The sequence below is a fragment of the Ursus maritimus genome, unplaced genomic scaffold (assembly GCF_017311325.1).
Source record: "Ursus maritimus isolate PB19 unplaced genomic scaffold, ASM1731132v1 scaffold_5, whole genome shotgun sequence".
Taxonomy (NCBI): Eukaryota; Metazoa; Chordata; class Mammalia; order Carnivora; family Ursidae; genus Ursus; species Ursus maritimus.
Genome location: NW_024426663.1, coordinates 9,451,926 through 9,596,104, shown reverse-complemented (window position 1 = coordinate 9,596,104; position 144,179 = coordinate 9,451,926). Strand labels below are relative to the sequence as shown.

Sequence of the window (144,179 nt, the reverse complement as noted above, 5' to 3'; positions counted from 1 at the left end):
GTAGTAAGCATTTCATGTTCATGTACGGGCATAACCTTCTCAGCAGCCCCATTACTATCTTGTGGCTGCACACAAATAAGTGATTCTAGACTTCCGAGTACGGAATGAAGGTCTTCTCCCAAGCAACTCAATAGGTACTTACGTTGACAGATTTAAAATGGAGCCTCGAAGCTCCTAGAGCAGCCCTAGTCACAGAGCTGGGAAGGAAATGGGAAACTTCAAGCATACCTCAGTTAAGATTTTATAGTTTATTCTGTCACAGATGGTCTCTGAAGGTATAGCTCTGTGTCTTCTATTTTTAGTTCTTTCTATGTACGAAGTGATCATCTGCCTTTATGACTATGCCTCAAGGAAAAGCCCTATAAAGATTCACAACTTCAGTTTTTAAAAGGATACACTGGTAGTTCTCAAATGGAGATAATCTACAGATTAAAACTATACTTAAAAATAAACACGACCAATTTGGTTCTGTGTTAGCAGAACAGCTGCTAGTACCCCCCACGAATACCTGGTTCCAGTTTATTTTGGTAACGGCCATTAGCCGTACCGCAGTTAAATGTCTTTAGACAGCCTCCTCATGATCCCAATTTTCACTGAGATCCCAGGCAATCATTGTAATACATTTAATGGTCAAAATTGATGTACCCTTGTATCTACCTCCACTCCTCTGAATTCTTTAATGATTCCTGGTGTCCTCTCAAGATAGAGATGGATGGATGGATAGGTAAGTAGACAGACAGATACATAGATAACAAAAAGCAAAAAAAAAAAAATTATGGCAGAGCTGATAACAAGAAGATACTTCTGGGGCACCTGGATGGCTCAGTCAGTTAAGCGTCCGACTCTTGACTTCAGCTCAGGTCATGATTTCATGGTCATGAGACTGAGCTCCGTGTGGGGCTCTGCACGCAGCGTGGAGTCCTCTTGAGATTCTCCCTCTGCTCCTCCCCGTTTGTGTGTCCTCTCTCAAAATAAATAAAATCTTTAAAAGAAAAAGATACTTCTAATGATGCAGATGACTTGAGAAAATACTTTTGAAGTATTTCAAAATGTCACTGGACACACCTCACTTTGTTAATGATGACATGAGGTACAATGACTCATACTTTTTTCCTTTCCAGACAAATTATAGTACTGTCTACACTACACTGAGAAATACCCAGAATGTATAGTGCACTGATGTAAGGATTTCCAAAACAACATTTGTAATTGAACAGGAGATTATAGGCACAGACTTCTGGATTTCACAACATTTATTGATTGATTTATAGATTTATTTATATATTTGTTTGAGAGAAAAAGAGAGAGAGCAAGCACAAGTGGGGAGAGGGACAGAGAGAGAGAATCCCAAGCAGTCTCCATGCCCAGCACAGAGCCCCATGTGGGGGTCCATCTCACAAGCCATGAGATCATGACCTGAGCCCAAACCAAGAGTTGGACACTTAACTGACTGTGCCACCCAGGTGCCCCTCACAACTATAATTTAAACACTATGTTGTATCATGGTGAAATATCATTTATAATACAACAAAACAGCAACAAAGAGACAAATGGAAACAGACATTCCTTTTGGTGTCATTTTTATGGCATTGTAGGGAAAATAACAGATTATGTGCAGCAATATCCATATCTCCTACAAAGACAATCTCCTGGATGGCTTTGTCTTTTACTTTACCATTAGAAACTTCACTGAGGCAGCACAATAAAAATGGTCGCAATACATTGGGTGCCCTGCCTAATCCACCACTGTGATGGTTCAAGGTTCTGTGTCGTCTTATTCATGGTATCCACACCATCAACTCAAATTAGTTTTTTAGTGAATCATTTCTATACACCAAGATATTCACATGTATTACTACACTTAATCATCATTACCTGGAAGACATTATCCCCATTTTACAGATAAGGAAACAGATCTTCCCCATCAAAACAAAGATAGTAGTAAGTGATAGGCACAGATTCAAGCTTCGTTCTTTCTGACTCTCAAGTCCCATTTCCTTTTACAGGACGATCTTAGCTTCAGAAGCTTCTGGAAACCAGGATGAGACAAAAAGAAATTGAAACCAGGAGTGAAACATTAGAGTTAACAAAGTCAAAGACGCTCTATCTAGAAAGCATCCAATAACAGAGTGTTTTAGGAGGACGTTTTCATTAATGGCCATCCATTTTTAGAAAGTACATAATTGTTTTCATTACAATAAAGTCTCTGCTACAGTCCGCCCTCCCAGTGGGTGTCGTGATTATTCTGGTCACAAACTACCACTTGAGAATGTCACCATGGCCTGTGTATAAACACAAACAGTGCAGCAGTTGCCCTTAGGACAACTTCTAGAAACTTCAAATGACCAACGATTTATGTAATTATTGTCTATTTGGGTTGTTTCACTTGGACTGAGGTTCAAAAACTTTCTTCTGAAAAGTGCAGCCCCCATACTTTTTTTTTTAATTCAAAGTTTTAATAATTTTTTGTACAGAAGTATTCTGAAATTTTTCTCAGATAACTTTTTATTGAAGTACAATTTTAATGCAACACGGTGCATGGACCTTAAATATTCAAGATAATGAATTTGGACAGCTGTATTATATTGGTGTAACTGCCACACAAAATATCAATTATCATCATCACCCTGGAAATTTTCCTCATGTACCCCCCTTGAGGCAGTGCCTAGACCCTGCTCCCACCCTCCACCCCCTCCAAATAAAACAGTTTCCTGTCTATCACCACAGGCTAGTTAGTAACAGGATTGGTTTCTTTTGCTCAGCATAATGTTTGTGAGATTTGTCCAAGTTGTCTCATTTGCAGTTACATTTTACTCGGACTTTTTGGATTTATTGAGGAGAAATTGAACTCTACATTGTTACTCAGGGAACAATAAATATTTCTTTGGCAAGATCATAAATTATTCTTTCTGGGTGAACCAGAAACATCTATATTTGACTAACTGGATACCTCCAAGCACAGTGTTAGCATTGGGAGAAACAACATCAATTCAGGCCAGTTATTGGGATCAACGATGCTTAATTCAGGCTAAAGCTTGGAAACCATTCAGACTTCACTAAATCCTTTAGTGCAGGATATTCAGCTAGGCTACTTAATTTTCTGCTCTATAATAAACCAGTGCCACCCAAATACAATATTCAGTATCAGCTTACCTCTACCATTGCAAAATACAGTGATCTTCAGAGGACTTTCACTTTACCCATACAGTTCCAATTTAAGTACTGATTTCTGTGACCTACAGGAAGATGTATTTCTTTTCTCACTGGGTGCAGTCATCTACCCACAATTCCCACTATAACATATATATTTTTAAATACAAAGTGTTAAGAAGCACAGAAAACTCTATTTCACTTACGTCAACCAAGGACACTTTAAGACCTCGTCTACCTCTGTAGCATTGGCATAAGTAGCTGAAAACGCATTTGTGTGATAATGTAAAATATGTCAAGAGTTACAGAGATGATCATCCCCTTGATATATGTTGTCTTTTAGGTATAAAACTATCAAGAGCAAGTTGATATAAAGTGTAGGGGCCACAGCAAGGTATGCATACACTATTCCTCATTTTTTTAAGGAGGTAGCAAAATATATTTTAAAGCAAGCTCACTACTAAGGACTCGAGTTCAGCTCAGGTTTGAATCCTTTATCCAGAGCCATGGTAGAATCACACAATGTCTGACTGCAAAGGACTTTGGTATTCTAAATGCCTCAGTGTACTGATAAATAAATCAAGTCCTTTCGGTCATGTCACTGGTCAACGGCAGAGCCTACAGTTGAAGAATCCTGATCCTTGATCCTCTACTTCTGCCAAGACAATATATTTCATTCCTCTGAACATTCTTCTACGACTACTCATGCCTACAAAGCTTATTCTGATCTTATTCCTTCTAAAGATGTAGTAACTGTTTCCTGGGCTCTTTGGGTTAGAGAATTGTAGGTAAAACCCCTTCCAGAGTAAAACAAGACAGCATTTTTTTTATTTATCTCTAGCGGCTCACCATCCTTCCCAGCCCCTAGCCAGTGTTATTTCTGGTAACTTTAAGATGCAAAGAATAAAAAAAGGTAGGGGGGAGGAGAATGGTTACCTCAAAGAGCCATCACTAGAGATGTAAACCGTTCGGGTATCTTCTGCTATTCCATTATCTTTGACCACAGAGATGCATTAGAGCCGGTGCACTGAGCCAACACCAATGCTACATGCATACCAACTAAGGTGTATTTATCAGACCAAGTTTCCTGTCTTCACTGCCCTACTATTGGCAAAGTTAATAGCATACTGCTGATTTAACCGTGTAAACACAGCTCCTTATGGATGTGTGCCAGGGCCTCTGGGATTCCAGATGAGTCTAGACTGTGTGTACATGGACCCCTGTCCCAGGCTAAGGACTCAGTATCTTACTGGTTTCTTTTCTTTCTTTCCATCTTCTTAGCAGTGACCACATCACAAAGGCTTATGTTTCATAATAGACTCTTCTGCCTCTGTGCATTGTCAAGACCCCTAGTTTTAACTAGAATTCCTAGTTTTTAAGGAGCTCTGAATTTACAACTCCTGTGTATTATACACATCTCAGACTAATAGTAATAGACTATATCAACTAGGAATTCAAAGAACAAATCAATTACTATACTACATTCAAGCAACACAACAAAGTCACCTACTTTGTCACTGAAAATTTAACTTTAATAAGTTACTACATGCTAATCTGTGGCTCTGATGATTCACCAACACTGAGGCATATATACTTCGCAAGTATCAACAGCTTTTCAAACCTTCTAAGATAAAACATTCATTCAATCTGCTCTAAATAAAGCAAGTATTTATTGAGTGTCTTCTCTAGCTCTAAAGCTAGAGCCAGGAATTACCATAGGAGGTCACAAGCAAGAGAGGCAAACCAAAGCTTTTGAAACAATCTAAGGATGCAGATTGGTCCCATTAGACATAACTGATTTCAGTAAATGATTTTCAAAGGACAAAAGAGTTATACCAAATTAAAGGTGGTAAGGATAAAATCTTACAATATCATGAGAGTAAGACAATAATATTAACAAGAGCACAAACCAATATAGAAAATCAACGTCTTTCAGGCATTCAATACAATCAAAATTAATTTTTTAAGTCAATATGAGCAATTAAATTTCATTAGATAGTATTTTCTAGAATAGATTGAACCAGTCATTGTAAATTCCATTTTAAGAAAGAAGAGAGACATGTTTCTTTAAAGCTTATTTTATATTAAATTTTTATTGTTGTGCTCTTTTGCACTCAAATAATTTTTACTATTTGTCTAAACAAAAATATTGCCTTCCCATTGATCCATCTGACTTGACAGCATAATCTTTCTCACTATAACAATCAAGCTGGAGCTTGATTTTACCACTTACGTGGAAATTGGTTTCCTAATGGAAAAATGCATCAAAATTGTGTCAGTATAATTTCTTTGCGAAGTCCTTTAACAATGCAAGATTCAACACCAACTCTTCATTTTGTAGAATTCCTCTGCAAATTGTTTCAGGACACCAGCCATTCTGTTTCTGTTTTTTATTTATCTGGTTGGTTAATTTTTGTTTTTATTTTACTAGCTAGTATCTTGTTAGTCCATTTTAGAAACCCGCACCTGGCTATTTAATGTAAGCACTGGCAAAGGTGAGCCCTAGTAACAGGAAAAAAAGCTCCCATTTTTTTAGTATTTCCAACTTTTAAAGTTTTTTTTTTTTTAACCCCAGTGAGTTAACATGTAATATTAATTTCAGGTGTACAATGGAGTGATTCAACACTTCCATACAACACTTGGTGCTCATCACAAGTGCATTCCTTAATTCCCATCACCTATTTAACCCATCTTCCCACCACCTCCATTCTGATAACCATTAGTTCTTCTGTTCTCTATAGTAAAGAGTCAGCTTCTTGGTTTGCCTCTCTTTCTCTTTGCTCATTTGCTTTGTTTCTTATATCCACATATGAGTGAAATCATATGGTACGTGTCTTTCTCTGACTTATTTCACTTAGCATAATACTCTCTAGCTCCATCTGTGTCACTGCAAATGGCAAGATTTTTATGGCTGAATAATATTCCATTCTGTGTGTGTGTGTGTGTGTGTACACGCCACTTTATCCATTCATCAGTTAATGGACACTTGGGTTAATTTGGCTGTTGTAGGTAATGCTGCTATAAACACTGGGGTGTATATATCCCTTTGAATTAGTATTTTTGTATTCTTTAAGTAAATACCTAGGAGTGCGATTGCTGGACCATGGGGTAGTTCTATTTTTTTTTTTTTAGGGTAGTTCTATTTGTAACTTTTTGAGGAACCTCCATACTATTTTCCACAGTGGCTACACAAGTTTGCATTCCCACTAACAGTGCAAGAGGGTTCCCCTTTTTCCGCCTCTTTGCCAATACCTGGTATTTCTTGTGCTGTTGAGTTCAGCCATTCTGACAGGTATGATCTCTTATTGTAGTTTTGATTTGTAGTTCCCTGATGATGAGTAATGTTGAATCTCTTTTCATGTGCCTGTTGGCCATCTGACTGTCTTCCTTGGAAGACATTTTTTTAATGTCCATTTTTTAATTGAATTATTCATTTTTGGGGTGTTGAGTTTGATAAGTTCTTTATAGATTTTGGATAATAACCCTTTATCAGATATGTCATTTGAAAATATCTTCTCCCAGTCCATAGGATGCCTTTCAGTTTTGTTGAAAGTTTCCTGTTTAACAAGTACTGGAAGTCCTAGCCACAGCTATCAGACAACAAAAAGAAATAAACAAAATCATCAAAGAAGTAAAACTTTTACTACATGCAGATGACATGATACTCTATATAGAGAACCCAAAAGACTTCAGTGAAGTCACAGAATATGAAATCAATGTAGAAATTTCTATATACCAATAATGAAACAGCAGTAAGAGAAAAAAAGGAATCAATCCCAATGGCAAGTGCACCAAAAATGGTAAGATACCTAGTAATAAACCAAACCAAAGAGATTAAAGACCTGTACTCTGAAAACTATAGAACACTTATGAAAGAAATTGAAGATGACACAAAGAAATGGAAAAAGATTCCATGCTTATGGATTGGAAGAACAAATACTGTTAAAATGTCTATACTATCCAGGCGCACCTTGGTGTGCAATCAGTTAGGAGTCTAACTCTTGGTTTCAGCTCAGGTTATGATCTCGGGGTCATGAGTGCAGAGTGCAGAGTCTGCTTAGAACTCTCTCTCCCTCTGTCCCCACCCTCCCCCAAAATAAAAATAAATAAATCTTTTTAAAAAGGCTTTACTACCTAAAGCAATCTACATATCAATGCAACCCCTATCAAAATACCAATACCATTTTTCACAGAACTAGAACAATCCTAATATTTATACGGAACCACAAAAGACCCCAGAGAGTCAAAGCAACCTTGAAAAAGAAAAGCAGAGCTGGAGGTGCCACAATTTCAGACTTGAAGTTATATTACAAGGCTGTAGTGACCAAAATAGTGTGGTACTGGCACAAAAATAGACACATAGATCAATAGAACAGAACTGAAAATCCAGAAATGGACCCACAACTATATGGTCAATTAATCTTTGACAAACCAGGAAAGAATATCCAATGGGAAAAAGACAGTCTCTTCAACAAATGGTGCTGTGAAAACTGGACAGCCACATACAGAAGAATGAAACTGGACCACTTTCTCACACCAAACACAAAAATAAATTCAAAATGGAGTAAGGACCTAAATGTGAGACCTGAAACCATAAAAATCCTAGAGGAGAGCATAGGCAGTAATCTCTCTGACACTTGCCATAGCAACTTCCTTCTAGATAGCTCTCCTCAGGCAAAAGAAACAAAAATAAACTATTGGAACTTCAGCAATAAATATTTCTATTCTGAAAATAACAGTTTATACATCTGCCATGAAAGAGTATGTTATCTCCAGTAAAGCCGAAGACGTGGCACACAAGCTCCAAGATCTTTGGAAGAGTAATTCCAAACAATTCCAAGGGGAAACACCTTAGCATCTTCTTTTTCCTTTGAAATTTTTGCTTTTTGTACATTTTCATACTTTCAGGTACTTGACAGTTGGCACAGAAAATCAAAAGCACCCAAACTCAAATGTTGCATTTTCCTAACTGCAATATCAAGTTAAGCATACACATGTCCTCTGTCTAAAATGTCTTTTAAAAAAAAATACAGAAGGATCCCGTTAATCAGCTAAGAATTCAAGTATTTCTCATTGCGTACCAAGAGAAATTTTTGCAGAAACAATACTCCAGATATTATACAACCCCAAAGGCCCAAGTTAACTGATATTTAGTGACCTAGAATTATTTCTCTGAAATCTTAAATCCTTAATAAAATTTTACAAACCCCAGTAGATTCTTCATTAAATTAAGGACAAACGCCACCTTATAAGGAACGTCCATGAACCACAAGAGATAGCTCATTCTAAAATTCTAACAAGGGGATTCAGTTTTCATGCGAGGTCTTCTTATCCCAATATTGTTTTTTAAATCCAAAGAGATAAAAACTATAACAAAAGAGTTCTTCTCATTTATTTTACTGTTAATATAAGAAAAATGCTTCCCCTCTTAAAGGATGACGACTTTATGTAGACTCAATTGTAGTCACATTCTAGAAAATGTTTATCACCCAGTTCTTCAAGGGGAAGGAGGGAGTTTTGATCCATGTAAATTGCTGATTTCTATGAATTCCCACCATGGTCAAATGGCTCACTAAAGTGCTTACTCTGAGAATTAGAAAAAGATAAGAGGTATCACACTATTACATGATATTGCCACCATACAAATACAACAGATACAAATAACTTCAAGAGCACAGATAATAAAATGGAGTAAAATGATTAAGAGATTAGGTTTGAATATTTAAGTTTTTGTTTTGTTTTTTAGATTTTATTTATTTATTTGACAGAGTTAGAGACAGCCAGCGAGAGAGGGAACACAAGCAGGGGGAGTGGGAGCGGAAGAAGCAGGCTCATAGCGGAGGAGCCTGATGTGGGGCTCGATCCCATAACGCTGGGATCACGCCCTGAGCGGAAGGCAGACGCTCAACCGCTGTGCCGCCCAGGCGCCCCTGAATATTTAAGTTTCTTAATACAATTTATGTTTTTTATATTAACATTTAATAATGGCCCTAGCTGGATCAAAAAAAATTCCTGAAAATTTGTCAGTTGGTGCCAATGAGCCAGTAAGCGCCAGCTCCAGCACACCATGGTTTGTGAAGAGGGAAGATATTAGATTACCAGGATAGACGTTCAAGAGAAGAAATTTGTCTAAGTACACCTATGTAATCCAGACAAATATATTAACAGTTGAAGACTGGGAAACTAGAAATTTAAGAAAAGAATAATGACTGAATCTACATTTCCCAAAATATGTATGACCGAACAATAGTTTAATGAGATACTCGATTAAATAGGGATTCCATAACTAGATACCAGCTTTGTTTCTCTTGCTGGCAGGTTACACATTCAGTGGCAGGAATACTGAGATCAGCCTTGGTAAGTCAGATCCCATAGTGCTGGGTCCACAAATGGTCTCTGTCTCTGCAACAACAGCCACTATAACCATATGCCTAGGATACTAGAAGTGCGATGGCCCGTGACAAGGGCTGATGACATAAGCCCACTGAGTTATTTAACTTACTTAGTTCTAACGCCTCTGCTCTGGTGAGTGCACTCTGGCGGGCATTATCATAAGATACAAAGATCTTTACACTGCATGTTTGCTCAATTATGTCCATGAATATGCCTTTACCCCAGATACCCTTATTCTTGATCTTTAAACTTTCCTCCTTAACTAACTGAGGCAGTCATTTGCCACTGGCCACTAGTCCATATGTTTTCTTACTTTGAGATACTCTCTATACAAAGTGGATGGCCAGGCACAGCCCCAGAGCTCTGCCTATTTTGAGGATTTTGCATCTTTATTCCTACTCTCCATGAAGGGTACCATTAAGTGGTTCTTTAAAGCAGCTATCTTCCATTTTCAGTTTATATTCACATACTCAGCCAAACCATTGATAACCAAAGCTTAGAATCGATCCTCTTCCATCAGCTAGTCTTAAGAGAGTTCCCAAATGTCTGTTAAGAGTGACTTGAGGGATGACCAGTGTCCGAGATGCTGGGGAAGTGAAGTGACCAAAAACCTAAAACTTTGGAATTAGCAACTATACAAGAAGTAAAAGCTACAATTTTAATTACATAGCAGATTAGGTTCATGACTTGAGGACAGTCAGGACTCAGGTTGAACAGTTAAGTTTCAAAATGGGATAAACTGACTGAGACTTCCACACAGATGAACTGACTTCCGACATGACTGGATCCAGGTATGCAAACAATGAATTAGGAATCTGTTTCTTCCGCTATCTGCCAGATCTTCCCCCCTCCCATTATCTTCATTTTGAGGTGTGTTCTTCCCCTTTAGTGGCAAATACAACTGCCATCACATGCCCTCATATTTTACTTATTACAAGAAATTAGTTAAATCAGTTTCCAAAAATGATTTGATGCACCTGGCTTAGGTCATGAGCCCACCCTTCAATCAGGGCTTGTGAATAAAGAATATGAGGTATTCTCACAGACAGACCTAAGAGTGTTAGAAGCCAGTCATCATCTAAGCAAGGAAAAAAAAAAGAGCTGCCTATGAAATACAGACATTCCAGTATTTAGACAAGAAAAAGTGTGATGAATAAGAAGGCAACACCAAAGATGATTATATATATATTTTTGGGGAAATTCTCACCACTTCTGCCAGTTTATATTGCTTTCTTAGTCTCTGCTGAATGACCTGAGGGTCACACAGAGTATCTCACATTTTCTCCTAAGCCTCTGATATTTCTTGATAGCAGGTAACACCTGGTTGCCACAGTTTCCCTACAGGAATGAGCATGCCAATAGAAATTTTCTTCTCCAGATAAACTGTAGTTTGAGTTTGTTTTCTACCTTACCCATTATCAGCTTTTTTTTTCTTTCTGTACAAGTACCCTATATCTGATACAGAAAAAAACTCAGAAAAATTACTGAATGTAATTGTCATCATGTATGGGTTAATTGATTGGCAATTTGTTTTCTCTGCTCTTTTCTTTACAATTTCAAATATCCAGACAATACTGTCAAAAGCACTTACTGCCCGTTCTCTTTCTTGGCCTAGTTGCTAAGCTGCTGTTTCTGGTTCTATATTAATGCGACGTTATCACTGGGACGTTTTCATTTTGGTCACTGCTGCTTGTGTCACGGCCTTCTTGTACGGTAGTTCACTACAGAGGCCTGGAAGGCCTTGTTACTCGGTTATAATCGAAGAGGTAAAGTGATTTTGGCATTTCATGTAATCCAATTTACCAAGATACTCAGATAGTTCGGCAAATCCTTAATGGCACAACCAACGACAAGATTTAAGGAAAACATTCATTATACAATTTTATACTTGTGTCTCAGTATTGGATCACAAGCACTGTAGTGACTGTAATTAATATTCTTATAATTATATTGCAAATAATAACTCTACTAGATTATATTTTGTGCAAGGTAATTATAAGATGTGTATATTAAAGAATATTTGTACATTAAAGGTATTTTGATCAATATAAATAAAACTGTCACTTTTTAAATAGTGATCAGTTCTTCATTTTTTATAACCTTTTTATTTCTAATAATTTAAGATTTTCAACAAAGACACAGAGTAGGCAGAGTTCACATATGCCACTCATGCAGTTTCAGGACTTTCTTCTGCAGGCGAAGGTTTGATACAGAGCCACGCAATGGGGATGACAGGACCCTGAAGCAACAGAGACCAGAAGCCAAGTAGTTTTACGAGGAAGAGCAAGGTCAGAAGGAATGGAGGAACTACATAAAGATGAGTAATGACATCTGATGTCGCCAATATACGGGAAACCAACAATATTAATCTACATGCATCATTGAAACAAAACTGTGTAGTCAAGAGGCTGAAGGTAGTCACCCCAATAAAAAACTTCACTTTTCATGCTGGAGTCTGTTTTCAGATGTGGACCTACTGACAAGGAGAGGCCAGTTCCTTCGGAAGCAGCAGCTAGCAAAATCATGGTCGATGTTTATTATAATTTCCCCAGTCCTTCCTCAAAGAGATGTATGGTCGCTCACTGAAGGAACTGAACACTCAGAAGACATATTCCCAAACATTGTAAGGACTGTTGGATGCAGGATTCAAACGGATAGTTCGGTATAGATGGCTCCCAGTGCTCAGATCTTAACTCGGCAGCCTCATTCCAGAGGTCTCTGCTCTTAACTATTACCCTGCACAGCTTTTTGCCAAATAAGAAACCTTCGTCTTTTCCTGCCTTTGTTTCTCCCTCTTGTTTTCTTGCCTTCTTTTCTCAGCATCTTGCTGTCATTCTACTTGACCATGGATTAAACGGCCATGTGTAGAATAAGGAAACTAGCAGTCTTAAATAGTGATCTTGGTTTAAGCAGTGTCTTGGGTTTTTGTATACATTACTTAACTTCATATCGACTTATTGTGGTTTGGTTGTTTACTCCACTGCACAAAAAAACTGCCTATCATTGTGGTTAAGAGTTGAGACACTATAGTCCAGCTGCCTGGGCTCGAATCTTAGCATGTACCTTTCTGCCTTCATAGAAATAACAGCCCCAAAGATTGGGAGTTTTGGAATTCATTATTTACATTTTCGAAGTCCTCTTTATTTTAAAATATATAATTCATTCTAAATGCTTCATTTATAGTAAAGGTAGATGGAAAAGTTGCTCTTTCACTGCTTTGCCCAGACCTGTGGCAATGAATAGCAACAGGGGATCTTTGAAGTAGGTGGTTTCTTAGTTCAAAGCATGTGGAAGTCCCCACGGATGTTCATATCCTAACTCCTGGAATTTGTGAATATTTTACCTTACATATTCACATTTGCCTATGTGATTGGGGTACAAAATTTAAGAGATTATTCTAGGTTATCCAGGTAAGCCCAATAGGAGTTCTAAAATTCCGAGACCCTTTCCTGGATGAATCAGAGAGCAGACATCGCTGGCTTTGAAGACGGAGGAAGGGGACCACAAACCAAGGAACGCAGGTGGCCTCTAGAAGGTGGAAAGACAAGAAAATGAATTCTCCACTAGAGTCTCCAGAAGTCTACCGACACTTTGATTTTAACCCAGTGAGACTCATGTTGGATTTCCAACCTACAGGACTGTAAGAAAATAAATGTGTGCTGTTTTAAGCCCCTTAATTTTTGCTAATTTGCTATAATAGAAAAATAATGCAAGAGTTAAAAGGAAAGGTACGACTTCCAAGTTCACAGCATTGCCAGGTAGGTAGAAAATTACTCACATTCTTTGTTTACCTTTAAAATAAGCCAAAGAAGAAAATCTTACCAGCTAAGAAAGGGCATCACGTTCACCTACTTATATCTGTGTAATTATTGCTCTTTAACTCAGTTGTGGAGAAGAATTGATTTCGTATGAAGTATTTTTTTGTTTAATTTGCTTGGAAGAAAAGAGCTCGGCTATTATCTTTTAAGTTTGTCAAGGTTTGGCTGTATTAAAAAAAAACTAGAAGCATTATTCTTTAGAGTAATTTTTAAAATAATAAACATCAGGATTCATTTTTAAACCAACTTCAATAGCTGCTTACTAATTATATAAAGTTACTTAAAATACAGTAACGATACCAGGAAGAATTTCAATATGCCTGAAGACATTTATTAACCATTTACCATTATTCTAGTTTGTGCTATACTCTGATCTCTTCACGTTTAATAGCCTTCTGCTGTCCTGATAGGAGTGGATCCAATTGTACAGACACAGAGTACGCGTCAGTTCGTTAAAGGGAGAAGAATTTACTTTAGCAAATTTTAGTATGCTCTGCACTCCATTTCAAGCAAAAACTAAATATGCATAAACACAATTTCGTTCTTTATGGAGGCTTTTTTATGGTCATTATCAAGGTCTCTAGTTAAAACCTCCTTTGCCTCCATAGTCTCTCTTTTAAAACATTCTCTTCGGTAATCTGTGTTATTGTTGTAACAACTTGAAAATAAATAATGACAATGTATAATCTCCCTCTGTTAATTAAAAAACAAACCAGTTTCATAAAAACAGCTCCTCTCTGGAAAAAAAAAAAGGCAAAAACAACCTCATCCAGTATTTATACTAATTATCCTTTCTTTTTAAAACTGAAGGAAATTACATACAATAAGACAAAAATACATTTTCATTTTCCCTTATATGTTTATGCTTTTCATTTCCTTTCAAAATGTCAGAATACATTTTTATTTACAGCAGGGAAAATAGAAGAAATCTTGGTGGGAGAAATTTTAAATTTAGAACTTGAAGACTGAGTCGGCTGTCAGCAGATGGAGAGGAAAAAGTTGCAGAAAACAGCTTTTAAAAAATAGAGGATTATGATGAGTTTCAGTTTACTGATTGCCTCCTTTGTTCCAGTATTAATATTTCTTTTGTCCTTTAATTTCATTATACTTACTTTTTTTTTAGAACACAAGAAGTTAGGTGGAATTATATCCATTTTGCAAATTAGGAAACTGAGGTAATGATACGGTAAAACACGACCCAGGATCAGCAATCACATATTTCCATCATACATGGAACACGCAAAGATGTAATCCACATCTACGTGACAGCAAACACAACGTGCTTTGCATTGTGAAACGTGAGATCACTACTTATTTACCAGTTTACGTTACGGTCATTTTCTGGTTTTTGGCAATAGACAGACACTGTGCCAGAGTGATGATGAAGTCTCCCTTTTAAATATTTTAAAATATAAAAGATTTTCTTTAAAAAAAAGTATAGAGCAAACATGAGTATAGGGGATATGCAGATATGGTCAAAATTGTGATTCTGATACTCAAGAAGTCTGGGTCACACTTCAGTATGTTGTACCATTCAAAGGATCCCAGACCCCCTGACATTCCGTGTTCTGCACCAGTCATAGGTATATGAAGTCTAAGACGGTGCCTGGCCTCTACAATGACATACTTCAGCATCAGGCAACTTCACTCCAAGATTAAGTCCTGACTTGTCTTGGCACAAGAAGTCTTTGAAAAACTGAACTTGTCCTAAGTTTATAAATCATTGTTCAGGATGCTACTGCAGACATTCCAAGAACTCAAACTCTCTTCTACCATTTGATATTTCTGTAGGCTTTGAAATTTTCAGCATTTTTTGGAGATCTGGCATTTAGAGAAGAAATCCTCTAATACTCTATGTTTCAGTAGTGTTCCAAACCATAGAATCAACAGAGATCATGGACTTTAAGTCATGAGACTTTCTTCTCTCATCTTAAGAAAAACAGATGCTTTTCTTCTTTATGAGAAGGAGGCTGTAAATTATTTTGATAAATTTGATACTGAAATATCAATTGATCTCCACATACTCTTAGGATAAGGTATTAGAGTGCCTATCAGATCTACTAAAAAAAATCAGATTAAGTCTTCAAGCCTTTCTAGGATTACTTTGCTTGTTTGTTTGCTTTCACAAACTGCAGAAACTGCTGGGCATTTTCACTGCCCACTGGGGAATATACTCCATGGCTCTCAATGCCACCAATGAGAGGCACACTCCAAAATACAGTTGTTCTCAATGAGCACGGTAACTCGGCTGGCACCTGTGGGATAGGTTTGTTGAGTACCTAGGGAATCACAAGGACAAATCTGGTCTCTCAACCTGAATATTTTCACTAAAACATCACCTGAAAGTGTTCCTTAGTCACAAATTTGTCTGGAACACTGATAATTCAATCTTAAATCACATGCGTAGGTTATGAATCCAGGAATCTTAGTTTGTTTGAAAAGAACCCTTACCAACTCCAAATGCACATCATAAATGGAGATAATCACTACTCTACTTCCTGTCCATTTTGCTCTCATCCTTTCTCCATCTTTCTCTTTCTCTTGTGCACGTGCGCGTACACACACACACACACACACACACACACACGTGCTTTCTCCCAGAAGAAATAACTTCTAACAACCATGAAAAAAAAATCTGATGCCTGGGCAACCAGGGCACAAAACGCTCATTTTCTACAGGTGGAACACTTGACACCATTTAATAAATGATACATCCACATTTCAAATTGTACCTTCAGATTCAAAAAGTCACTGAATTACCAAAGTATAGCATTTCTTCCATAGAGTCAGTGAGTAGTACAATAAATCTTCATCTTAATGGCTAAGCTATACAAGTACGACATCCCTGAGGCTGACTCGACAGTGTAACACCTAAGTTTCTGGAAACTTTGAGAAGATCAGAGGGAAATAGGAGATGTAATCTAGGAAAATCAAATCATTTCAGTCTCTAAGTGACTATTTTGTAATTACTCAGGAAGAGCACTATTATGATCATAAATGAATTAGACCAACTTTCTGTCTTGTTTGCCTTCAGCACAAGTCCTCAGTGATTAAATGTGAGTAGCAGTTGGAAATGGACAGGCCATTGGTATTTAGTGAAGCCTAAAAATACAGATGTTTCTTCCTCTAAAACTAAGCATTTATGTAAATCTTATGATGGAAAAGATACATTCAATTTCCATACACTCCATAGTTCCACTGTTGTCATAAAATAGTTTCATTATTCTAGAATGTAATACAAATGTAATGTGTCAATTTCTGGGAACTTACTACTTTGATTATTAGTATATAAAATCTATTTTTCCTCATTAAATGATTGCTGAAAAATCTTTAACCAAAATTACTAATTCAATTGGCCTCACAGGATGCACCCATCTCTTTATTACAGCAAGAATAAGACATAGGATGTAAATTGCAACTAAGACTACCAAAAGTATTTTCCTATTTTAAAACAATCTCAGAGGTTTTTAACACCCCAAAAATGTTAATACTATCTCAGTTGACATGATGCTACTCTTCTCCGAATACTTAAGTGTGTTCCTCACCTATGAAGATCGGTTTTTAATAATCCAATATGAAAAGTGAAAAAAGGAAATTAACAATTACATATAACTGATGCTATATCCTTTACTTTGCATCCTATCCAGGGTCTCAGGATTTAAATTTGTTCCATCATTGATAATGTTCACTTTGATCATTCATTTAAAATAGTGTTTGCTAACCTTCTCCACTAAAAAGCCAACACTGTCCTATTTGTAGTAGGTATTTTGTCATAAGTTATTTTGAGACTACACAAATCCCATTCCTAATCAAACACTCAAATTACTGGTTTGCTTCTATCAGTACGAACATAAGGACACCCATTTTATTTAATGGGTCATGATCCTTATTACTATTTGAGACTCAAATTTTTCCAGTTTTTGACCTTTGGAAACCCATCAAAGCTAGCTCCAATGTACTTTCAATACATTCCCATTATTCTTAAACACTTCCTTATTTTATGGTTGAAAAAAAAGTTTGTCTCCTCTAGTACATTTCCTACCCAGCCCTGGAACTTCTTCATGGTACTTTGGTTCCTTTTTAGTGGAGCAATGTTTAGAAATCAAGGGCACTATGTTACTGATTGTCATTGGGGTGAGGTTGTTGCCACTCATTGTCAGGAGCAAGAGCTAGGGAGCATGTGTAGGTGAAGACACATACGTGCATATGTATATATGTATATGCAAACATACACATACGTAATTCCATATCCCATATTGTGCTTTTGTCATTGCTTTCACATTTCCTATAAAACCAAAGTGTATTGTTACTGTTTTTTTGCTTTACTCGTTTACCTTTTACACCAATTAAGAACAAAGATGATTGCTTCTTCTTGTATTTCTACCTCATTGCCAGCAACCAGCATTGTCAGATTTTTATTTATACCATACAAATAAGTGCATAATAACATCTCACTGCTGTTTTAGTTTCAATTTTTCTAATGATACTGTGGAACATCTTTTCATATGTGTACTTGCCATGCATGTGTCTTCACTGAACTACGTTCAAACCTTTTGTCCATTTTCTAAAAATTATGTTATTTTCTTGAGTTTTAAGAGTTCTTTACATATTGTGGTTGTGAATCCTTAAACAGGTGATTTCACACAGTGCTGGCCGCTCTTCTTCAGGACTCCACCATGAAGGTGGGCTTCCCTTAGGCCTACATCCTACCGCCAACCATTCTTGTGAGTACCTGTTGGAGGTCCTTGGAGAAAATCCTGAGAGTGAGTCCAAATACCCCTTTTGTCCTCAGCATGAGAATGAGGTTGTCTCCTCACAGTTGTCCACGTTCAGGCTTTAGCAATTTGTTTCAAAGTTTAAGTGTTTTCTTATAAACCTATAAGGTGTCCAGGATCTCATCCTCCCATATTATTCACAGTTAAGACTATTCTTGGGTCCTATATCTCTAAAGGGATAGGTTTTTCTTTAGGTATCAGGTAATTTGTCCTGTGACAAAAAAAACATGATTTTTTAGTTTATTTAGCTTGTTTGTAGACTTCTTTGAGAGTGACCCACTGTTTCCAACTTTCTATACCCCAGGCAGAAGCAAAACTCTGGATAATCTTTTTTTTTTTTTTTTAATATTTTATTTATTTATTTGACAGAGAGAGACAGCCAGCGAGAGAGGGAACACAAGCAGGGGGAGTGGGAGAGGAAGAAGCAGGCTCCCAGCGGAGGAGCCTGATGTGGGGCTCGATCCCATAACGCCGGGATCACGCCCTGAGCCGAAGGCAGACGCTTAATGACTGTGCCACCCAGGCGCCCCCTGGATAATCTCTTAAATTACCTTTTCATTAAAAACCCAGCAATAAAATCCTCAAATGATTAACCAAGTGTGCTATGTATGTGTTTGTACAGGTAGACATATGCATACATGAAAATGAGAAAAGTTTCCATTTTATTCTTAAAGGTACAAAAAAGTTAATGAAGATTTTCCAAAACTCTGAAGTGTAATGCAATTTATTATACAATTTAGGCTAATTTCATAGTTGATTTATACATTGGCATTTTATATTGGATGCCAGTGAGCATAATGAGATATAAAATTACAGGACTGCATAAAGCTTGTGAAGAAGACAGGAATATATATCAAATGTAAGTTACTGTTCAAGGAATTGCTGATTACCTGTCCTTTACCCTGGGTTATTAAAGATTAACGTTTTCAAGTATAACCTGAGAAAAATATAGTCTGGGGATCCCATCTCTGCTCTCTCTATACACTAAATGAACAAATAGCAATACTTTATGAATTTTGATCTCCAAATAGTTCAGTGCCTTCAGTATTTTGCCTCATAGCATAAATTTTATAGCTTTACCTAAGCCAACTACTGAAATAAATAGGGTCTCCCTCCAGAAACCAAATTTTTAAAAAAACAAGCCAAAACCCCTAAAGAAATCAAAAGAAACCATCGAAATTATGGTGTCATCTCCTTGAAAATGCAGCCAATGATACCATCAACACAGCATTGGCTATAGATAGCAGACCAGCAACAGGACTGCCCACTACTGATACGCCAATCAGAAAACCCACTGAGAAAGACTTCACTATCAGAATAGAGGGAAGGGTAAAATCAAGAGTACGCAAACACTCAGACTTGCTGTGTGAAGAATACAGCATAGAAAGGCATGCTCTGGTGTCTTGAATCATTCATCACAAATATTAGTGGGATTCAAGCCATAGTTCCAGTGACAGCTTGGTGTAACACATTCCATTGGCTAAAACAAGTTTTTCATCAGATCTATTTGGGAGCGTATTGCTCTTCACTGTGGATTCCTCCACATTTTGTAGAAAATGCTCAGTTTTAATCATGAGAGAAAAATTAGCATCCTACCTAATCACAAAGAACCTCAAACTTAACGTTAAGTATGGGAAGTATGTTTTAAAAGATTGTATTTATTTATTTGCGCGCGCGCGCGCGAGAGAGAGAGAGAGAGAGAGAGAGAGAGAGAGGGCGGGCGAGAGGGGGGGAGAGGGGAAGGGAGGGGGGAAGGGAGGGGGGAAGGGAGGGGGGGAGGGAGAGGGGAAGGGAGAGGGGAAGGGAGAGGGGAAGGGAGAGGGGAAGGGAGAGGGGAAGGGAGAGGGGAAGGGAGAGGGGAAGGGAGAGGGGAAGGGAGAGGGGAAGGGAGAGGGGAAGGGAGAGGGGAAGGGAGAGGGGAAGGGAGAGGGGAAGGGAGAGGGGAAGGGAGAGGGGAAGGGAGAGGGGAAGGGAGAGGGGCACCGGGAGGGGGAGGGGCAAAGGGAGAAGGAGAAGCAGGCTACCCACTGAGCATTGACCAAGAAACCCCAATTCAATGCATGCAGGGCGGGGCTCCATCCCAGGATCCTGGGATCATGACCTAAGCCAAAGGCAGACACTTAATGACTGAGGCATCCTGGCGCCCTAGTATAGGAAGTATTTTGATTAGGATTGTACAACAGTTTATCAGGATGACAAAGATCCATGCACAAAACTCACCAAACTCCTAGAACGAGAGAAAATTTCATTTTTCTACCCTCTTAAGTTACATATACAGAATTTATGAAATTTACCTTTTTTTTTAACCAGGTTCATTCCTATCAATGCTGTTTCTTTCAGAAAGAAAAAAAGAACTCCTCCTTTTGTTCAAGTCTTTTAAACTTTCCCAAATTTCAAACTCTCTTTAGACTCTATCAGTATACTCATCATTCACGGAATTAATCCTTTCTTGTCAAACGTACATATTTTTCCATTTGCACTGCTAACTCCTTCAGCTGTTCCTTTTTCAGAATCAAACTTTTGTTTTTCCTCCCAACTCCCTAGATTCTCAATTGTCTGCCTCTTTTGCCTATCTATCCAAAGACGCTGATGTTTAAAACTGGAATGAAGTGTAGCCTGTATCACTGCTGAGTGAATATCAAAGAAAATGTTTCCTGGATGTTAAAAAGTTAAGGACCAGGACGGAAAAGTAGCTGCTGTAGAGACCTGGACTCAATGATTCAGTTTACTTTGAACAATGGATACTAAATCTATTTTGGTCAAATCAAATGACTTCAACCTTCGTTTTACATTGCTAATTAAATAGGAATTATTCAGAAAGCATAGTATTGACCAATTAGGCTACTGTGGCATTACATTCAACCTGGAGAAAAATCCCATAGTACTATTATAACAGGTTTACAGAAACTACTAAGTAGCTTTATTTTTCTACAAAACCTGCCTTCAAACACATTCCGTTTAATCTCTGTTCCTATTTCCCTGGTCATATTTCATACATATTCCATGACTTCTGAGTCATTTTAGGGGATCAAAATCCCCTAAATGTTCAGCAACTAAGATTCACTTTCAGGTACTAAAAATCTTCATCTGCTCTAAGTTAAAACCTTAAGCTCCTGTTAGAGCCACAATTTTCCTCCTCCGGCATAAGCCTGAACTGTTGTTCAGAGCTGTGGTGGGAGACGTACACTCTGAACTTTCACTTCCACATGACTCCTTTCCCTGCCATTTTCTGGCTTTTCTAGAGCCAATGAGAAACTTCAAGAAACCAGACAAATTTTTCTATTTGCATTTCTCTCTTTGTGATTCATACTGGATCACCTCCAAGGTCTTAAATGGCAGGTAAAAAATGTGGTCTTTTTTGTGCAGGAAGTTAAGTTTCCTTGAAGGCCCTGTGAGGACTTGAGCCTTTCACTTTTTCTAGATATATAGCTATCACACATGACCTGAAGTTTTGTGATCCATCCCTGTTCAATTCACACTTGCTAAAGCACGCTATACAACCTACTTCCGGACTCTCTATGTCCCAGCATGTTACCATACTGCTTTTAAATTACTCTCTTTGCCAGAAAGATTAAAGGACAATGCAGTCATTTTCCTTACGCCACACAATTCCAGCGGCTTTCATGTTTTTTAACCTCATGGTAGTTCTTAAGTTTATTAAAGATTCACTCATGTAAGTCAAGTACACTAAAGATAAAGGGCTGATACTCCCCCGAAACACTGGAATATTCTAAAGAAGTAAAAATTGGTTAGTCTCAAATATACTACTGTAGTAAATAAGCGCATTGTTGAACAGAGTCAACCTCCTTTCTTTTCTTTGAAAGTATTTTATTAATGTCCATCCGTAAGACATCTAGAAAGAAGACTGAAGTTCTTCAGCTCTTTACAACCTAGATCTACCTTTCCAGGATACAGAAAAGGCCACCAATGTCAAGAAGTTTCTTCTTTGACAATATTAATTGTAAATACACTATTATAAATTCCCCTTATCTAAATTTACTCTCCTTGTCATCTTTACATCTTTTACTTTGTAACTAACCAGCCAAGAACTTGAATGTCTGTTGTATTCAGAAAAACAAACTTGAAATTGCCAGTGACAAAAGTTCCCACTGTCAACTTCTATTTATATAGGAAAAAATTAATAGGGGGCAGTGGATTTTACAGACCTGACGCTGAAGCTTTTTATCATTGGAGACCCACAATGTTGTACAAAGCAAAAATGCCAAATAATTCACACATGGTCAAACACAGGCCACAATAAGAGGAAGCAAAGTCTATGCATACAACTGTTTTCTACTTAAATGCTTCTTTACACATGCTGGAGTTTGCCTGAAATGCCAGACTCCACAGCAGCAGGTAAATACATAAATGCAATTTGTATCCTACATCAAATACACATGTAACAAATACTGAGCTGTGTATATTCTATTTGTTTGTAAAACACCTGCCTACTTCAAAGAGAAGAATGTCTTGAAAAAGGGGTTGTGATACAGGGCTACTCCTAAGGCAAAAGTAACACAGGAAAAAAAAAATCACAGCATTGGAATCCTTCTCCCTACCCACACTGTTCCTTATGGGTAAAACCAAAGTGAAATAAACATTAGATACTGTCTGGAAAAGATAAACACATGCACACAGAGAGAAATGCCTGGGAGTTTCCTGGCATTCTCTCTACCTCTTGTATGCTCCTGCCAGTTAACTCTCCAAACTTCTGTGCTGTGTCTTTTTGGTCCAGGAGGAGCACCTGAATAGAAAACATCATAAACACCCCCTGACGCCTTTTGCCCTTTTGTTTGATTGGGCCAACTGAGAGCCCAGCAAGACACTGGAGGAAAGGGTAAGGCAGAGTGTTACAAGGGTCGTCAGGGTATTTATTCTCCAGCTCTCTGAGAAATCGCCATGCGTTGGCAATATCCTCCACCCCCACTGAAGGTCATGGTTTCACTCAAGGTGGCTCCTCTCCACGAGGTGGTCTTCTTCCAGGTAGTAGAAAACACTCCCTTCCCTTGTTTCTCCAAGTTAAGAGTGATAACAGCTGTTACCCCAGGATACAACCTTCTACCACTTTTAAAAACATTCCTTTTATGAAGCCATTCTTGAATCATCCGATTTGGAATGTGTCATGGTTTCCTGCTGGAACCCTAGCTGACAGACATGAGGGTAGCCAATACACCTGCTTCATTCCCCATCATATACTAAGTTGTTGGGATAAGGCATGGCAAGGGCACATAGTAATTGTTTAATTCAAGAAAGGAAGGAAGGAAGAGAAGAAGCTAGGGAGGGAGTAAAGAAGGAAGAAACCTGCATACAGGGTTTACATTTAAAATTAACAAAGAAAGGCTCACCTGTTTTTGTGTTCCCTCTTTTGGTTATTACCTGGGAGGAGCATCCAGACTAATTGTAGTGAGTCTCTGTTTTAAATCTTCCCTCCAACATCTCACTAGGACTCCTAAAATAGCTTTGACTGCTCTGTTTTGGTTTTAGATCTCCTACAATTCATTCGCTATACAGCAGTCAAGTTGATTTCTCTAAAAATGCATACTTTACCCCTGCAGCTTCCAAGCTACTCACAGGTTTGTCGGGCAAGTCCAAACTCTTAAATGTCCCACATAAAATTTTCTTTCTCTAGTTCCTACCATCCTCCTTCAACTTAACAAATTAATGTCAATCCTCAAAACTATGTTCCAGGGTACAAAGCTACTATGTAAAATACCAAATGTCCACTGAAATTACATTCAGCCACTTTTTTAAACTTAGGAAATGAAAACAAACAAAAAGTACATAAACTAGTGAGTAAGAAAGGTTAGGGACTTTAAAATGTGGGCCATAGAAATAAACTAAGGTTGATGAAGGACTAATAATGTTTAAATGTCTCTTGGATCACAGAATCCCAACAACCCAGATCTAAGTTACTATAACAAAACTAAAAGTAAAATTTCCCTTGACTGTTTTCATCATTTAATAATATTCTGAACTTACTTTCCTTCCCCCCTCTCTAAGTACCTGTTTCAGTGGAGGAACACAGCCAACCCAAGAGGAAGCCCCTTGGAATAAATCTGATACACCAAAAAAGAAAAAAAAAAAGTCACATTTTAGGAAGTGTTCAGAAGAACAATTAATCAACAGACTAGGACGCACTTATTGTGTTGTTCCTATCGTGATGTGCAAGTTAAACACCATGCTTTTTGTTGTTGCTCTTTCACGTATCTTGCAGGACATAATTACAGAATTAGAGACTGTCTACCCAGGATGGATGTCTCATCTCAAAGAGATCGCACACGGCTTGTCCCATTTGTTTTGGTTCCCTTTAATATCAATTACAATGACTGTCAGTTTGACACAATTTCAGAACAAAGATTATAAGATTGTACCTGGTTATCTATCACCCGCAGAAGGAAAATGCGATGTTTCTCATCTCTATTATATAGCCTTTTTCTGTCTGCCTTCAACATTTATAGCTAAGGAAAGGAGGTGTCAAAGTGATAAGGTCCTGTCAGTGGAGACTACAATAAAACAGCGGCATATTTTCGTGTGTAAGCTCCTCATCTATTGGTTACACTTAGGACACTCTTGTATAAACCAACTCACACAATCTCAAGTCAAAAGGCAATTGTTCACTACAAGCATATTGAGTGTGACTTTGCCTTTTGCCATCCTATTGATGACAAAGACCCCAAATGAAAATCAGAAGCTTTAAACGTTCCCCATTTTAATACAAATGACCCAACTGTTAGGTAATATTATAGATTAAGTTCTCCAGAAAGCAGACTCTGAGACAGAGCTCAGCACACAAGATATTTAGAAAGGAGCACCACCAGGATCAGCAATCTGGAAGGGAAGATCAAGAATCAGAATTGAGCAGAGGAAGAGGCCATATTGCCATACAGGTCTTACAGGCTCACTAGACCCAAGAACCAACTGGAGCTAAAGTGATCCTTCAGAGTCATCCCACTTTGGAACAAAACAAGTGGGCCTTTACACCTCTGCCTCCATCACTCACTGGGTATGAACGGACCCTGGAAGGACATGCCGTTGGGTGAGACAGCTCTGCAGCTCAGTCACTCAACAGGTGAAGAGTATTTGCTACAGCACCGGGATACTAAGTCTTTCCTGGTAGAGATTCTAAGCAGCACATATTCCTGCCTATATGGACCCCTTTGTGCTGCTGAGTTCTGTCTCTGCATGTCTTTTCAGGAAACAGCATCCTCAGGAATCCAGTAAGCCTCACTTTCGTGGGGAAAATGTGAAAGAGGAGGGTTACTAGATAGGAACAGCTGCCCGGTCCGCCCTCAATACTGATACTCACCTTGCCCCACTACCTGTGCTAGATTCCCCTTGCAGCTACCACCCCTGCTGGTCCCCAGGGCTTCTCTGGTGACATGACCCAAACCCTTACTCCAGAGGGGCCTAGACCCCAAGTCGGTATGCTGTTTTCAAACTAGAATTGCTGTAACTGTTCATTTACAGTAAAAAAAAAAAAAAAAAAAAAAAAAAAAAAAAAAAAGGCAACAGAAATATATTAGTCTGCTCAGCCCTCCCTAATGGAGGGTCACAGACCAGGTTTGAACAATAGAATTTATATCCTCACTGTTCTGGAGGCTGGAAACCTAAGATCAAGGTGCAGTAGGGTTGATTTATGATGAGGCCTTTCTTCCTGGCTTGCAGATGGCTGCCTCCTCACCAGGCCCTCACACGGCCTTTCCTCTTCACATGTGCAGAGAAAGCACATGCTCTGGCAGCATAGCCCTTCCTCTTCTAAGGATACCAGTCTTGTGGGATTATACCTCTTAGGACCTCACTTAACCTTAATTATCTCTTTGAGCACTCTATCTCCAAGTGCAGCCATATTGGGTGGTAGGGCTTCAGCGTACAACCAGGGTGGGGGTGAGGGGCAGGGGAGGAATACAATTCAATCCATAAGAAGGAGGACCCAAGGGGTACCTCCAGACCTTATCTTGCCTTGCCCCAACTGTGTATCAAAAGTTCTACATCCTGCCTATGATCAGGATCAATTTCTCCTGCCAAGATGGTATCTCCACTTCTCAGCTATTAGTTTCTAGATGTAAGAAGTTCAAAGTGCCCAGTTGGCTGATGTAGATTGCAATCCAAAGGGACCTAGGCAAGTGCTGCTCACTATGGGGACAAGGACATCTAGCCCTGAAGTCCAGAGTTGCAGGGATAGGAAGCACCCAGCCCCGCTCAGGTAATTATGAGTAACAGCAACTGAGATCACTCCTGCTTCTACTCTCTGGTTCTGAGAACATAGACACAGCTGAGCATTGGTTAAAGTGGTGAAAACAAATTGTACTCAGTAACTACTGACAGGAGGAGAAAGAGTTGAGTGCCATTCTGATTTGTGCAAAGGTAATTCGGGCATCTTAAGGGAGAATGAAGGAGGGAGGAGACGTTATGCATATAAAACACATTTTAAAATTTTAGTCAACATGAATTAGTTACTAATATTGTCTGCATTTCCAAAACAGATAATTGGATAAGAAATTTTGTCTGTGGCTTTGTGACAGGACCAAGCTAACTGGTTCCTGTGAATAATTACCAATGTAACAACAACGATGGATACTAGAATAAATAGTGTTACAGTAACAATCGTTGCATGATATCTATGTGCTAAGGACTATACTGAGTGTTCTACATGGATTACTTCCTTACTCTTCACGAACTTTCTATTAGGTAGTTACTATGTATGTGCATATAGGTAGTTACTATGTATGTGCATATAGACACACACACACACACACACACACACGCACACACACACTAGGTCCTAAGGAATAAAACATTCCCTGGACTTATTTAACAAACATATACCTGCATATTTCAAACTGCATGGTCCTAAATACATTCAATATTTCTCTATAATGAATCCTACATTCTACAATACAGATTCAAGCACCTAAAAAATAAATTTTTCATAAAGTAAAGCTCACCATGTATTCTCTCACCGAGAAAAACAATGAGCTTTTGATGAATTGTTAAATGACTTAGCTATAAAAGAACAAGATTTATTGCCTTACAAAAGCTAACTCCTTGATGGAATTTACTCTGTCTTCATTTCACAGAAAGAAAAATAAAACCAAAGTGTCTGCTATTGTCCTTCAGCACCAGTCAATGTCATTTGAAACCTCGTTACTGTGTAAAGGCCAAACGCATGGGTCTGCATCAACCATTACACTCCAGTACGTCAGAGGAGAAAAGAAGGCAAAGTGTGTGGTTACAGAATCCTATATTGCCCCAGCCTGCATCACTCTGGCTGGAGGTCACCCATCTCCTGAACCATGGCACAAACATTAATACACTGTGGGATATAGTTTCCAGTTCAACTGAAGTATTTGCCTAAAGTGTATCCTGTGGTCTTTAAATTCCTCTGAACACAATAAAATAAAGCTCAATAACTTTTGAATTTAAATTATCACATTGCCCTCTTGTGGCTGCAGAAGAGGACACCGATGATCACTGGGAGCCTCTCCCTCTGCTTGGAACCTGGGTTATAAGGACACGGTATCTCAACTGCCTGGATGACTTACAGGAGGATGAAAAGGCTCCGTTGCTCTGCCTGACGGCCATAGGACCTTATCGAGGACAGAACTTTTATATAAAATGGGGAGGTGATTGCTGAGCAGGAAAAAAGCATCTTCTAGATTAAGCATAAAATAAGTAGAAACTAAGTGAAAATCTGAAAAGGTCTCGGGATGAAGCATCATACAGTGCTCCAGAGAAAGACCGTGAAGTCACATTTGCTCAGGAGCCTCGACTATTTTCTCTAACTTGAACAATTACAGAATAAATGCTTTCAACGGCATAGCAGATTACACATCCAATTCATGCAGCTGGGGATCAAATTTAAAGCAGAAACCACTCTAAGCAAGTGTCCCTGCTTGGCTGATTTTGAGAGCTCTGCTAAGGCCTGCATCAAGCCAAATACCAAGGTCAACTCTGTTGCCTTAAGTTCCCAACCCTACTTTGTTTTTTCTAGAAAAGAAAAAAATCTGTATTCGAACCATAAATGGCATGCCCTAGTATCACTGCATATTAACATCTAATTACATTTGCCTGTGGATTCATTAATTCATCAAAATCTGCCAACTTTAGTGTTGAGAACTAATAACAAATGTATGAATTTTGGGAAGCGCAAGTTGTTTTTCTAACATACGACAGGGCAGGGAAATTTTCGAGAGAAAGACAATGCATATAGGTAACAAAATAAGTAGCTCCAGCTGAGTTTCCCAGTGGGGTTGGGGGCATATATTGTGGCCTAGGAAGCCTCAGAGGAGGAAAAGGGGAACAAAAGGCAGGGTAGGGCATTTAAAGGAAATTCAGAATCTGGCAGATTGGGGTTTTTTACTGCCTTAGTTTGAATGTTTTGCAGTCCATGACATGTGACCATTTCTGTGACACTCCAAGGAAACTTGAGAGCAAGTGGCATTTCCCGAGATACTGGCACCATGACCGGAATGAGGAACCACAGGCTGAAGAGACTCAAAGACCTTGAACTTACCTGGTAGAGCTCCTCTGCACATGAGCTCTCCAAAAGCACCTCTTAGCTTCTCCACACATACGTTATCTATTTCCAAAATTCTATTCATCATGGATGAATTCTACTGATGAAATAGTTCTTGCTATCTTTCAACTTGTCCCACCCAAACTGTGGAAAACACCTGTTAACTCTGAGGTGCCATTTTCCATTTCCTTTGAATCCTTAAATGTCTACAAATCTTTCAAGTGTTACAGGTTTTCTTACTACAGTCTCCCACTGACTTGAGACACATGGATTTTTATAAGCAGAAATGTGTGTCTCTATCTCCACTTCAATAAAGGATTTCTACCCCCTGTATTTATTGCCTGTTAAGAGGTAGATAGTAAAGATTATTATTTGGGTAAAATGCACTGTCCTTATAAACATGGATGCTCACTTTAGAAGTTAGCAGAACCATCACTCCATCTCAGATACTGGTCTACATTTCGATCATGTGTAATTGCTTAAGAGTGGTCAGCAGATCTCTAGAGACATTTGGAAATCAATTTACGAAACTGACTTGCTCTTGAAATAGAAATACAGAGAAATCATTTTCATAGGAATCAAAATTCTACTCCTCTCACGTAACAATCCTCTAAAGAATACTTATTTCAGGGAATCCTTGTAAAGACAAGTATCATTTCAGGAATTTTTGACTTAAGGAAATTGAAAATAATTTACAAAGAAGAGGTTTTCTGGCAAGTCAAAACACTGGCTTCAGTTTTAATTGACACCTTTATTCAGGTGCAATAATTGATGGAAGGAACAAACTCTGGAAAGTAAGACTGCTGGGTCATTTTAATACTTACATTACAAAAATCTACAATACCAGCTTAGGTCAAACTTTAAGACGCATTTGTGCATATTTCTGTTATTGTGTTGCACAGGACCCAGCTTGAGTCCTTTGCTGGGAATCAGAGTTAGCCAGGCATGATAGAGGTTTACTGGAGGAGGTATGTAAGCAGGTTAAGTTTTGTGGCATGAACTAATCTTTAGGAGGGAAATGGATGCATGAAATCTTAGCCTATCCTCAGACTGGAATCTGGGCCAATTGGTAGGTGGGGCTGCAGGCATGCATAGTTGAGCTATATTCATGACATACTAGACTTGGTTCTAGTCCTAAGAGAATTCAAGCTTGAATCAGAAAGTGAACATTCTCTCCAGTTCTGCTAAATACTCATCATAGCTCTAGAGACTATCACCCATCCCCCGGGGTTCCAATTTCACAAGCATCAGAATCTAGGTTCTGGCACAGACACCGTCAAGGTGGGCATCAGCTATAGTGACAGACATGTACCCATGCTATTCACAACCAACAGCCACCATGGAGAGGGCCAGAGCTGCCAAGGAAGAATACAGCAGACGTTCACAAGGTAACTGGTGAGGGACAAGCCTTTAACATCATCTGTCCTCTCCTCCTCTTCTGATGGGTTGGCGTGAGCAGCAAAATGAAATGCAAGCCTTCTAGCATATAGTAGTAGCCTTTGGTTATCTGATAAGGTCAAAACCTAGGCCAGAGAAATTACCTTACTACAGATCCAATGCCTATCCCCTCCTAACTGCCTCATCAATGCGTAGAGCAGTATGAGTGCAGGTTACTCACCTCAAGTGTTTACCAAGAGAAGATGCAGTATTACAAAGCAAGACCAGCCCTTTGTGTTCTAATCTTTATGCATCAGCATAATTGCAAACTTACTCAGACTTCAGGATTTTTATTGTTGGCGATGTGTATTAATTTGAAAGCATGCAGCTTAATTTTGTGATAATCAGTTGAGCTCAAAGACAGGTTCTGAAAAAAGTTATGCATTTAATCTGACAGCACAATTGATATGAAAATTGTAATTGGTTAATGAATATAGAACACTTGGATAACATTCATTTTTCCGATTACTTTCATGGGTTTTACTATCATATTCCTTTTCATTTTTAATTTCCATTTAGCAAAATAGGAAAAATATCGACACTAACTTGAATAAACCTCAGAAGAGCAGGAGTATATCCAACCAGTTGCCCTGGACAACAGTAAGCGTGAGGCTCCTCGCGTTCCACTGGGGCCATCCTTGCTCCTGAGGACCACAACTCTTGAAGCCCTGAGATAGCCAGATCTAAAATAAGGTCAGTCTAACAACTCTGGGAGGTCTCAAAATTCTAAAACTCATCAATGTCTGGCTCTAACCCTAGCGTCTTGCTGGTCTTCTCCCGCCTTTCCCCCAGCAGCAGCCTGAATTGGGCTGGCAGGAAAAACAGTGAATACAGGAAGAAGGATAAAGAGAAGATGAGGCAGGAAGACAACCTAACCAAGTCAGAGAAGTTTGATCTTTCCTTCAGATGACCACTAAAATAACATGCAAAGGTATGTGTGATTAACGATTGATTTATCGATCCCAGGAAAGCTACAGACACCTATCAGGCCCTGATTCTGGGCTCTGGAATCAAACAGTCTCCTCTCCTCCACCTTCTCCCCAAAGCTCAATAGGCCGCCTCATTCTTTCCAAATTACACATGGACTACCCCAACAAATTCTTTTTTTCAAATTTTACTCAAGATATACTGTATTTCAATAAGAACTATCCAACCAAATAATCCAAGGAAGTAGGGGGAAAAAATCGAAGCCTGGAAATTATCTCATAGACTGTCTAAACCCACAGACTAAAAGAAGTATAAACTGCATTCCAGGATTATGATAAAAAAGCAGAAACACTTTCTCTTTACATCCAATATAAAGAATATACCTTTTCCTTTTCCCAATTACATTTTCCTGATCGCTGAGAATACGTTTTTCCTTGTTATGAGGAATATAAGAATCATAGTCATTTGTAGTTTTGAAGAGCTATGTAGCCCCTGAACATAATCAAAACACTATCATTTAACAATGATTATTGTTACATTTTATTTGTTATTCATGCTTTCCTTTAATTTCATTTTAATTAAATTCAGTTAACTACCTCTGTTCTTGTTACCTACTGTTTTTTTTTTTCCCAAAATCTCTAGGTGGCAAATCCATGTTGTTGAATCACACTGGTTCTGTATCATCCAATCTGACTCTTCACCATTAAACAGAACATTTAAACTACTGTTATTACTATGATTATATTAGTATTGATTTCAGTTTTCCTATTTCATATTTTCTACTTCATGTTTTCTTGACACTTTAAAAGTTTGTCCTCAATGTACACACTAGAACAAATTTCTGTTTTCATCATTATTTACAAAGCAAATATCCTAGATTCCTTTACTAGGATTATTTCAAAACACATAAGTTGTGCATTTTTATAGCCTAAGAAAAATTACTTAAGATTTACTTTTATTAATGGCTACTATAAAGAATTAAATTGCTCTCGCACATATTATAATAGAAAGATATCAATAGAAATAACATGTTGAAGTCAGGCTGGCTAAATTTAAGACCGATTTGCCTTACTGTTGATCTTTATCCTTGGAAAATAATTTCATAGCAATAGAAAAAAAAAACCACAGCATTGGCATGGTAGAGAACTCTACCTGTCTTCTTTCCTTGTATTTACCATGGTTCTTGAAATGTAAAATCATCTGTTTAGTCAGGCTATTGGACACAGATCTGGCTCTTATCTTCATTTCCCACTGTATTCTATTTCTCTCTTACGATTGCGATGTTCCTTTTACTGCTCCATTTCTATCTTGATTAGGCAGCTGTTGCTAAATTATCTTAATTCTCACATTCATCCTACACAAAGGCAATCAAAAGTCTTTTGAACTTTATTTCAAACAGTTGATACCATTTATAGTCTTATGTGTAGATGTCTACCTTTTCCAAAAGTGCAAATAATCTTTCCACTATTATAATTTAAAAAATGGTGATCAGCCTTACAAAGTCCCTGAGCAGGCAAAACCAATTTAGTCATACAAGCAAATCTTTATTTAGCTTATTTTGCAGGCCTACCTTTGACCTGCATCATTTCTTATTTATGCCTCTGGAAATTATAAGCAAAACTCAAACCGTTTCCCAAGACTGAAACAAGGTAACCACAAACCAATTTCTTATCATTTAAGAAAATTATATTATGACCAATCACTGAAGAATTGTCACTGTTTTCTCACTGTAGAAGCTGCTTTATAACAATAGACACCTGAGCCTCATTCCATGTTTTGGTTTGAGTGCTCCCGGTTGTGAACTGTTTTTTTGGTGCCTGCACAATGAACTTTCCCAACTACTAGTTCACCTATTCATTGGCTTTATGTTTTTTTATTTCTTTGAAAATATCACTGTAGGACATCTACCTGTAATGGTAGAGAATTAAATCATATCAAACCAACCTTCCTAATAAAAACAAATCCAAAATACGAATTTAAAAAATTTAATCTGACAACATGAATGACCTACAAAGGCTTTAAGGTTTAAGGTATTTGTGGTCGATGAATTTTAACATGTCCCACTCTTCCCATTGGCACCCAACCTCTCTGCAATTGGACTTTGTAGATAAAGGTGGTATCTCTTCCCATATCGCAGTATACAGGTGGGTCTGAGACTTGCTTTTAACCAGCAGAACACAACTGATGATATGCTGTGCCAAGTCCCAGGCCTCACCTCCAGGAAATTCTTGAAGTTTTCCTCTTTCTCTCGTGGATCCCTATCACTGCCATGTGAACGGGGTCAGTGGATGTCACACCCAGAGAACCAACTAACCTTTAGAAGGCCAACTGTTCAGTTACTTGTACCTGATTTAAGATAAATGAAGAAACGCAGCTGAAAGAGAAGTCCTCAGCAGGGTCCAGACTAAAGTGCAAATCGACAAAAATCAAAGTTAAATAAATGTTTATTATTTTAAGCTGCTGATTTACAGAGTGGCTGGTTCCACAGCAGCTGCTAACTAGTATGTAAGACCACCAGAAAGTACCACAAACGCATCCCAGAGAATCGACCCTTCAACAATAAAGGAGAATTACAGCCATTCTCAGACAAAGGAAAATTAAAAGAATTCGTCAGTAGACCTACCGCTGAAGAATGGCTAGGGACACCTCTCCTCTCCTCGGTCCTCCAGCTGCCGCCGCATACCCAGACCCTTCCGAGCACCAAGAGCCTGGGCTCAGGCGCTACCTGTATGCAGCCTTCTCCTACCTCAAGGTGATCAGAGACGCCTCTCGCCTGTCCTCTCTGGGCCATCAGCGTGGGTGGCTTCTGCCCGTAGTCGCTGTCCCGCAGCAGTGTGCCTCCTTGGCCTTCTGCAGTTCCGCCCTGTTGGACCCGAGCCTTGCGCCGCGCACCCAATAAAAGATCATCGGCCCGACAAGGAGCAGCTGCAGGGGCTCTTGCCCCGTGCTCATCATGAACTGGCACCAGCTGGAGACGCAGAACATGGAAGTCGGCCTCTGAGAAAAACTCCCAGAGAGGGGAAAGTTTTGAAGAAGTATTAGAGAAGATAGTAACACGTACTAAGAAAACCAATGAATCAAATATAAAAGGAAAAGAAAAACATTTCAAGCCAAAAATACATAATTCTGTTGCTAAAAAAAATTTTTTTTAATTTAAAAAATTAATGCCTAAGAGAAATAATATGCATTTGGCTTATTAAACACACTATTCCTGAACCAAAACACCTGTCACCACTGTAAAATGCCTTCAAGGCTTCAGTCTCGTATTTAGCATGGAATACTTAATCTAATAAGAAAATCGTGCCTTAGATTGGCACTAACTACATGCCTAGAGCAATCTCAGAGAAATCATCTAAGAATACTGCTTTCTCACCTATAGCTCACACTTACAGCAATAGATGATTCAAGCACAGGGGAAGTACAAACTAAATCATGATCATGGTCATTTGCTGTGAATTGAAATTAAAACCTGTAGTCACTCACTCTACACCCTACCCAGCTATAGAATCCCCCTATAGATACATAAAACATAAGATCACTGCCAAAGAGAAACCAAAGGTCCACAGGTGATGCTAGAAATGCTTCTCAAATGATAGGTATTTATTTAACGCAGATTTTCCCTCCCCCTCTCCTTTTCCTCCATTCAGGAAAACAAACAAACCACTAGTGTAGTTTTCTTCCCCTTTAAACAAATTTAATTTTTCTCAAAAGAACTTATCCCCCTTTAGCTCTTTTTGCTTAATAAATATAATTAGATACATCTTGACCATTTCTATGATCCCAGTAATACCTTCCCCCTGCCCATTCTGTATCCTCCCAATTCTATAGGCTTAAAAAAAAAATGACACCAATAAGTGTTAAAGGTTTCCCCCAACAAATAAAATAATGAAAAGAGTTTCTAGATTTTAGGTTTTCAGCTTATTCAAATCCCTTTAATTAGGAAAAAATCTACTTTATTAAGAATGTAACATTTCACCTTAACTTAATAAGCAAAAGAATAGTTATCCCAAACTATGATTAAGTGGACCTTAAATTGAGTAGCATAAGCTTGAAGTATTAGTATGAATGGAAAAGGGTGTAATTTATAATCCTATCAAAATATCAATATCTCTGAATGAAACAATGAAAGATCTGTAAGACCTCTACACAGAAAGTTACAAACCACCACTGAGTAGAATTAAGACATAAATAAATGGAGAGATAAAACACTTGTGAAATCAGAAAACTCAATACTGTGAAGATATTTTGTCTGTTAATTGACGTGTAGATTCAGTGTCATACCAATCAAAATCCAAGCAGTTCTTTTTATGGAAATTGACAGGCTGACTCTCAAATTTCTATAAAAAGGCAGAGAGGCATGGACACGTAAGACAATGCTGAAGAACATATACTTGGAGGACGGTGGTAATTAAGACTGTGTGGTACTGGTGCAAATAGAGCAATGGAAAAGAGTATGGCATCCAGAAAGAGAACCACATAGAGAGGGAACATGATTTATGACAAAGTTGGCATGAAGAATAATAAAAAATAGACATCTTTCTAGTAAGTTTTGTTGACTTTATTGATATCCATGAAGAAAAAATGGATTGATCACTCTCTCATAACATACACATGCCCTCACACACAGATCACAGTGTTCTCTAATTTCGTCTTGGTGATGATTCCATGGATGTGTTCACTTTGCAAAAAAATCACCAGACTTTACACTCATGATTTACCCACTTTCCTCCATGTGTGTTATACTTCATGTTATACTAAAAAGTACATTCTAAAAAAAAAAAAATCCTAAATTTCTTTTGTAAATTAATGATATTAATAGCCTCCCTGTGTCCAATGCCTTTTGCTCTGAAATTGTGTAGCTTGTATTAGCTTGCTACGGTTTCCACATCAAAATACCATAGACTGGGTGGTTTAAATAACCGAAGTTTATCTCTCACAGTTCTGGAGGCTGAAAGTCCAAGATGAAGGTGTTGGCAGGTTTGGTTTCTCCTGAGGCCTCTCTCCAGGGTTGTACATTAGAGCTCAGACTGAAACTTTTTGGCTCACTGTGTCCTGACAAGGCTTTTTCTCTGTGCATGTTTATCTCTGGTGTTTCTTTCTCTTCTTGTAAGGGCACCTGTCATGTTAGATTAGGGCCCCACCCTTATGACCTCATTTTTTTTAAAATCTTCCATTTACTTTAAAAAATATTTAGCAGAGATCTAAGCAAATGGCGTGTGCTTAATTCACCTCCTTAAAGGCCCTATCTTCAAATACAGTCACTTTGGGATAAAGGCTTCAACATCTGATTTTCAAGGGGACACAAATTCAGTCTGTAATATCACCCATTCTGACTTTGGAGCCCAGATGTGTGACTTGCTTTGACAAACTGGATGTGAAAAATATGATGCAGAACCATGAACCCAGATTCAGGATAAGCATACAACAATGAGGAAGTAGCCAGCCATAAGCCCGTCTTTCCAAGAATATAATGAAAAGTCTTAATGAATCAATAAAACAAAAAAGGAAGGAAGGAAGGAAGGAAGGAAGGAAGGAAGGAAGGAAGGAAGGAAGGAAGGAAGGAAGGAGCAAGCGAGCCACAAAATATCACCTTACAAACAACAACAAAAATGAGATGGAAGGAGAAAAGGCAGACAGTGACTTACACTTACAGACTGTGACTTACGCCCTCCTCAAGGCTTTGGCCCAGGGGAGAATATAGCGAATAGTTTGAAAGGGAAGTTAAGGACAGAGGAACTTAAAACAATAAAAAAGAAATCAGTCTGTAGGCTGACCCACATGATCTTCTGGCAGCTGTGATTAGGCAACAGGAGCCGCATCAATCAGTACGTATGAATTAAGCACACGCCATTTGCTTAGATCTCTGCTAAATATTTTTTAAAGTAAATGGAAGATTTAAAAAAAAAGTATGTGGAAGATAAAATATTCTCCCTGCTTTCAACGAGTGCACAATTATTTTGGAGAAAAGGACAACACCATCAGTCCCACAAATAATGTGGACAAATTTGTCAGATGTAGGAGTTGTACAATCAATTATAGGGAAGCAGCGCCCCATGTTTTTGCTGCAGTGCTGTGATGCAAACCTTGTTGTAAAATTAATATCGGTATTTAAAAAAGGAACACCCCGGCCAAAATCTTACTGCAACATGTTTCATTTGCACATAAATATTTCATTTTCAATATGTCAATAAAGCCGAATGCCACACAGATTCCCAGTCTGCCTTCTAGGAGGCAACACATTTTTAGTTATGGAAACCGACTTCATATTACCTGCTAAATAAGTGCATATCAACCAGCTTCTTAAGAAACCCATTGGCAGGTGGAAATGTAGTCAGTTAAGAGATGCCTGATCTAAACACCTTTGGACGGCTTTGTTGATTTTATAATTGTTTTAAATTTGAAAGAAATAACTGGTTTATATGATGTTGTGTTTCTACATGGCCTTAGGCAAAACACTAGAACCCGCAGGCCATTTCTCCCTCTTTTGTGTGCGGGTTTAAAGTCAAGAGTACAAAATATCCTTGGTATTTGCTTTTCATAATGAGAGCAGGTATAGTCTGTGCTGAAGGGGTTAAGTTTAGGGCACATTTCACCACACATTATAAAACACTTATAGGATAATAACCACTTTCAATTATACCCAGTCAGGCAGCAATACTTAAAAATTATTTTAGTAAAATCTCATTCCTAGTCTTTCAAATAAGCAATTCTTTTCCTCTAAAGCCATGTTTTTCAAAGTGCAGTCAAAACTTTCCACGGACATATACACTTTTGCCAAGGCACAGAATTCTGAGGCGGACCTATATCCTCAATTTATCAACAGTTTGTATTCTTTCTGCCGTCTTCACGTCTTTCATTGCTCCCATAGAGATCCTTACTGCTTTGCTTTTTTTTTCAGTTTCTCCTCTCTTCTTTTATTGGTGTTGCCTTACTGTCTTTTCTCTCTGCCTTCCTTCTTGTCCTCTCTGCTTCCCTCTCTCCTTCACACATATCCACAAGCATTATTTTCTTCCCCTCTCTTTAAACCATAGCACATAAAGATACTTCTGCAGCAACGGCAGTTCTTATCATCCAGATAATTTGTGGTGAACACATATGGGCCTCTACGCACACAACTGGGCCAATAAGAGCACCTCACTCTACAGTCCAAACCAAGCCAAGTGCTGGGCAAGGTGTGCAGACGAGGTTGTATGGAATCCCTCGCTGGTGAATTTTCTGTTGCTATTGATGGAGAAGACATTCCACCTCTCAGGATGTTCACTAAATGGACAAAACTCCAGGGATGCTCAGGACATTAAGACATTAATGTCTTGGGGCTCTTAATGTCTGCAACTAATTGGATGAGGCTCATGTCCATGATGGAGGGTGTTCTGCCTTATTTAACGCCTACTGACTGTAAATACTCAACATATCTAAAACATACCTTCCCAGCAACATCTGGACTATGGTTTGACCATAAAACTGGGCACCATAGCATAGTCAGGTGGACACATAATATTAGCCGGTGCTGGAAGTATGTGAACAACTAATTGTGTACAGATGATTTTAGGTTAAGACATTGATAAACTTTTTGAAACGACTATTTATGATATTTGTTTTAATGTGACTCGGAAAAGTGTAACTAAAATACTAAGCCTATGATATTAAGCAGATTATTGCAAAGAATAATTCCAAAGCTATTTAAGATAAAGTAAATGTATTAATTAATAGTACAAGTTGCATGTGTCAAAAATTTGAAGGTGAGACTAAAATGACTAAAGTTTGGAAAATCCTACTTAAGACCTGTACCGTTACAGATCAAAATATCCTTTAATGTTAATAAAACTAGCAGATACTTTCCAAGGAGTCGATTTTGATGAATGAGAGCCATATGCTAAGGATAGCATAGGAGACACATTCTTTGCAGTTAGAAATGACCAATGAGGTAAAAGCAGAGATCAGGGAGGGCTTCTGGGAAATATTTTGCCCTTTGCCCTTCCTCTTTCCTACAGCTTAGAAAGAGGCTCTAACTTCAATGGTCATACTGGACCACATGTCAGCTTAGGTTGAAAGCCACATGCTAAGGGTTGCAGAACAGAAAGAAGTAGCCAGGGGTCCCGTTGTTCATGACACCAACATACTATTCCTTGGCTGCCCACCTCTAATTTCTCATACATGAAGAAAGAAATCAACCGTTCCCTTATTAAAGCCACTTGAAGTAGATTGTTGCTTCTGGCAGCTAAGTGCCATTGTAACTGCTACAGGAAGGACTTCTAAGGAAATTTAAGAAGGAAAAACACTTTACTGGCTGGAAAGTTAGGAAGAGATGTTAGAAACAGGACATGAAAACAAACTGCTAAAATCAATTCTAAAACAGACAATAGCTCAGGTAAGAAACTGACAATTTTTGAAATATTTAAGACTAGTTAATAATGTTATCATAGTATTTTTTTTTCCATTTTAACATTTAATCCTTAAGTCTTGTTTCAGTTGAAATGTGATATAGAAATGTGAGTATTCTCAGTAAGTTTTGACCTTGCACAGTTCTCGGTAGGGACAAGCCAAGACTGGAAAACTGCAAAAGGAAACATGAGAGGGTCTATATGAGCTAAAGGATTAAAAATGCAAATTACAAGGACACAGGGGGAAAAAAACTAAAGAAAAAGATCACTAAGGAAAAATTAACAGTATTCTTCCCTTTTATGGATAATTTAATGATTGTTAGCTTTTCATGGACTTTACCATTATGTTAAATTCAAAATAATAAAATCTAAATTCACCAAATAGCCTTATTTATATTTTCCTAATGACTTCTTCACTTCCCCTAATAAATTATTATGATTACTTTAATAGTGAAATTTTCTTGTGTGTGGAATGATATCAAACAAAATATCAAAGTAAAATGAAATAATTTTTAAATAAGTACTCACTGGATAATTGAAGAGTATGGTACTTTACTACAGAAAGGATGATTATAAGCAGTTTCTTAATTGGAAATAGGATATGAGGTTAAGATAGTACACATGGTAATAGCCATGGGGATGTACTCTTAGTACACATGGTAATAGCCATGAGGATAAGCTATTTCAATCATAAAATTTCCTCCTCTTTAGTTTTTAAAGCAAAATATGTCCTCATTTTTTTAAAGATTTTATTTATCTATTTAAAAGAGAGAGAGCACAAGCAGTGGGGAGGAACAGAGGGAGAGGGAGAAGCAGGCTCCCTGATGAGCAAGGAGCCTGAAGTGGGACTCAATTCCAGGACCCTGGGATCGATCGTGACAGACGCTTAACTGACTGAGCTACCAGGGTGTCCCTGTCCTTATTTTTTATAATTTTTGAGATACTATCTTGCTACCTGGGATTCAGCGTTTATCATATACTTTCTCAGTTTTATGTCTTTCCTGTCTGCTTGCTTCCCATGTTCTAATCTAAGGAGGTCAAGGAGAAATACATGAGAAATGAAGGCGTTTTAAATGAGATGATCATTTAAAATTATAGGAGGAAATAAACTCAAGAAAGAAAGTCAGGGCTCTTAGCTCTGCTCTCAAAGAGGACTATAAACCTGGAAGAAATTGAGAGTAGTTGAGACATTTTCAGAAGCTTTCATGGAGTTCTTCACCACTGCCTGTGGCCAGACATCAGAACGATTCACTTCGATGATACAAAACCTCATCACAGGTCTAGTAAAAAGAACTTTGTATTGCTTATTATCCTAACTTGTTTCTAATGGCAAAACAGATCATTCAGGATAAACTGAAATGTGTGAAAGTCCAAGCAAGTAAGCAGATTGGGTCAGAATCATTACTGCCATCAGAAAGGAGCTTGGTGTATCAGAGCTTTTCATGAAATGCAGACATTGCATCCTGGGTGTAACTGTGTGAAGCATTAGTCCTTATAGTGGTAAAGTTATCCTACAGAAGTAGAAGTTTATTAATTAAATGTATGTATCGATTGCTCACACTTTATGTAAACTTTAAAGTGATGTCCCACCTTTGCATCTTACTTGTCATGTTTAAGTTGAGAGACCTTGTCTTCCTAAACGTAATATAAACAAGGTAGTATTTTTCCTTTCAACCCTATAACTTAAATCACTTGGAACACTGAAAATTCTCATGGAATAGAATTTTCGTCTAAAATCCTGCTAGGCAGAATTACTTGAAGTCTTGTGGCTTATTAACTGAATTTGGCTGAAGCTAGTACACTAGCCAGGTGAGAGGCTATGTGGCCTGGGCTGGTGTGGCAGTAGTGGAAGAAGAATTGAGAGTTAAGTTCAGGGTGCCATTTTGAAGATTGAGATGACTTCACTGCTCAAAGTTTGGTCATGATTTGGTTGTGAAATAAAAAGTATCAATGATGGAGACTGTGGGACTCTCAGGTTTGTGGCGGGGGGAGGGTTTGGATAATGAAGTTTGATAAAGAGATTTATTACACATTCAAATACAAAAGTCAAGCAAGCATTTATAATTACTGAAATCTGAGTTCAGGAATAAAATGAGTGCTTGAGATATGAGTGGGGGATTACAGGTATAGAAGATGGTATTTGAAGCCTTGAGATTAGATCAGATCCAGGATGTGAGTCTAAATAGAAAAAAAAAGGAAGTTGCACAAATGCACCTTCCAAGCACCAGGTGCCCCAAGATTTAGTGATTCAAAAGAGAAGAAAGGGTAGGTAGTGTGCTACAAGATGGGCAAGTCTTTCCTCACAGTACAACGGTCTCTGGCCCGACGAGTGTAGTTTGACAGTAATTCTTGCTACTAGTAAAGGAAAATAAATACATAAATAAGAGGAGAAGAAACCGGAGAAGGAGTCTGAAAAGGAGCCACCAGTGAAGTAAGAGGAAAAGTGTACAGGGTTCTGAAGAGTGTGGTAGCCCAGAAGTCAAGTAAAGAAAGTCAAAAAGGTGTGATGGATCCATGGTGTTAAATGTCAAGAGCTCCAGTAAGTGTATTCTGTGGATTGTCCATTGGGTTTTGGAGCTAGAGATCACAAAGCCCTTATACAAGAGTAATTTCAGTGACTCAGTAGAAGTGAAACTGATTAGAGTGGGTTGAAGAAAGAATAAGAAATGAGTAAACGGAGAGACTGAGTATAAAAAAAGCATGAGACCTAATATCTGTAGATACTGGTTTTGATCCTCACTATAGCATAAAATTATACATTATAGTGAAAAGTAAAGTAAGTACATACTGTAAGTACGTAAAGTAAGTACATATTGTGGCTACCAGAAAAACCTCATTCAGATCTTTCCTACATGTTCTGAGTCACAAACAGGCATGAATAAAGATATTTACTATCCTCTCAGCACTGAAGTCTGTTATAGTATTCTATATAAATCACCCGAAATGTAATTGAATGTCTACTCCCAAATTGTGTAGTACTATACAATTTAGAGTGGAGAGATAGAAATAGAGATAGGATAGACATATATCCAAAAGTGTGAAGAATGGAAAGGAAAGAGCTGAAGGAACTCCGTGTGCAGCAACAGCACAGTTGCAGCATTCCCCATGGTTGCTCTTCGCACGGTATTATTCCTAAAGAGTCTTTCTCATTTTTCACTTACCTAGATCATTCAGACTCATGATGCTTAACTTAATTTATCTGAGAAAAAAAGAAAGAATATTCATGTGAATATTTTAGCATTACTAGGAAAAACAAAGTGACGATCTGCTCTTTTAAGTGCCTATTTATTGGCATTTATTTATGCAAGTAGGAAAATAAAACCAGGCCATGTGTAACAAATACCACCTTTGTTGAATATCTCCTGATTTATATTCTTCTCTTCTCTTCATAAGCTTCTTTCTCCTCCCAATCCCTACTTACCACCTCAAGAAAGGAAATAGAGTAAATATCATTACAGAAAGGAAACATTGATTTAAGGGAAATCCTGGCAGAAGGCATTTTGGCAAACAGCTGGGGATGACAAAATAAAAAATAAAAAGGAAAGGTTGAATCATCCCAAAGAGAATACATTACCAAATTACCTGAATTAAAATTGTTTGAATTGTTGAATTTGAATGAGTTTGCTGTATTGTAAATTAATATAGTGACGTGGGCATGGGAAGACATGAGAACTGTTGTAGCCTACCAGGTCAAGGCACTGTAAGAAAAATCAGATAAATTATAGGAAGTAAAGAAACACTTTCACTTGAATACATAAATATCAAAAAATATTCAACCCTATTACATGATTTCAAGTAGTGGATTTCTTATTCCTAGAAAATTTATTTTATGAAGGAAGGATGCTAGTCCAATGTCTATCCTCACAATTCTTCACCCTTTCTACATATCACGATAGGGGGGAAATGCAACTTTTCACCTTTAAAACAAAGGTTGACACAAGGCTTTGACTCCAGTAGGAAGAGAAAAAGTGAGCAAATAATGCAGTCCCACAGAATAAGACAAAAATAGCCAAATAGCTGGAATTTGCTTCACTTTCGCATAATACTAGCTTCTCTACCTGCAAATTTCAAACAATAAGATGCAAATTTGGGAATACCAAGAATGAGCATAAAGATCTTCTTAAGCGCGTGACTTCAATTAAAGCTAGATGATATGTTATGCTGAGAGAGGAAATTTGATTTGGTGGAAGCAGCTTCTCCACCCCCAGTAGGCTTGTCCCTGACTTTATGACACTCACACATTGCCTGCTGCACTAAGAAGGCACTTTGCCCTTGTTTTTAGATCAAGCACAACTTGCCCGTGCTCCTGATAGCTCTCCCATGCCACCTTGGTACTGTGGCGAGGTTATAGAAGAAAACACAGAGCTGACCCATATCATTTTGAAGGCAATCTTTTTCTAACTATTCACTGGTGGACCAGTTTCTAAAATATTATAACTAAAGATGGAGATTAAGCTCCATTTTCCCAGATGACGCTCCTAAAATATCAATGACAGAGACAAACAGTGAGAATCTGCAAGTATGGCAGTACTTTACAACTAGAAATTTGTTTTTTCAGTTACTTCTAAAGCTTTCCTATTATGATGCTCCTTTGAAGGTTGAATCAAGGATGTCAGGAACTCTCCAGAAACCCCACGTTCTGTTACTTTGTGATTATAAGAAAGCTTTTGCAAAGACCCCTGCTATTTATTTACTTATTTGTTCGGCTACACAAAGAGAAGTCTCATTCCTGAAAGCAGAGATGCTGACTTGATTTCTCTAAGCTTCAAGATTTAGAATAGTGTGAAAAATGGGAAGAAAGGATTCCTGAACCCCCAAAGTTACAGGTAACTAGTAGTGTATGAAAGGACGGAGACAAATGTCAAAACAAAGAATGAATGCCATATTATTATTACGGCAATTATTATTACAAAGAAAGAGTAGCATGTGGTTATGATAATAATTAATACCATATTTAATGACATAAATCCATATTTTTTCTCATAATTTCACTCTAATTGAAAGGAGGCAAGTGGTATGCAAGCATCCTGGTTCTGATCTATAGATGCTCTTTTTTTTTAGGATTTTCTTTATTTGAAAGAGAGAGACAAAGATAGTGAGAGAGAGCATGAGCGGGGAGGAGAGGGAGAAGCAGACTCCCTGCTGAGCAGGGATCCCAACTCTGGGCTCCATTCCAGGACTCCAGGATCATGACCTGAGCCAAAGGCAGAGGCTTAACCTCTGAGCCACCAGGCGCCCCCAAAGCTACAGATACTCTTCAGAAATCCTTAAAATCTCACCATTAAATAAAGAATAATAACTGCATTTAAGAGCTCCTTTTATTTATGGGTATAGTTAATTAAAAATAAAAGAGTACGCTTAATTGAGAACTCCATTTCCTAATATTTATTCCTTTGAACTACCTAATTCCACAGAGCATAATGTGTCTAATCATGAGCGGAAAAAAGACAAATCAGCAGACCTTTCAGTTTGAATTTGTATGTGTTCAAGCAACTTTGTTCACAGGCATAAGGAAACACAGGTGAGAATATCTGTGTTGTCTATAGTTTACCCTTTTCCAATTTCAAGGCTCTAACCAGATCTTTAATATTTCCTTGCTAAAAGAGTTTTGCAGGGTAGGAAAACAAAATCTTGAAGCCAAGTTTTTGCTCTGTCCTTTGAAAACCATTAGTCTAATGAAAAGATTATTTTAAGTGTGATGGGGGTTGTGGGGGAGAGAAAAAGCCAAATCTTCCAGAGGGTTAAGACCCTCCATATTGTGAAGTAAACCAAAGGAAAAAGGAGTCAAATTAATGTGATTTTCTTCCCTCTGAAAGAACAGCAATCCTGAAGAGTATTTTAAGCATTTTTCAACATTTCCCAACTCTTCATATTCGCCAGCAGTGATAAAAGCCAAGAGAATGGATTGAGAGAGTGGTAAAAAGGTCAATTGGAGATTAGAGGAAGATGAAGAGGCATCTAGGGGGAAAAGTAGCATTTCTATTTCCATTCTAAATTCCCTGACAGTGGCAACTATGGCTTAGTAATCTTTGATGTGGTATAACTTCATTTCTGATTTATTTTGGGAAGAGAAGTAAAAGTTATAAAAGGTAAATAGTGATTACAACTGATTTATTTATACTGCTGTTTCTTTTGTTTTATTTATCAGGGGAAAAAAGGCAAATGTCAAACAATGTAGATGATTTCCTATGGTCCTCTACTTACCCAAGGTTTCTGTTGGTATTCAGAAAATTTGTGATGCATGCTATTCTAAGTATTGAAACTCATTTCCTGGACTGTTTACTTATAGGGGGTTCAGAACAATTATTTACTTAATCCAAGGCTGCCTCATCAACGTATTTTAAATGTGTGCTGTGTTCAGGGAAGAGAGGGAGGTTTCCTGTTACTGTGCCTAAAGTGTATCTTTCCATCATTTTATATAGTTAATTTGAATAAGTCATTTAATCGTCTCAAATATCCATTTCCTCATCTATTAAACCCACCTGAAAAAGTTGTGTGGCCTCAAGAGTTAAACATATGTGAAGACATTTGGACTGGTTTTAGGAACATAGAAGGTTCTGAATATATCTGAAGTGTACTGATTTCATTTAGTGCCAACTAGGAAAGAAGTGATCTGAACGCATGCAAGGACGTATATGGCCTGTCCTGTACTCTGAATTTCTGAGTCACGTTCATGCTTAGGTCAGCAGCAGACCAAGAAAGCATAACCAATAAACTTTTTGTGTATTAGCATTCTGTCCCTGACAATGATTTGGGAGAGGTCCCTTACATTCTTCCTGTCTGGGCCATCAGGGGCCTTTCTACCAGGAGCTCAGAATTCTTTCAGCACTGACTGGTCAGCAACAGCAGCACGTTGGCAATACAAGAAGGACTCAAGGTTCACTGGGCTAGATGTCCATGTAGGTACCGGTGGATCGACTTCCCCCTGCTCTCTTCTCCCCAGTTATGATGCCCCATCATCATCTAGTCGTGACCCTGCTTTATTGTTTAGGGAAAAATTAGCAACATGTCATGGATAAGCCACACAGAAAATAGCAAGCTCATAATAAATACACCACAGAACAAAATGACTGGCAGATAATGCCCTGGTATGGGAACTAGGTGGATAGGGGACACATTCACTAGATTTGTGTGACAAGGAATGTAATTTTTATGATTTGTTTAAGGCAGAAATTTCCACATCTTCTTTAAAAGAATAGACAATATGATAAAAGAAATGTATGTTTTATGCTAGCACTATGAGGACACTTTGACATTTCTTTCTATTTTCCGACAGCTGTATTTGCAAGTTTCTCCGTAATATTTCCACAAATCAGTAGGTGAGTATATAAAATTATGCAGTCTCCATAAAATCACAGAAAACCTTTAGGTGACTAACTTCAATATTTTCAAAGTCTCTGTTTTATATATTGTAAATGTTAATTTAAAATGTTGGTTGAAATTATAAGCAGTCAACTTCCTGGCACTTTCAGCCTGCTCCGTACATGGGTCAAACCTGCTCCCATGACCAGAGAATTCCCTCAGGATGCCAGCAAGTAGGGCAAAGATCCATGAATCAGCTCCCTAGAATGTGCTGAGGGGATGTGGCTGGGCATTGAAGTACCTTGGTATAGTAAGAAATGCTAGAGTCCAAAAGATTTAAGATGATTTGAATCTGTGTGATTTAGAGGCAAGGAACAGAACAAGTATAGTCAACAAAAAGAGCAATGCGTGGACTCTAAATCCAGTTTTGCTAGCCCTGAGTATTTGATTGCAGCAGGAGAGTCAGAAACGTATGTCTGGGACTTGAGAGCTGATTCAGCAACTTGTATACAACATAAACAAGAAGACAGGTTGGGAACAGGAGAAAAAGTGACATTCAGAAGGCAAGAAGAAAAGCCGGGAAGAAAAAAAAAAAAGAATAAGCTTAAAGTTTATTGGCATTAAACTACAGCATTGGGGCACCTGGGTGGCTCAGCCAGTTGGACGTCTGCCTTTGGCTCCGGTCACGACCCCAGGGTCCTGGGACCGAATGCTGCATCAGGCTCCCTGCTCAGTGAGGAGTCTGCTTCTCCCTCTGCTTCTGCCCCCTGGTTGTGCTCTCTCTCTCTCAAATAAATAAATACAAATCTTAAAAAAATAAATTTAAAAAATCTACAAAATTATGCTAGTTTTGCAATATTAGAATTTTTTATCCAAGATAATTTTCCTCTCACATTAATTTGGAGATGTGCCAAAAGTTTATGGAATATTTGGTTTTCCAATATTGTTTCATTTGTCACCGATTTAGGGATGGCTATATGAGGAAACGTACAAACTAATATTTGCAAAAGTAGATATACCTCCCGAAGAGCTTAGTTTTCAAATATTGCTGCATAAATTCTTCTTTGACTTTCAGGAACAATACCCTCAGGAAAGCCTGAGAACAAATGTCAAAAAACTTAAGGCAAAACTAGGTTTTATTTTAGTTACTTCCTAGTGATTGAGAACAAGAGATTTCATTGAAAACTAATCTGTAACCTTAGTATCCACTAGCATATACCCCAATCTAGTCATTGGGTCCAAATGACTTTTCCTTGCCTTTGTTTAATAGACAAGCTATTTCAATATTCACTAATTCAGAAATATCCTGAAATCACACTGCCACTGGAAAGTTAGCTACTGTTGGGATTGCAAGTGTTGCTCTGCTAAACAGTGTAAACCTCAGGTCCGGGAGTCTCATATTTTTGTGACTGGAGAAAATATGATGCAGTAAAATCATGTCAGAAATGTCCTAGCAGGAGGAAAGAGAAAAAAGACTGTGAGGTCCTTTCTGAGAGATTCTTTAGGCTTGTTATCTGTCATGGTAGTATCTTAGCAACATAATGAACTGTTCTTTATCTTATTAGTTTAATGTTAAAGCTTCTGATACCTAGATATGAAATGAATTCAGTAGATGGTTTCTTATTTTCTCAATCTTAAAGCTGAAGACTTGATAAAATGAAGGAGAGTTTCAACTTTTAATGTTTGTGGGCCCTGCGTATGGGGTCTCAGAGAAACCATACTTTACATTTACCAGAGACAGCAAAACCTCAAAGCATGGGCTCAATCTCTGTCCAGAGTACACATTGTACATTTGCTTCATCAACAAATAACCTAAAAAGAAACATTCCAAACATAAAGATAAGAGTAAAACCTCCTTATTCCCCTAAGATTGGAATCGAGCAGTCCTGCACATACTACAAGCTTAAGACAAGGTCTATAACTTTCTGCAAGTTCTTTGGTCATGATGATTTGTCACTCTTTAGGTAAAAAGCACGTGTAACCCTGCACTAAATGGTCCTTCCCCAGAGCACTCTCTTCTTTGTGAAGATTGTGTAGCCTGGGCAGCTCTCCTAACCTGGGCTTGAATAAAACTCTTTTCCTTCTTCTTTAAATTTTTTTTAAAAGGTGTGCTCATTCATGTTGAGAGACTGCTTATCAGTAATGGAGAAAGAAAGATTACGCTGATTTTCAGAGTGCTTTACTGTTACCTACACACATTTTTTAATTCACAGAGCCGTGTGGAGCACATAACTCTTAAGGCACACGTTGACCTAAAATTTATTCCATGTGAATGAATCACAGAGCCTGCCTTTCTGACCAGCTCCTGATCGTTTTCATGCCATAAGCTGGCAGTATTGTGTTTTCAACCAGAATACTTCTATTACCGTGATCAAAAAACTTTTCTTAAAACTCAAGATTTGATTTCTTCTATGAGAAAAAAAAAAAGAATATGAATGTGTGTGCACCTACACAAAAACTTGGAGCTATATTTAACCATTCCATAGCAAATGTATCTAAAACACTTTCTTATAAATGCTAGAAAGCACTGAGTTTGTGTCTCTATGAGATGGAAAAACTTGGCAATGAATCAAAAGACTTTTTGCATTGCCTTGACTGACCGCATTCTTCACTCTTCAGCTAACTATTCTAGCATCATGTGCAGACATAATCAGTAAATATTCCATATTTACAGACAAATCCCAAATCTCAAACTTTTTGAACAAAGTCTTCAAAAAATGTGCTTTCCCTTGAGATATATAAATTCCTGTGCATCTTTTTCATAAGTACATGGTGGAGTAGAGTGAAGCAGGATATGCTATCAAAGGTGTATAAAAATTTAAGAAATTGTAACTGAAGGAAAATTTTAGGCATTCCACTAAAACACCCACAAAACTTCTTGTAAGTCAATGCTTTTTCCCCTGAAAATAAAAAGTTTCCCTGCATAAGTCGAGGTTTTTAACTTTAATTCAATCTTTGTATAAGTAATATATACATAATGTTTGAAATGTCAAATAGTTCTGAGAGCTTAATAAGAACATGAGTTTCCGCTAACATAGACCTCTTCCCTCTACTCCCAGGACACATAGACCAATCTACTGACCAGAGGTAACTATCTTTAAGTCTGTTTTCAGAAAACAGAAATATATATAATATATATATTGTATTATATAATATTAAATATAATAAATAATATTATTTGTTGTGCATTTTTTGTCAATTTTAGATGGTATCCAATAACTTCCTATTTAGACAGATGAAAATATCATTATTTTTATTGAAGTAACATTGAAACACAATGTTACATTAGTTTCAGGTGTACAACATAGTGATTCAACAAGTCTATATGTTATGCTGTGCTCCCCACCAGTGTGGCTACCATCTGTCACCATACAACATTATTCCAACACCACTGGCTGTATTCTCTATGCTGTGCCTTTCATGCTCATGACTTAATTCATTCCATAACTGGAAGACTGTACCTTCCATTCCCCTTCACCCATTTTGCCCATTCCCCCTCCCCAAAATATTCTATTTCTTAAAATGTATCTTGCCCTCCACTCATTACTCACTGTAATAATTTTTGTTCAGCCACTATTCAGTCATTTATTATTAGTATTATCACACGCTCCTAAATCAAGTATTATAATTATGTTTCTATTTTTGTCGGTATTTGTGGTGGTGGTGCTTTCCTGGCAGTTCTTCCCTCCCCTTTTCTTTCCCTTTCTTTGTATTTGTATGTTGCTTATTTTTTAATCTTGGGCTGTTTTATCCATCACCGTGTCCATCAGTGTATAAAACACATTATTAGATTCTGTTTTCCAGGTTCATGTTTTCAGTTCCAGTCTCACAAGTAACTACGCTGAATTTTGTATGTTTGTTTCCTATTCTTGGCTCAGCTCCTCATCTCTGCCCTTTTCTTTGACCAGTTAGGATCTTCTCTGGTTAAATTTCTCTGGAGAATATACTCCCTTATTCTGATTATTTTTGAAATACCTAGTTGAGGCTATTCGAACCTACTTTAACAGAATTTTGAAACAAGGCAAGAAATGTGAACAATTCAATTAATCAATTTAGATGAGTCAGTTTCTCAAAAACCTGCTTGATATTCTGTGGGAGAGAATGGGAGGAATTTGCTGGACATGCTCAGCTGTATAAAATAATAACAATAATGATAGCATCTTTCTCTTTAGTCCTAAAATGTACTACCAGATACCATGGTAAGCACCTTCCATGGAGAAGAATTGGGTAAAAAAGCTGTTAGTTCTGAATAAACATTAGGATCCTCATTTATATTAACATGTCTAGAAGTAAGCCACAGACATAGCATTTTATAAATCATCAGGAAAATCTAATGTGTGAGCCAGGTATGGACTTTGAGACCACAAGAACCTGGATTTGGCTATCAGTTCTACACATAATTGTTGCATGACATGCTTAAATTGTTTTAGTTCTTTCATCAATAAGAAAATTATATGACTTACATCTTTGAGTTATTTAAGAATCATATATGAAATCTAAAATAATGATTCCTATTTTTTGAGGATAAACATGTGCCAGGCACTGAAGTAAGTAGTTTTAAATATAGTTTTTAATATGCATCCCAAAAGTACCTGGCAATCTGTACTCAGAAAAATATAGAACACTCATGAAAGAAATTAAGGAAGACACAAAGAAATTGAAAAACGTTCCATGCTCATGGATTGGAAGAAAAATATTATTAAAACATCTATGCTACCTAGAGCGATCTATACATTCAATGCAATCCCTATCAAAATACCATCAACTTTTTTCACAGAGCTGGAACAAATAATCCTAAAATTTGTATGGAACCAGAAAAGACCCTAAAAGCCAAAGGAATGTTGAAAAGAAAACCAAAGCTGGTGGCATCACAATGCTGGACTTCAAGCTCTATTACAAAGCTGTAACCATCAAAACAGTATGGTACTGGCACAAAAACAGACACATAGATCAATGGAACAGAACAAAGAACCCAGAAATGGACCCTCAACTCTACGGTCAATTAATCTTCGACAAAGCAGGAAACAGTATCCAATAGAAAAAAGACAGTCTCTTCAAAAAATGGTGTTGGGAAAATTGGATAGCCACATGCAGAAGAATGAAACTGGACCGTTTTCTTACACCACAAAGATAAACTCAAAATGGATGAAAGACCTAAATGTGAGACAAGAATCCATTAAAATCCTAGAGGAGAACACAGGCAGCAACCTCTGTGACCTCGGCTACAGCAACTTCTTGCTAGGCACATCTCCAAAGGCAAGGGAAGCAAAGGCAAAAATGAACTATTGGGGGGTGCCTGGGTGGCTCAGTCGTTAAGTGTCTGCCTTCGGCTCAGGGCGTGATCCCGGCGTTCTGGGATCCAGCCCCACATCGGGCTCCTCTGCTGGGAGCCTGCTTCTTCCTCTCCCACTCCTGCTTGTGTTCCCACTCTCACTGACTGTCCCTCTGTCAAATAAATTTTAAAAATCTTTTTAAAAAAATGAACTATTGGGACTTCATCAAGATAAGAATCTTTTGCACAGCAAAAGAAACAGACAACAACCGACAGAATGGGAGAAGATATTTGCAAATGACGTAGCAAATAAAGGGCTAGTGTCCAAAAATCTATAAAGAACTTATCAAACTCAACACCCAAAGAACAGATAATCCAATCAAAAAAAAAAAATGGGTAGAAGACATGAACAGACATTTCTCCAAAGAAGATATACAAATGGCTAACAGACACATGAAAAAATGTTCAACATCACTTGGCATCAGGGAAATAAAAATCAAAACCACAATGAGATACCACCTCACACTAGTCAGAATGGCTAAAATTAACAACTCAGGAAATAACAGATGTTGGCGAGGATGCGGAGAAGGGGAACCCTCTTACACTCTTGGTGGGAATGCAAGCTGGTGCAGCCACTCTGGAAGAAAGTGTGGAGGGTCCTCAAAAAGTTGAAAATAGAGCTACCCCATGACCCAGTAATTGCACTAGTAGATATTTACGCAAAGAATACAAATGTAGTGATCCGAAGGGGCACCTGCACCCACTGTTTATAGCAGAAATGTCCACGGTAGCCAAACTATGGAAAGAGCCCAGATGTCCATCTACAGCTGAATGGATTAAGAAGATGTGGTGTATATATACAATTGAATACCACTCAGCCATTAAAAAAAAAGAAAAAGAAAAAGAAAAAGAAATCTTGCCATTTGCAAAGATGCGGATGGAATAGAGGATATTATGCTAAGCAAAATAAGTCAATCAGAGAAAGACAATTATCATATGATGTCACTGATACGTGGAATTTAAAAAACAAAACAGAGGATCATAGGGGAAGAGAGTTAAAAATAAAACAAAACAAGACAAAACCAGAGAGGGAGTTTTCAGGGCATTTTGCAAGGAGACTTGGCACGAGTTTGTAGCGAAGGAGCAGATGCAGTTGCGCCGTTCTGTCTTCAGCTTCAGGATGTTTCCCATGGCCAGAACTGCTCTAAGTCGTCTCCGAGTACAAAGCATTCCACAAACAATGGCAAGGCAGAGCCACCAGAAAAGGACACCTGGTTTCCATGACAAATATGGTAATGCCGTATTAGCTAGTGGAGCCACTTTCTGTATTGCTGTATGGGCATATACAGCAACACAAATTGGAATAGAATGGAACCTGTCCCCTGTTGGCAGAGTCACCCCAAAGGAATGGAGAGATCAGTAATCATCCCAGTTGGTGTAATACTGAATTGTTTCAAAACCAACTCACAGTTGATGCCAAGTAGAAGCACTGTGCACCCATTAAAATATGGCATGGTTGAAGAAATAAAGTACATTTGAAACCTTAAAAAAAAAAAAAAAACAGAGAGGGAGACATACCATAGGAGACTCTTAATCGTAGGAAACAAACTGAGGGTTACTGGAAGGGAAGGAGGTGGGGGGATGGGGTAACTGGGTGACAGGTCTTAAGGAAGGCATGTGATGTAATGAGCACTGGGTATTATATAAGACTGATGAATCACTGACCTCTACCTCTGAAACCAATAATACATTATATGTTAATTAATTGAATTTAAATTTTAAAAATAAATTTTTAAAAAACCCACAAATACTTGACTTATATTAAAGTTCCTCCAGGGAACTCCCAACTGTCTAAACCTTATTGCTAGAGGGAAAAGCTACCTTAGCTTGACAACAGCAGGCCTCCAGTATCCTGAGTCTTCTTCAGCATATGAAAATCCTTTGAAATTCCCTTATCTTTACTTCCCTCAACCCCAAAGTATATAATCAGTTGCCCCTCACAATCTTAGGGCAGCAGCTCTTCCTGCCAATGGGTCCTGTCCCCATGCTTTAATAAAAGCACCTTTTATTAAGGTGGAAAAAAAAAAGTACATGGCAGATATCTACTTAAGTATAAAAAATAGAAGTTTAGACATGTTGAAAGTGTCACTTGAGCTCACACAAACAGTATTTTGAGAAATAGTCTTCAAATACTCCTATTGTCACTGAAGAACTTAAACTCGTAGATACTACATTGGCAGTAATAGGCACTTAATAAGCACTGGTTATTTTTATTTTATTTGAAGAAGTTAGCTGGATTTTTGGGATCCTTGGCTAAATTTATCACCCTCCTAGAATGAGAAAAACTCCCTGGAAACATCCTCTATTCCAAACAAATAAAGGGACCTCCTGTTACACTAGCAATGTGTTCCCAGAGGACCTCTCTGCCAAACACTGAAGCTTCTAGCTAAGATTGGATTATTCTTACCGTTGAGATTCAGGAGGCCAAGCTCCTCATTCAAGTTCTTAATTGCAAAGCAATAGAAATGATCTGAATCACTCCTAATTGGGCAAGTCATCTAAATTCTCTGAGCCTGAATTTAACAGAAATTTTATTTTATTTTTTAGATTTTTTTTTTATTCATTTATGACAAAGAGAGAGAGAGCAGCAGCAGCTGCAGAGGAAGAGGGAGAAGCAGACTCCCCTCTGAGCAGGGAGCCCGATGTGGGACTCGATTCCAGGACCCTGGGATCATGAGCTGAGCCAAAGGCCACCCACTGAGCCACCCAGGTGCCCCGGAATTTAACAGAAAATTTAAAAATTAGGTTTTGCCTAAATGATTTACTTACTCAAAATCTCCATCTAGTTTCATGATTTTCTATCATTAATATCACATTATTTTTTTCTTTTTTTTTTTTTAAGATTTTATTTATTTGACAGAAAGAGACAGCGAGAGAGGAAACACAAGCAAGGGGAGTGTGCGAGGGAGAAGCAGGCTTCCTGCTGAGCAGGGAGCCCGATGCGGGGCTCGATCCCAGGATCCCAGGATCATGACCTGAGCCAAAGGCAGACGCTTAACGGCTGAGCCACCCAGGCGCCCCCTTTTCTGTCTTACTTTTAAGAAAAAGTATGCCTCACAGAAAGTCTAGAAGTTATATGTGAGATCCCCTGGCGCCTACATGTTGACATTCAATTGATGCATTTAGGCACAACATTGACTTATCAACCCTTAGGTTGACACACTTCATGAATGATAGACTGAGTCTTACACTTATCATATTATTTCACTATTCTTCAGGGCAATTTAAAAATATTTTTAATATTTATATTGCACAAAACAATTTGCCATGGAAATGTGACTGAAAGGAGAAAGTTCTAAATAAAAAGCACAATTCATAACACAAAATTTAAATCACCCCCGCAAAAAAAAAACCCACACCTGTAATATTTCCAAGTGATGATAAACAATTTGACATTATTTCTATTTCTAAAATTAATTGGGAAATAAAACATCTGAGATTAAGAAAGATATTATTTTAGGAGTAGCCTAATTCAAGAGTTACCCAACATGAAAAAAACAAACAAGTTTCTGTGTTCTGATTTCTATGCCTTAACTGTTTTATCTGAAGTTTCATATTATATTTCAATAAAAATTAAATATGGAAATGAATTGGCTATTCTTCCTGATATAAGGACCTATTACAATATTTACTCAATAAGAAAATTAAATAAAATAATATCGCCCGATTCCAGAACTTACCTTGCAAATGAATTTCTGCATATTACAAACTTTAAAAACCCAAAGGCTTTTTCCTCATATATTTTTAAGAAGATATGAAAATCATGGATGCTTTTTATTTCTTTTTGTTGTCTGATTGCTGAGGTTAGTACTTTCAGTACTATGTTTAATATCAATGTTGAGAGGACATCCCTGTCTTGTTCCTGACCTTAGAGGAACAGCTCTCAATTTTTTCCCATTAAGGATGATATTAGTTGTGAGTCTTTCATATATAGTCATTATGATGTTGAAGTATATTCCTAGTTCCTCTATTCCTAGTTTGTTGAGGGTTTTTATCAAGAACGGATGCTGTACTCTGTCAAATGCTTTTTCTGTACCTATTGAGAGGATCATATGATTCTTATCCTTTCTTTTATTAATGTGGTGTATTTTGTTGACACTCACAGGGTGAAGGCAGGGATCTGATAGATACCTGGGACACAGGAGGGGAGATTATTTGCTCTTCTTCAGAGGATTTCTGGACAACAGCAGGTGTGAACTCCCCTCTCCAAGGATCAGGGAGAGGGCTGATGCCATTTTTCTCTCCCCCCACCCCCCGCATCAGCACAGACTTCAGTGAGCAGAACAGCACCAACAGTGGAGCTGCTGCGGACACCAAGCCCTGCCGCACTGTGCTCCGCAGGTGTTTCTTTACTAGGGCAAGTGTGCCTGATAATCTTTGTCTGGTTTTGGAATCAAGATCATGCTAGCCTCACAGAATGAGTTTGGAAGTTTTCCTTCCATTTCTATTTTTTGGAACAGTTTGAGAAGACTAGGTATTAACTCTTTAAGTGTTTGGTGGAATCACCCCAGGAAGCCATCTGGCCCTGGACTTTTGATTTTGGGGAGATTTTTGATTACTGATTCAATTTCTTTACTGCTTATGGGTCGCTTCAAATTTTCTATTTCTTCCTGTTTCTGTTTTAGTAGTTTCTAGGAATTTATTCATTCCTTCCAAATTGTCCAATTTGTTGGCATATAACTTTTCATAATATTCTCTTACCATTGTTTGTATTTCTGTGGTGTTGGTGTGATCTCTCCTCTCTCATTCATGATTTTACTTACTTGGGTCCTTTCTCTTTTCATTTTGATAAGTCTGGCTAGAAGTTTATCAATTTTATTCTTTCAAAGAACCCACTCCTAGTTTTATTGATCTGTTCTGTTTTTTTTTCCCAACCATATAAGCATAATCTTGTCCTCTTTGTGTTCTGCTCAAAATGTGTTACTCCTTTGAAATTTTTCTAAGATACCAATCTGGATCTATGAAGTTGAATGACATGGTTTCAAAAGTATTGACAAAGAAAACCGTTTATCTATTCTTTCAATTTCCTTCTAAAACCACTTTATGTCCTGAAGTATCAAATCTATCAGAAAGACCATATTATATACCACATGTAAGATTCTTCAGTCTTTAGGTAACTGATAGACTCATCAAATTCAACTCAAAACTGCATTCAAACCTAATTAAAGGTATTGGCCTGCCATATTATTTTTTTAAACATGGAAATGAATAGTAAAATAATCATCATATTCATACATTGGAAATCTATGAGGTTGCTTAAACACTGGGTTAGATATACCTAGGGAGACATTAACTATGCCCATGACATAATAAATGAAAGGGGGGGAAGAGTGGTATTAAATTCTGTGTAACACAATTGAGTTTTCTAGTTTTATAAAATTAAATAAACAAAGATTGAGAAAGGACTAAAGGGATGGTAGGATTATTTGATTTGTTTCAATAGTCATATAACAATGTTATAATTTTAACTAATATGGAAAAATATCAATAAAGTATAATCTCCTGAAAGAAAAGTTCCAGAACCTTACTTGAACATAATTTATGTCTTACAACTTCTAACACCTTAATTATGAGGGTTTTTTTTCATTATTTAACCATAATTCTTCTTTAGCAATCATTTTTTAAAAATCTTCTTTTATAAGGCTATGAAAAGTAGAATGAGATATTGAAATTTAGGTGCTGAATTTGACTCTCTGGCAAACCACATACTCTAAGTTTGTTAAAGTAATGAAAAAAATAGGTATCATACTCACCCTAGGTACTAACCTTGTCATTTTTCTAGCACTCCATATAATCCCGGTTAGATTGCTCTTCATCTCTAAAATCAATTTTTAAAAAATGAGTGTGATACCTGCTTTCTAAATTTTAGAAGGTTGTGGTAATGTTATGGAATACAAACCATTTCTTCAACATATAAAAAGTGAAAATGTCTAGAAGTGTAAATCTATAAAGATCATAATTTGTAATGTTTGAATAGGTCAAAACTTGGAGGAAACTTGTGTCTAGGATCATATTCTGAGACAAAGGCCAAAGCCTCAGGAAATATAATTAAAAACAGAATCTCTTCCCAACAGGAGGAGACAGAAAGAAACTACAATTAGAAGTTTTCTAAAGTAACTGCTCTAAGAAAACGGAGAGAGAAAACTTTTCCCTTATTTTCCAGAGGGAAAATTAAGCCTCTTTAATTTGTATCTGCCTTCATACAGGCCATAACAAATTCACAAAGGTCCTGTGGAATATTTAACAGTTTTTTTTTAAGTTTATTTATTTTTTAGTAATTTCTACAACGTGGGGCATGAACTCGCGACCTCAAGATCGAGAGTCAAACACAGCTATACTCCATATCCATTGTAGTCTATACAAACTGCTAACTTGAGGACATCAAAATCTTAACATTTGACTGCACTATATTCCTTAAGATGTCATATATTTGCAAAAGTATGTTTTCAGCAATCACTACGATAAAAAGTAAGTACTTATGAAAATCAATGTAGGATAGGAAAAAGGGATGGCAGTGTCCAATCTGATTGAAAGATTTGAGAAGTTGTGCAGTGTTCAGACTGCACAGATTAATAATTGTGATTAACAATGAAATAAAAATATGTTTTCTTTCAATGTAGGTGTAGTTTCTTTCAAGTAGCCATTAAACTTTTAAGAAATAAATATTTATTATTATTGGACCTATTTAGTTAACAAACATTGTTAGCCACTTCATTGGATCTAGATGTGTCATGAAAAAATTACTGAGACACTAAGTTCCTTATGAACTAAGAAAGCATGGGAATCCCTGGAACAATAATTTCTGCAAAACTACTGTGCGATATAGGAAATCAGTAAACGCACCTCAGCCTGTGCCTCTTATCTTCATAACTTTAATGATAGAAAGATATTTGCTCCCTCCCACCCACAGAAGGTTAAGTGCATACCCATTAAAATGAGAATGATTCTAAGACAGACTTTTTGTCCAGGACAGATCTGAGATGGCATCTGAATTAGGTTTTGTTTCCTCTCCCTATCCCCAGAATCCAATGATGTCTTGTCATCAGATAGTAGGAATTATTATTATAATGGGAATGAGCATATTATTCACAGTTATGTGAGCAGGAGAATGAATTAATGAAAAAACTGCTTTCCACCGAAATGGAAGCATCCACTCAACAGAGGGCCAGACTTCCTGGGCCTTGCAATTCCCTGAAAATTGGGAAAATGCTGACAATACATTTTTCATCAGTTAAACATTTATTAATGTGTAAGTCCAGCAGGTGTGTGACTGGAGCAGAAGACATGACATTGGAAAAGTCTTGTCTTCAGCTAGATAAGCATAGCCTATTGCATCTCTATTCTTTAAGGTTTCATGTAAAGAGATTGTGTATTTGCAGTGTAGCTCATTATCTAGGCATTAAAGAGAAAAGAAGAAAAAGGAAAAAAAAAAAAGTTAACCTGTATGCCATTGTATGGGTCTGTGTTCTCTTATAAATACTGGATTCATGAACCATTGCCAATGAAGGTCATTCACTTTAACTGGAATGAAACACAATAGCAATGTAATTTTCTTAATCTCCTGTATGACTTTCCTTCCATGCATTACGTTTCCATCCCTCATTTCTTTTGTCTCATTTCATGTCTTCTATTATAGTGGCTTTAATATGCTTACTCCCCAATCTCTTATTGGCCCACATTCAAATCATTTACTGTAGGTAATTAGCTTTAGTGTGTCTGAGCTCCGTTATCTCTGCCTGCTCTGTTCACAGCAGCCTTTTATGAGTATTCTTCTTATATCAGAATTTAAAAGAGTCAAAACAGGATCAATGTCTGTGGAGGACCCTATGGCTTACTTTTTCACAGTTTCTAACGACTAATTGCTCTGTTACCCTCTTTTGAGTAAGAACACAAATCATGGACAGATGTACTGTTTAATTAAAAAAATAATAGGTTAAGTCAGACCAAATTTAAGAAGGGCTACTCCATTACAGAGTCTCTAAATCCAAAATCAAATGCCAAGCAACCACAAGGATATGCTATATCAAAATGTGCTCAGAGAGACCCCGGGGCAAATGGAAATGGAATCAAAGAATTTGCATGCCCTTGACCATGACAGCCTTAACATTTTTCTCAGCTTAAATAAACATTAGAAAATCTTCTTCCTGACTAGGCCTCTGCTCTTACTTTCCTGAGAACATTAGAATACTGGTCACTAAGTTTTCTCTTGGCCCTTTGAAATGTAAATATTTTAAAAAGCTTGCCTATTTTATAACCTAGGAACGTCTTTCTCAAGATTCGGGAGCCATCCCTTTGAAAGGTAGTTATCAAGAAAGATAGGACCCCTAACCCCATCTCCCACCACCCCCATTTTTGCGGAAGGATAGAAGTCTAACTTCAGTGGGCTCCCTGATCTGAGTTGTAAAACTTCCTCCCGTCATGATGATTTCACTTATATGTGGAATCTGAAAAACAAAACAAATGAACAAACAACAAAAACACAGAAACAGAAGCATAAATACAGAGAACAAACTGGTGGTTGTGGTGGGGGGGGGGCATGGCAAAATAAGTGAAGGGGATTAAGAGGTACAAACTTACAGTTATAAAATAAATAAATTATAGGGATGAAAAGTAGAGCATAGGGAATATAGTCAATACTACTGTATAACATTGCATGGTGACAGATGATAGCTTCACTTATCCCAGTGAGCATAACTTAATAGAATTGTCCAATCACTATGTTGTAAGTACGAAATTAGTAAAACATTGTAATTCAACTATACTTCAATTTAAAAAAGAGAGAAAAAGTTTACTTTTCCTTTGGTGAAACCCAGTAGGCAAACAAAGATGGCCTATGATCTTTCTCTCACCCCATCTTTTAAAAACCATACTGCCTTCTGTTTCTGCAGGGTTGAGTTCAGACTGAGTTCTTTGCCCAGTGCAATTTTTGTTTTGCCACACTAATGCTTGATAAAATTATTTTTTAAAATATTCAAAATATTCAAAACCATAAAATTATTTTTTAAAATATTCAAAATATTCAAAACCATAAATTTTATCTCATAGCTTTTCCCCAGGGCTTGCTCTGGTCAGTGAGCTGGTGGTGTAAAACTGGAAAAGAAGAATTCAAGAAAACAAACATTTCCATTTCCAGTTTATATCAGCAAGTTATTCATTTCAAATTATTAAATTATCATAGACTCATGAAAGAAATAATGTTTGAAAATAAAAATTAAGCCAGGAAATGAAATTTAATATTTTATCATTCTTGATTTTTCCTCATTTCAAGTGTTTCTTGACAATATACACAATGGTAATGGCGAAATAAAAATGTCGTCTAGATCTAGACATGGCATTATGTTTATCCTGCTCCCACATAATACAACCCAATACATATTTATTGAAGAAATTTAAAACTGTTTATATGCTATCTTTTCCTTGAAATTATAACCATTGTATGGAATATTTGTTGCTGGTTTATAGTCAATTGTCAACATGGGGATTGCTTATCAGTTTGGAGTAGGATAGCTGATGGGTTTAGAATACAAAGGCAGGGGAGTCTGGGAGTCACCTAGGTACAGCTATTCATCAAAATGGAGAAAACAAGAGTGGGAAGAAAGGAGGTGGAGGAGGGGTGGGGAAGCAGGGTACGTGCTGAGTTCAGTTACTGACAGGCTGAGTTTTGACACCTGTGATTTAGCCCCAGAAAGATGTCCACTATAAACCTGAATATGGAAAGGTAGATCAGCGCTGGTGTTGGGCATTTTGAAGGCATGAGGGGAGAGAAAGAATTTTCTACAGAAAGGAGAACCTTGAACTCTTTCGCTGTGAAGGGGATGAAAGAGAGCAGAGATTAATATATTCTACAGAACAGAGGGAAACTGATTGAGCGAGGTCCTGAGAAAGAAGATCAGGGGGGTTTAAGAATGGATGAAGGAACCAGGTTGGTAGTTTACCTTGAAAAATGAAAATGTCTTTTTCACTGAGTTGAGATGAAAGACAGATACATGTTAATTTGTAAGCAGGATGTAAAGAGATGTGAATAGAACCTGAGAATAGTCCTATTTAATAGTCTCTCTCTTCTCTGTAAAGAAAAAAGCAGTATTACCTGTGGAAAATGAGGTTAGATGCATAATCAGGGCTTCTAAATGTCTGTTCCATTATAGAGATACCTCTAACTAAACAGTTTGAGCACAGAGCGGTGCAAGTCATTTGTGATCAGGCATTGCTTTGTAACATCACGTCAATTCATCACTTTCTAAACCACTAACACAGCTGTCACCCTCCTGCATTAAAATCCCAGATAGAGCTGTTGAGTCACTTCCATTGTGTGTTCTGGAAACAATTTGAATCCTCCATATTATATTTCTTTGGAGATTTACTGACTGCAAGAGCTGGCTTGAGAAGGGGATAGAAGGGGAGGGACTATATTTCTGTACTAATTATCAGTGCTATGCTTGACACCAACTCCCTCTACAAATACAAAACAAAACAAAAAATGCCTAGGGATAAAACTGAACTGTATTTTAATATAATTGATTAAATACAGTTTTATTTACAAAAGTCCATGAGTACCTGAAGGCTATATAGACAGAGCACTTCTCTGTATCTGTCTATCTCTTTCTCCCCTCTTTGTTTCCCAATTTTTGGAGCTCAAATAAGCCTGGCATTAACTAAAGGACCAAAAAATGTTCCTGGAGGCTGAATGCTTTGACTTTTTGTTTAAATCTTGAATTGCTTTATTTGTTAACGTTTCATATACTTATGCTTTACTTTGCCAATTAGATGCTAAGTTTTTGAGGAGAGTAACTCTAGACACAACACTGCATATTAAAGACCCAATTGGATTAAAAAGAAAACTCTAAGAAAGGCAGTTTTGTAAAAAAACTACCTAACATAATATATTTCTTGGCTAACCAAATTGTTTGGGAATTATAAATACGGTTGAAGTCCCTTTTAATAGAAGCATATAATAAGTATAAGAACATACTACTTTTGTTTTCAGATTCATTTTTAAAAATTCTATTTTGAGGAGGTCTTATAGAGACCAATGGGAGGAAACCCTAGTATAATAGTGAACAGTGTTAATAATTTTAATATGTAAAAAAATCATGCTTAACAATAGAAAGACAAACCTGGTCAAATTTTTGAGATTTATTTTTTTATTTTTTAGCATTTCTTTCCTAAGCTTTTAAAGGATCAATTCTTTTTATGGAAGGTAATTTAAATCGCTGCTTGCTATTTAAAAATAAAATATAGATTAATATCAAAAATTCACTCTTGGTCAGTATCTAGAGAGAAAAACCCATGAAATCAGAAATATGTATCAACCTATTTCTAAATGAGAAAAGAAGTCAAGATATCAAAAGCTGAATCCACCAAATAATTCTCCTTAGTTATCAGTTTTTCTTCTAACAGGAAATCTTTCCAGTGATCTGCAATGAGAAAATAATTCTGGAAAAATTACGAAAAGGATATGAACAACGATAATGAAAAAAATGCAAATGAAATTTTTACCGAAGAGCCAGAAATCCTCCTCCAACAAAAAAAGGCTCCTAAGGCAATACTTTTACTCTGGTAGTAAGTACAATACCGCCACCTGCTGGTAAAAATATAAATTGTAGCCCTGGACAAGAAAAGGAAAGGTTTTAATTGTAACAGTTTTGTTTTTTTTGTTGTTGTTGTTCTTTGTTTTAACAGGGAAGAGCACATTTTCCTCTGGTGCCTCAAATTTGCTTACCTACTAGCTATAACTTCAGAAAATATAATTTTTAGAATTGAAAGAGATATTGGATAATCCCCATAAATAAAAGTTATGTTTTGGATTTTAAAAACATATATCTATGTAGTTAACCTCAGCAAATTCCAGTGCAAAAAGGATAAGCATGAGTTTTGGAGCCACAGACAACCAGATTCAAGTTCTAGTTCTAACACTTACTAGCCTTGAGGCCTTGAACACTTACTTCCCTGGGCTTTAGTTGTCTCACATAAGATAGGAATGTAATGAGTATAAACATGTAATACATCTTACACATTTCCTCATATCCAGCAGATTAGCAATAAGCAATATTTTCACTAGAATTACCTGGTCTTTGTTTTGTTTTGTTTTGTTTGAAGTGTTTTGCAAGCAGTATTACCCAACTGGTTTCACTGCTTATAATTTTCAGATTTTCAAATTACCTGTCAAAGACATATGATAATATCATTATACCACTTACTCATATAAAAAGGAAAGCCACTAATAGATCGACTTAATCTACCCAATGCAAAAGCAGGATGTATATAAGACAAAGAGAAGAGAGAGAAGGGGGGAAAGGGGCAGGCATATTTGATACAGTGATTTATTTTTTTCCCTTTCCTTGGGCAAGCTTCTGCTTTGCTGACAATTAACAGACAAGTTAGAGTATTCTGTCACTGGACAGCCAGATGAGTCAGCTGTTCCCACATTCTTTGCAAGATCTCAAGAACGTAGCTGAGGAACAGGTGCCAGGATGTCTTTGTTTTATGTCTGTGTCTTGAGCATCTCCATGAAGCTGTATCAAGTCTGCCCTGTTTTCCTTATCAGAATTTCTCACGTTACAGTACCACATGATGCCATGCATTCAACCCAACTACTCTTGGATCTCTCCATGAAATAATCCTGCAGTGGGTATTATGTCCACATCATTACTGAAATAGCTCATCAATACAAGAAGAAATCTAGCAGTATTCTCTGATCAATTTTATTTCTGAAATCAAGTAACTTTTAAAAACAAGTAAATTTCTATTGCTTTCAGTGCCTTTTCTTCCCCAACTCACTTTGCCCCATCCCAGAGACATGCTTCTAGAAGCTCCAGTAGTATCCCAACCCTCAAAATTACCCCATTACTCGTCTCATCTTTGCTTTCAAGTCAAAATTCCCCTTTTAGAAATCAAACTTGGAAAATAGGAAACGTAATTAAATCACTTTCAACAAATTGTGATTCATGCCCTTTACCCCACCTTCTTCATGTGTTAGCTTTTAACAAAGCAGATTTGTTGGTCCTGGATGGGGTTTGAACATTGTTCATTTTTAAAGCTCCACTGGCAACTTCCATTTTAGTCTTTGCCGACCACTCAACCCAAACCCTAGCTAATGGATTTCAAAAAATTAAGGAATATTTTCAAGGGTTAGAGAGGAAGAAATATATTAAAATTGTGACATTTATTTCCTCTTAATAAGTAAAAGGATACAAAAACAGTAAAGTAACTCAAAAGAGATGAAACTTGTAAAAAAAAAAATTAAGTGTCTTATTCTTACCCATTGCTACCCTCAAATATATTCCGTAAGAACTACTAACTCTATCCCTTTGATAACATTCTTGGATAAATTTCATAGCTCTGTGGCCATTTTTAGGTATTACAAAGGTCTCATTTCTCTCGTGCCCCCACGTAAGAGCTGACTTGTGGAAAAATGGTCCTACTAAGGGGAGGGAGGATAAATTCCTAAGACCTTTCCATCTTCTGTATTCTTCTGCACCACAGCAGGCACATGGAGTGAAGGAGTAGAGGAAGAGAGGCAAAACTCCTGTACTACCAGGACTGACACAATTTTCTCTTCACTGATACTGACCGACCTCCATGCCATCCATTATGGCAGGACTCCAAAAGCCGGCTTAATTATGGGGTGCAATTTTAAGTTCATATTGACTTCTGAACTGATCAGTTCCCAGAGAGGTGGATGCTCCCGAGTTGACCTCTTACACACCTACCCACCTTAGTTCCTGATGGTCTAGTAGGACCTCATAGCAGGCAGCTGTTATGGGCAGAGTCCCATCAACACTGCTCTAGAATGTCACGTTTCATGGCACGGGAAATTCTCATCTTCAGATGTTATGATTGAAGCTATTCCTGCAAGGCTTTCTCTCTGGGAATTTGGTCCCTAGGCTTAAGCCAGAAATCTAATTCTGTGTTCCTTTCCTCCCTCACCATTTTGGGGTACATACTCTATTCTGATAAGATTGAATTAAGAAAACATCCAATTAGGAAGGAAACACCAGCCTACTTTCTTAGAAACATCCTCAACACTAGCACAATCCTCTTGGGGCATTCTCATAGGCTTGGAAAGACCCAGCAATAGTTGTTTTTAAACAGTTTCTAATATCAGTTCTTTTTGCAAATCAACGTATATACTGGGGCCTAAGTTATATACAGAAAAATGCAGCATTTTAATATGCACAATTCAACAATGAAAAAAGATGACTGACATCACAAAAATAATTCTGCCTTACCCTTTTGCGAATGTGGTATTAACTATTTCTTTAATGCTAATTTGCTGGTTTAGATAATTGTTCTATGGATATTTGTTAAGTTAACATTTGGGAAGCTGGGTAAAGCTTACAGGAGAATTGTGTGTACCATTTTTACAACTTTTTGTAAGTCTAAAATTATTACAAAATAGAGCTTAAAAAAGAAAGTCAAACAAAATCTAAAAAGAAAAAATTAAAACGCCTATTCTTTGAGGATGATTTTTATAAGCTGTTAAGTAAAAAACACTAAAATGTTTTGATCCAATTTATCCATGCAGTTTTTAAAAATAAATTGCCTTTTATTTATGTTTGATCGCTCACATATAACTTGTAAGTTAATGTTTATTGCTTTGGATACAAAAAAGGCTGAAGAAGCCTGAAATGTGTTGTAGCGGGGGGAAGGACATTACCTCCAAAATTATGGTCCAACCTGATTTCTTTAAAAATATTGTACTGAGTGTTTTGATAACCCAAGATGACTTAAATATAAACTTTCCAAAACACATTACTTTTGCAGTATGAGAACTTTGACAACCAACCATCTCCAACAGTATCTTACTCATATAAATCCTATATATCCCTCCGTCATACATGAAAACTACTGTATGGAACAATTTTAGTATATATTTAATAGTGAATGTGGTTTACATTGAATTAAATGTATCTTTTGGGATACCAAAAATCACTGAATTAAATTACACTCAACAGGTTCAAAAGTACACTGATTTTCCCTTCTCCAACCATCAAATGTGTGTGTATGCATAAACAGATACAAACCCCATTTCAAAATCTGTGCCATTTAATAAGGTTAAACACTTAACAATCTGGTACAAATATTCTCATTTTTAAAAAGATACATATATGCATTTTACATAATGTTTAAAGAAAATACTAAAAGAAAACAGAGCGAAAATTTTACTTATATTTTTCTCCAATTTACATAACTAAATCAATTCTATATAGTTCTTTCATGTATAAGAGTTTTAGATATTTATGTCTTAGAATTAAGGAAATCTAAATGTTAAAAATAAGCTTTAAGACATATATCCAATTATGTACAAAAATCACCACAGGTCAATTTATAGATTCAAGCTTAATTTAAAAATCATATAAATTGTGAAAAAATATACTATGAAAAATTTTGTTCTTAAAGTGGCATACCAACACATATAACCTACTTGACCCAAAAGTATAAATAATGTTTATAAATTATAGTAGTGTCTACACCACCCTGTCATGAAAGGAGGTATTCTTTGTAAATATGTATGAGTCGGACTTCTTTCAAGTGTCAAAATTATTTTCACGTTACCCGTTTTCATTAAAAAGTTTGTAAAAATGTATCATCTTATAAAATTGAGTACACTGAATAAAACAAAACTCTTCATAACTAAAAACCATTACGAAAGCCAATTATTCAGCAACTTATTCAAACTATTTGTAAAGATAGGGTGATTTTTCCTTCTCTCTAAATTAAGTATGAACTTCAACACTTTTCTTAATCAGTACAACTCTTGACCAGGTAGAAGTTTTTTGTTATTGTTCACTGACCTACTTCCTCCACATTCTGAGTAGACAAAGTTGGCTTAAATCTGAGCTGAAGACATGGACTGTTATAATGTTACCAGATACGTGAAATACTTTATCTTTTGAATAAATGGATCAGTTAAAGAGTCGAGCAACCCTAATTCATGACTTTTATGAACAAAGCACTATCTTAGGCGCAATAAATAATATACTAGGTGACAAGTTTTTAAAATGAGAAAAATTAAATTACTGAATTATGTAAACACTGATCAACAGTTCATTAAGGAATCTTTTCAAAGAAAATCAATAAAATGCACCTAAGACATTAAAAAAATGAGAAATACTTTCATACATAATTGGCACTTTCTTTACTGAATCTGGTACTTTCTCCTGGAGGTCATATAATTGAATAATACTGTCTTGGAATCATTAAAGGAAAGTGTTAAAAATAGACAAGATTAACAAATTACATCCTGGAATTCTTGAGTTAAAGTGAAAATATGTATATATAATGCTATTTCTGAATTCACTGTATACTGGAACACAAAGAAGATAATCAACCTATATTTCAATAGTTCAGTAACCTTCTCTGATCAAGGACAGACTAGTGTATATAAATTTCAAAACAAAACAGCTAGTTTTAAATTCATGAGTTTTTAGTAATAGTTCTTAAAAATCATCACATAAATTTGATTAGTTTACATTTTTATACCACAAATTTTCTAAATAAGCCCAAACTACTGGCAATGATAATTAAAACAAGTTTCAAGAACAGAAAGGTTGCTTTGTTTTTAAAATGTAAACTTTTAACTAATAATTGGCTTTTTTTCTAAATTAGTTTATTAGCTTGTTATTTCACACCTGGACAATGGGAAGTGTCTCTGTGTATGCGCCTGCGTGTGTGTGTGTGTATTCTGAGGCTTTTGGTGGGCTCTGAAGACACAGGTCTGTGTATTACATTAAAACAAAAATAAGTCCATAAGTGTACAGAAAACACATTTAATTATAAAATACCAACTTTTGAAATGTGATCATCCATATTAGGTAGCTAGTGCTGCAATGGCAATGTGCACTCTTACAAATGATGGCCAACTTCCCAGCTGTAAGAGTCTCCTTTTTCTATCTCACCCTTCATTTACTGTATTGCTGAGGTCACATTCTACCGAAACAGTAGTCACCACTGTGTGCTGATTCTCAAATGATGCATCTGGGCCTAACGGTGGCGGCTTATACAAAAAGACTGCACACCCGTTGAAGAAAATGGTGATAGTTTTACAAGTCACACCTAAATATAAAAACAAAAATTAGTCATGCATTTGGGCCTTTAAAGTGTTACAAAAAGGAACTGTCACTGAGGAATTCTTCACAAATAGAAACCTACTTTAAGGAGGAGATTATACAGGCATTATAGTTCTATGTTTTAAATTTTTAAAATTTTAGAGAAAAAGGGGATATTCTTCAGCAAAATATTTCTATACAATTCAATGAACTAGACTTTAGTTCTCTTTCTAAACATTAAAACTGTACAATAACTATTCTTTTCTTGGTTATGATTGTACATTCTTATAAAGTAAGTATTACACATAATTAAATAAACCCATGTTTTACTTCTAGCTTTATTAACACATCATATGTATAAAAAATGCAAGAAATGAAGTCAATGACAAAATAAAATAGCTTACAACATCCTTGAGCCTAAATAGTAAGTTGTAGAATTTTCACGTCCATGATGGAAAATAATTCTAAAAATAAAAAGGCTCTGGGGTTCTTAGGAGAAATCCTCCACAAAATATATCACATTGAACAGTCAACCAAATTTGAGTATCAACTAAATATGTGAAACAATGAGATTCACTTCGCAAGGTTTGTTTTCAAAGGACTCTAATTTTGAGCTTGGCTGTATGAAGAGAAACCATTTCTGGCCAGAGTATAAGCATTTAAGTGACAGTTGAATAAACTAAGTGGCTTCACAATATAGCTTCTGCAGTACCTAATTTGTGATAGCCATTAGTATTTTACTTAAAGTGTGTATCTGAAAAACAGGAATTCTCATTGAACTAAATAAACATTAATAGATTTACAGGAAGACTAATCATGTCAGTACTACCACGACAATATTTTTAGAAAATTTAAAGGTATATATGGTTTGGGGGAAAAATTTCTCACAATCACCACAGAGTAGGAAAAGGAACAATTCATTATTTGTGTCTTTTGGTCAAAAAGTACATTTATAACCAATTAAATAATTTTTTAAACATAAAAAAACAGTGAATAAAAAAGGTTTAACAAGTAAAAGTGGTGGAAAGATTAATTTTGCCTATTCTAGTCAATATTTACCCTTCTATTATATTTTTGGATTTATATATTTATTTCTTCAGTGGATATTTTATTATTCTGCCATTACAAATTCAGACATCATTCTCTGAGTTTAAACGCATTAAGATTAATACGCTATCCTGATACACGTGCCAAAATGCACACAATGAAAATCACACATTATGTAATAATACATACATACATATATGTGTGTGTGTGTGTTTATCTAGGACTTCTCTGTTTTATTGAATTATAATTGATGAACAATTTATATCAGTTTCAGATGTGTCAGAGTAATTTGATATTTTTATACATTATGAAATGATCACAATAGGTTCAGTTACCATCTGTCTCCATACAAAGTTATTACAATATTATTTTTTTAATTTTTTTTTTTTAAGAGAGAGCAGGGGAGAAGTGCTGAGGGAGAGGGAGAGAAAGAATCTTAAGCAGGCTTCAGGATCAGCACAGAGCCCAATGCGGGGCTCAATCTCACAACGCTGAGATCATGACCTGAGTCTAAACCAACAGTGAGATCTTACAGGTTGTCTAATCTGATGGTGTCTAATTGTTCATGATATTCTTATGATCCTTTGTATTTCTGTGGTGTCCAATGTAATTTCTCTTCTATCATTTATGATTTTATTTGTTGGGCTCTCTCCTTTTTTTTCTTGATGAGTCTAGTTAAAAGACTGTTGCTTTTGTTGAGCTTTTCAAAGAACCAGCTCTTAAGTTTCACTAATCATTTCTATTGCTTTTTTTGGTTTCTATTTAACTTATTTTTGTCCAGATCTTTATTATTTTCCTCCTTCTAGGAACTATGGGCTTTGATTTTTCTTCTTTTCTAGTTCCCTTAAATATAAGGTTACACTGTTTGAGATTTTTATTGTTTCTTAAGGTAGGCCTGTATTTGTATAACTATGAACTTCCCTTGTACAACTGTTTTTGCTGCATTCAAAAAATTTTGGAACATTATGTTTCCATTTTTATTCATCTCAAGGTATTTTTTTAAATTTCTCTTTTGATTTCTTCTTTGATACATTGGTTGTTCAGCAGCATGTTTCTAAATCGTCACATTTTTGTGAGTTTTCCACTTTTTTTCTTGTAACTAATTTCTATTTCCATATTTTTTGTCAGAAAAGATAACCTGATATAATTTCAATCTTCTCAAATTTATTAAGACTTGTTTTGTGACCCTGCATGTGATCTATTCTGGAGAACGTCCCGTGTGCATTTGAAAAGAATGTGTATTGTGCTGTTTTGGGATGGAACGTTCTATATACATCCATTAGGTCCATCTGACCTATTTAAGGCCATAGTTACCTTAGTGATTTTCTATCTGGATGATCTATTATCTTTTCTACCTCTGTGCTGAAGTTCTCGCTGTGTTCATCCATTCTTTCCCCAAAATTGGTGAGCATCTTTATGACCAGTGTGTTGTACTCTTTAACAGGTAGACTGCTTATCTCCATTTCCGTAAGGTCTTTTTTTCTGGGATTTGCTTTGTTCTTTGGTTTGGATCTGTCTTCTCATTTTGCCTGTCTCTGTGTTTATTTCTATGTATTAGATACAATTGCTACCTCTTTCAGTCTTGAGGTAGTGGGCTTGTATAAGAGCTGTGTCACATAGGCCAAACACACAATCTTCCCTGGTTAGAGACCTAGGCCCTCTATGGACATCCTTCATGTGGGCTGCATGTCCTAGCTGTCTACAATAGGGATGCACCTGCTGTATGGGGTAGGTGAGTCTCAGGGTACTCAGCCACTCCAGTTTTGGCTTGCTGGCTGTCTGGGTAGGGCAGGGGTTGGGATGTTCACCTGATCCAATTGCAGCTTGTCTGCTACTTTAGGAGGGTGGAGCTCGGGGAACCTGACCACCCGTTTGCATCCTGGCTGCTGAATGGGAAGGATGAGGCTCAGGAAGCTTGCCCATCTTAGCTGTGACTAGAACTCTGCACAGGGTGGGTGGGTTGCAGAGTACTTGTCCAGCCTGGTTCCAGTGCAGGGTGGACAGAGCATGCCCTCTGGTGCTAGCTGGCTGGAGGAAGGGCGTGGAAAATGGCACTCCCTGATTCAGTCGCCAGCAAGTTAGGATGAGACTACAAAAATGAGGGGCGCCTGGGTGGCACAGCGGTTAAGCGTCTGCCTTTGGCTCAGGGCGTGATCCCGGTGTTATGGGATCGAGCCCCACGTCAGGCTCCTCCGCTATGAGCCTGCTTCTTCCTCTCCCACTCCCCCTGCTTGTGTTCCCTCTCTCGCTGGCTGTCTCTATCTCTGTAAAATAAATAAATAAAAATCTTTAAAAAAAAAAAAAAAAAGACTACAAAAATGGTGCCTGCCAAGGCTTTTGTTGCTGGATAAAGTCCCTGCAGGTTCCTCTCTAGCAGCCACTTTAAAATTACTAAGTGGGTCTTCTGTGCTTATGGTCTGGGTGCTTTTCATTCTGTCGCTTTTGTGCTGGATCTCAGGATGGGTGGGTCTGCACATGAGCCCTTTAAGAGTGGGGTCTCTGTTCCCTATAGTTCCGTGTTTCTCTTAGTCTTAATCCCTACTGATTTTCAAAACCAGATGTTTGGAGATCTTGTCCTTCCAGAGCCAGTCCTCTGGGTCAGGATGCCTGTTGTGAGACTCAATCCCTTCACTTGTTGAGGAAGTGCTCTTTATTTTTGGGATCCCTCTCAATTGTGGAGTTCTCATGTCTGCAGTAAGATCACGGGCAAGGCCATGTCTCTGCCTTTCGTACCCTATTCAGTGTGTCTCTCTTATCCTTTGTTATGGGGTGCTGCGTCCAGTGCTAAGATCCTTTTCTTTAGAAATTATTCTATATGTAGCTATAAATTTGTCATGTCCATGGGAGGACAGGGTCCTGTGCCACCATCTTCAAACCTCTACCGCTATTTTTAATTTAAATATATAACTTTTAGGCTGATTTTAAATTTTTTTAATATTAACTCTTACCAAATAGATACAGTGGTCTACTTCCTCAATCTTCATCATCATTTATTATGTAACCAAGACTATCCAAGACAGACTACCAAAAGCAAAAAGAGTTGAATATCATAGCTAACCTTTTAAACTATAACAACATTTCTTACAACATGCTTTAGAGCCAAAGGATGCTTCCCCACCTCAGCTCTAAATGCTTTCCAAAGCCCGGGTACCTAGATGACAATCATTCCAGAGAGTTTCTCAAAATTGTCTTTTATCTTTTTATTATTAGACATTCAAAAAAACCTTTGAGAGAAGTTGTTTAAAAAAAGTGTATGTGATTTTATGAAAGCGAAAAAGTTATTCTCTTCTATTTGAGACTGAGCCTTACAACTCATTAAAACCTTTCATAACTTACTGTGATAACTGATCTCTGCTTCAGAATTACAGGACAGACCAACAGGATGGACTAAACATTACAAAACTTAAGTAAATAACAGTAAGATCTTTTTCTCTTGACATCATCAATTTAAAGTTATCAAGAAATCACCACTTACTTATGGCTACTAGCATATGGGCCATCTTGATGTTATTATAAATCCAGCAAGCTCCTTTAGTTCCACATTCATTAATATCCCACAGAATACATGTGCTGTCTATTGTGATACCAAATATAATTGGTCCAGGTATTGTGCCTAGAAGAATTATATGTGAAATACACAATCAGTAAAGATTACAATCTATAGTTAACAAGTTTTTATATATATGTAGATAAGATATATTTTATATAAATAAGACTAGGAATTAATCTGTTGATATACAAATCAATCAGGTCATACGCAAGTAAAAGGGATAGAAAGAAATACAGATAAAACATTCTAAGATAATTATACAATTACTATATACTTCTGATCAATTCAAAGTTATTTTAATCTAAAAATCTGGCATGTATTGGGCTAACACTTAGCTAAGTAAATATTTAATCAACTGCTTTTCTAATTTAATGAATGTGCCTTTGAAATTAGCTATTCCACTTTTTTTTAAAGATTTATTTATTTATTTTAGAAGGAAAGAGAAAGAGAGTGAGCGCAGGGAGCGGGAGAGGGAGAGAGAAACTTTAGCAGACTCCTAGCTGAGCTCAGAGCCCAACACAGGGCTTGATCTCATGACCCTGAGAGCATGACCTAAGCCGAAATCCAGAGTCAGATGCTTAACCAACTGCACTACCCAGGGGCCCTAGCTATTCTACTTTTTAAAAATCAAAATTATCGATATGAGTTATGTGTATGTGCATGCACGAGAACTCACGTGTGTATGCACACACACACACACACACACACACACACACGCACACACACGCACATTCATACCAACATGCCTGGGAATACTATCTCAAACACACCCCCTACCTAGCATGAAGTCACAAGGTACTAAACTTTCACGTATGTAAAGAGTTTCCAACTGTTACAAATCAAATACATTTCTTAGACAAAGATTTCAATTCCATCCAGCCTGTTCTTTCATGACCTGCAGCACGACAGAGTCAAAGGAGACTCTGCACTGAGAGTAAGGATATCATTTTCCTAGGCTCATTTTCACCACGAATTATGTAACTATGGGCAAATCCCTAAATCTTTCAAAGTCTTAATTTATTCATCTGAAAATGGGAAAGTTGGTCCAGGTGATCTCTAATGTTCCTACTTTTGGTTTTTGTTTTTATAAATGATCTCAATATTACCTGTATAATATTGTGGATATAAGCATATGCACATATAATTTTATGTGTAACACAGTATTTCTGTCCTATTTCTTCCTACATCTGGAACCTTACAAGATTTTCCATAAAATCTTCCCTCAATTGTCAACTAGCCACAATATCTATGCCAAATTTTCATTTAAATATTTTAACTCATTATTTTTCATTGCTAATGCAATGTAATTATGCCCCAAATGGAGATAAATGCTGGGAGAAAAGGAATTACCATAGTTATAAATAAGATTTCAGCATAATTTATGCTGAAAATAGGCTTTACATGAATAGAAAAAAATTTACATATTTTATTATGCTCTATTATATGTGTTCATGATCTTATGTTGTATTTTAAATAAATATGATATACTCTTTAAAGTTGCATTTGTAACAGAATTGAAAACAACAGTTAACCAATCAGGTAGGTGGAAAGTAAAGTCATTATTTTCTTATGTGATATATAAATAATACTACATCTTGAATATTAGAAAACAGCCTTCTTCAATGACAATTATGTAGTTTTCCATGGCATTTAAATTAATTATTTTCATGGTACATACTGTGAGTGAACCAATAACACTGATGAAAAAAAATAACCAACAGTCACCAATGAATTAAGAAAAATGGCATACCTAATAATCGAAGCAGCATAAACTGTATTCCCAATGCTAGGGACCGCTGCCTGTGATCAACACACCTGGAGACATCAAATACATATTAAACCAAAGTGGTTGTATAGTGTATTTGTTCTTTGAGCACATTTATTTTTTATACCAGCTTAGCATTTCTAGATTAAAGTAAATGTTACATGCATGAAATAAACTATTAGTAACAGCTCATTTACAGTTCTACCTTTCTGGAATTATAAAAGAAGAAAAACGATATGTGAACTAAAACACTACAAATATAAGTAACACCAAAAAGATTCAAATAAAGTTTAACAAATGTATTGAATATGTACGAGTTGTAACAAATGTAAAAAAGAAAGGACATTTATTAATAAGACTTATGTTGAACTATCACTTAAGTCACAAGCAAATAATCCTTACTCTAACTTACTAACTTTGAGATAGAAATCATACCTACGGGATAAGGTACAAATCTGAGTCAATGTAAAACAGTTGCTGAGGTTCAATCTGATTTTAAGTAACGATTATCAAAGATGAATGATCCCTGACGCTGGCACACAAGAGTTAGATAGGAGGTACAAGAGATCAACGTGTAGTTGAAAGGTAAGACAGATAATTTTTCAAAAATGAAGTTTTAAAAAAGCATTTTCTCAGTTCTCTAAATAACTCCAATGTCCACGTAGGATAATGTTAACAGACTATTTAATACTTTTAGACAGAATCTCTAAAGTTTCCGATTGACAAAAAAAGCATGTGAAAAGGTAGTAGTATCAGGGAACAAAAAATGAAGAGTAAACAAGCTCGAGTTTGTTAGGAAAGACAAAGAAAGGCTGATGAATTTATGAAAGGGCAGACAGATAACATTTTTATCAAGTGATGTAGAAGGAGAAAGAACAACTTGAAAGGTCAGAATACTGTAAGAGCCAGGTAGCAGCTAGCTTCTCATCCAGCAGAGCACTGTGTACAGGAAGGCTGAATATCACAGCACTGCTACTGAAGGGGGAACTGTCCTTCCGATCCTGACATCCTATTCACACACAGTCCAAACAGCGTCGGCTGAAGCCTCATGAAAGAGGCAGAGCAACTAAAGTCAAGTATACTCCAGGTAAGCAATATTAAGACATTTTCACATACATGATCCTATTTAAACCTCATTTATCTGGGGTTTTCCATGCCATGGAACTAACAATCTTACAACAACCGAATTAGTATTGGAACCAATGGTCAATAGAAACCCCAAATGAACCTTTGAGTCCATTTTCTTTTCAACCAACATGTCTTAGGGATGGCAAATTTCACAATATAATATATACCTTAGGATGGACACAGTTATAGGAGTACCAGACATAAATGTAAACACAATTGTAGCAAACAAAAAGCCAAGGAAAATGGGCAACTTTGAACATCGGTTTTCACATTTTCCAGCTTTAGCTTCAAAATCAAAATCTGCCACAGTAGGTGTCATTTCTATATTCCTTGCAATACAGGAACAGTTGTAATATACCTAGAAATATTAGACAAGAAAATATTGAAAGGACTTATCTTGAAAACATATTTTTAAAGATAGATTTATTTATTTATTTATTTATTTATTTATTTATTTATTTATTTTATCTATCTATCTATCTATCTATCTATCTATCTATCTATCTGAGAGAGAGACAGAGAGCGCAAATGGGAGGAGGGACAGAAGGAGAGGGAGAGAGGGAGAGAATCCTCAAACAGACTTCCTGATGAGCACAGAGCCCAACATAGGGCTCCATCCCAGACCCCCGGAATCATGACCTGGGCTGAAATCCAGAGTCAGCCACTTAACCAACTGGGCCACACAGGTGCCCCTCCTGGAAACATATTTTATCATTTAAAGTTAGGTGATCTCTAGACATGGCAAACATTTTACATAGCCTTAACCTATACACACAAAAAAAATGCTGAGAAAGAGTAATGAACTCTTTAGAAATTAAGTGAAAATAAGGGGCCATATTTATGGTGTATTTGAGTTTTGTGTTCACTGTTTCAAACTGTAACCTATTATTGACTCATGACTTATAAAATAAATTGACAAGAATATAACAATTACCAGATCTCACATTCTAGACTACTTTTAATGGATCGTAATTGTTCAAATAGTTTTCTATTATAGAAGGCAAAGAAGCATGTAGGGTGAAAATCTCACTCTCTACATTAGTTTGAAAGGACAAACACTGTAATTATAACAAGTGTCACAGTAAAATCAACTAATATATCACAAGTTTCTAGGGGGAAAAATGCTACTTTCAACTAAACTACTATAACTTTCTGAACTTTTTGTAATTGCTTTACTAAAAGCAAACTATGTATCTTCTAAGATGACGTATTTATGACAATAAAAACCTAGAAGTTATTACTTCATTATCCTGAAGCTTATTTTACATATAAATATAAAATAAGATATTCACTATTTAATATATACATACATATAAATTAATAATATAAAGTGTTGGACATGTTAAAAGATCACAAGTATCACTTTTATAGGAAAAGAATTGAGAATTTAAGAAATTCGTAAGGCATAATTATTTTCTAAAGGTTTTCTACAACTCAATTCTATCCTTGCTATAAATCTTTTTACAAGTTTAAGGCCTCAATAAAGTCTGAGTAAATCCAAAGAAGTCACAGGGAAATGGTTTCTTTATTATTCCGAAGGCCAGAAACCTTTTTTCAGCACTAAAGCTAGTCTAAGGCCACTGGTACTGAATCAGGACATCCAAATATGCAGATGACACTCCCAAAATGGAGTATTATATACTCAGCAACTGGATGTATTAAATAATGAAGAAATGCAGCCTTTTAAAATTTTAAGAGAAAAGTATTTTCTATCTCAATGTAATTTTACACCTCTCTTATATAAAAACGTATACAATTTTGCTTATACTATAACTATACCTAGCTTCCAGTCAATATCTGTTTTGTTGTTTGGGTCATTAGTGTGAAAGATAAGACTAATATTTCTGTGAACAAATGTACATAGGTATTTACTATATTATTATCAATGCATTTTGCCTATTTGAAATATTCCATTAAGAAAAAAAAAATCCTGTGAAAAAATGAGTTGTTACATGGACTAAATGGACAAGAAAAAGCCAAAACAAATAGAAAATATGGAAGTCAAACAATTTGTTCTTCCTAAACAATCCCTAGAAGACAATTTTCTGGTTAAGATGGCAATTACCGTATTTGAAGAAAAATATAAATATCAAATCAGTCATATCAAAATAACCAATATCATTTAAAATGTGCTCTGGCTATTAGATTTTTTTTTCTTTTTTTGGCGGGGGGGCGGTCCATAAGCAGGATAGTATTTGTGTCTAACATTTTTACTTATGTGAGGAAAACCCTACAAATATCTCCTCATAATCTTTTTCTAATTAGAGTTGCTCAATAACACTTATTAATCATATTTTATACAGAAGAAAAGAATACCCACATACCTGCCTCTCAGAGGAACAGTTAGCTACCTTGCAGGTAGTTCTGATTCTCTAATGCACATCATGATCATTTGTGGAATTTGATTCCTTGTACCTGACACAAACACCTAATTTTCTCAGTTTCTTTTGAAACTAAAGCAATACCAGACGCCTACTGGTTTGAAGGCATGATAACCCTCAGACCCTCAAAAATCTTTCTGATGTCTTTTATTTTTCACAGGCACCTAACAGTAATGATCTAATTAGTTGTACTCCAAGGATTAAAACTGCACATACAGCATCCAAGTCCATTAGGTCTACTATGATTCACCACAGACATTTCCTCTGCCATATTTTTCAATGTTCTTAGATCATTTAAAAAATCTATAAGCTAGGTCATATGAAATAATGTACATTGTTTCTCATATTCTCACACCTCCCGCAGGAAGATCAAATCCTAGTATGTTCAAACTTCCACTGTATTTATTGCACATAAAGTCATTAAAGATATGCATGTGTATCATACATAGATTTATGTACGTATTTACGAACATGCAAATGGGTATAACCACACACACAAACACACCCATGTTGGTTTTAGAAGAAATCTGAAGTAATTTTATGGATCCTTTCAGTTATCTATTTCTACTTATTTACAGAGAAATCTTTTCTTGCAATCTTAAACTTCTCTTTATATGGGAAAAGGAATGCCACTTCATTATTCTACATTTCAAATATTCAAGATTGTGCTGTTCTTTCATGTAATTCTTATATATCTTATTCATCGTGATCTCTTTTATCATAGTATATATTTCCCTCAGGTCTTCTTAAAGTTATCACATTATCTTATTAATGCATAACGTATGTACTATGAAAAATCTGAAGGTTATTTTCCCCCCAAACTCTTAAATTTAGCTAAGATGAAATCCAATAAAATTCTCTCAGATTCTCTTTAAAAATTTAACTGTCAAAAAAATCATATCTCGGTAAACTAATATGCATCCCAATCGAGAATTAAATTTGTATTTGCGAATTAAGGATTTGGGTGTTTTAACATGAATCCATGGTGTATCAAATAAAAGCAACAAATATTTATTATGCTTCTATTATATACATGATATTTAGTAAGAATAGAAGGTCTCAGACTTCTAGGGGCATAAAGTATGGCTGAGAAAAAATAAAATATAAAAAATAATATTTCACTACTGTAACAGAAGTAATGTGACAAAGATGGATGTAAATAATGGCAAAATTGCTTTTTCCACATTTAATGCATCTGAGATATAAAGGAAGAAGGGTCTTTTTCAGCTGGAGTGCTCAGGGCCTTAAAATTTATATAACTAAAGAACACTTTGCATGAGCTCTACCCTCTTAAAAAATCCGAAGCGTATATTGTTGTTGATAATAGGTACAGTGTTGTACAGCACATCTCTAGAGCTGAGTCATCTAACTTGACTGATACTTTATGTCTGGCTTCTGAATGGAGGAGGTAGGCCGGCACGGGAAGAACAAGCAGTATAGGACTCCGCTGGAGGGATAAAGATGGCCATCCATACATATACAGACACACTGACTCACTGAAGTAGAAGACATGAGTTACCTTTGAATGTCTTTCTGAAACATAATTTTTACAACCTGCAAAGCAGGGAGAAAAATACTGGATTCCATCTCCTCCACAGACAGGATAATAATATGATCGCAAGCAGTTACAATCGGTATTACAAGGAGCGGTCAAGTTTCCCAGTTTTCCTGTCCTGTCAACAAGAAATGAAATAAGGGCAAATTATCTAGGTTATAACTTTTAATGCACAGTTCAGAAGCATTGCTATATCTTGCCATTCAGTCAATTATATACTCGCTCAACACATACTTAATTATCAAACGAATAAAACAAGTAAAATGTCTGCCTTTTCACACAGATTTTAATTTCTTATGGGAGAGAGAGAGGCAGTATAAACAATAATCATATAATGTATGTCAGTGATAAGAAAAATAGGCAAAGTAAGCAAATAAAACAAGGCTTCTCGTTTGGTACTAGATTATTCTTTCAAGGGGTGGCCGGGAGGGGAGTGCTGATTTTGTGAATGGTGGGACACTTAGCAGCATCCCTGGTCTCTATGCACTAGATGCCGGTGCATCCCTCAGTTATGACAACCAAAACGTCTGCACGCATTACCAAATTTCCCTGGGGTGGGGGCAAAATTTTAAACCTAGAAGGACAAATAAAATAATGGTATTCAACATACTCATTTTATCGGTGGGAAAACTAGGGCCCAGAGAGATTAAGTTACTTTTCTGTCTTTGCCAAATATTCCTGGTTCCCAGGCTCAGTTCTGTTCCATGCTGCTTTTGAATAGGATGCAGTATCTTTGATAAGAACAAAGGGTTACCCTAAGCAAAGACACTTCTCCAGTTCCTATTTATTCGTTCATTCAACCCATAAACATCGAGCAAATGCTGGGCCCTATGCTAGGTATCAGCTAGCTGGTAAAGCTGTGTGAGGTCCTCAAAGATTTCACAGTCTAGGAGCAAAGATGGACAGAGATAATTATACACGAATATGGTTGAGTGGTTATAGTATCTACAAAGTGTACTTTAGAAGCACTGACGAAGGTCAAGGCAAAGTCTGGGTGAGGGTCTTTAGGAGCTACTGTCTGAGCAAGTCTTCAAGGATGAGTAAGAGCTGGATAAATGGGGCATGTGCAGGGTACTTCAGAGAAGCTGGTACAAAGGCATAAAGGTGAGAAAATCCCATCCTATATGGACAAATATGAATGATGTCTGAGGCGGTGAATGATCGGAAATGTAGTTACAGGGGTCAGGGACCAGATTACTGGGGGCTTTAACCTATTTTTATGAAGTAATCAAAGTAGTTTTACACTGGGAAGTGATACTGTCAAAAGCACATGTTAAAGAAATAACACCAGTAGTGATACAGGGTATGAATTTAAAGAAGGGAGACAAATTTACAATATCCCAGACAGTAAGCTATGACAATAGACAATATGTAGGGGAACCAAAATAGAACATTTGATTAAAGGAGACAGATTTGAAAAACATCTTGGATACAGAATCATCCAAAATATTGGATGCACGATTTGGTGTTAAAAGATGGGAATAGGATTAAACAGTCAAGAGTGACTCCTGTCTAACTTGGTGTTTTGGTAGAGAAGAACTAGTTTTGGGGAAGACATGATGGATACAGTTTTATACACATTGAGGTTAAGAGTCTTAAAATTTGGTGAAGAAATCTGGCCTGGATAGCTTAATATCGTTTGCATATAGGAGTGGCTGAAACCATGTTAACGGTAAGATCAGCCATAAGAGGAGCTAGAGTGAGAAGAGTACCAAGGTCTCAGAAGTCCACTTATTTCATGAATACATGGTGAGCTCCAATTATGTGCTAGACTGTACTTAAGTGGTGGAAATAAATCTTAAATAAAGAGAGACAAAGAGATAGAAAAAGGAAGGGAGGGAGGAAGGGGGAAAGGCAGGCAGGGGGTGGACAGAGTGAAAAGGATAATAAAAGCCCTCTTCATAGTAACCATGAAGCTAACTTCCTTGCTCTGGAGGTCAAGATCAGTAATTGAGTGATTTATCTAAAGATTAGAAGATAATAACTGCTATGTTAGAAAGCGATGATATTTAAGGGGTAGGTGGAAAATAAGGAGCTCATGAAAGGAACAGACTAAAAGAGAACAAATTGGAAGCAAATCAGTGGAAGTTTGAAGGAAAGGTGTTCAAAGAGTAAATTCTAACTAATTTGTCACTCTGCCTGGAGCCTCTTCTCCTAATCGATTCCATAGGCTGCTGCTAGATTTCTTTATCAAGCACAATTTTACTCACAAAAGAAAGCATTATGGTCTACCCACACTAGTTTACAATACAGATAGAGAAGTACAGTCACTAGAAAAATACTACCCCTTCATTTCTAGAAACAGCCCCTACACAAACATTTTTAAATTTAAGTTTTCCAATGTATAATTCTCACGCTATCAATAAGTGACTATAAGAACATGAAAATATAAGACAGTATGATGCAAACTTCAGTAGAAACAGAGAAATATAGCCTATATTCCTTATTTTCAAGCCTATATAAGCCACCTAAACCTATATATTTAATAAATATTTACTGCATGAGGTAAAGGGGAAACTATTATTAGGAAAATAGCCAATCCTTGCAAAGTTGATTAAGTGGTCTTAATATATACGTAGCATTTTAAAAATATATAAAGTATTTTAAATTTTAAAATTTTTGAATATTTAAAAAATATATACATGTGTATAAATGCACACATCATATATATGAGTGACACATTTATCACAAATAGAATTTAAATGCTAATTTCTTATTTGAATCCAAACTATTCTGTCATTATGCCTCTACCATAAGTAACGATTTTCCTAAACCTATTACATCATCCTAAAATGTATGCTTCTTTAAGGTGCTATTTCAGATAAGCAAAGAAATTCTAGCTAGAGACCAGATAGAGAAAAAATACTGTGTGTACTTGCTACAATGTTTCATATTTTATGAAGTTCTAAGTATAAAGTAAAACACGAATCATCACCACCAACACTGATTACCAAAACAGACCCAAACTGCCTATAGATTGTCAAGGCAATAAAAGAACCATGGGAAGTTTTAATAACTAACAGATTCTAGAAATGACAGTCTCCTTTCAATTGCTGTGCCCATATTAAACATTTAAGAATGAATTCATGTAAAATATTATAAATACTAATAATATCCCCTGAAATAATCACTACTGTTGATCTTAAGTTTTTTTATATATACTGTTTAACAAGGGTTTTTTTGTTTTGTTTTGTTTTTTTAAAAGATTTTATTTATTTGTTTGACAGAGAGAGGGAGACAGCCAGCGAGAGTGGGAACACAAGCAGGGGGAGTGGGAGAGGAAGAAGCAGGCTCCCAGCAGAGGAGCCCTATGTGGGGCTCGATCCCAGAATGCTGGGATCATGCCCTGAGCCGAAGGCAGACGCTTAACGACTGAGCCACCCAGGCGCCCCTGTTTAACAAGGTTTTAAATGAACTTATTAATAAGCCTAACTCATTAATTCATAGTTGAAAAAGCTGTTTTTAGCCACCTGTGATTACATGACAAGGGCAAAGACTTCACATCACTCTGCTAGAAACTCTACGTTTTCATAACTACTTCTTTCTTCCACTAAGCCTCTTAGTCTATTCTTTCCATAAACTACTTTTTCTTACACAAGTGTTTCTTGGATGAGGCTCTACTGGCTGCCCATGATACATACATTTTAATAGGCAGCACGCAGAGCTAAAATTGAGAATTTGGGGCCACAGAGAAAAAACAATCTGACAATGTCTCACCTCCTCTCTATTTTTAACTATATTTATATCTAACCACACACATACCCCTAAAACTGACACCTTCTCACTTGTCTTCCTTCCTATCCATAGGCTAAGGACAACTTATCTGGTAGTAACTCGTGTTTAAGGTTAAAAAATAGCAAATAGATTTACATTTACATCATTCATTTTTCAAGGTGATTAACTAGTGTTAAAATTTCCAGAAACTTCTGTTCTTCCAGAAGGAACATACAAAAACAAACGGTTTCTCGGGATATGTTTGGGTAAAGTTTGTAGATGTGAAAGTCAGGTCTGCAGAGCTTACCTCTACCCACCTTTCAACATTTCCAGATACTTTTTTATTTATAGGCACATGACCTAAGTCCCATTCAGAACGGTTCCTGAGCCTAGCCTTTACTTTCTAGCATTTATGGCTAACATATTTTCTTTGCCTTTCTCTCTTCTCAAAGCTGTTTTTATCCTTAAAGGATATGTAAGCCCATACCCTTCCTGAATCTTATTAAAGGAAACTGAAAAGCTCTCCTTTTGAATTTCAGAGCCTTTTGTATGTCTCTTACTACCTAATGCATTGTTCATTTACCATTTTATTTCCCAATCTCTCCGGCTACATTGTAAACTCCTTTAGAGTAGCAATTTTGTCATAAAGGTCAGCCAGAGGATGTAGTCAACAAATCTTGAATAAATGTAATGGGATTGAATTTAACATTGCTTCAGAATGCTCAGCATCTCATTAATGTAAAGGAATGACAGAAATGAACAGCAACTACAAATCCTAATTGTTAATGGCAAACTCATCCAAAGTACATTCTATTTAAGTTATCTGAATGCCATATTCTACAAAAACTGTGGAGTCCTTGACTTGGGTGGAGTTCCAGCTCCCTCATCAGCCTCAGACACATGAAGTGAAACAATTCAAGCAGCAATGCAGGCTATAAAGGATCACTGTGCAACGCCCTCCTGCCTGATCCCCTAACTCACAGTTTAGGATTTCAAAACCAAACAAGGTAAAGAAAGATAAAATGATCACACCAGTTATAGGTAAAAACATGTTTACAGGTCAGAACAACAAGAAGTCATTTATTTCTCAACAATAAACATGAACTCCTAAAGTAGAAACAAAAATAAATTAAAAATGAAGTAGAAACAACAATCATTAGTATAACCTAGGACTAGCTTCATTTTAATTTCTCTCCTAGACCATTTTCAACCCACCAATTACATGAATTTCACCATAGGGAGTCACCTTCATCTTTAAATACTTAAATCAATAGCAACATAAAATGTGAAATTCTCCCTAGGAGGTGAATCCCTTCAGGGCAACGACTCTGTTATATTCATCTCTGAACATAGTACCAAGAATAGAATAGGTGCTCCTTAATTGCTCTCTGAAAAAAATACCCAACATTTAATAAGATGTCAATTATTTAAACGAAAAAAAAAACCAAAACAAACGTATATATTTTTTTATAGGAAAAAGTTTTGCAATTAAAAAAGCCAATCTTTCATTATTTGACTCAAGAAAGCATATACTTGGAAATATGCACATAGTTCATTACTCTGATATTAGTATCAAAAAGCACTGAAATATATTTACCCATTATACAATTCAGACACACCGGCAAATGGCTCATTTTCACAGTTGGCATAAATAAATACGAAACTCAGCGCAAACGCAAATAACGATGTGAGCAAAGAAAACTTCATTGTGTTTTTACATGTCATTTTGAGTTTTGAAACAACAACACCACCTAAAATCTGACCAAGAGCGGCTCCAGGAATTAAAACAGCCCCTGATGAGAAAGAAGACACAGAGAGTGAGAAAACATACAAGTGTACTCGGTTACTCATACGACGATTGGAAAGCATCAAAACCAAGCACAGTACTGTTTTAACAGATGAATACTATAACATGATTAAGAAACATATGAATAAAATATTGGTTATGTCAAGAAATTCATAAAATTAATGTGTTGAATATTAAGATCAGCAAATATTCTCTTTTGCTACACAGCCTCTGTGTTTCTCATCTATACAACAGACTGTCTAATGTCAAAAAATCAGAAACTTGTATCAAAATCAGTATAGTTTAAATTTTAAGAAGTGGGCTATCCAAAATGATACACTAATACACATTTAATGTGGTAAAGTAAAATTATTAGATCAAACTTGAACAAAGGGGAAAATGGTTTACCTGCAAGGGTGGCTGAAAAGCTGGAAGACAATCCAAACTGATTTTCTATAAATTTAGGTAAAAATGTAGCAAACCCAGTAGTAATTAAGGCTTCTGAAGAAGCTGACAACACTAAACACATAAAGACAGCATTCCGCATCAAATTCTAAAGAAAAAATACAGTTCATCAAATGAATAGCTATGATTATACCACAAAATGTAACATCAGAATAGCAGCACGATGAAATGGCAAAATTTTTAATCAACACAGTATAATTATCTATAAAATTTCAGCATTTTCTCCAGTATAAAAGCATAAATATGGAATATTAATAGCTTTATATATACTACATTGAGAACATGTATACATGCAGCACCTAGAGAACTGACAGGTGATTCGTCAGGGGGGTGACTGTGCCTTATCATATGCAAGGACTGGGTAAAGGAGGTAAAAGCCAGCGTGGAAAGGTTCCCTTCCCCAGTCTACTATAAATCACCATACATTAAATCTACCCCTTGTCCGATTTATTCTACTGTGTTTTGAATTTCCGTGTCTAGTAAATGAAGAACTCAGACTACAAGCACAGACAAGAATGGTCTCTGAGTTACCAAATTTGTATTGTTCCACGAGTAAAGGACTCAATAGTTAAGAACCTTAGGGAGTTATAGAGTAATTTTAAATGTGGATTGCTGGACTTCTCAGAATCTTTTTCATCTATCAGGGGAGAGTATAGAGATTAATAAAGCCAATTTATCTAACCATAAAGTGAAACCAAATTATAGTTCTGGAATATTAAATGCAAAAAAAATTTCTATCAAACAAAATACACACATGCACACACCCACACCCAGGAGTGACAAAGGGGCAAGGTAAGAGAGTTAGAAGTCAGATCCAGATGTTCTAATATAAGAATAACAATAGTGACAAAAGGAGAAAAAGTACCTGAACGAAAACATTCACTATTTTTTTTAAATAATAATAGCAGAAAATATTTAAATCTTCAGATTAAAAAAGATAATGGATTCCTGGCAAAGATTAATGAAAAAACACATATATGGAGGCGTAACCTAACAGACTGCCTGAAATTAAAGATAAATGGAAAAATGTATAAATTTGAAAATGGAGATTAAAAAAGAATCACACTAACATGGAACTTCTCAACTACAACACACGTAAGTAGAAAAGAGCAAGATAACACCCACAGACTTCCAGGACTAAAAGAATATGATCCGAAAGTGTCCACCCAGTCAGAAATATCGTTTCGTATTCAAGGATGCTTAGATGGTATCCTGCCTGACGAAAACTAGCAATAAAATACCATACCGAGAGGGACCTGAATCAGAACCAAGACCTGGAAGCACAAAACCGTAAGAATAAAAAAAGCAGCAGGGATGGCAATATACATAAGAATTTATAAAATAAATAAAATTAGTATTAAAGAAAACAGTAGTTGGAATTAAAAATCATGAACGATCTCAGCAAAACACAAGAATTTGCCTGCATGGGAGAGAACAGAGAGTTGAAAGGTGGGATAAATGGAGTAAGAACATTTTAGGCTTTCATTTAAAGGGGGAAATGAAAATAATTGAAAAGTAAATAATTTCAGATCTTGAAAAGGTAAAATTATAAACTCCTGTATGTATAAAACTTTTATGATGCTAAATGGAAAGATTGTTTTTCTAAGAAGTACAACAGAACAGACCATAACACTTGTTTCTTTAACCTCACACTCAAACCTAGTAACTTACTAACTGCCACTTCTTTCACAAGAGAAAAATATTGGTTTGACATTCTCAAATTTATATTTACAATTCAGTGACAACTGACTGATCCATTACATGAGGGAAATGGCGAGGAATAATGATTGGCTATAGTGCTAATGGGGAACCACCAAATATTGATATTGCCAATAAGATAACTCATGTTCTTTCAACCATTCTAACCTGGAATCGTTCTCACTTACTCAAAGCATAATAAAATTAAATCTGAAGTTATTTGTTTATAAGAGCTAGAACTATAGTAAATAGGCAAACAAAAATGCATCAGGAAAATATCTGTGTGTATATATGTACATATTTATTCATATGTATATGTAATACATACATCTACCTATTTATATGTGGAGAAGGGTGTGTGTGTGTGTGTGTGTGTGTGTGTGTGTGTGTAATGTTATTTTACCTTTAGAGCAGCTGGAAAATCTTTCAAGCTTGTTCCAAAATTCTCCTCTGTTTGTTTTAAGGAACTATTCTTTTCCTGATGAGTCTGGCAAATTCTTTCACTATGAATTTTTGCTGTACCTAAAAAAATAGTAAAGGTACTTGGTCTCTCACTTCATTCTTCATTTTTTAAAATGCTTACTTTTTAACTGACACACACTTCTATAAATATATAAATTTGTAACATAAGCCATTTTCTCTCTTTGTCAACAAAACTGCACAAGTATCTATGTATATAATTTGTCTGTCCTGAGAGCTAGTATTATTCCTATTAGCTAAGGAGTTCCAATCAGTCTAGAAATTAAGATGAGACAACTTTTTTCCAATGACATATTTTCCTTTACAAATATCTCTTAAATTCTTTTCTTCCTTTAAAAATGGATCTCTTTTTCATCCATTATATATTAAATGAAGTATGTTTGAGGCTCTTTTCTTTTACTCTCTTTAATTCTAACATGCTTTGCAGATGAAATATTTACCATGTATTACCATGGTAATTCCTTTGATTTTTAATAATGGCACTGTGAATAAATCTGAGAAAACAGTCAATATATGGAATTATAAGTTGGATGGCCCAGGGTAGAAAGAAATCAATGAGTCCACCTACTTCTATTCTGTCAACTTTTCTTTTGCCCATTCTGAAAAGTTAATCATCTATCGTGTTACATGTAACTATAGAAACAACTACTTACCTAATTTCTGCCTAGAGAAAAATACTTCGACAGATAATGTATTTGAACTACATGATTATATAGAAGCAAAATTTTACAGAGAAAGGAATGGATATATTTTTCTATTAATCTTTTCTTTTTTAGGCAAACTAATATTGAAATATGATGAAAAATGAGTATACTACAGTATTAGTTTGGTGACAATTGAAAAAAAAGTACTTGTACTCTCATCAACAAATAACATCAATGATTTAAGGCAGATTGATTGTTGGTTAGTGAGGAACTGAATGCAAACTATGTTTGAAAGATCCCATATCTTGCATATACACAAAGCAAGATTCCAGATAACACAGGAAACAAATTTTTTATTAAGTATATACATAATATTACTAATATGTTATATAGTATTATATTATATAGTATATATATTAATATAGTTATTAATATATAATATATTAAATATATGGTAAGAAAGTGGATATATACAGTTTTATTGCTTTTATTAATAAAGGAAATAAAGGAAAACCATGAGTATTAAGATAGCTACCCAAAATTTCCTAAAGACAAACATTCAAAAGTTTGCATAGGCAGACAACTGAATTTCCATAAAACAATGAATTTTCTAGGGTTCTTAGAAATTATAAGCAACCCTTGGCCTAGAATTGGAATAAAACTGCTTGGTTTTAAAGGAAATATGTTTACCTGGTAAATGTTTTGGAAAGCATAGAAAAGGTATTATCAAAGACCAAGCAAAGAGCCAACACAGAAGAAATCCAATCCACCATGCCCCCAGCCATCGTGGATCATCTTCAGTGATAGCTACGCTATAGGACAGAAAAACAAAATGTAAAAGTCAACCCTAGCTTATTCATTGAAGTGCAGTTGTGATAAGTATATAGTTTGTAATTCAAGCACATATGTAGGGGAATAGTATTAGAATACCCAACATTTTAAGTGGAGTCATTGTGCTGTGTCAGACAGCAGAGAGCAGGCATAAATGAGAGCTATAAAAATAATGGCTTACAAAATATTTCAAATGGTAATACGACACAGAAGTGTAAAATATTTAATCGTAAATATAGGTATGCTGAATACCTGAAAGCATACATAGAATTTCTGAACATTGTTTACCTAACTTTGGCCAAGTTTTTCTTCTCTATTATACTGAGTACATCTTACAGCAAATCACTGATCTGTGTTAAAAGCCCACACACTGTGCTTCAATTAAGGCATTCATTTAAATGTAAAATTCATTTATTTTATTTATTTATCTATTTATTGAGCTATAATTGACATACAATATTATATTGGTTTCAGGTATACACTATAATGATGCAATATTTCTATATATTACAAAATGATCACATTAAGTCTATTTAATATCCGTCACCATATAGTTACAGAATAGTTTTTCTTGTTTTGAGAACTTATAAGATTAACTCCCTTACCAACTTTCAAATATGCAGTCTAATATTACTAACTATAGTTGCTATGTTGTATATTACTTTCCATGACTTAATTATTTTATAACCAGAAGTTTATATCTTTTGACTCCTTTTAGTCATTTCACCCATCCCCCACCTATGGTAACCACGAATTTGTTCTCTGTATCTATGAGCTTGTTTTTTTGTTTGTATGTTTTTTTAGATTCTACATACACACGAAATCATATAGTATTTGTCTTTCTCTGACTATAAAGTTCTTAAAGTAATTTATTAACAGGGTTTTATAGTGATTCTCATAGTTTTATATCAATAGGTTTTTCCCCCAAACACACCATTCCTACAACTCATGTAATTCTCCAATGAAATTAAAAATCTTCCTTAAAAACTCAGCTCTCTGCTTCAAGAATTTTCTCTGCATATTTTTATATAGTCTCTAAAATATTAACCTGGGAATAACAGCTCAAGGAACAAATCACATATCCATAACCACATTTTCTTATTCATTACTCAGAGTCACAGTTTTAATTCCTAGTGGTAAAATGAGAAAATATGGCCTCCCCCAAAGGTCACTAACTTCTCTATATTCAGGAAAAAGAGAAGGTAACTTAGTGGTTAAAAGGAGGATTTGGTTAGCATTATCTCCTCCAGTCCCATCCATGTTGCAGCAACGAAATAAGTCAAGCAGAGAAAGACAATTATCATATGGTTTCACTCATTTATGGAACATAAGAAGTAGGAAGATCAGTAGGAGAAGAAAGGGAAGAAGAAAGGGGGGGTAAACAGAAGGGGGAATGAACCATGAGACTATGCACTCTGGGAAACAAACTGAGGGCTTCGGGGGGGGATGGGATAGGCTGGTGATGGGTATTAAGAAGGGCACGTATTGCATGGTGCACTGGGTGTAATACGCAAGTAATGAATCATGGAACTTTACATCAAAAACTGGGGATGTACTGTATGGTGACTAACATAATAAAAAATATTATTATTAATTTAAAAAAAAGGAGGATTTGGGAGTAAAAAAGATCAACCTGAATTCATGCCTTAGCCACTTACCAACCTCTGTGTAACAACTACCTAATACGATTATTAAAAGGATTAAATTAAGTGCTATGTAAAATAAAGTAACACACAAAACCCATGTTATCTATAAAGTAGTATGGGGTAAATAAACATTACCTATTATTATCCTCTATGGCCACAGTTAAAACCACACAATTGTGATTCCTATGACCATACCAGAACTATTACAGAACTTAGTCTGAGAATCATAGACTCTTGAGGCTTTTCAGGCTATCTACATCCAGCTAAATCTACTAAAAGTACAGCCCATGTTGATTAAGTTCTTCTTTCTGAACAATGCATGGAGTCCTAGATATGTATTTTGAAAAATTTCACAGGTGACTTAAGCAACCTTATTTATGAATAAATGCATTATAATGAGGGTGGTATAGCATTAATTCATGAAGTAGTACAGCTAAAACATTATATAAAAACTGTGTGTATTCAGTTTTGTTTCCTGAAAAATCCCTCATTCTATCTGAGGAAATACTTAGAAAATGTTCTATGATGTTAACATTATTAAAATAAAATAAATTTAAATAAAAGAAAAATAGATATCTCCTTGCCTTTGTCCCATACCCACATCAATGTACAAGGTTAGCAGCTGTCCTCCCAACACATAGCCAACAGCAGGGCCTAATATTGACATACAATAGCCAATTCCTAGAAGAACAAAGACATCGAAAATGGTCAGCTATACAATTTTGCTATGAATGTCTTACAGTAGTGAAGAAAAAAATATTTTATTGTAGAAAAATTGAAATGATTAGAATTACAACAAAATTACACTTATTCTCAGTAAAAAAATACAATTTGAATGGTACCACTTGTTAAGTCGAGGAGCTTAAAAATATTTTTAAAATAAATATAACTATAAAATATGCTTTAAATATATATATATATATGTAATTCAAAGTAAAAGTTGTTAGACTATAATAATAATTGCAATAAACCCAACAACTATAAATTCAGGGAAAATTAGATAATGTTAAATGGCAACAGAGGTAGTACATCTACTATTACCCTTTACGGATGATGATTCTGTTTACAATTCTTATGGAAGAAAATACTGTGAAATGAGAAGCCTTTTCCACTCTGTACACACTCTAAAAGCAATCTGTATTTTGCACTACAGCAGCTGATTTTAAAACCTGGATCTGGTGATTAACCTGTTTCATAAAAGTAAGCCGTTAATTTAAACTCCCGCACGTAGTGATCTTCCATTTCTACTTGCAGCAGAGTTAAACTGACCTTATTTCGCTCAGATATTTAAAATTTTGCCATATGTGACATTTAAATTTTGCAAAAAATTATGCATACATTAGTATCTTCATATATTACCACCTTCTGAATTTTTTATTAACTAAGACTCTCATTCGCATACACAAAAGAACAGAATCTATCATACCCAAAGCTAAGCATATGTCAATGGTAAAAATAACTTATGTACTTGACCAAGTTTCCAAAGTAGAGGTCATGCAAGGTGATCTTCTGAAGGACCACTGAGCCGGGATTCTGAAAGAAAGATCTAAAAAATTGGAACTGATTTTTTTCTGGGCATATTTGCTGATTCTACAAAAGACACTGGGAGGGTTAGCAATCCTTGCTAGTCTCTAGGAAGTACGGAAACCAGAGTTGCAGTTCAGGGCGCCTAACTCGGGAGTTAGACCATATAAACATCCCCCACCCTACATTTTATGTTGGCACCTAGGAAGCTATACTCTAAAGGTAAGGGTGAGTTAGAAGGAGAATTGCCCACAGAGTAAGTATACCTTTGTTTCAAATAAACTCAATCTGTGAAGTTACATCGAGGGGATCCCAAATATATCAGAGATTGGGAATTTATTAAAAAACACACAGAGTGGGGTTTGGAGAAAAAGTGTAGCATAAAACACCTTTATCAAAGTTGAAATGAAAGAGACACAAAGCAGATTACTCAGGACTCAACTGAGGATTACCAAACTGGAAAAATCAATTAAGTCATGAAAAACTTAGCGAGAAGCACAAAAACATAAAAACAAAAGATAAAAAATATAGAAAAGAGTAAGATATGAAGAATATATTTTTAAAAGGCTTAGCATACATGTAATTGGAGTCCTAAGAGAGGAGATAATAGAAGTTATATTTAAATAAATAATCATAGGAAATATCTTAAAGCCAATAAAATATATCAAAGAACATATTTATGAAGTCATATAAATCCACAACAGGTTAAATAAAAGGAATTTTGCACCTATACACATCATACAAATAAAACTGATAAAAATCAAATGCAAAGAGAAAAATCTTCAATAGCAAACATATGAAACAGTGGAAGTGTATTTTTAAAGCACTGAAAAAAAAAAAAAACAATGGCCAACCAGTTATCTATTCCTAGTGAAAATATTCATCAGGGAAAAGGGTTAAAAAGAACATTTTTAGCTAAAGAATTCTAGGATAGCTATGATCAGGTATGTGGTAAAAGTATCAATTAACATTAGAATTTCATAAAATCAAGTTTACATATAAGGTCATTAGTACATGAACAGTAAAATAGGATATATCCAGGAAGTTAATAGAGGGAAGAAATGAAATAATATTAAATTATCCAAAAGAAAGAAAAAAAGGCAAGAAATAAGCACATAGAGTAATTAGGAAGCAAAGGTTAAGATGAAAGATTTAAACACAAAATAACATTAATGAATTAAAAAGTTCAGTAAAAGAGCAAAGATTGTTAACCCAAGGAAAGCATCAGAGAAATAAAGGAAGAAAGGGTGAATGGCCTAGAAAAGTTTGTGCGGACAGATACGCTGCATTAACCACTTTTTATAAAATTCATTCTAAAAGGGAACAGATTTTGACCACTTTCATTTTGCCCGTTTTTGCTTTGTTATGCATAAAATGTGTCTCATAGAAGAATGTAAGGAATCACTAATAGATACTGTTTTAAAAGAAAGAAAGAAGGAAGGAAGATTTCGAAATTCAAAGATATAAAAAGCATAAAAAAGGAAGGACTTCATGCAACAAAACCTAAGTATTTAGTGAAAAATACTGGTTATCTGATAGTGAAAAGAATACATGTATATAACATACTATAATGAAGATAAGTGTTTATATCTTCCTTAACAGAAAAATAAGAGACAAAATTAAAATGAGTTTCCCAGTTTGTTCCTTTTTTTTTTTTTCCTTTACCCTCAAAAATTGCCATGAATTCCTACAGTATAGGAAAGAGTTAACATAGCAGGCCTGTGACTGTTGACTTCAGAAAGACCTGTCGGCAAGGTTGGCCCTCCGGCTGGCTGGCGTGTGGAGTTTATTTAACTGTCCGGAGAAATGCCACCATTCCATAACTAATAAGGGTAGCTCACTGTACCAACACTGTATGAACAATGTGGTTTTGCTGACTACTTGTGATATATGCAAGGCAGAGGGTCCTGACGTGATCAACTCCCAATAAAATCCTTGGACACTGAATCTCTAATGAACTTAAGTGATAGAAAATATTTCAAACTCATTGCTGGCAGAATTAATTGCAGGCTGTATGGCTCCACTAGGAGGAGCTAAATCTTGGAAGCTTGCCCCCAGTTTTTGTCTGCACTTTACCTTCTGCACCTTTTCCCCTGGCTGATTTTGCTTGGTATCCTTTTGCTGTAATAAACCATAGCTATGAGTATGATTATATGCTAAGTCAGTCCTGCTACGAATTTATGGAATCTGGGATGGTCCCATGGGCCTCCACCCCACCAACCGTGTTTCCTATTTTTGTGTGTTACTAAACCGTAAAGATTAAAACTGTCTTATGAGAAGTATTGATCAGAAGAGCACTTCAGAAAGGAAATTTGTTGAACTGGGAGAGTGAAAAGCATCATCACTAGCTAATTGAAATAAAAGCATTGTTAAATTAGTAAATGCAAGAAAAGTTGTACTCAGCTGGAACTTACAGAAAGAGAGAGAATCAGAACTTGCGGAGAGACCAAGGCAAAACAAGTAGAGAAAATAAGTAGAAGTGTCGTGGTTTTCACATTACAGAAGAGCCTAAGTAGAGTTAGTGGTCTCTGTCAGAGTTGCATTGAACATATCTGACTTCCAGTGACGATGGCAATAGGTTCTTGCTATAGACTGAATGCTTGTGTCCCCCCCCCAAAAGTCCTATTGTTGAAACCTAATCCCTAATATGATGGTAGGAGGTGGGACCTTTGGAACTGATGACATCATGAGAGTGGAGACTTCATCAGTGAGATTAGTGACTTTATAAGATGTCCCAGAAAGCCCTCTCTTCCCTTCTGTCATGTGAGCACACAGGAAAAAGATGAATGTCTATGAGGTAGGAAGTGGGCCTCACCAGACACTGAATCTGTGGGTACCATGATCTTAGACTTCTCGGCCTGCAGGGCTGTGAAAAATAAATTTCTGTTGTTTACAAGCCAACCAGTCAATGGTATTCTGTTATAGCAGACTGAAAGAACTAAGACATTAGTTATTAGAATAGTCAGCTGATAAAATGAAAACTGATAAAATGAAATGTGAAACATATTAATTTAAGCTAAGGCCATGCATAGCCTAGTAAGCTCTACCTTGCAAGAGTATCACAGAAGGAATTTAAGAGAAACTTAAGCTACCAAAAATTAGATTCCCCACACCCCAAGAATTGAGCCACATATAATAAGGATTAAACTGAAATGAAAAACTCCACAGAATTTCTGGGCACTACCTCATGGTTTCTTTCGTTGACTGTAGTCAGGTCTATGTAGGATGTAGTAAATCAGGTAGAATGGAACAGCTCCATCTCCCCGCCCTGTGTAAATGAGCCTGAATTCAAGTAATCTTGATAGCCTACTGCTTGGATGGCACTTCCAGGAAGGCTGGCGTGCCCAGGACAGGAAACAAGGCAGGATGTCAACAAAACTCATAACTGCATTTAACTGAAGGGCATGTGTCAGTAAGTAATGAAACAAAAACAGTCATATTGCTATATCTACCGTCTACTGGGAATCTAATGGAAATACCTATGAAATTACAACTAACTTTTTAATAAGCATCTATTATGTTTTTACTTATAAATTAAACAAGCAATAAAATGAAATGATACTGAAACATTTATTACAAAGAAAACTTACCAATGTAGAGAGAAGATTTGTGTGTGGGCACAGATTCATCAATAAAGGCTGTTCCCAGGGTATAGAGAGGAGTCCCTCCTGCTCCCAACAACAGTTGTCCCAAGATGAAGACATACAAGTAGTTAGAAAGCGAAGAATTTGAAAAGGTACAACTGGTTGTATTCCTTGTTGCTATGCAAGTACCTTTGGGGGGAAAAAATTAAATTGTGAATTTACAGAAATTTAGCTAATAAGTGAAATATCTATTTTTATCAATTATACTTGCCTAACAGAACCTTCTTTCTTTCAATCACTTCACTTTGATTAAACCGTTCTTAAATACATACATTACTAAAGAAAATTTAAGAAATATTATCACATTAAAATTTAGACATTGTAGAACAAAACTGAGAAACATTAACAATCAAAATTAACAAAGTTTGGGGTAAGTTAATATAAACACAATTGAAGCAAGTGGTGCCAGGGAAGGAGTTTTCAGATTAAGGAAAAAAAAAAAAAAACTCGCCTTTATTTTTCTTTCCAAGTCATAAATACAATATGACCAGCATACTGAATTTATCAATCAATACCCCGAACACATGTGAAAAGTGTACTTAGGTCATATGATATTTTGGTCAAAACAGCAATTTCTTAATATTCACTAAAAAGCCATAATACTTGAAGTTATGTCTGTCTAGTTCTTTCTTGTAGCTCAAACTACTTTATTAAATTTATTTTTTTAAGCAACCTTTGGCCCTACAGAATATTCTTCTGAATATCATCAAAGGAAAAATGGTTATTTTTAAGATTAAAAATCACACTCAAAGGCTGGATATTATGTAAGCCCATTATTTCCTAAATTCACCTGATAATATTAATGAATAAAGATGTTTGTTAAAAATACATCCCCAGCACTTTTCACTTTCTTTCCCTTTAAAGCTGGTAATATCCAGGAAACTGCATTTTAACAATATCCTTAGATGATTCTATTTTCATTTCCTTAATATCAGATCAAGATGTATTACTTCCTGAATGATGAGATGAGTAAGACCCCCAAAGCACCAATCCTGAAGACTCTTTAACTGGTCCACGACCATCGAATTTTCAGATGCAGATTTTATGCATACAATTTTTATTTTCTTAATTTAAAATTTAAAATACACCCTATAATTTTGTACATACTCATATTATAAGAGGTTGATGAATATGTTGGCAAATAATTTGTATTTATAACTGAACTAAGTCTGCATTATTTGGCTTACCTCCCTGGCCATGTCAGACATTTGACCTGTGACTTCCAGTTTCAATATTCACTTTCCTGGAGGTAGCAGATTAGACTAAGAATAATCTCTTATGATTTGATACACTGCAAAATTAAACATACTTCCATGTATTTCTTGGTTTATTATTTTTTCCTATTTCTTTTTTATAATAAAGAAATATCTTTTTGTAGTAATCTAGTAGATACTTTGACCATGTGAGTATTCTGTAGGGTTTTGGTATTTGTTTTTTTCCCAGAGGAAATAATCCATGAAGTTTCAACATGTTTGTTTAAGTAAATTTTAAATAGCACAGAGGAAGATCAAGAGAAATACAAAACTCTCCCTTACCCTGCCTGCCTCCCCTTCATGCTCTCCCATGTAACTCAGATGGAGGTAACAGCTGATGTTAACAGTTCTTTTTATTTTTTTTTTCAGACACACATTCACACAGTTTGTGTCCATTTACTTTTTTTACACAAGTATGATAATAATAAACATACCACTCTTATACTCAACGACTTCCAGATTTCACTTATGTTCTGGACATCTTTGATGTTGAAATTTAACTGTATTTAAATTTCTTTGTTGGCACTGCCGTAACACTCCACAGCATAAATGTCGTATAACTTACTTAATCGACAATTTCAAGTACAGTTTCAAAAAAGTGGAACTGCTAGGTCAAAGTGTATAAATATTTATATTTTGATATTGTCAAACTGCCTTATCAAAAAGTTAAACAAATGTGCATTCACACCAGCAATGCAACAACACTTTGCATAATAAATTAAATTACTACCAATCTCTCTGGTTAAAAAAATAGGTGCACATGTGTGGGTATATACACACATGTATTTTTTTAATTCAATTTTTTAGGTTCATCAATACAATTAAGCATTTCTTAAATGTTTATTGGCCACTTGCATGTATTTTCTGTGAATTTTTAAAATTTACTTCATAGGTTCCAATTTGATATTTGACTTATGGAGTTTTCCCTTCTCTAAGACTACATATAAATTAACATGATTTTATCATAGCATTATTTTTTACTTTACAGTTGACCCTAGAACAACACGGGAGTTGGGGCGCCAATTCCTGCACAGTCAGAAGTCCATGTATAACTTTGGACTCCCCCGAAAATGAACTACTAATAGTCTGCTGTTGAAAAGAATCCTTACTGGTAAATAGTTGATTAGCACATATTTTGTATGTTTCATGTATTGGGTACTATATTCTTATAATAAAGTAAGCTAGAGTAAAGAAAATGTTAAGAAAGTCATAAGGAAAATACATTTACAGTACTGTACTATATTTATAAAAAAAAAAAAAAAAAAAACCTGTATATTAGTGGACCCACACAATTCAAACTCAGGTTTTTGTGTCCTCAACTGTATTTTTACTTCATATGTAATACAGTTTAGTGGGAAAAGATTGGGATGCAGTATTCTGTTGGATTAACCAAAGATTATCTTTTACTCAATTTCTTGGGTGCAGGTTTATTTTTGGATATTCAGTTTTATGTCACTGATCTTTTCAGTCTTTCTTTGGACCAAATCTCTTGTAATTACTCCAGCTGTCTAAGCTTTGAGATATCAACATCTCATCCCACTATGACCCATTTCACAGTACTACAGGAAAGGCTTGGTAACAATTAACATCTTCTTGTATCATTTTTCCCAAGGAAACGAGACCTAAGATCTACTTGTGAAAACTACTATATCCAATGTATTACCCTCTGTATTATTTCTGAATAATTCCTTTCTATTGCTTTTCTTAGAATTGATAAAAAGAAATGACATATCACGCCACAGAAAGGCTTGGACGAATCTTATATATTGCTAAGTGAAAGAATCCAGCCTGGGGAGGTGGGGTTAAGATCACATAGTAGTAGCAGGACCCTACGCTTGCCTCCTCCCTTTGACACAGCTAGATAAATATCAAATCATTCTGAATACCCAAGAAATCAATCTGAGAACTGAGAGAACAAACTGCACAACTAAAGGGAGAGAAGAGGCCACAACATGGAAGGTAGGAGGTGTGGAGATGAGACGTGACTTGGGTGGGGGGAAGGATCACAGGTGCTGCAGGGGGTGGGGGGAGCCCTGATGATGGAGAGTGGAGACAGATAAAGTGAGGAAGAGATAGAGAGAAAGAGAAAGGGAGTGAGCGCACATAGCACGCAGGGGATTGCACAAGAAAAACACTTACCCCAAACCAAAACCTAGGAAAATGAGAGGCGCTGATTATGGTGAGTTGGAATGGAACCAGCAGAACTCAAAAACTGGAGTTTTAGAAATCCTTGTCATGGTCAGTATGGAGCCCAGCAGGCACAGTGGTGCTCCTGTGTGTGGGGAGGGCAGAGGCCTGGGAACAGACATCGAGATATGAGGATACCCTAGGACACACTGGGGAAGATAGTTATTCCTTCTTGGAATGCATTTGGGAGAGGTGGCATTACCTCTCGGGGGACAAAGGAGACAGCGGGCACCATTGTGCTGCCCAGTCCCTTAGCATAGGGGTGGAGACAAATGTGCTAAAAGCAGCTAGCCTGGACACTGGCTTTTTGCTGTGCTTAACTCTGAACTTCAAACTCCTGTGAATTGGTCTGGGACAAATCGCACAAGCCACGGCATGGTGAGACCCTCCTTCAGAAGAGTAGTGTAGTCTGTGCTGAGCCGGGGCCCTAAAGTTTGGAGTTCTGAAATTCAGCTGGCATGCCTGAGCTAAAACACAGGTGCGCTGCAGCACCAGGAGGACAGACAGTCTGGACATAGACAGGATGAAGGTAGGGATCTGAGGAATGCCTGGGACACATGAGGGGAGAGTGATCGGTCTTGTGCAAGGGCTCCCCAAACAGCATTTGGCATGAACTCTGGAGACCAGGGAGGGGGCTGGCGCTATTTTTCTCTGCCCCACGTCAGCATGGACTAACTTCTGTGAGCAGAACAGTGCCAACAGTGAAGGTCTCAGCCGCTTACACAAAGCCCTACCCCCCTTGCTCTGCAGGTGATTCTTTACTAGGGCAGGCATGCCTGGGAACAAGAGCAGCACAAACGCAGCACCCCTCCCCCAGAATACCAGCACAAACCTTCCGCAGGCAAGTCTACTGACCACAGAGTGCTGCAAAGCTTCAGCTCTAGTGAAAATAGGATCTGGCCCCTTTTAACAGCAGACCACAGCACACCTAGTTAAAACTCTCCACACTCTGGACAGGGTCCAAACACATCCCACTGCGGGAATGGAGAAACTCTGCAGAAGACTGACCCAAGGGAAAGAGCAGCCAAAATACAACAGCAGAGTGCACACGGCACATATCAGAAACAATGCCTGAAGTGCCAGGCCCTGGAGGTTATAAAGCTATCACTCTCAGGAGCAGGAAACATAGCAGGCTTTCCTAACACAGAGAAGAAGACAAAGATCTAGAAAAAATGCCAAGGCAGAGGAATTCATCCCAAAAGAAATAGCAATAAAAGGTCATGGCCAGAGAGCCAATCAGAATAGATAATAAGTAATATGGCTGAGCCAGAATTTAAAACAACAATCATAAGGATACTAACTGGGCTTCAAAAAGCAAAGAAGACACCAGAGAATCCCTCACCACAGAGATAAAAGACCCTCAAACTAGTCAGGCTGAAATACAAAATGTTATATCTGAGGTGCAAAACCAACTGGATATAATGACCACAAGGATGGAAGAAGCAGAGAAACAAATAAGTGATACAGACGATCACATTATGGAAAATAATGAAGCTGAAAAGAAGAAGGAAAGAAAAATCTTGGATCACAAATACAGACTCAGGGAACTCAGCGACTCCATAAAACATTGTAACATTCGTATCATAGGAGTCCCAGAAGAAAAGACAGAAAAGGGGGCAGAAGGTTTATCTGAGGAAATTATAGCTGAAAACTTCCCTAATCTGGGGAAGGAAACAGACATCCAAATCCAGGAGGCACATAGAATTCCCACAAAAAGCAACAAAAGCCGGCCAATACCAAAATATAGTGTAGTAAAATTTGCAAAGCAGAGAAGGAAAAAAATCCTAAAAGCAGCAAGGCAAAAGAAATCCCTAACTTACAAGGGAAGACAAATAAGGTTATCAACAGAAACTTGACAGACCAGAAGAGAGTGACATGATTTATTCAACACACTGAGTGGGAAAAAATATGTAGCCAAGAATACTTTATCCAGCAAGGTTGTCATTCAGAGTAGAAGGAGAGATAAAGAGTTTTCCAGACAAACAAAAACTAAAGGAATTCATGACCACTAAACCACTCTGCAAGAAATATTAAAGGGGACTCTTGAGTTGGAAAGAAAGACCAAAAGCAACAAAGACTAGAAAGGAACAGAGAAAATCTCCAGAAACAATGACGTGATAGGTAACACAATGGCACTAAATTCAAATCTATTAATAATCACTCTCAATGTAAATGGACTAAATTCTCCAAACAAAAGACAATGGGTATCAGCATGGATAAAAAAAAAAAAAAACAAGACCCATCTATATGCTTCCTATATAAGAGATTCATTTTAGACCTAAAGACACCTGCAGATTGAAAGTGAGGAGTTGGAGAACCATTTATCATGCTAACGGACATCAAAAGAAAGCTGGAGTAGCCATACTTCTATCAGACAAACTAGATTTTAAACCAAAGACTGTAACAAGACATGAAGAAGGGCACTATATCATAATAAAGGGGTCTATCCAACAAGATCTAACAACTGTAAATATTTATGCCCCCAACTTGGGAACATCCAAATATATAAAACAATTAATAATAAACATAAAGAAACTCATTGATAATAACACAATAATAGTAGGACACTTTAACACCTCACTTACAACAATGGATAGATAATCTCAGCAGAAAATCAACCAGGAAACAATGGCTTTGAATGACACACTGGACCAGATGGACTTAACAGATATATTCAAAACATTTCATCCTAAAGCAGCAGAATACACATTCTTTTTGAGTGCAAATGGGACATTCTCCAGAATGGACCACATACTGGGTCACAAATAGGCTTCAACCAGTACAAAAAGACTGAGATCATACCATGCACATTTTCTGACCGCAGCTCTATGAAACTTAAAGTCAGCCACGAGAAAAAAAATTGGGAAGATCACAAATACGTGGAGGTTAAAGAACACCTTACTAAAGAATGAATGGGTCAACCAGGAAATTAAAGAAGAAATCAAAGAAATACATGGAAACAAATGAAAATGAAAACATGATGGTCCAAAACCTTTGGGATGCAGCAGACACAGTCATAAGAGAAGAGTATGTAGCAATACAGGCCTACCTTGAGAAGCCAGAAAAATCTCAAATACACAACCTAACCTTACATCTAAAACAGTTGCAAAAGGAACAGCAAATGTGGCCTAAAGTCAGCAGAAAAAGAGAAATAATAAATATTATAGCAGAAATAAATGACACAGAAAAAAAAAACACCACAGTAGAAAAGATCAATGAAACTAGGAGCTGGTTCTTTGAAGGAATTAATAAAATTGATAAACCCCTAGGCAGACTTATCAAAAAGAAAAGAGAAAGGACCCAAATAAATAAAATCACCAATGAGAGAGGAGAGATCACAAACAAAACCACAGAAATACAAACAATGATAAGATCATCACTGAATCATCAAGACTATCATGAAAAATTATATGCCAACAAATGGGGCAATCTGGAAGAAATGGATAAAAAGAAAAGTCTGAAGTCAAGGAGGGATTCTATGAACTGCTGCTGGCTTTAAAGATGGAAAGGACCACATGCGAAGGAATATGGAGAACTTCTAGAGGCTGACAGAAACACCCAATGATGACTGTCAAGGAAATAGAGATCTCAATTAAACAATCCACAATAAACTTTCCTTCCAACAGTTTAATGTGCCTGGAAAAGGATTCTTCTCTAGAGCTGCAAATGAGAATGCAGCCAGCTGACACCCTGAGTTTGACACTCTGAGCAGAGAACACAAGCTGAGCTGTGCCAGACTCTTGACCCACGGAGACAGTAAGATAACTGCACTGTTTCAAATTAAGTTTCCATAATATGTTATGCAGCAAGAGAAAACTAATACAAACATCCTACAAAAAGTTAACTAAGGAACAATTTGCCTCATTTGAGGGTGAATAATAACAAAAAAAGTGATGACAACGATTGCTTCTCAAAATCAAACACTGAAAAAAAGGGATTTTATAAGCTCATAAATGTGATTAATTAGAGAAGAAAAAAATGGGCTGAAAAAACTCAGGAAAGACATGAAATAAAAATGAAAACTACCATAGAAATAAAAGTCACAACAAAATGGGCAAAAGAAAACAGCACTCTGAGAATTAGAAGGAGACAGAATACATATCTGTGACTTGAGAAATATAAACAAAATTAAATAAACCAAAACTAAGACTTAAAAGATTAGAGAGAAAATTATGGAAATGAGATCTAGACAAAGAAAATCAAACAAGTGCATAATCAATCAAAATAGGAAAAAGTATATACTCTGAGGTAAAACTTAGGAAACTTTCCTGAAATAAATGAAAACTGATCTATAATTTAAAAGGGAATAAAGCATCCCAGGAAAATTTGATGCAGGACTTTCAAGACTATGCCTTTATAAAGTTATGGGATTTTAAAGATGAAGAAAGACTTATTTGTGCAGTCAAGAAAAAAGAAAGTCATTTACATGGAGGGAAATAAAAAACATTTAGCTGGCATCAGACTTCTCTAGAACAACATTAATCTCATAAAGCAAAGGAAATGATTTTTAAAAAGTAATCAATGAAAGATAATGTGACTCATAAATCTTATACTCAAACTATCATTCAAGTATATATTACAAATCTCAGGGAATTAACCTTTCCTGAAAAAAATAATAAAAATAAAAACAAGAACTACTAGAGGGTACATTTCAGCCTACCAAGAAATACTTCATTCTGAGATGCCATTGAGACCTGAAGAAGACCATTCATCATAAGTACTATTAAATAATTTATTAAATTGTACCTGTTATAAAATAGATTTTTAAAATAGCTAGGTTTACCTATTATGTGAATTCTGCAGTATTATTAGTTGAGGAAAGTTCCTGAACCTAGAATTTCAACATCTCATGAGAAATAAAACAATTCCTGACAAAACACTTCCAACACTCACTTAAAAGCATGTAATCTGACAATACACCACAAGAGGGAGCGTCTACGCTGTTCATGAACAGATGAAGTGCTGCCAATAAAACTAAGGTTTAGAACTCCGCTTAATGGACAAACCAGTGTTCAGTCCTACCTACTAACCTGTGCAGAAACCAAAGGTAAAACGGAAAATGGAAATCTACACACCTGGACATTTATAAGTTAAATATCAAACTCAGCCCGACCCTTATCCCCACTCAGAGGCCCATAGCCTGCTTCTCCCCACGCATTTACCTTTAAAACCTGAAGTTAAGAGACCATGTCTTCCTCTGGGGCCATCCTGCTGCCAAGGGTAGGGCAGGATGCTGCAGCCTGAGATGATATTTCACTCCCCCAGCCACACTTTTTTTCTTTTGCAATTTCCAGGAGGTACCCATATCTCCTGAAAAGAAACATAGTTTTCTAGGGAACCTGGTCTGCCTAATTACCTGCACCAGGTACTTTGAGGCGGCAAACCTGAAACAAAAACAGCCTCTCTTTCTCCGTTCCCAGGGAAGGACTATAATCATCAACCCCCCTCCCCCCATCTCCCATCTCCTAGCGAATGCCCTCAAGGAGAAAGGGCTCCTGCTTTTGTTTAAACTTGACCAGGCCCAAGTCTAAGTAGCATCCTCTGGCCTAGAGAGTATAGCTTACCCCCACATGCCTCTCCTACAACGTCTCTTCACTAATCCTCTTATCAATCTTTCCTTTAAAAAGTTTCTTTAAAGAGAAAAACAAGTTATCTTTGAGTTTCTGTGTCTGTGATGTGAGTCCCTCTCTGCACACGGCTCAGGGCAGGGGCCTTCTTGCTCAGGACTAGGGAACCTGGTGGCAGAGGATCTGAGAAAGCAGCAAGAAAAATACTCTTCCTAAAATGAGGAGCTACCCTCTCAAGCCCACAGTTCCCTTGCCTACAACAACTGATGTAGGAACAGGAGATGAGCCAGGTGGCAGAGGGGCTTCTTGGGCTGCTATTGTTCATAAAAATAGAGAGGGTGGGTGGGTGGCAAGAGGTTGCACAAGGAATCTCAAGACAATTCAGGTCTATCTTTGTGGGAAATAAAAAGATGAGAGAGCCTTTGCCTCTGCAATCAACCTGCGTAGGATGCTAGCCCGCTCACTCGCCTCCTATGGGGAACCTGAGTCAAGCAAGTGGTTTTCTAAAGGAGCTATAACAGCATCTATGTAAAGATGCTGTAAATAAAAAGAGCAACATAGTTTTATTAAACTAAGATTTCATCTGACCACAAAAATACTTTCATGGTGCAGGTAAAAATATGAACACATACTGCATCATGAAACAAAGCAACTATTTATCTGAAGGAAGAAAGTAAGGCAGAAATGACGCAAGAAATGTGAGAAAAAGAAAGTGGAAAAGAAACATGAGCTGGCAGAATGCAGGAAAGAAGGGGAAAGTTAAAACCCCATAGAAATGAAGGTAAAATTGAAAGGGGCATAAAGGTGCAGAGACTGAAAAAACACAGCAACAGGCATATAGTACAGAAATGAAAAAAGTGAGAGAAATGAATGGTAAAGAAGCACGGGAAACATTAACTACAGAAGGTGGTCAAAGGAGATAATTAGTAGAGTACCTGAGGAAAAAAACTCTAACATGGAATAAAATACTCAAGGATATAATTTAAGAAAATGTCCCTAATATCTAAAAATATGTATGTAAATTTATATACTTCAATCTCCATAACTGGGTGCCAGAGACACATGACATCAATAGTCATCACCAACAGGTAACTTGGACTGGACTTTGAGGAGACATTCTAAACTGCAGAGACCTGTGGCCTACTAAGAATGTTCTCTGTAGAGAATAGCAGCAGTATAATACGTATCAAGTGCTGCAAGCACTTTCAAATGACTTCAGAATACACAGGTGGCCAGAGGCTACTGAGCACTAGTAAGAATGGATAAGAAACTCCAAAAATGTTAGTGAGCAAATTATGAATATACAAAAGAGAAACACTGAAGTTACAAATATGAATAACTCCTTCTGACAAATAACACATCAACCTTTGACTAAAGTGAAACAGATCCTCATTTACTCAGGTTGGATGGATCAGGAGGGGAATAAACTCTATAAACAAATACTGTTATACTTTCTGGTGCTTCTCGATCATCAAAGCTTTCACATACATTTCTTAACCTAATCTTTACAACAACTTTCTTTAATCATTTTTTAAATGAGGAAACTGAAGCTCAAAGTCACATGCTATGCATAGTCAGATTTTTCTAACAACCCAATAATCTGATTCCTAGTGTTCTAATCCCCCAGTGTATTCTCCATAACCTTTGAGCTACAATTCAATAAGCTGAACCATCATCTAGAGAGTTAAAAAGCAAGATTTCCCCAAGTATATCTTATGGAACCCTGGGCTTCTGAGAGTTTTCATGAACCATAGCCTTCTATGGTCAAATTAGTGAAGAAAATACTATATTATTACACCCTCCTCTTAGAAAGTAATAAGCATGCATCTACATGTAATATGATCAAGTTTTTCACAACATATCATACATTCAAGTTACTTTTTTTTCCTCCATTAATGTATAATATCTCACAGAATGTGCTTATAAAACACGCTTTTGAAGAATACTGGTTTCAAGTACGGCAAAGGGGTCAAGTAAAACAAAAGAACCTTGAGTAGTTAAAATGTTTTCAATTTAACCCTTGTGTGGATAGACTTAAAACTTACAGTTAGTTTTATCAGTGATCACTTAATGATTCCTATTGCCAAGATTTAGGATTTTGCCTTTTACCTTCTCTCTTATTACCTCTCCCTTAGAATGAACATCCACTATCACAAATGTAGAAGCTGAGACGACAACAAACATCAATTTTAAACTTCCAATGTCTCTTAAGCTCCAGAACTGTATTTCTAATGCCAAATGTCTACCTCAAATGTCTAAAACAGAACTCATCGTCATTCTCAAAAAACCATCTTCTCTGCCTGATTTCCCAATATGTTTATAACATCTGTGTTCTAGTCATCAAGCTTAAAACATAAGAGTCATTCAACATTATATTCCTTGCCTAAGATGACCACACCATATGCTTTTCCTATTGTAATCATACCCATTGTTCAAGTCCAGCTCAATTTCCACTTCCCCTGAGTTGCCCAAAGGAAACGCTTTCTTCATTTACTACTGTCTTTCTCCATTCAATGGCAATGAACCCTGAATTTTAACTGCCTGTAGGACTCACCATGTTCTTGCTTATCATGCCTTACTTATATTCGATCCTCATGTATGTTAATAGCCATAACAGTAATATATACTGAGTGACCATCTTACGCAAGATCCTTCCCTATCATGTATTATCTAATCCCCAGAAACAACTTATGAAGGAGGTACCATTCACTACTCGCCACATTTTACAGATGGGCAAAATCAGGATTAGATTAACTACCAAAATCTCTAAGAGTAAGGAGCCTAAGTTTTTTTTTTTTTTAAAGATTTTATTTATTTATTCGACAGAGATAGAGACAGCCAGCGAGAGAGGGAACACAAGCAGGGGGAGTGGGAGAGGAAGAAGCAGGCTCATAGCGGAGGAGCCTGATGTGGGGCTCGATCCCATAACGCCGGGATCACGCCCTGAGCCGAAGGCAGACACTTAACCGCTGTGCCACCCAGGCGCCCCAGGAGCCTAAGTTTTTAATAGATTGGTCGCATGGTTAATGGTGACATAAAGTAAAATTACTTGGTTACTTAAATAGTTTGGGATGTAAATTCAAAACATTTCTATAAGGGTTTCTATCAAGATAAAATAAGGAGACAAAAACTTTTAATATAATTTCTAACAGCCAATCTATTTATCTAAAATACAAACCCCTGACCTAAGAGGCCATAACTCACCACAAGATAAGAAAAGTAGAATTAAACACACCATGAATCTCATAGGAATGACCACAAATGCACAAAACCTTTTAAAAACATTAGAAAACTCTACGTATAATCTTACACCATAAAATTTGAAAATGTCTTAAAATAAAAATACTGACTTTAAATTATACAAAATGTATATGTATCTATGATTCTGGAATAAATTGAAATGGGAATCAAAAGCCAACCTCTAAATGGTTTTTTCTGGAGAATTTATCAAAGCTCAATCAAAAACAATCAATCCTTGTGTGTTAAACTATTCCAATATAGAAAAGAAAATCTAAAGTTTCCCAATTTGTTATAAAGTATTAGCACTACTTCATTTCAAAACAGCAGTCATTTGGGGGTGGGGGGGCACCTGGGTGGTTCAGTCGGTTGGGCTTCCAACTCTGGTTTCAGTTTGGGTTTTGGTCTCGGGGTCACGGGATTGAGTCTTGCATCGGGTTCCTGCTCGGCTCAGGGGTCTGCCTGGGATTCTCTCCCTCTGCCCCTCTCCCTGCTCTCTTTCTCTCCCTCAAATAAATAATGAAATCTTAAAAAAAGAAAAAGGAAAGAAAACATCAGTCATTTGGAAGGAGGAACTTTAAATCGAAATATTTTTTAAAAGACTAAAGCTGGGTCGCCTGGGTGGCTCAGTCGTTAAGTGTCTGCCTTTGGCTCAGGGCGTGATCACAGCGTTCTGGGATCGAGCCCCGCATCAGGCTCCTCCACTGGGAGCCTGCTTCTTCCTCTCCCACTCCCCCTGCTTGTGTTCCCTCTCTCGCTGGCTGTCTCTCTGTCAAATAAATAAATAAAATCTTTTTAAAAATAATAATAATAATAGTAAAAGACTAAAGCTAGAAAATATGTAAGGATTATTTTTTATGTATCAGGTAAGATTGCAGTGGAATACAGACAAAAGGGATAACTGAGGGAAATTAAACTTTTTTTTATGGATAGGGATTCTTTACAAAGAGTTAAAGGGAACAAACAGCAAGTGCCAGTACCACTAGGCAGTTACCAAAACACTAAAAACTGTAGCTTAGGTAAAGGCACACAGCAACTTCTGCACCGACTCTGGTGGGGAACAGGGAAATAAGCACTACGATCACTTTCTTTCCAATATGCAAATTCCCATTGGCTAAACCCAACTAGAAGCCTGGTGGCAAAAGTGCCAAGGCAACATAGTCCATGGGGCTTATTCTATTAAACAGGGTAATAAAATGAATGACAGATCTGGAAGGACAAAGAGAGGATATCCAGCACTGTCCATTTTTTGTGGGTTTTTTTGGTACCTTAGCATCCATTTTCACCTTTGTCCAGATGAGAAACATCATCTCCAACATAAGAAATTCACAAGAAGCTATCACCAAAACATCATCCTGGGGTAATGTCAATCCGGTTATTCTCCCACCTGAAACCAACACTGAACTGTTGGTCATCACCGGTGGTCTTCATATAATGGGGAGAGGAAAATAACAGTAGGACAGTTAACAAGCTCTACAGTTCTTCCTTCTATAGCTGGTCAGAAGCCTGAGTTGACAAACATCTCTTCCTTTCCTATCATCCAGGTCGTGTTCCCTTTTCTTCCTTCCCTTACCTCACCTGGTCTGGGATTTTATACAGCATCCGCAAGTCATCAGCTGTTTTATCTCTGTTTGGTTGCCATAGCTTTCTTTTAACAAGTACTGTTGGGTGTGGGAGTATTAAGAGGCACCCAAGTAAATTCCCTCAGTCCAAAATATGTTTTCTGGGGACACTGTATAGAAACAAACTAATTTCCTCTGAATAACCAGGACCTATCATTTCTGCCAGTTCAGTGACCGTCTTCTCTTGCTGTTGATTATTTAATATAAATAGATTTAAAAAATACATATATATGTACATATACATATATATGTATAATTAGGGTACAGTCTCAGCTTTGACTTTAAGGAATAATGACTGTGTTATCTGATGAAAGCTTTTATCCCTTGGGGACTAGGACTCAACAAGACCAAGGCAGAAAGCAAAAACTCCATAAATGGATTTTTAGATACAGTAGGAAGAGGCACTAATCCTTTGCCACTCCCTAGCTCCTTACCTTACATATTCTGGCTATAAAGATCCAGCAAAACAGAGTGGTTTCTGCCTTATTTAACACATATACCATGTTATAAGAAAATTTTATTCTGCAAATTACAACACAATGGACACCATTCCAGCAAGTCAGTGGTTTCTGGGTTTAGGGTACAGAGTAAGACACACAGGTGAATTTCATGAGCAGGACTTTGTTACTATACTTCTTTTGCTGCAAATAAGTTTCTTAGTCAGAAGTGATGTTGTATAGAATATAATAATAATGAATAAGGCATTCTGTAAGTCAAACAATGTTGAGTGTTGGTAGAGACATGGAGGGCAGTGAAAAGAAATGCATATCTAGAATATATACTTAAGTCAGGAAGATACTTTGCAAGTAGTAGAGATATACTTTAGCTGCCTTTGGGTATATTGGTTGCCCTGGGGAAAGCTGGCATATCAGAAGCTCTCAGAACTGGCCCCTATAGTTAGTAAATCAAGCAATCTGCAGGGTGGGTAGCTAGACCAGTCTTGATGAAGGAAAGGCATGTTTTCGAATCCATGCTTATGTCATTATGACCACTCTTTACATGGTACAATTCCACAAGACACTGAACAACACTCCCTGTACAGCCCATCTTTTCTTCCTGATTGAGAACCTCTTCCACAAAGGATATCCTCAAGTGAGCATTAGGAAGTCACAAAAATATCTTTACATTCATATACAAGGCAACAAAAACAAGCAGCATACAAATCTGAGATACCTGCCTATATAGTTACTTGTGCTTTCCAAACCTACTTCTCTCTACCACTTCATTTAATAAGAAATACTGCTCCACATGGCTAATTTTATGATTAGTTACAGTAGATAACGCATACTTCATCATGGGGAATTCATCATAATCATGTTTATGGCTGACACAGCAACGTCTAGTAGCAAACCAGGAGTTTCTCTTCAAATGGAGAATACTATAAGCAGAAGAAATCATGGTCTTACTACAAAAACCTAAGGGTCCTCACAGTGATTTCCCTGTGAAGACTTGTCAGAGGCTTCCTACATCCTCCCTGTCTGCCAAAAATACTGCCTATACCTGCTGCAAGAACTTTATCTTGTTTCTGTTCCTACTCAATTCTGGCAATCTTAGGCATTACCTAATAAATACATTAGATTAATGTATACAAATGAGGTAAGTGAGGTCTCCCAAATCCCAAAAGATACACTAAGGGCTATGCGAGTGCAGAATGTGGAATGTGCAAAGTGGATACTACAACATGGCCTTGGCCAAACTGTTACAGTAGGCTCCTGATGTTTTTGTGGTTTTTCTCTAGCATGCGTATACTTTACTAAGGCTTCTAAAATACAATACATACATACATACATACATACATACATACATACTTCAACTAACCAAGTCCAATTAGCATAATACCATCAAGATAAAGTCCAGCATGACATTCTGTAGGATAATAAGATGATCATGGTACCTCTAGACTAGAGTTTCACAAACGTCAATTTGAGGCTAGATAATCCTTGTTGTGGCTGGATTATCCTAGATAATCCTCTCCTGTAGGCCTTGTAGGATGTCTACCAGTGTCCCTGACCTCTACCCACTAGGTGCCAGTAGCACCCTCCAATCCAGTCATAACAATCAAAAATGTCTCCAGAAAGAGAAAATTGGCCACAGTTGAGAACCACTGCTCCAGACCATATTACACCAAAGAGCATTATGTATACTTTATGATTATACAGTAATAAAAAATAGTTACAATTTTGATTATATTTATAGTGATCTAAAGTCATTTTCCGTGACTTTATCGTGCATTTACACCAAATTCATTAAAGAAGTGAGAATGTAGTAGGACTCACCAACCTGATTATCTTTCAAATCTTGATGGCATCACTAAAATCCATAATCCTCTTTTAAGAAAACAGCATTACTTCTAGTTTACTATTTCATTCAGGTGTTTCTAATCATTTCTTCCTACAGTAATATCTCTCAATCCACAGGTCAGGTAACCAGTGTGGAGATTCTACCAGCTAGTATATCTATACCCTTTCTATATCCTAAGACTAAGGAAAATTACAAGATGGGTATCTCACTATGATATAGAGCAGTTTGAGGTCAAGTCTATTTTGGACCTCTGAAAGTCCCTTTCTTACCAGTGGACCATGGCACTATTGTAGAACTCCAGAGATCAGGTAAGTTCAGAGTTATTATCTAATCACCTCCAATGAATATGAATACTACCCTTCCCCCTCAACACTGGATAAAATGTTCTAGGCTAGGTTTAGGAGAAGAGAAGCATCATATACTCCTGGTTTTGTTGTAAAGCTCTTCAAAGAGATCTAGCCTCCCTATCAATAATGAACTCTGTATCTGTGAACTAGCTTAGGTCTGGGAATGGTAAAGGGCTGTGAAACCTTACAATATTGATTGAGATTGGGTTTCTGCCCATGAGACTTAGAATTTTCCCACTTAAACAGTCAATTCAGTCTCTGAAACTTATTCGCATAATGGAGTCAACCTTGCCTCTGAAGGTTAGCATAGCCAGGGAGTTTCTATCTACCCAGGATCTGAATGGACAAATGAAGAATATCTAGTACAACTTATATCCTCTGGGTCTTTTTGAATTTGCAAAAAACAAGGGTTACCATAAGAATACAAGATTCGGGGGGCCTGGGTGGCTCAGTCGGTTAAGTGTTCGACTCTTGGTTTCAACTCAGGTCATGATCTTGGAATTATGGAATCAAGCCCCACATCAGGCTCAGTGCTCAGCACAGACTCTGCTGGGGATTCTCTCCCTCTCCCTTTGCCCCTCCCTCCCTCCCTCCCTCCCTCACTTTCTCTCTCTCTCTAATAAATAAATAAAATCTTTTTTAAAAAAAGAATATAGGATCAATTAAATTTCATAGCAAAAAGCCCTGGGTGTTAATTCAATTTATTAAAATTTGACAGAGTAGATAACATTTTAGCTACTGAAAAATGATGAACAAATTATAACCCTTGCATTCCCCAAAAAGTCAGTCTGATGTAGTAATTGATACTATAAAAATTAAAACCTGACAAATAAAAAATTTATATGCTCTAAGTATTGTAGTAATAAAAATAAACAAAAGGAAATTAAGAATAAATGCCAAAAAATGAATTGGAAATGTCAGAATGTAACAGATTAATATGAAAAAGAATGGATAGAAATCATAGATTAAGGACAGTAATAAATGAAATTTAAATGCTACATCAGAACTACAGAATATATTTCAGTTTGAAGTAACCAGAATTCTGTCACAAAAATTGCATCCTAGAAAATGTCATATTTAGCAAAAACAAAAGGACCAATATTTTATATTTTATAGTTAGTTATTATGACCTCCTCTTAATACCAGTGATTCTATCTTAAAAACTCAGACAAAAGGTAAAATACTTTTTATTACAGCAATTAATTGCTCTTATAAAACTGAAATTGGAAACGACCAGATTGGTAACAAAATGGAGATAATAGGAAATACAATCTACGAAAAGAAAACGGCATGGCTACAGATAATTTTTCAAGAAAGAAATGTTTTTCACATTAGTCCCAGGGACCCCATGAACAATTCAGTATTACTCAAGATCCTCAGAATTATTTCAATAAAGAAATCCTGTAAGTTTGTTTGTTCATTAACTTTCTGAAACAGTTCCTTCCTCCCTTCTGCCCTCTTTCATGTGGCGGGCCCTTCTGTGCATTATAGAGTGTCCCTCTCCTTATTCAACAAATATCTACTATCTACCCTATGCCAGATAATATGCTAAACAATGGTGCAAGCTTGTGCTGAAACTTTTTTAAGTAACATATTTTAATATCCTACAGAGCTTTATGAGTCATTGCCTTTCTGACCTTTTCCAATAACCCAAATAACTGACGGTAATGACATTGTGGGTGGTCAGTGGATCTGTGCCAAGTATTCCCTTGGCCAAGGATGGAATGAAAGGGAACAGGATGATTAGACTTTAGAGCTGGAAGAGACAACTGCTTCTCAACCAAATCCTATAAAAGCTAAAATTCAGAAGCCCTCTGTGAGCAACAAAAGTGAATTAAAACAGACCATGGCATGGATAAAAACAAGGCTCTGGCCACCTCATTGTTAATACCATTAAATGGATTAAGATGCCACCAAGCAAATACTTTTAATTGGAAAATACAGCTTGGAGAAAAGTACCTAAGGGTAGGACTCTTCCATTAGTCCGATACGCTCAGTTAAGTCCAGAGAGAGGCATTAGATTAAGAAACATAAGACATAAAACAAAACTATCAGTATTGTTATTGGCACACATACCTGAATCAATTAGATAACAAACTGGTTTTTGAAACAGTTGCACGACCAAATGAACCACCAGCCTCTTCTCCGAGAGATTATGACTGAATGAGTATGAAAATAACCCTTAGTTCCCAAATTTCTACAGGTAAGAAACAGGCTGATACAGATTCTAACCATCCAAGGAGTATATTCTCCATTTGCCCTCTACAAATATAGCCAAAGACAATAAAAAGGACCAACAGAGAACACTGAGCCCCTCCCAAGAAGCAGGTTTACTCGAGCAAAACCTTCCCAGTGGGATTTCAAGATTTCTCTGAACTAGCAGTAGTGACTGCTATGTATTTTCCCCTTTCCAACCAGTATGATTATTGTGACAAATACATTTCTTATGTGCTTGGAGTATTAAAGGAAAAAAAAACAGAGAATGCTAGTGTTAATGGAAATATAAAGAGAGTCAAGATTCAAAATGTATCATGGACAAAAATGGAAAACTATAATATTTTTAAAAAATAGAAACTTTTTAGGATCTAGGACTAGGTAAAGAATTCTTAGACTTCACAATAAAAATATAATCCACAAAAGGAACAACTGATAAACTGAACTTCATTAAAATTAAAAACTTTTGCTCTTATGAAAAACCCTGTTAAAAGTATGAAAAGATAAGCTATACATTGGATGAAAATATTTGTAAATCACCTATCTGACAAAGATCTAGGACTCAGAACACATAAGCAATTTCAAAATTCAACCATAAAAATTAAACAATTCAGTTAGAAAATGGGCAAAAAAACATGAACAAACATTACATGAAGGGTAGAGATGGCAAATGAGCACAAGCAAAGATGCTCACCATCATAGACCATTAGGAAAACGCAAGTTAAAGCCACAGTGAGATTTCATTGCAACCTATCAGAATGGCTAAAATAAAAAATATGACAGCACCAAATGACAGCAAGGAATGGATCACTCTTACTTTGCAGGTGGGCTATAAAATGGTACAGTCCCTCTGGAAAATAGTTTAACAGTTCTCAAAAAAATAAACATAAAACTGTCACATGACCCAGCTATTTTACTCCTGGGCATCTATCCTACAGAAATGAGAATTATGTTCACACAAAAATCTGTACAAATGTTTATAACTATTTGTAACAGCCAAAAAAACGAACCAGCTCTGATGTCCTTTAGGAGGGGAATGGTTGAACAAACCATCCATGAAATATTCATACCACGAACTACTTAGTAATTGCAATAAAAAGGAATGAACAATTGATAACCACCACTGAGTTTTTAGAGAATTATCCTGAGTGAAAAAAGCCAATTCTGAAATGTTAAATACTGTATAATTACCAAAATATAGTAAAATCTTTAAACACAACAATGGTAGCATGAGGTATTTTACAATAGAAAACTTTTTAAATATGAATATTCAACTTTATGAGAATGGTTAAAATTTAAATGGAATGTTATGTAAGAATAAGAATGCTCAAAGTGTGCAAACCATTTAAAATATTATATTAACTGTGTAAGAAATGGGCACACTAAAAACACTAAGTCCCAAAGTTGTTTTCCTTGAGAAAAAAACAATGAATTGGTTTTTTTCTCTTCCTATTTCTTAGTATTGTCCAAATCGTCTGCAATGATCCACAGAATGTCTCTAACCAGAAAAATGTATTAATAAAAACACAACGAAAGAGAGCCAATTAAATAGGTTATCTATAAAATGAACATAAAATCATAAATAACTTGCAACTCTGTTTTAACATATAACGATGTCCAATATATATTCTTAAAGAAGAAGTGGACATCTAGAAATTCAAAATGTTGTTTCCTTTAAATGTGCATTCGAATGATATGTGTAAAGGTGATGTAAGATGTATGAATATGTATGAACGTTAGTAAGAGTGTGTGGACGAGTGTGCACTGAACATGTAATGACTACAATGTAAATGTGTGTATTATATGTGACTGTGAATACATGTATAAATGTATATATACATTAAGAAAGCTGAACAATATTAGCAGTGGGTAATCTAAGTTGTGTTATAAAAATGTATTTCCTTCCTTTTTTGTTCCATTTATTCCATTTTTTCCCTTTTATTCCATTTCTTTTTGGTTTTGGTTTTTTTTTTTATCTTTTGAATGGCTTGCAAAGGATGTATCATGTTTAAAATTAGATTAAAAAACTGAAGATATTTAAATAGGCACTCTATTTAAAAGGTAATATTTTAGTATACTATTTTGAGTGGATCCATTTAAACTGAGCTACACCAAACAAATTTATCTTCTTATCTCCTAAGAATATAATCCTGGAAACATAGCTAATTAAAACCCTCTCTACTATATTATTTTGGAAGTGTTCAGCCAGACTTTGGAGATACATCAATATCAAGTGACACCTACCAAAGAAAAAAAATATGTACAATTTTGAAAGATTTTTAGTTGTTCATATGATTTTGTAACTACCATTGCCCATAACTAAACAAACCAAGAAAGGCAATTTTTTTGTTTCCTTCTTTTGAGAGAGAGTGGAGACAACAAGCAGGGGGAGCTTCAGAAGGAGAGGGAGAAGCAGGCTCCCCACTGAGCAGAGAGCCTGATGCGGGGCTCAATCCCAGGACTCTGGGATCATGACCTGAGCCAAAGGTAGACACTTAACCAACTAAGCCACCCAGGTGCCCCAAGAAAGGTAGTTTTTTACATTAGTATAGCTGTTACTTAATTATCATGAACATCTTTATTATTCATTGCTACTATTTAATGAGCATTCACCATGCACCAGGCCTTGCCTTATCACTGTAAATGTACAGTCTCCTATGAAGTAGGGGCTATTATGGTCATCATAATTTATAGTAAACCTTATCCAGGGCCACAGAGCTCTATTACACAGTGTCTGAGCAAAAATTTAAATTCAATTTTGTCTGACCCTAATATCCCTGCTATATTGCTGCATACCTTCACTCAATGTAATGTGCTAATAGTATTAAAATAAAGGGAAAAAATACATTAAAACACACAGGGGCTCATTGTGCATGTTTTAAGAACAGTGACTTAGAAAATAGAATTTCCTCATTTCTTTCTTGCCACAAACCACATTTTTACCAACCTTTCTGAGGAAGCAACAAAAGCATTGCTTAATTTTTACCTCCCATACATTGTACCAGTAAGACACAACTATGCCTATGGTCAACTTGAATGCCTTATCAGAGCATTTCCTTTTGTTTTATACATGAAAACAGATAAGGGTAATAACTACTAAGAGTCTATCAAGAAATAATCCTGCCATCTTAGCATCACCTTAGAAGGATGGTAGCTACATGGGGAAATCAACAGTTTAGCAAGTAATTAAGACAAAAACCAAAAGCAGAATATCAAAGCATTGTGTTACTATTTCTGAATATGGTTCTCGTTTTAGCTTCCTTTTTCGCACTGCAAATTTTTCAGATCCCAAATCTTACCCATAAAGATCATCTATGCTTTGCCTCTAACACAATTCCTCCCAATTCAGTGGCCAAGAAAAAAAAAAAAATGCCCCATTACTCTTTAGGTCAAGTTTACGGTAAATGTGAACAGGGCATCCCAAACTGCCTCTATCTGACATTACTGCCTTCTGTGGAAGGGAAGTCATTAGACTCCTAATATGCCTCCAATAAGGTTCCATTCATTCATTAATATATCTGACAACCCAACAAACCTTTCTAGAACACATACTATCCATCACATGCTGTTCTAACGCTGGCCATAATGAACATTCTAAATTCAACAAGGGCTTTCAAAATGACATAAAATAGCATAGAACAGGTATTCCCAAGGCCTGTTCACCAAAACACTTATCTGGGGGGAAAAACATAGAGTGAGCAGTAGAGGCAGAGTAAAGGGGACAAGCAGTGGAGTCCTTTGGTACCTATCACATCCTCTAATTAAAGACTCAAAACTGCATTAACTTTTACAGGGATGCAACAGAGACACCCCTTAACTTTGATTTTCCCAAACTCATTAAACCATGGAACATATTTTTAAGATACTCTTAATATCTTCAGAAACTGTGCGTGCAGATCATACTCTGGGAAATGCTGGGACATTATATTCTTTTGCTCAAGGGCATGCATTTTTACATCTCTATCTATCTACAAATTATAGCTGTAAGCAGAAATGAGTTTGTGCTAACAACTCATTGACATATGCTTTCCTACTTAATTTTCTCTGTTCGTTTCCTCTATTTCAGAAGCTTGGTCATTTGAATTTCAACAAAACTGGCTACATTAAAGTATCTAGTATTTCACGACAGTTGTGAAACTTCCATTTTAAAGGAATTTATAAAGCAATAATCCTGAAATGAAAAGAAACCTCTGTGCCCACAGCTGAAACTGCACAAAATAATTAAGCACCAAACTGGACGTATGTTTCCCTAAATGGACTGATAAGATAACCTGGGTAGTTTTAAAAAATATCAATTCCTGAGTCCTACTCCAGACTTGCTGAATCAGGATCCCCAAGGGGCAATAAGTGACTTTAGCAAGCATCCAGGATAACTCATATAATCTAGGAAGTTTGGGGAAGACTGAAGTGCCTTGGATATTACAAATTGTGCTAGTTTCATCTGGAGCACTGACTACCCCTAAAAGTTAGTTCTAGCTCTTTTACTGTATATATTGAATTTAAAAATCTTTTGAATCATTTGTTTTATTACATCATTACATCTTCTAAGATATCATCTTTCCTTTTTATTCATTTGTTTAAACTGAAATACAAGAAAAATAAAACTGATTCTTTATAAGGAAGAAGGCATATCAAGAAAGAAGAACACTCAGAAGCCCAGCGAAATTAAAAGTATACTGTATTGGGGCGCCTGGGTGGCACAGAGGTTAAGCGTCTGCCTTCGGCTCAGGGCGTGATCCCGGCGTTATGGGATCGAGCCCCACATCAGGCTCCTCCGCTATGAGCCTGCTTCTTCCTCTCCCACTCCCCCTGCTTGTGTTCCCTCTCTCGCTGGCTGTCTCTAACTCTGTCAAATAAATAAATAAAATCTTTAAAAAAATGATAATAATAATAATAATAATAAAAGTATACTATATTAAATTAGCAATTGTGAAGCTGTAAGATCCTTGGCCCTATGCCTTCTTCAATCTAGACAAGTATTCTGTATTAAAAAAATCCTTATGAATACGTAATAAAAGACAAAACAGTAACTAAAACTAAATCACACATTGAGTCCCACGCTAATCATTTTCCTAGTTCAACATTTTGAATAGTCACTTTGCATAACTAATGTCTTTTGGTACAGAATTCTTCCCGAAATACCAATCTAAAACATTAGAAATACAGTGCTGAAGTAAATGTTAAATGTTGAGAGCTACCTTTCCCTGAGAAAGAAATGGAAAAGAGAAACATGAAAATAATACGACTTAAGAAAATAATCCAACTATTATTGGTCAATAAAGAAAAAGAGCTTCCTTGATTTAGTAATTACTTATCCATAATTCCTAAGTATTTACTAACGATCCCCCTCCCAAAGTCTCAAAGAGACAAAAAGATTATTTTCCTTAACACCATTAAATTAACACTCATCCAGAAGGAATTAAAAAATGCTTGGAGGAAAACAAAATGCTTTGTGGTAAAGATTTACTTATTATATTTTTACAATATTTGAAAGTTATATTAAAATATGCTATAACAAGTTAAAATATATCAAAAGTAAATGTCAAGTATTACTTGAAAATATTTTATGACACTGTTCTATTCTCAGGCTAACGTATATAAAAATTAGTCCTGAGAAGAATTTCTCTCAATTTTAATTCTTCCCTTTTTTTGTATCCAATAACAACCAAAACTTCCCTTTGATAAATATCTCCAAAGTTAGATAATAGCCATTAACCCTTAGGTCTTCATAAAGGTTTCCCTTAAAAAAATACTTTCTCAAACCTACTTTAATTTTTACAGAATAGAAAATTCAAGCTGTTTTCAAACACACTTTTCTACCTTCTGCTAACTCTTGACCTCCTTTTGTGTTTTTCTAACACCTGTGGAAATTATACATGCATATCATATGTCACATTTTGTTTTCCTGTAATTACCAACTATATTACGTTAATTTAATCTCCTCTTTTAGAGATGATTTCATCCAAACTGAGCCCTGACTTTTCTCAAGTTCAAAAAATAACAACAAAAAAGCACACCAAGGAAAATGCTAATTCTCTCAATGTCATTTTCAAATTAAATTACATGTATAATTTCAATTAATAAAGTGATTTTGTGGTGTGAGGCTCTTCAGGTTATTTATATTACCTAACAAGATCACCTATATTACCTAAATACGCCCTTGTTTCTAATTTATTTACAGAGAGTTTTCAACTCTCGTTTCTCTTCCCACTGATCTCCTGTTTTCTTGTATACTCTCCTTAGAGTTGGACAAATCCTTAAGATTTCTGGACTGTATAGTCCAAAATTTGCAAAAGTGGATTGACTTACTTGAACAGATAAGTTATTATGTTTTTAAGAAAGAAGAGATCATTATACCTGGCTATTTGAAATTGGGGAAAAATGGTTTAAGTTCATAAAAATAATTATGCAATATGTAAACACCAAAAAAGTAAATAAATTCATAAAAATACTGAAACTTTTCAATATAGCTAATAAACCTATGAGAAATAAACAAAAAATTTAAAAACATTAAACAAAGCATAAAAACTAGTATCAGTTTTAGCTGTTATTGACCTCTCTATGAAATCACTATGAAGTCACTTCACCTCTTGTCCTAAGGTTCTACACTGTAAAAGAAAGAATTTATGATTTCTAACATTCCTTCTGTTTCTAAAATGCCTGGGGCCCTTTCCTTTAGATATGTAATGTGGTTTCAGTCCTGAGTTTTGTGTCTGTTATATTGTAAACACCTACACATACACACACACATACCACAAAGGCACATTCCTATTAAAGAAAATTTTTAGGAGAAAAAATGCAAAATAGCAAAATTTAAAATAGCAACTAGGCATTTTCATATATTGACTGTGGGAGAGTAACTGGTACAACCCTTCCTAAAAGTCAGTGTGGCATTATCTATCAAAAATTAGAATGAGGAAGCCCTTCAAACCCAATATGAGCACTTCTAGGAACGAAGACTAAAGGGTAACTTGCAGACTAAAGGGTAACTTGCACACTTGAGTTTTGTGTCTGTTATATTGTAAACACCTACACATACACACACACATACCACAAAGGCACATTCCTATTAAAGAAAATTTTCAGGAGAAAAAATGCAAAAATTTAAAATAGCAACTAGGCATTTTCATATTTGACTGTGGGAGAGTAACTGGTACAACCCTTCCTAAAAGTCAGTGTGGCATTATCTATCAAAAATTAGAATGAGGAAGCCCTTCAAACCCAATATGAGCACTTCTAGGAACGAAGACTAAAGGGTAACTTGCACACTTATATAAACATGTATGTTCAAAGATACATATTACAACACCGGATAGATGTATCATATCATACAACACTAATTCCAAACCTGATTTCTTGATTTCCATTCCTAATGCTATTCTACATTCTAGTGAATGGCCCCAGTTGGTCAAGTATCAAGGAGTCATTATTCATTCCTCTTTCATAATCAATCTACCCCAGAGTCCTATATCTTTTTCCTTGAAAATACATTGAGAATCAGTCATTCCTTTAGATCTCTACTGATAGGAACGCAGTCCAACCACCTTTATCTCTCACCTGGATTCTAGTAAAAAACTCCTAGGTGATTTTCTCCCATTTACTCTTGAGAGTCCTTCAGAACAACAGAAGCCAAAATGATCATATCAGAACATAAGGTCATGCACTTCCCTTTGGAAAACTTTCTCTCGGGGCACTTGGATGGCTTGGTCAGTGAAGCATCTGCCTTCTCCCCGGGTCATGATTTTGGGGTCCTGGGATCAAGCCTTGTATAGTCGGGCTCCCTGCTCAGTTGGAGTCTGTTTCTCCCTCTACCTCTGCCCACCCTCCACCCTCGCTTGTGTGCTTCCTGCTCTCTCTTTAATAAACAAAATCTTCAAAAAAAAAAAAAAAAAAAGGAAAATTTCCTCATGACTTCGCATTACACTTAAAAGAAACTCTAAATGCCTCATGTTGGCATCTATCTGTCTCTCCAAGTTCATCTCATCATGAACTTGCTTTGATCATGCCGGCCAGAGTGACAATTCCTAAAACCTACCAACCTCTTTGCCCCTCCAAGGCCATTTATCATGTTCTTCCCCAGCCTGAAAAGTATCTTTCAAAGCTGGCTCCTCATTATTCAGTTATTGTCACAACAGCCTTCTTTTGCTCACATATTCTATTTCTTCCCTTCACACACTCACTTTAATCTTCAATTATTTATCAACTTTGCATTTCTTCCCACTACTACATAAAATCCTGATGGCATGAAACTGTTTCACTGCTATTATCGCAGCACCATGTACAGTCCATATCAATATTCATTGTATGAATGACAAAATATAAGGGCAACCTGAGTTTTTGTTTCCATTTGCCAATGATAACCTATTATTTAAATTATGAGTCTAATTTAGACTAAACACCTCACATATCAGCCAAGTCCTCTATCTAATTTACTTCACCTAAAATAATAAAAAAATATCAATAAGACACATCAAAAAGAACTTGGTGAAAACCTGCGTAGTGCACCATAATGTGACCTGGTTTTAGCAATCTTCTTGGCTTCATCTCTGACCCCCACCCACACACACACACCTTAATTTGTCACCATTTCCCCTTGGAAATTATACACTGTTCAGATTAGCTGCAATTCAAAGAGTGTCTGGCAGGAGTCGAAGCTAAGAAGATTGCTAAAGAGAAATCAGGCTTTGGTACTGGAACAGGTGTTATGTTTTAGTTTAGAGAGTCGGAGATTTTATCAAAGCTCGTATACTTTGAAAACAAGTAGGGCATCTGATCAACTGGAAGACTAAGGAATTTGATTTAGTACAAAGATAACCACATAAATGCTATAAATACAATATTTTTGCTATCACAGAATCAGTATCATGTTTCTTGTGTGACAGACTGAAGTTTAGATTTTACCTTACCGTTAAGATTTCAAAAGTATTATACTAAAGCCTAGTGTGCCTTGTACCTAAAACTACCTCCAGTGAAATTATGTGACATTGGCCTTACAGAATCTTGTCCAATCTTAGATAATATACTAGAATCTATATAAATGATCTTTCCACTGATAACATACTTTCCTTATCTCATTTATTCCAAACTCTACCACACTTTAAAAACACCCTCTATTGATCCTATATGCTTGCATATTCTATTTTTATTTCCAAAATGAAGACTGCTTACCTAATATGTATACTCCTAAAACCATGCTGCATAATTGCTAAAAATATTATTGTTAAATTGTTAAAAATATTTTCCTATTTGTTGTCATTCTATATATTTGGAAGTTGGTCTTAGGAATATTAACACTTTAATATTAATTTTCAATATTAAAACTCACAAATGTAACAACCTTAACATTTTAAAAATAATGCCTAAATTGCAGCAGGCCCCGATTCTCCTTTCTTCTTACCCTAAGCCATTTCTTCACTTACCTAACTCCTGAAAGTTAATTTTATAGCCCTCTGTTTCCCAATATCTGCTATTAAAAGTCCCAGGAAAGACAATAAAAATGTTGAAGTCTTCATTAGCACATCCCTCTGGCTCTAACATAATTGTTTTTCCACTGAAAATTATTATTTGGGAGAGGAAAAAAGTAGAAATTTCCTTTTGAGCCTTTGAATAATGTACTTTTTCAACTAACCAGAGCAACACGTTAGATAAATCATGAAGTCCTGAGTCTCTAAACTGCAGTTGTAAGTACAGCTAGCTTCTGTTCTTAGGAAAGGCTCCAGTTCTCCTATAAATTCCATCTCTCTTTATCTAAAGAATCAGGAATCCACATGTCCAGGGAGCAGAGCTGTAAGCACAGCAAATAAAATCACAAAGCAGGGGAAGGGGAGGCCTGGGTGGCTCAGTCGGTTAAGTGCCTGACTTCCACTCCCTGCATTGGGCTCCCTGCTCAGCAGGGAGTCTGCTTCTCCCTTTGACCCTCTGGAGAGCTCTCTCTCACTCTCTTTCTTTCAAATAAATAAATAATACATTAAAACACACACACACACACACACACACACGGGAAAACTATAGATCTTTGAACCCCAATGAGGTTACAAGTGCAATAGAAAATTGATCATTGCTTTTTGAGGAGGACTGTGTGTAATTTGGGAAATGAGTATCAGAGGATTAATAACATGTATAACTACTGAAGCAATGAATAATGCTATCTCTGTAATCTACTGCACACAATTCACATTAAAACAAAGCAGTAAACTGTGGAGGACACTAAGTCCTTACCCTGTTTACCTTGTACAAGTGAGTTGCAATATAGAATTAAAGGCCTTGTTTTATATTACTTCTTAAATTAAAACAAACAAAAAACAGAAACTTACCTTCAAAAAAGGACCCCATTTGGTATTTTCCACTAAAAAATTTTGGCATTGAAAAAACAAGGGCTCCCAGTCCTATCATAAAGGATGCAAATGCAAGCCATCTTGGTTTGTGTCCTCTTTCACCAAAGAACGACACAAATAAAGACAACAAACAGAAGGAGATATCGTAGCTTGATGATATCAGGCCCGTCAGAGAACTCTTCATTTCATAGCGCTTCTCAATAGTGGAAATGCTAATATTTACGAGGCCATTTACTACAATACCTAAAAGAGAGAAAAGAAAATATATGTGCATGATTTTTATTAACTTCACCATATGGATTATGATTTTTAACACAACGTCTAAAGTTTGGTTGTGACTAAAGTTTGACTGTTCATTTATTTTGCTACTTTTTCAATGTACCAATTTTAAAAGTCTCCAAGTTTAAAAGCTAGCAACTCAAACATGCTTCCTTAAAAATCAGTTTGCTTTTAAATGGTAGACTTGCGAATTTTCAGGTGTTAAATAAAATCGATGCTTACCACATACTAAACTGTAGCTAACTTCATTTTTCTCTATATGGCAAATAAAAAATCAGACTGATAAGTTCTTATGAAGCCAGTTCAAAGAGAGACTCCAAGAGTAGCATACTGTCAAGGACCTCACTCAGAAGAGTACAAGAAGTACAGGTGACTCCAGAGGTCTTGCCCACTTGCTTCCAGGTTGTTCAATTATTAAACGTATTTATATATAACTAGAAATCCTTGACTTAGTTTTACGAAAGGTGAAATTGGGCTCTCAAACCTCTTATCCTCTAACACTTTTACAGACATGAAAGTTATAATTTAAAAGGCCTTACAGCAAAAATAAACACATACTAAAGGTCATTTCAACTACTGGCATTCTAAATCATATGCAAAGTAAACAAAAAAATATACACTTCATCTGTTTATAAAACTATGAAGGAAGAATATAAGGTAAACAAAAAAAGAAAAGCTGGAAATCAATTGTGACTGACTTAACAAAAATGTTTTGTCCAGATACAGATTAAATTTACAGGAGTTTAAACATTAGTATAAATTGAAAATAAAAAGCATCTGCTCACATTACAGTTTTTAACGAATTACCCCCTTTACTTAAGAGGATACCATGAATTGTTTTCATTCATTAATTAACAGAGTATACACAAGCCATGATTTCTACAACCTCTTTAAATTTTGCTTTATCAAGACTGTAACTGAAAATATATTTCAAGAATATCGATATAACAAGGGGCGCCTGGGTGGCACAGCGGTTAAGCATCTGCCTTCGGCTCAGGGCGTGATCCCAGCGTTCTGGGATCGAGCCCCACATCAGGCTCCTCCGCTGGGAGCCTGCTTCTTCCTCTCCCACTCCCCCTGCTTGTGTTCCCTCTCTCGCTGGCTGTCTCTGTCACATAAATAAATAAATAAAATCTTTAAAAAAAAATATATCGATATAACAAGTTTTAAAAGTCCTAACATGATTTTACTTTTATGCCAGTTTAATAAGTCAAAAGCCAATTTACAATTCTTAAAATTTAAAGGTAAATGTCTAATGTATCTAGGAATGACATGCTTATGAGATAAATCCATCTGAGAATATGAAAACTTCCCCATCCAAAAATCAAATCCCTCCCCCGAAAAAAATCAACTTCCCAACACACTTGCCATACTGATTAAAAGTCAGTCATGAAAACTCATAGTCTTTATGGTAAAACTTCTCTGAGAAAATAAATTTATAAACTCTTGTGGAGGGATAGCACTTTAAGCCTATGAACACCACTCTGAATTCTATGCTACAGAAGTTCTAAGAACTCTGCTTTAAAAAAGGAAATTTCATGGGGCGCCTGGGTAGCGCAGTCGTTAAGCGTCTGCCTTCGGCTCAGGGCGTGATCCCGGCGTTCTGGGATCGAGCCCCACATCGGGCTCCTCCGCTATGAGCCTGCTTCTTCCTCTCCCACTCCCCCTGCTTGTGTTCCCTCTCTCGCTGGCTGTCTCTATCTCTGTCGAATAAATAAATAAAAAATCTTAATAAAATAAAATAAAAAATAAAAAAGGAAATCTCATGAAATATTGCATACTATATGTCTCTATTGTACATACATGAAAATAGGAGGCACATTAAGAGGTTAAGTGCTAAGAGGAACCCTGTTTATCTCTGACAAATTCTGGGTTAAGTAAACTAACCTGACAAGTTTTAGGTTTTGGTTTTTCCTGAACACTTCTTAATATACCATGGAAATGAACCTCCCAAGGATCATGTCTGAGAAAAGCAATAATTCAAATTTAAATGGTAATAATGCAAATTTAAACTGAAACAAGAATTTATTGGGTCACCTTCATCTAGGATTATGCTTCCTAAATTGGGTACCTCTGGGTAAAGATAGGCTAAACCTGACACTTCTTTCTAGGAGTGCCAATAATATTTGCTAATAATTTTAAACAATACTTTACATTAGACATATGTGTTCTGGAATACAGAAATCTCAGAATATGTTTTAAGATAAAACAAGAAATTTTAATTGTGTCCAACTTCTCTGAACTTTGCATTCCTCTGGCACTGAAATGTTTGATCACTGAGTTTGGACAACTAAGACCAAGACATTGAGAGAAGGGGAACTTGGGTGGGGACAAGAAAGGCGGAAACGGAAACAACTTTTTAGCACAAAACCACCTTTGGCAGAAGAGCTGCAACTGACCTACAATCACCGCGTACTCACTGAACACCTAATATGTGCAAAAGCCAGGGGCACCGAGCTCCTTTCAGACAGGGGAGCAGGAATAAGAAGAGAAAGAATCTATTTAGATTTACTCGTCTGTTAATCTTTTAAAAAGAGCAATTTCCAACTCCCCCCTTTCTCAAAACAATTGCTTGGATTATACTTCTTCCAATCAGCCCTGGATGGTCTCTTTACAAAATACTTTGAAACTAAGGCTCAACTGACCAACCAATATCTACATACCCTCGAATTCTCACTAACCTTCCGCATGTCCTTCAGGATGCTCCACCTTAATGCCCATTTCTCCTCAATGTGTCCGTCACCTTAGTGTAACTTCCCGTTTCTTTCACCCCCTGCATTAGGCAACAGAGCAACAGCTTTCACCTTCTCCAGGCTTGCTTTCCTGCGAGCCATTCTTCCTCTACTCTACCCCGCGCTCCTCCAAACCAGATTTAGACTGCAAACTCCTAAGGGTATAAATGTGGACTTTATCAGGGACTCCCAAGAGACCCTAAAAGAGATCCTGGAACAAAACAGATACTGCACAACTCCGCTGCGTTTCAAAAGCCTCACCCTTCAACAACGCCTCGAGCCTTTGCTAACATTCACTGGGCTCCACCTGGGCCGACACGCAACTTAAAACTAAATATACTCACAAAACAGGAACGCTGCTACTTAACCGATTCCGCAAGTTTCTCCTTTGAGAACTACCCCACCCTCACCAGCAAATTAATCCTTCCCTTCCAGAAACAATGTAAAAAAAAAAAAAAAATCCTTTAGTAAGAGGTTTAGCAAAATAAATGCTTCGGTAGCATAGAATGGATACCGCCAGTGTAAACTGTTCCCACAGGAAGCTTCCAGTAATTTCCACCTTCCTTCAAGGAATCGGCTAAACTGAGGTAGAACACAAAAGGAAAAAAAAAAAGCTCATATGGCAAGTTGTAAAAGTTGCTGCAAAGGAAAAGCTAAAAGGTGGATGCCTGAGCCTGCTGACGTCTGTGGGAGCGCTTGGAAGTCCCCGGCCCGGGCTGCCTCGCCCAGCGCGTCGACCACGCCGGCTCGGCGCGCACCTGCCCTCTCGTCCCCGCCAGCTCCGCGCACCCCTCCTCGCCCTCGCTGGGCCACTGCCCTCTCGAGCGGGCGCTGGCCATTACCTTGCGTGAGGGCCAAGAGGCAGTAGTAAAGCAGAAAGCCCTGGGGCGTGTTGCAGCGCTGGAGACTCTGCGGTTGTAAGTTCCCACACCCGCAGGGTCCCTCCTCAAACTCGGGCGGCTGCTCTGGAACGGACAGCTCTTGGGAGACCGTGGGATCCGCCGAAGGCCGGGGTGCCTCCGGGGACTTCTGGGCCTCCTGAGGCTGCGCATGCTGTCTCTGGGTATTGATGGACAAGTCAGAGACCTCGACGCGGGAGGGCAATGCAAACAAACGGTGCGGGGTATCTGGGCTGGAGGCGACGAAAGCCGGGTTCTCGATTCCTTGGTCGCCCTTCATGGTCAGGATGAGTTCTCTCAACTCCAGCGCGTTCCGCGGCAGAAAAACCCGGTTCCCGTCTGGCTCCTCCCCCTCGCAGGTGGCAGCGCCCCCGTGCGGGAGGACTTCCCGCCTCCGTGCCGTCGCTCCTGCAGTGCTTAGCCGCTGCGCCGCGCCGCGCCGCCGCCGTCGCGCAGCCGCCGGGACCCTCCTCCCCGAGCTCGCCGCCGCTTAGAGCGCGGAGCGCGGACGCCCAGCCGGCTGGCTGTGTGATTGGCGCTCAGCCGCGCCTCACCTGTTGCCGCAGGGGCCAACTGGAATGCGGGGCGCGGGCGTGAGGCCTGGAGGCGCCAGGTGACCCCGCGAAGCCCCTCAGCCCGCCGCGCTGCTTCCCAGAGCCCAGGGAATGGGAGTCTGGTGGCCATAAAGCTCCCTCTGGGTGCTGACAAGAAAGCCGTAAACACAGTCGCATCAGGAGATCATTCCAGAAAATATTCTGCCGGTTTTCGTCGTTTGCTGCCTACCAAACCGGACGAGGTCTGGGCTGCCAAGAATCAAGCAGCCACAAATACAATACTTTGGATTTTGAGCATCACGGTGAGATTTTTACCTGTCATCCTCCCTAGAAACAGAAATCCCCACCAGCCTCCTCCCCGTTACCACGGCCATTAAAACGTGACAACTTAACCACCTGTTTGGTTTGACAACCCCGAAACCGAAGAGACAGAAATTAGAAATCTTTAAAAGCCTATATACGATATTCTTTCCGCTGTATATTGCATAGCTAAGATCAGCACTGCTGATATTCATGCAATAATTTCTACTTGTGGAATAAATTTAAAAACACACACTTTGAAGAACCGAACAACATTATGCAATAGTTACAATTCATTCATTCGTTCATCAAAAAATGGTGGACAGGAAAGGCCTCACTGAGTTTGAGCAAAGATCTGAAGGAGGTAAGGGAGGGAGTCTCCTGTGCAGAATAGAATGGCTGGGGTGAATGAAATGGTTGGAGAACAATAGGAGTTGAAGGCAGGTGAAGGGGTGCTAATGGGGTAGGGAAGAAGTGATTGGGGCTAACGCTTAGAGGCCATTATAAAGGCTTTGGCTTCCATTGTGAGTGAAATAGGAAGGTTTGGAACCAAGGAGTGACAAGATCATGACAGGATTAGGTTTTCAAAGGATCCATGCTTTTCGCCTTCTGAAGATACACTAACGCATACTAAAATAATATATTTTAAATGAAGACATTTTTAAAACTATCAACATCTCAAGATGTTTATCTTTTCCCAAAGTAAATATGTATTGCGATAAGGAACATAATATAAATCACATATATTTTCTTTTTGGTGTGTAATCAGGGCTATATACACAAAGCTGTTATATTTCATAAGACTTCAGAGTATTAAGGAACCTACTTCCTCAAAGCTAATTATTGACTATAAAAAAAACTTCAAAACAATGTGTCTAGACTACCTTTAGCAAAGTTAATAGAGGTCTCAGATGTCTAGATACTATACCTGCTATATTATATTGTTTTCAATACACTAGTACTATTATTCATTTATAAGGGTCCTTTCATTAAAAGATCACTAAAAATTAATCATGTTCTGGAGAGAGTTTCCAAGTTTTGCTGTCTTCATTTAACACCTGGCTGATTGCCTGTCCAAGAAGCTGCTTCTAGACTCAGTTGCTAATACCTCCTGAATAGCAATGATTTGGTAGTATACAATGATCACATCCAAGCATAGACTTTATCCTAGAGAAGAGAATATGGTGATGGAAAATTTACCCCTCATCCTAAAACAAGATGTGTTTATTTCTTCTAAGTATAGTCACTAACCTCATTTAAAATGGTCTAGAAGAATGTTTTCAAGGACTGTTACTTCTTGAGATAAACTAGAATTCAGAAGCAAATACACAGTGCATGACACATGATAGCTACTATTTCGTGAAAATTTTGTTTCAATTATATCCGCTTTATTTACTGAGCTGAGTGATTGAGATCAAAAACATATATATTTTACTTTGAACAGACGTACATCCTGTTCCTTGTTCCCTGACAATCTAGACTGGCCAAGAACATAGGGAAAGAGTAGAAGTAGGAACTATCATTTTAAAAAATTTCTTCTATATATTATATTATTAATTATTACTAGAGCAGTAGCAATTATTATCTACATTTTACAAATTAAAGAATCTATATTCTAGAAAGGATTAGTAACTCTCCTAAAGCCAGATTGCTAATAAATGGCCTGATATTTAGGACTTGAACTCAAAGTTGTCTCTGTCAGATATCCTCCCTGAACCTTGCATTTTCTCTCTTTGAGTTGCTACAGCCTACAGTTGGTTAAAAATTTTGCTAGCAATTCTAAGAGATCAACAGTCATGTGATCTGATGTTGATAAGGTTTGGAAGACTAATTCTGCTCTGAAATGCAGATATTCAGATTTTGCAGATATACAAATTAGGCTTGATATGGAATCCCCCTAGGCCTTCTATTGTAAAAAGTTTCCACAGAAATGGGTTTAGAGGGACGTCTAAAGGTGTAAATGTACATATGATCACCATTTTGTCTAAGAAATATGAAGTAATTTAAACAACCAGCAAATTTTGCTTTGATGAAATATGATTAAACATAGTCATGGCTTAAAACTCTTTTGCACAAGCTTTCAATTAACAAATTATACTATTAAAATCAAAGTAGCATAATCATCATGCACTTAAATCCGTACTGTGTAAGAAGAAATCTCCACTCTTGCAGTGCTAGAGAGTAGAACTTTTTTTAAAGATTAGTGAAAGTGTTGTTGCTTCATCTTAAATACATCTTGCTCTTACTGAAAGTGTTATCAACACCACTTTCCTGTTCCCTTACATCCTTTGTGCTGCAATGATGGAAGGAAGGGGGTTCAGCTTTGCAACAAAGACAACAAAACAAAGCAAAACAAAAAAATTTTGATAGATTTTTTTCTCTTATAATTCTGTGGAAAGTTGTCATTTTTCAATTCTTTGTTCAATGTAGGATAAATCTAGTGAGCATAGTCAAAATACACCGAGTTAAATTTCAGAAGGTAATTAATAAATTGCTATTCTTTTAATGGATTTCATTTGCTGTATTTTTAAAGGGTAGAGAATGGTATAAAGAATACTATCCAAATTTTATGGTAAACCTCCAACAATGTACACAGGAGCAGATGTCCCTGCTTCTGGCTCATTCTCCGGAATGTGCAGTAGGTCTTTCCCTTCAGGAATTGGATGAACCAAGATGAAGTGGCTTAATGACAGGAGTTATCAAGATTATCCCACTAACTCCCTTCACTCTGATTCCATGCTTAAAAGAAATCATACCATTATATGTTGGCCTTCCATGTAGATATACCTATAGGATGGAAATACACGCCAATCTTGAGTACTTTATCATTTTTCTTTGTGTGCTTTTAATAGTTTATTAGTTCCCTTCCAGTTGCATAGTGGATGTAAATCCTTTAATAATATAATACTATGACACTCACAGAATATTAAAATTACAGGATCTTGAGAGAGCCTGAACACGAATATGGTCAAGTGCAGATATTGTTGTGGTAATTAAAAATCCCACTATTAAGGATTTATTAATACCACTGAATCTTATATTCATTAAATAAAAGCAATGGCACAATCTAAGTGATCTTCTTAGTAGTCTTCATTTATCTTTTCTATTTTAAATGCTCTACAAAATGTATAATTAAAAATAAATTATATCTAAGAAAAAATGTAATGTTGAACTAGATCATTTTTAATACTTTTTGATTGCAGTTGCACAGAAAGATATATTTATGTTTAGAAGAAATTGCAGTTATATTTTCTTTAGTAATGCTAATCATAAATCATTAAGAAAGACATATATCTATGAACATGAATGATATTAATTTTTAAAAAGAAAACGTAAACATTTAATACTACAATCCCATAAGAAAGCTAACCCAGTAGGCAGTGAAAAATGTATACTAGCGTAAAATTTACTGGACAGTATCAAGTTAAGCTTTTCACTGATAAGTAATTATTATTATAACTTACTCAAAATACCGTGAACTCTATAAAGGATATCTATGATAGAAATATCACATTAGGTATAGTGAAGATATAGTAGGATTTATATATATATATCAAGAAATGCTTTAAACTAGAAGAAATTATTCTACAGCAAATGAATAGTTAGGATAATATTTCTAAAACTTTTCTTTTCTACTCAAGATCTGATTTTGATGCCAGGAAACAGTCTTCAATGTTCTGATTTTATAGATTATATGTAATCACAACGTCATCATCATGACAAAATGCCAGCTTTACTGAATAGAGAAATAGCCATGCTGCCAGTCTTGATAGTCCTGTCATTCCTACAACTTAACCACTACCGTTTCTTAACAAAGTAGCTGATGACGGTTATTAAAATTTAGATTTATAGAACTACAAGGCACATCAAGATGTCATTTGTTCCAGCAGCCTGTATCTAGGCCGATTAATGTCAAATGCACCCAAAAGCTCAACGCAATCAGAAGCAGAAAATAAGCCGTAACAGGTGGAGTTATAGTGGTGAATGAGTGAAGGTACACTATATACCTTCATAGTAATCTTTTTACAATTTATTGGGAGTTGGTAGACGTCTAGTGTGAGGTTGAGGGAGGTAGCAGGCTGCTATTAATTAGTAAGATAATTTACTTGTAAATACAAATAAGAGCTTTAATCAACACACCTCAAGTCAGTAGACATAAATACAAGTAAAACCTTAAAAAACCCTTACATTTCTACTTTAGAACTTGTGAAAGTTCTCAGAGCATGTTCCTAAAGGACAAGGATGAAGATTTTATACTCTACAAAAGAAGAAAATAGAGAATTTCTTAAGTGAGTATCAGAGAAAATTCACAGAATCAAAGTGTCTTCTTTGATTGAAGAGAAGATGCAAAGATCTCCATACTTCAGCTTATCAGAAGAGAGGAAAAGTTGTTAGACTAGAAAGAGAAAAGAAGACCAAAGAACTATAAGAAGTAAAACTTCTGAGGCAGTGGCGAAACAAAGGTAGACTTTTTAAAATAAATTTTGAAATGGGCATTAAAAATACAGCCAATGGAGGGATTTCCACTTCCAGATAAGATGTAATAATAGCAGAGACCAGATTTAACTTCTACTTGAAACACTCGGGAAAAAAAAAAAAAAAAAGAAGAAGGAAAAACATATGAACAAAAAAAAGTTTCCAGACACTGGATTTTAGGTAATAAAAAAAGTAGTCTTTAAGAGATGGGAAGTGAACTAGGTGAGCAATTTACTGCCTTGAGAAAGTTTTCAAGTGATGGTGTTGGAAGGGTGGGGCAGGATGTGAAATGCATAGAAAACCCAGCAGACTGGGTTTGAGGAGTTGAGGAGACAAAACTGAAGGTCCAAGGACACCAAAATGGCTAGAGTGTATAGAGCAGAATACTGGAGAGGAGAAAGCTGCACAAAGTTGATGTGCAGAGGTTCCCTCCAGTTTTCAGCAGAGTACAGATGGCACATTCATACAAAGAAACCACCCTAGGCCACAGAAAGATTCATGTGAAGGGATTAGAGAGACTGTGGCCAATACTCAGAAAAGAAGGTAAAATAACAAAGTTTTCAGACATTAAAAACAAAAAAGGAAAACAAAACTGAAATAATTTAATACCAGAACCCCTGTATACATGTTAAAAGAAGTCCTTCGGGCAAATGGAAAATGACGCCATGTGGAAATAATGACTTATACCAAGGAATAAAGAGCACCAGAAGTGAAGAGATGTAGTTTAAGACCGATAAAAAATATATGTGATTTTTAAAATTATTTGTCTCTTTAAAAGGTAAAAGAAAGGGAGGGTAATCAGAAGGGGGAATGAAGCATGAGAGACTATGGACTCTGAGAAACAAACTGAGGGCTTCAGAGAGGAAGGGGGTGGGGGAATGGGATAGGCTGGTGATGGGTAGTAAGGAGGGCACGTATTGCATGGTGCACTGGGTGTTATACACAAGTAATGAATCGTGGAACTTTACATCAAAAACCAGGGATGTACTGTATGGTGACTAACATAATATAATAAAAATATATTATTATAAAAAAAAAGGTAAGAAATCATCTATAAAAAAAATTAAAAAAAATAAAAGGTAAACTGTTGAAACAAAAATTTAAAAGTATTGTGCTATTCATAAGTTATGTAAAGGTAAAGTGTATGACAGTAGTGCAAAGGCCAGGTAAAGAGAAATGGCAATAAAAAATAAATAAATAAATAACTGGGAGTATATTATTGTAAATATTTTATATGTGAAATGATATACTTGCCTTATATGTGAAGTGATATGTCAAAGGTAGAATATTATAATGACTTGTAAGTCCTAGAGCAACCTCTAAAATAGCAACAAAAAAAGAGCCAATAAAGGAGATAAAGTGGAATCATAAAAACATTCCATTAATCCAAAAGAAGGCAGAAAAGGGGAACAAAGGGAGCAAACAAAAATGGATAGGACAAAACAAAAACATGTAACAAGGTGATGACTGAGACCAAACTATATTAATAATTACATTAAATGGAGATAGGGTAAATGTTCTAATTAAAAGGAAAAGATGTTCAGATGGGATATAAAAAAGCAAGAACCAATTAAACTGCCAACAAGAAAAACACTTCAAATATAAATGCTAATAGGCTGAAAGTAAAAAATTGAAAATGATATATTTACACTAATCAAAAGAAAGCTAGAATGACTACATTAATAACAGTGCAAGTGGACTTCAGAGCAAAGAACATTATCGGAGATAAAGAAGGTTATTTCCTACTGATAAAGGGGTACATTTACCAAAAGGACTTAAGAATCCAAGAAATTATGCACTTAAAAACAATGTAAAAATGCATGAAACAAAAATATGTAACTGCAAGGAAAACTAGGCATAACAACAATTATACTCAGATTTTAATATCTGTCTCTCAACTGATAGAATAGATAGAAAATCAAAGTGGTATGGTAGACTCGAACAACACTATCAACAAATTTCACCTAATTGACATTTACAGAACTTTCCACCAACAACAGAAGACTACGTATCTTTCAGGGTGCACATGGAACACTTATCAAGATAGACCAGATCCTGAGCCATGGAAAAAGTCTCAATTTTAAAAGGATTCAAGTCATACAAAGTACATTTCCTGATCACAAGGGAATTAAATTAGAAATCAATAACAAAGATATCTAGAAAATCTCCAAATATGTAAAAATCAAACAACACATCTTAAATAACCCATGGGTCAAAAATAAAATCAAAAAGAAAATTAGAAAGTATTGTAAACTGAGTGAAAATAAAAACAAAACATCAGAATTTGTAGGCTGCTAGTAAAAAGAAACACATAGGGGAAAACTTATAATCAGCCTATATTAAAAAGAAGAAAGGTCTCAAATCAGTGACTTCAATTTCTACCTTAAGAAATTAAAAAGTGAAGAACATATTAAATCCAAAGCAAATAGAATAAAGGAAATAATAAAGACCAGAGAGGATATTAATGAAATAGAAAACAGGAAACAATAGAGAAAATTAATGAAACCAAAATGGAGTTTTTTTTTTTTTTAAGATTTTATTTCTTTATTTGAGATAGAGAGAAAGAGTGATCACAAGCAGCAGTGAGGGGTAGAGGGAGAAGCTGACTCCCTGGTGAGCAGGGAGCCGGATGCGGGACTCGATCCCAGAACCCTGGGATCATGACCTGAGCTGAAGGCAGATCCTTAACCAACTGAGCCATCCAGGGGCCCCAAAATGGAGTTCTTTGAGAAGATACAGTTGGTAAACCTCTAGTAAGCCCAGAAGAAAAAGAGATGAAACACATATCGCCAATATCTGAAATGTGAAAGGTGACAGCATTACTAATTCTATAGATACTTAAAGGATAAAGTTATATATAACTCTATGCTGACAAATTTGGCCATATGGATAAAATGGACAAAATCCCTCTAAAACAAATTACAAAACATCTTTCAAGAGGTAATAGGTAACCTAAACAACCTATGTCTATTAAAGAAATTGAATTTGTAGTTAAAAATGTCCCCACAACCTCAGGCCCAATGACTTCAGTAGTGAATTCTACTAAGCATATAAGGGAGAACTAATACCGATTCTACACAAATTCTTTCACAAAATTAAAGATAAGGGAACACAGGGGCGCCTGGGTGACTCAGTTCGTTAAGCGCCTGCCTCAGCTCAGGTCATGGTCCCAAGGTCCTGGGATCAAGCCCCACATCAGGCTCCTTGCTCGGTAGGGAGCCTGCTTCTCCCTCTGCCTTTGCCTGCAGCTCCCCCTGCTTGTGCTCGCTCTCTCGCTCTCTCTCTCTGTCAAATAAATAAATAAATAACATCATTTAAAAAAAAAACAGATAAGGGAATACATCCCAAACTCATTCTATGATGACAGCGTTACTCATCATTTATCCGAATTTCACCATAGCAACTATCAAAAGTTATCTCATATTCTTGTGGATAAGTAAGTGTGGGATAAATGACAGGGTTAGTACAATTAGTACAGCTGAAGTAGGATGGTCTTTTTTGATTGAATGACTATGGCAAAATAGTGATTGAATAACAGATTAATGTCAACACAGAGTGTTTTAATAAAGCTGAGAACATGTAGTGGGTTAGGGAATCAAAAATCCCATGAACTTAAAGCAATAATGTAACACTTTCTAGCTCATGGAAGAATAGAGGTAGATTTTCCTCTTCAGGAGGCTTTTCTGGAAAGTTTTCCTTTAAATAGGGAACTCAGGGATCCAGTTCCTCCCACCCTCTAGTTCTCTCAGAGTTCTTCACTTGCAGCAAGTCAATTGGGGAGAGACTGCAAATGTTTATACTGCATGTTTCTGGCCAGCACTGAAATGTATCGTATGGCAAGAACTCAGTCCTATGCTCTACGTGGATACAAGAGGGGCTCAGTATGTGGTCGTGCTGTATGTCCAGGAGGAAAATAAAACAATTTGGTGAATACTATCTGTCATATATGTTATGAACACTTCACATAACATCATCAGGACACACAAGCTAAAATGATAATCCATTATCTAAGAAGATGACATCGATTTTTTAAAATTCTACACATCAATTTAAAACTGTAAAATAGGAAAGACTTAACATTAGCAAGTTAAAATATGCATCAAATTGTATATGAATTTTAAGAGACATGAGATCCAGGTTAATACTTTTTTTCTCTACTTCCCAACATTCAGACTATCTTGAAATATTGTACTCAACCCTAGTGGTTATAGCAAAAGAACAAATGACTAACAAGTGCAGGCCCAAGGATACTGTAAGTACCACAGAAGGAAAAATTGAGGTTTGTCACATGAACATTAGTTGAAAGAACTATGAAAGTTGATCCTGAAGGAAAGATACAGGGTTAACAACAGAGTTGTCATAAAATATTTTAGTGGGGATATCATTTGAAACAGAGATCAGACATTCTTTATGGTTCTTGAGATGAGTACAAGGACCTTGAAAGTAGAAGAAAATAGGGGCTCAAAATAAAGGAAAATCTTTATAAATAATTAGAGCAGTGATTCTCAAAATGTCATCCAGGATATCCAGGGGAAATCTGAAACCTTTTCAAAGGGTCTTCAAATTCAAAATTATATTCAAAATGATATAAGGGTGTTATTTGCCTTTTCGATTCTTGCTTTCTCACGAGCCTAGAAGTGATGTTTTGTAGGCCACTTGACATGTCATATCACAAAAGGAAGACGTAAGAACCTCTTATTAAGCCAGACATAAAAAGAGATTTGAAAAAAGGTAAAACCATTCCATTCTTCTCACCATAATTTTTGAAAAATATTATTCCAGCCTTATTGAGGTATGATTGACAAACAAAAATTCTATGTATTTATGGTATACAATATGATATTTTGATATACATATACATTGTGAGATAATTACCACAGTCAAGTAATTAACATATCTGTCAGCTTTCACATCGTTATCTGTGTGTGGGTGTGGGGGGGGGTGTGTGTGTATGAGGAAAACGCTTGAGATCTACTCTGTTAGCAAATTTCTGATATACATTAACTATAGTCACTGTGCTGTATATCAGATCTCCAGAATTTGCTCCTCTTACAACTGAAATTGTGTACTCTTTGACTAACATCTCCCTTTCCCCCCCACCTCCCAGGTCCTGGTAATGTCCAGCCTACTTTCTGTTACATGAATTCAACTATTTGTTTGTTTGTTTTGTTTTCAGATTCCACATACAGGTGAGGTCATGAGATAGTTGTCTTTCTGTGTCTGGCTTATAATTATTGAATCTTAAAAATATTTGTGTTGGGGCGCCTGGGTGGCTTAGTGGTTAAGCGTCTGCCTTCGGCTCAGGGCGTGATCCCGGCATTCTGGGATCGAGCCCCACTTCAGGCTCCTCCGCTGGGCGCCTGCTTCTTCCTCTCCCACTCCCCCTGCTTGCGTTCCCTCTCTCACTGGCTGTCTCTCTCTGTCAAATAAATAAATAAAATCTTAAAAAAAATATTTACGTTACTATATAACAGGTTTATTATAGCTATTTAAAATGAATCATTAAAATGGTTCATTTTAATTTCTAATATGATAAACATCAATAGATATATCCCACATAAACAAAAGCTCTTTGCAATTTTAATAAGTGCTAAGAGTATAAATGGGTCCTGAGACAAAATAGTTTAAGACCCGTAGAATTAGAGCGTCACAAAATGGGATAGACTAAAGTAGATTGAAGCCACTGAAGCCCATTCCAAATCTGAAGTACAACGATGCTAAAAATCTGTAATCATCTGTTAATTTAATAAAATACCGACACGAACATAAACTTAGTTAAAATTTGTTTCATCAAACATCTATTTTGGGTCAGAACCATACTTAGAATTCTGTTGTCTTCTCACTAGACCACTTTTCTTCCTTCCCCTGATCCTATTCCCATAGTTTAGGAGTAATGTTTACCTCCAGGTTTTGGCAAGCAAATAAATGGACTGTGTTGTATTTTAACTGGAACCTTTCATGAGTTCACTGCCTAAGATATTTGTGGTTGTAACTACCTTCCTTTCTTAGTACTCCTTGACTGAATAGACAAAAGATTTCTCAGGCTTCTGATATACTGTTCACCTAGATTCTTGTTTTCCTTATGTGTCTAAGGCACTCAAAGTACGTGTCAGCAAAGAAAGAGTCAGTTCTGGGATGTGGGTGGAAAGTAAGAAAACAAGAATGAAGCCAGAGGAGGATACTACATGCTTTGGAGGTTATTCATGAAGTGAAATGAGTCATAAAACACTACACAATTGTGCACTAACAAATGCTTTCCCAAATAATGTACCTGAATATAAAAGATATATTGAAAAAATGCCACATGAGACTTACCGAAGTAATAAATCAACAAGTATGGCATGCTATCAACATGAAGCTACGGTAAGCATACATTTTAATTGGTTACTATAATGTATGTGCCATAATATTCAAGCATCATAGTTGGTATCAAAGCTTTAGAATCATTTATGCATACTTTTATAATGTCCATGGTTCAGAAACATACCTGTATTTCCTTGTCAAAAAAGAAAAAAAAAGTCAAGAGTAAAGGCAAACATCCTGAGATAAAATTCAACCAGTAAAATAGAAATTGTTCATGTACTTGGAATGACACACGACAATAGAGGGTGATCTGGAAGATAGTTTCCCATCATCCAATAGGTACGAATCTGTGGCTGTCCTAAACGTAAATACTACAGAAGATCTTAATCGTCCCCCCAACATTTTTGCAGTTATTACCTAAATATTTAAAGAGAAGGGAACCTAATTATTATGATTTCTGGTTCTTATGTAATATAGAAACATTGTCTTTCTTTGAATTCTAGAAAAGTAAAGGCCAGTATACCACTTTAGATGTTTTGAATAGAATAGATTTAATCAGAATAATATAAAGCTGGCATTGTCATACAATTTTCACCTCACATGAAGGGTGTATGGAACTTCCTTGCACTATTCTTGCAAGTTTTCTATATAATTTTGCAGCGAGACAAAATTTGTAAAAATAAGACATTACTTTTCATAAAACTCTCCAATGCTTTCCATCATACTTAGTGTAAAATACTGTTCTTCCCATGGCCTACAGGCCCTATATATGTTAGCTCCTGCCTACCTCCAATATTAGTTCATAACACTTTACCCCTTGCTAAATATGCTTTAGTCATAAGGTTCTCCTATTCCCTTCACTTAACAAACTCTTCTCTGCCTTGTGGCCCTTGTACTTGCTATTCTTTCTGCCTAGAATGTTGCTTTCCAGGATCTTGTAAAACTGATGTTTTTGCAGCATTCAATCTCAGAATAAATGTCATATCATGAAGGCTTTTTCTGTTTGATTGAAATAATCATCATACATGCACACAAATACACATTCTGTATCACCTTGTCCTGATTACTTTCCTTATATCATTTATCACAATTCACAAATATTTCCTTTAACCTGTTAATATTAATATCCTAAACCAGAGGAGTTTTGTATTTCCTGTTCTAGCATAATAAGGGGTCCACAAACATTTGTTGAATGAATCAATTCATGGCATAATAAGTGTAAGAAAATAAAAGATCTCAAGACTATAAAAAAAATTGATGCGATGTCAATTCTGAGACTAGGCTATAGAAGGCAATTTTGGTTTCACTTACCCTGTGGCTCTTCTAGCTTGCTGCTCTGATGAAGCAAGGTCTATGATGTGAGCCCACATGGATAAGGAACTGAGAGCTGCCTCTGGTCAAAAGCTAGTGAGTCGCTGAGGCCATTGGTCCAACATTCCTTGAAAAACTGACCTACAACAACAGAAATGATGGGTAGGTGATGCCACTCAACAGGTGAGCAGGGAGCCTGGGTCACAGAGCTCCAAAGGGCAGCAGCAGCTCAGGATGTTTCAGATGCTGGGCACCGTTTTCCATGATACACAAAGCAAGCCAGCTCAGAATGGATAAAAATCTGTTTAATTGGGCCATGCTAAAAACACTGGATGTGTAAAAATAATAATAATAAGCCCCAGAACTCTGTGAAGAAATAAACAATCTAGTGGCCACCTTTGGTTAATTTAGTAACTGATTCATACTAAAGTACTTCTATAATTGACTGGATAAAATGGTAACAGCTTGCCTTCAAAAACTTCTAGGCTAAGATAAAATCATAACTTCTAGTTCTTAGAGAATGCTCAACTGCTATAGAAATATTTGTTCAGGCATATGAGAGGTTCAAAGATCTCTGAGAAATGTTGACTCCTTGCCAGGCATTACTATAGACTCTGCCCCAGCCACTTTCATGAAAAGGTGGAATTACCTCCAAGCAAAAATAAATTTAAAAAAAAGTCGTTAATGTGAATAACTGCATCTTATTCTGCTACTGACCATTGTTCATTAAGAAGGTATGGCTTTTTTCGATAGGATACACAGTCTTCCTCTTAGTCACTAGCCAGAGAGCACAATTTGGAATTGGAAATCTTGTGTGCTAAAACGGTAGGTAGGATGTAACAGTCTAAGGGAATGTTAGCCATGAAGTCTTCTAAATTTTCTAAACTCTATCTTTAAGCCAGAATTCTAGAAATCAGAGAAACTTAGTCCCTGATTTTTACTAAGCTATAATTTGGTATCCGTATTTTTTTTTTAGGATAAACTAGATCATATTGCAGTAACAAATTACGACTCAAACTGTGGTTGGCTCAACATAATAAAGCATTTTTGTCTAGCTTCACTGCATGTTCAACAAGTATTTAAGAGTGTCTACTCCGCTACATATATAGTCTGTGGCCCAGGGTGACTGAGGACTTACCATCTTGTAGTCGTACCATCTGAACCATACAAAGAGAAGAAAAGAATCTGATCTGAAAGAGACCTATTTCACTTCTGCTCACATTTCATTGGCCAAAATGAGTAACATCTAACTTCAAGGAGACTGGAAACTGTAAGTGAGGGTAGGAAATATAATATTTGATGAATATCATCTCTATGACAGTGCCA

At 36.5% G+C, this 144,179-nt stretch overlaps 2 protein-coding genes and 2 long non-coding RNA genes across 6 annotated transcripts; 2 read left to right on the top strand and 2 right to left on the bottom strand.

Moving 5' to 3' along the window:
- Window positions 1-12,639: 12,639 nt before the first annotated feature.
- LOC103656461 lies at window positions 12,640-18,537 on the top strand. The gene is made up of 3 exons (XR_566620.1): window positions 12,640-13,301; window positions 17,995-18,085; window positions 18,506-18,537. It is a non-coding gene; the product is annotated as an uncharacterized LOC103656461 (long non-coding RNA).
- Window positions 18,538-53,070: 34,533 nt separating this feature from the next.
- On the top strand, window positions 53,071-53,542 carry LOC103656462 (cytochrome c oxidase subunit 7B, mitochondrial-like). The gene has a single exon (XM_040621921.1). The coding sequence runs from the start codon at window positions 53,119-53,121 to the stop codon at window positions 53,392-53,394; it is 276 nt and encodes a 91-aa protein (XP_040477855.1). The 5' UTR covers window positions 53,071-53,118; the 3' UTR covers window positions 53,395-53,542.
- A 3,392-nt stretch (window positions 53,543-56,934) lies between these two features.
- On the bottom strand, window positions 56,935-60,424 carry LOC121100642. Its single transcript, XR_005832360.1, has 2 exons — window positions 59,472-60,424; window positions 56,935-57,849 (listed from the first exon to the last, which is right to left on the bottom strand). It is a non-coding gene; the product is annotated as an uncharacterized LOC121100642 (long non-coding RNA).
- A 6,459-nt stretch (window positions 60,425-66,883) lies between these two features.
- On the bottom strand, window positions 66,884-130,334 carry SLCO4C1 (solute carrier organic anion transporter family member 4C1). Of its 3 annotated transcripts, none has more exons than XM_040622041.1 (14): window positions 129,853-130,334; window positions 125,979-126,242; window positions 96,884-97,066; window positions 96,109-96,159; window positions 92,354-92,450; window positions 89,983-90,104; window positions 88,572-88,690; window positions 86,414-86,558; window positions 85,817-86,012; window positions 80,470-80,623; window positions 76,737-76,927; window positions 75,427-75,491; window positions 73,602-73,739; window positions 66,884-69,086 (listed from the first exon to the last, which is right to left on the bottom strand). In XM_040622041.1, the coding sequence occupies exons 1-14, from the start codon at window positions 130,187-130,189 to the stop codon at window positions 68,926-68,928; spliced, it is 2,223 nt and encodes a 740-aa protein (XP_040477975.1). In that variant the 5' UTR covers window positions 130,190-130,334; the 3' UTR covers window positions 66,884-68,925. The 3 variants fall into 3 exon arrangements, with proteins under 3 accessions (XP_040477975.1, XP_008682073.2, XP_008682074.2); XM_008683851.2 differs by lacking the exon at window positions 96,109-96,159 and adding an exon at window positions 93,238-93,315; XM_008683852.2 differs by lacking the exon at window positions 96,109-96,159.
- Window positions 130,335-144,179: the final 13,845 nt, after the last annotated feature.

Bases quoted from the DNA above. Each gene is read 5' to 3' on its own strand.
- SLCO4C1 (XM_008683851.2), bottom strand. From the start codon at position 130,189: ATGAAGGGCGACCAAGGAATCGAGAACCCGGCTTTCGTCGCCTCCAGC. The intron at 92,451-93,237 runs GTACATAAGTTA...TTGTTCTTCTAG, and splicing joins TACTTTGGAAACTTGGTCAA to GAATTGGCTATTGTATGTCA. The intron at 86,559-88,571 runs GTAAAATAACAT...TTTTTTCTTTAG, and splicing joins ATTTTCCAGCTGCTCTAAAG to AATTTGATGCGGAATGCTGT.
- LOC103656462 (XM_040621921.1), top strand. From the start codon at position 53,119: ATGCAGTTGCGCCGTTCTGTCTTCAGCTTCAGGATGTTTCCCATGGCC.